Source organism: Eleutherodactylus coqui, chromosome 4, assembly GCF_035609145.1.
Source record: "Eleutherodactylus coqui strain aEleCoq1 chromosome 4, aEleCoq1.hap1, whole genome shotgun sequence".
Lineage (NCBI taxonomy): Eukaryota > Metazoa > Chordata > Amphibia > Anura > Eleutherodactylidae > Eleutherodactylus > Eleutherodactylus coqui.
The window spans coordinates 210,827,776-210,971,954 of record NC_089840.1 but is presented as its reverse complement, the minus strand read 5'-3'; positions in this window follow the sequence as shown (position 1 = coordinate 210,971,954).

Sequence of the window (144,179 nt, the reverse complement as noted above, 5' to 3'; positions counted from 1 at the left end):
GAAGAGGAGGCGGTGCGACTTGAGGCATACTCTGTCATTCACTATATGACTTGGTCTGCGTGTGGCGGATGTAGCGCAGGGGCAAAACCACTTCTAGTGAATAATAGTGGGCTTGTCTTACCTCCTGCAGAACATGGAGCTTTTGCTTCAGTAAGAGCCACTTGAAATGCCAACTTGGGCTGTCCTCTGCCACCACCCCTACCCCTTGCTTTTTTCATGTTTTTTTGTAGTTCTTTTTGTTTGATTTATTTTTTATTTTAGTAAAACCTACAACTAATTTGTAGTGGCCAGACTTGCAACTCTGAACCATGTCTGAGGCCGCTATCATGTCTGAGGCCGCTATCATGCCTTTTGTTGTTTCTTTTTATTTTAGATTCACAAAAAACTGCCACCTCCTACTGTGCCGCAATCCCAGGGCGGCATGATATACAAGAACAGAAGGCCAGAGAGTATATATTGTAGATTCTGAACTGTTGAAGTTTCCACAGCGTAATTTAATTCCCCTCATCCCACAGATAGCTGCAAATAAAGCCTGCAAACAATTTGTAGTGGCTGGACCCACGACTTTGAGCAACATTTGAGGCCACAAACAAAGGACTGCAATGCTCCCACGTTTTGTATAGGCATATGAGAGTGATGCAGCTTCTTTCTCTGGTCCTTCCAATACATCCCAGTTTGATTCCTGTGCTGGTATACAAGCTTTCACACCAGCAGCATTATATCTTCTTCAGAGTATCTCTCCCGTTTTATATAGGCATATAGATATCATACAGCTTCTCTGTCTTGTGCTCAACCGTAAAATGACCACTGCTTATACTGTGCCTATGTCATATATGGCTAGGTCATGTGATGCAGGTGTCCAATAATGTGGCTGCCCATATGGAAGATGGAGGACACATTTGGTGAAATTATCAAGGTGCCCTGACTACTGATTGGCTGCATTCTAACCTCTCTAACAGGCATTTCGGTTTTCCCGTGATTTTAGCCAAAAATTGGGTCAGACTTGCCCGATCCAATTTGGCAAAAATCGGAGAGATATTATCACCCAGCCGATCATGGCAAGCAACACTATATAAGAACTTTTTTGCTTGAGCCTTTCCTTAAAAGGTTTGTTTCTGAAGACATTCCCTTTGCCCTCTTAGATGCATATGTATGTCCTCTATTAGCCAGAGAGGAGAGATACTAAAAGAGGGCTTTAGCAGACCCCGCCTGTCCGTGTATGGCATGGTCATAGAAAACTACATTTATGCCCAGCGACAGCGTCTCCCCGCTGGTCCCCAGGGGTTTCTGAATGTAATTCACATGATTGCTGGGATGGCTTCACTATAAGAAGGAATTGTTTTGATGAGGCATAAATCCTTGAAGACATACAAATGTAAAAACTTCCATAAAGGATAAGTCACAGATACAGTTTTACAAGTTAAGTGGTTTGTTAAATCTATACAGATTCTTTGTTTTTTTTTTAACTTTTAAAATGATTGGATAGTACGAATTAGCATAAGCTGCAGACTCTCTGTCATAAATCCTAGTCACTGATCCGTTTTTGTATATTGTATTCTTTTACTTTCATGTATGAGCATTAATGAATAGGGTTTTTATGTGTATTTTTATGGTTTTAGTTCTGACTTCTTGAGATTCTCAGCTTGGATCATCAAGTCTCTCCAACAAGTCATGCGGTGACACACAATGCCATGCATTATTAACAATGGTTCCACTTACGTGTACTTGTCTAATCCTGTGTTTGTCAATATCCATGAATAATGCGGTTGAAAAATATGCTGCTAGATAAAGGGATGATTTCCAGCCGCTTCCTTAGCCGTTTCATCATAGCTGGAATCCTCTACATAATGCTAGTAAGATACGTATAGGCAATATGATGTCTGAAATGTTATTACAGCACCAGATCATTGGACCAAATACTGCCTGTTGCATATAGCAATCCTAATCTTTTCACATGGCCATATTTTTCACAGCCGTTTTTTTTTTTTAAAGGCAGCATGACCTATTTTTGTGTTTTTGCCTTCGTTTTGCTATTATTTTCTACTGGGCAAATCCGCCAACAATCCCATAAACCATTTTTTAAAACAAATTCCAAACTAAAACAAACAGAACCTAACCGATTTTTTAAATGGATCAGTTAGATGGATACATTCAAAAATAGAAGCTTTAGCCTGAAACTTTGTATTATTTTGACATCCATTTCCATCCGTGTAAATGAATTCGTTGAGTGTTGTGAGACAGTGACTGACAAAGTCGTTGAGGGCAGATATGTGTCTCCTAGGATGCTGCCTTATGTGGCTTTAGGGAGCACTTGGACAGATACGTGTCACCGAGCAGCCTGGGCTCGGTGGAGGAAGCCAGCATTTGTGTGTCAATAACACTAAGTTACTGACACGTTGTAGTGTAATGGAGTGGCTTCAAGCCGCATAGTCCGGGCCGGCTTTTCCTGGAGTGGTCAAAGTGAAGGGTGGGATGGCCACTCTCACATACCAGGGAAGGCTGGTATCAGGCCTTATAAAAACCTGGGCCTGCAGGTCTTGGGAGAGTGTGTGGTGAAACCTCGGCAAGTCTGAGGAAATGGCTGGCTGTGCACAGCAAGCAGTGTTTTTGCAGTGAGTAGTCAGGACCGATCTATGTATAGTAAGTGCCCAGACAAGCAGGTGTTAATTTATGTTGGCCTGGAGTTAAGGCCTGTTTTGCTTTATTTTGCTGAAATAAACCCAGGCAAAGCCTGGACTTTGAACTTTACTCCTTGTGTCACTGTCTCTGGCTGTGGATGCCCAGGCTGCTACCTTATCCTGACGCTAATCCCTCAGAGGGTAAACAGTTTTTTTCTATATTTTCTTTCTGAGCATGTGCAGAATAAAAACAAATGACCCATTGGGGCTTATTTACATGAGCGAGTTTTGAGTGGTGTGATGCGCACAAAACTCGCACAAATATAAAATACATATTTCTGGATGGAATTGTTCACAAAAGTGATTTTCTCCTCACAGTATTGCTGCGAGAAAAAAAAAACCTAGCAAGTTCTATCTCGGGCGCTGTGGCCATTGCTTTCAATGGGACCTTGAAAGACATTGCATGGCACTCACAATGCCGTGAATGTGCATGCAAGTGCAATGCGATGTTTCCTGCTGAAGCCAATGGGAAGCACTTCCGATCCTCTGATGTGCATGAAATGTGTGTGAGGATCGTAATTTAACAGAAAAAATGCTTTTTTTTTTACTCATTTTGAATTGCTATGAAAATCGGACATTGGCAAGCTCGATATAGGGCTGAGCTCACCCATGTGAATGTAGCCTCAAACCAAACAATTAATAGATCTGTTCTCCATTGACAACATTTTACAAAAATCATCAGAAAGCTACTTTCAATCCATTTGCCATTTTTTTAGATGGACAAATGCTGCAGCAGACTATCGTTTTTATTAAAAAACCCATAAACCTGACAAAACGGACATGAGCTGAGACAAACTGAGGGCTCTAAAACCCGATTGAAATCAATGGAAGGTTAAACTGAAACATTTATTTCACTTTTCCTGAATCTATGATGAAACAGAAGAAAAGAAATGCTGAACACGGTTGTCAGTAAAGCCAGGGAGATTAGTAGAATTACAATGGCACACTAGATAAGGGGTCCTTGTATGGGTTTTGCATTGGGTCACAGGAGTTTCATACTTATGTGCGTCTTGTTAAGCCTCGCTCACATCTGCATTTACAAAAGTAGCACGGCATGTTGCACTATTTTGTCTAGTAAAATGCCAGGCAGTATGATCGAAACCTGATAGACCCCATTATAGTGAATGGGGTATGTTGGGTGTTGCTCCTGCCCATCGTGTGTCAGATCCACCACTTCATTTTTTTCACTGCTCAGCTCCTACGACAAAGCCAAAGAAATGTATAGAAATCCACAGTGCAGGTGTTAACAAAGTCTTACTGGTACATTGCCCAATAGGCATATAAAATACTACGAGGCCACAAATCCCTAAAAACATGTTTATTTCCACTGAGAAAGCTACTGTATTAAACAGTATAAAAGACAAACTGTTACCATGTGGTGGTTGTGGCTCCTCCCGAGGCAGCGGTGTGCTGGGTCCCGCGGTCGGGCGCGTCCCCTGACTGGTGGTCCGGCTGCCGGGGGCGTGGGTGACGGGTCGGCATGGTGCTGGTGGCTCGCAGCTCGGTGCGCGTACTCGGTAGTCTTGGCGGCATCGTGCGCGCACGAACCTGGGAGTGCAGTTGCCGGGCACGAGCTCCCTTTTGATGTGCTATGGGGAGTTGGCTGTCTCCCTCTCTCCGCCTCTGGGCAGAGGCTTCTGTTTAAAAATCTGGCAGTGATTGCTATCACTGCCAGTTATTCGTTTCCCTCAGGTTGCCAGCTAGTCTGCATCTGTAGGTCTCCTGCCTCTGTCAGCTTGTCTCCTATTTTATTACCATCTGCCAGGTTGTTCCATCTGCCTCTGTACTATTGGTATTGTTTCGTGTTGATTTTTCTTCATCTGCCTGTCCTGTCGGTAGTCTACCCATTTCATCTAGGTACGCCAGCACTCCCTCCTGGTCCCTAGATAACGTAGGGACCGCCGCTTACTTGCCCGCCTCGGGTTAGCCAGGAGTGGAGGTAAGTAGGCAAGGACAGGGGTTGCGGGTAAGATCCAGGGCAGCCCGGGCTGGCGTATCCAGGGTAGATTACTGTAACACAAACCCTTTGTTATTTTGCATTTTCAGTGATTTTTTTTAAACAAATATTTTTCAGATTATGAGACACTTTGTTAAGAAAAAAACATGCAAAAACGTTTTATGTTGCAAAGTCAAACGGCGAATACTGAGACACTGTGATGCTGGACTGTGATAACTCTTTGTTGGGGATTTCCTTGAAGGGGTTTTCCGGTCAAAAAAACTATTGATGACCTATCATCAGGATAGCATAAAAAAATAGAAGGAGGGCAGCAGTAAAAGCTTGACAAAGACTCCACACGTGAGTCGAAACGTTGTGTTTCTTATGACAACGAGGTAATAAAAGGTTCGTCCTGACGGATGATTATTTTCTGCACCATTTACTGCTGCCCTCCTTCCTTTTGTTTATGCGATTGTATTGGATTTCGATCTGATCCTTTGCGGGGCATGCAGGATAAATCACCTCTCCATAGCTGGATTCTTGGGTGAGTGCTGCTGACTATTGATGAACTTTTGACTCTATCATCAGGATAGGTCATCAATAGTTGATCAGCCAGGGTCCGCTGCTTGGGACCCTGACCGATCAGCTGAACAGGTGCATGCTGTCAGCGCCACAAAAACACAGAGGTCAGAGCGGAAGCCTATGCGCTAACCTCCTATGTAGTGGCCGGCGCTTGTTACTGATCTCATTGATTTTCAGAGCTGTGCCTGCTGTTTTCAGCACTATATGGGAGGTTGGCGTGGAGGTTTCCGCTCCGACCTCTGTTACTGCGGTGCTGACAGCATGCGCTCGCACAGCTGATCTGTCTGGGTCCGCTGCAGACATTCTGCAGTGGAAAGTCTGCAGAATAGCAGTGGAAAGTTTGCCTCAAAACCCGCACCGCTTTGACACGGGTTTTATCAAGTATTTGTGTGCGGAAATCACTCCTCATTGACAAGAAGTGAATTCTGCAGTGGAAATGTTGATTAAAATTGACATGCTGCAGAATTAAATTCTGTGCCACATATCAATTTCTGCACAGGTTTTGTGCAGTTTTTTTCTGAAGCTTGTGGGCAAGTTAAACAAAATCTCCTCCTTGCTGCTAATGTCAATGCAGTGGAATTTCCATGCAGAAGGTTTGCATGAAAATTCTATGACAAATCCACCCCATGTGGACTCCTACCTAAGGGTGCCTACTAGAGATGAGCGAACCTACTCGGCCACGCCCCTTTTTCACCCGAGCACCGCGATTTTCGAGTACTTCCGTACTCGGGCGAAAAGATTCGGGGGGCGCCGTTGGTGAGTGGGGGGTTGCAGCGGGGAGTGGGGGGGGGGGGGGGAGAGGGAGAGAGAGAGGGCTCCCCCCTGTTCCCTGCTGCTACCCCCCGCACTGTCACGCCTCCCCCCGCCCCCCGGCGCCCCACGAATCTTTTCACCCGAGTACGGAAGTATTCAAAAATTGCGGTGGTCGATCGAGTAATTACTCGAAACGAGTAGGTTCGCTCATCTCTAGTGCCTACCCATTACAGTTACGTTTTCACTGAGAAATTCGCAGTGTTTTTTTTCTCCAGGTGTCTATGGGATTTGTTAATGTTTAAATTGCAACACAGCAAAATCACAATTTAACGCAAAATCGCGATTTTGCCGCTTCGTGATTTTAACATTAACAAATCCAATAGACACCTGGAGAAAGAAAACACTGCGAATTTCGCAGTGAAAAAAAACTGTAGTGGGTAGGCACCCTAATAGAGGGGATTTTCTGGCAGCACCCATCGGGATACCCCAGGGTTGGAGCGGAAGCATTGCTTTGACCCCTGTGTAGTGCTTGGCGCTTTCTCATTTAAATCAATGCGATCCCAGCCAGTAATTACAAGCGCTGGCCACAACACATTGATCGGAGCAGCGCTTCTGCTATGACCCAGTTTATCCCAGCAGGCGCTGACTAGAAAACCCATTTAATGTCGGCTGTGTGATTCTCAGCCTGGGAGCCGCGACACCCCATTTGGGAATCACTGCAATAGGGTAATATGTCTAACAGCGGGGTGCTGTGAATATTATAATGAGGGTATCCTGACTAGCTAAAGAGGCACTGTGGTTGGCCATGAAGACTTTGACTATGTCTGCGGTTGCTACTGGCATACCTGGGCACATCCATTGGCATAGAGCTGTGCTGTGCTTTAAGGAAATTACAACATCCTGTGGAGCAAGGTCTTGGTACATTGCAAAGTCATAGAAATGACCTCTTAGATATTTTCAGAACAGTAAGTGTGCAGTAAATGACCAATTAAGGTGGAAGCGACACTATTTTCATTTAGATTTAATAGGCTGTTAAGGTACAGTATTTGAGCAAAATATAAAAAGTAAGAAATATGGATATTCATTGCGCATTAGATAGAGTTCTGAACTAATTACTGCAGCACTGAATACACAAAAGTATGGAAATTTAGATTATATAGTAAGTTAAAGCCATCTATTAATATGAAACATATAATGATTATTTCCTGCACAAATGATAATTGGAGTGACAAAAGCTGTTACAAGTTTATAATGCAAATCGAACTATAGTCATATTGTTGATGATTGTTACGTACGTGTAACAAGTGTCTCCAGAGTGACATCTTCCAGGAATATGATTGATGAGGACACGGGCTTGTCTCACCAGGGAAGGGATCACGTATTCATTATGGTTTTTTAGTAGGCTGGCTGGGTTTTCTCTCTGTTGTTATGTGGCAGACGCAGCGGGAGGGGAGTCGAGTACAGTAAGATTTGACTGTTGCAGTGCTCAGTTCTCTTTGAATTTTTTACTCACAACATATATTTTCTTTGTGCCATTGTTCCATAATGGAATGAGTTATGTTTAATGCACAAACACAATGCGTGATACATTAACAAGCAGGTGCTTTTTATGTACCCAACATGAAAACAAGAGTTATGTGAAATTTATGAACTGATGCAAGTCACGTACTGAGTTGTGTCTATCCTAGAAAGCAGTACATACGTATTTCTTCTTGTAGGCCAAAGGTGACCACTACCAAGTTCAGACTAGAAACCTAAATACCTCTTGTGACCCATTCTGTGACACAAACTGTCCAACGGAAGGCAACCTCACTTGGAGCTGACTTACCAATACTTGGGTCTGTTGATTTATATAAAGGTTTATTGATGACATGCAATGTGCTGGAAATGATAACAAGTTTTCAATGCAATTAACAGTGAACCTCTTAAATGTCTTGCATAGATATTGGATGGGCACAAAAATAATTCCCCAGTCTGACGCGGACTACTCTAATGATCATGAAGACCACAGAATGAAGAGAGACATGCATATGTGCTGAGTCATTAAAGGAGTTTTCAGGACTAAGATATTGATGACCTGTCCTCAGGAGAGGTCATCAATCTCAGATCAATGGGGGTCCAACATGCAGAGCCCCCCATTGATCAAATGTCTAAAGTGGCTGCAGCCACTTCACTAAATACTAGGCACAGTGCTGTGTATTTCATAGCAGCTGTGCTTAGTATAGCAGCTCAATTACATTCATTTGAGCGAATGAGATGTCACTTGCCTGAAAAGAGGCTATAGCCTTCATTCAAGCATCACAGCCTATTCAATCATTTGATTGCAAGGGGTCCCAAGCGTTGGATCCCAATCGACCTGATATTGATGACCAATTTAAACTATAGTTCATCAATATCTTAGTCCCAGAAAACTCCTTTATTGGTAAATCACTGAAAGAAAAATTCCCTGATGCTTACAGCAGGACATTTAACCCCTTTCAATCCACTGTCTGATATCTAAAGACATTATGATGTTGGAAGATGCCCGTCGGGTTCTCTTACTGTATATTGCCAGCCTCTCTGCTGTCGGAGCCTTTCCAATGTGTCACCTCATACAGTACTGACTTTAGCCAGCATATAGCGCCATTGTATAACAGCAGAAACAGAGTAAGCCCCCTATGAAAACTAGGATACAAATAGGATTGGAAAGATTTAAAAGGTGCTGGCCAAAAGTACATTTTAAATGTCCCACTGTAAACTCCTGTTAGTCCCCGCAGGGATGAGGGGACTCTCCGAGGGTTTCCTTGAACCCCCAGTGATTAACAGGAATTTACTGCGGGACATTTAAAATGTGCTTCCTGGCAGCATGTTTTAAATGTCCTGCTGTAAGCAGCAGGGTATTCCTCCAGCCCCTCTGCATTGAAATTCCCCAGCAGCGAGGAGCAGTAGGGGACTCCCTCCACCTCCCTACCCAAGGGATTTCCCTACAGTGGAGAGAGAGAGGGGCGGGGTCACAGGGCTTCCCTGAGTGTGTGGGAGGAGGGGCAGAGCTAGAGGGATCCACCCTCTAGTCCTGCCCCTCTATTTTTGCTATGGGGAATCTCTGTGAGAAGCCTTATAGCTCTATTCCCTCACTCTGCACTATGGGGATCCCCAGAGCAGGGAGAGAGAGAGAGCTATGGGTTAATCCCCCATAGCAGGGAGAGAAAGAGCAGGGCTATGGGTTAATACCCTGTAGCCCCGCTCTCTCTCACCCTGCTATGGGGAAATCCTAAAGTCCTACGGGGCTTCTTCTCTCTCTCCTCCTGGAGCAGCCCATTCACACGATTTTTAGCACAGTATAAACATAATATTTTTCATGCACCTATACTGCGCTAAAAAAGTGCTCGTATAAACAAGGTCTTTAGGTGCATGAAGACATTTGAAAAAGATAATGATCTGAATTTTTGAATGGCAAGCCAGAGTCCTGACATTTACCCTATGGAGATTCTGTGGCAGAAAAGACCTGTGTATGTAAGGCATCACAGAAATACTAATGAACTGAAATATACAGTATTTATAGGGAGGAATGGTCCAAAATTCCTCCTCCGTTTTGTGTAAAACATTTGTACAAAACATTTTGTGGAGGTGATTGCTGCTCAAGGGAGATCTACAGGTTATTAAATCCAGGACTGCACTTATTTTTTCTTCCTGCACTGTGGATGTATACCCAATGTGCTCAATAAATTAGTACAAAATGTTTTTGAGTTATTAGTTTTGTTAAGTTGTGTTTTCTTTAATTAGAACTTTGACTTACATAACACTCAGACAACATGTTGTTATTAATCAATGCAGAAATCCTGGTAACTCAAGTTCAGAAAAGAAAAAGGTAATAAATCAAATACGTTTATGTGTTACATGAACTTAAGTATAAGGTGAGTTAATACGGTACCTCTTCATTTAATGTATCCAGCATAGCCGTAGTTGTTTTTTCTCAAGGCCAACGGGCTGTCAGACATAAATGGTATGATTAGCTATAATAAGTTGCTCCAGGTATATTAAGTGAATCTTCTACTGTAATATATAATTTCCTTATTGCTTTCCTATATCATGATCTATCCAAATAGTGATTTTGCAGTTCATGCCATTTATGAAAATTACATTGCAGAATGTACAGAACTGTATGCTTCCTGCAGCAAAACAGCTAGAAATGGGACAACCCCTTCAAGGCTAAAGACATGCAGCCGTTACTACGAGTTGCATCCTAGGAACTGGGGTGCAACTCACATCGGACAGCACAAGGACACCTGTCCCTATGCTGTCTGATATACATGGACCTTGCGCATTGCATGCACTATTCTCATCCGTGAAATGGACAGGCATAGAATATGCCATGCGTTTTTTTCATGCAAACCGATTCGCTTATGTGTATAACCTTATATCCTATAATGGGGCCATGTGCTGTCTGTGGAGTTACATGGATAGCACATGACTTGAAAATATGGTCGTGTATCTTTAGCCTTAGGCCTGGCTCATATAGGTGGATTTGAATTGCGGAATCTGTGATCGGCACCCGCGTGGGCGATATGCAGTAATATGCGCCCATTGAAAGGAATGGACATTTGCAGCTTTGCTTAGGATAAGGAAGTGTGTTTCCCGCAAGCTGAATAAAAATCGCAGTATGTTCTACTTTTGTGTTGATTCTGCACGGATGGCTCTCCCTTGAAGTCAATGGAATGCAAGTATTGCAACGCCCATACACATTGTGTATAAGTGGAGGAAACAATCGCAACTGCAATAGAAAAGCCAGAATGCCGACTGGAGCATGTGGCGTTTCTTACATGCGGATGATACTCTGTGCATAGTATACATCCATATGGAAAAATGATCGCAACAGCGATCTTCCATGATCATTCGCAATTATTTTCCGTGAATGATCGCAGGTCTTCTGCTGCGGAAATCCGTATGCAAAATCGAGCCCCCCTGTGTGAGCCCGGCCTTATTCAGGTAATCAGACACGCAGACAGGCCTTTGTCCCTAGGCTGGGCTTTTTGTAGCATCTCTTATGGATGCTAAAGCCCCCAAGATGCTGTGTAATTAGACATTTTCCTAAGTACTCCCAACAACCTTTTTTTCACTGCATTAAAGGGGTTGTCCCGCGCCGAAACGGTTTTTTGTAAATTCAATAGGCCCCCCGTTCGGCGTGAGACAAACCCAATGCATGTGTTAAAAAAAACAAAACGTTTAGTACTTACCCGAATCCCCGCGCTGCGGCGACTTCTTACTTACCTTACTAAGATGGCCGCCGGGATCTTCACCCACGATGCACCGCGGGTCTTCTCCCATGGTGCACCGTGGGCTCTGTGCGGTCCATTGCCGATTCCAGCCTCCTGATTGGCTGGAATCGGCACCCGTGACGGGGCGGAGCTACGAGGACCAGCTCTCCGGCACGAGCGGCCCCATTCACCAGGGAGAAGACCGGACTGCGCAAGCGCGTCTAATCGGGCGATTAGACGCTGAAATTAGACGGCACCAGGGAGACGGGGACGCCAGCAACGGAACAGGTAAGTGAATAACTTCTGTATGGCTCATAATTAATGCACGATGTACATTACAAAGTGCATTAATATGGCCATACAGAAGTGTATAACCCCACTTGCTTTCGCGGGACAACCCCTTTAATTTCGGGTGTTTTTCATAGCTGTGGCAGGGTGTTTGCTATGAGTCTAGAAGAATATCTAAATATCTCCACACAAAAATAGTGGAGTTTACTAAAACCGGTATGTTATATGCCAGACTTAATCCAAAGTACGCTGCAGTAAAATATGGAAAATGGAATAGCTGCATGCCTCTTAATAAATCTGGCACATTTGGCTGTTTGTGAGTGAGAAAACCAAATCTATGCCAGCTATGTGCAGGCATTTATACCGATTTCTGGTGTGTGGTATGGTAAATATGTGGATCTGTTTTTTACTGAAGGATTAACTATTTTTTGATGTTTTTGAAAGCATGGTGTACTCGCTGTGGAAACCCCACAGAAATTTGCAGTGGCCAAATCTGCACCTAATTAGTGCAGACTTGGCTATGTTTTTAATTGCGAATCTGCTGTAAGATTTAACCCTTGTATTTCAAGGGCTGAATTCCATAGCATAAACAGACGTGCTGCGGATTTAGAATCTGCAGCAATTTCCAAAAAATTTCTTCCACATGGCTTGTACTGTAAATGCTGCGGAAGTTCCATAGCAAACTCCACTGCGGAAATTCTGCAGCATTTACGGCCCGTGTGAAAACAGCTTAGGGGTTTATTCACACAAGCATCAGCATTTTTACATTCACTCACCGGCGATGTAAAAACGCGTAAACGGGCGCACTAATCTAACATTTGTGCGCCCGTTCAGACGGCCCTGGCCTGGCGCATATACGCCAAGCAGCCAATGTTGTTGGGCGGGTGGAGACAGTTTAGCCTGCTAAACTGTCTCCCCCTTCCCTCCCCCTTGCCGTCTCTCAGCTAGGGGAGGGGGCAGGATGGGGCGGAGGCTAGCGTGCTGCTAAGCTCCCGCCCTCTCTCCGTCCTTTGTTGCAGCCAGTAACTAGCTTCACCCGTCCCTCCCCCTCCCATTGTAAACAGCTGGCAAGGGCGGCAGAGAGGAGAGAAGGGGGAGGGAGTGTAGCAGTCACGCTGCTAAACTCCCTCCCACCTCCCTTCTCCGGCAGCTGTCATAGGCTCCCCTCTGAGCCAATACAGCTGTCGGCTGTATTGACTCCTAAAGGAGCCTAGAAATGCACTACCTTCGCTGGCCGAGCGCTTTTACACCGTGGAAATACGCCCATGTGAACTGATGCATTGTAAACCAATGCATGAGAGGAGCAGTGTATATCGGCCGGGCGCAAAAACACGGCCGATATACACCTGTGTGAATCCAGTCTTATGTTGCTGAAATGCAGATGATAAAGAATAGAAAAAATATTTGTATTTGAATTATGCAAAATAAATGGGATATGTGTTTTTAAACTCGACCCAGTTACTTCTGTAGGGTAAAACCAGTACCACACAGATCCGTTGCAACATGCCACATATTGATTAAGTTGAAACTGCATAAAAAAATCACAACTGAAAGACCATAACTGCATCCGAAACCTTATCAATCATGGGAAAACCGCCTGCATTGTTTTTGGGTGTGGTTTGAAACATGCCTGTAATATGGACATGCTACAGATGACATTAGAAAGGGCAAATACTGATTTGTATTTTTACTCAATGGTAAATAAGACAACTATGGAGGCAAAAGCACAAAAATAAGTTATGCTTCCTTAAAAAAAAAAGCAGTGGGAAAGAAGACCATGCCAATGAATACTTAGATTTACATTAGCTCCGAATTACAGTCTAGAAATCACAGACCCAATATGGAGCTAAAATGCTCTCATCTGACAACAGCCAAGGGGACCATTCTTTCATACTTACATGGAATAAAATTGTCTGCAGGACGCAGCACAGTTGCGGATTTTGTCAATCAGTTCGGATTTTGTTACATTTTAACCTTGGAATGCATTCAGGGGAACATCTTGCAGAATTTCTGGCATTTTTCCCCAAAGACTTTAATTGCGGAATCACATCTCTTGTATGTATAAATCCACAACAACAATTCTGCAAGACGTCCTTAATTCCACAGCAGAAAGTTTTTCTGCTGCGGAATTCTATTTTGGAGTTTTGAAGTAAAGACATGCAGATTTTAACAGGTGTTGAATTCAAGCTCCATAGGGATAACACTGTGCCGCAGAAATGTCCGCACGGACCAATTCTATCCTGTGGGAAAGGTCCTTTAGTCTAATTTCACATGGGTGTATTCACGCTAGTTGCAGCCTGGTTATCTTCAGGAATGTCAGGTAATTTACAGGATGGGGGGACTATATTGGGGAGTCAGCGGGTGACTACTGGTTTAGTGACTTCATGGGTGACGGTAGCAGTCCAAACTGAGAAGGACGGGGATGTGATTCGTTTAACTAACAAAGCGAAAGAGAAGTTTGCATGTGCTTAGAGGGACCGTTGGGAGCGCATTTAAGGAAAGAAGTGAAGGAAAAAATATGGAGTGATGAGTATGTGGAGGTTTTTTTCCTTCTTCCATTGGAAAAATTCAATTTGGAGAAGGAAAAAAAGGATGGATTCAAAATAAAGAGGAGGAAGAAAAGAAACGTTGGAGTTTTCATAATTGGTTGCAGGGGGGAAAAAGAGCTGGAGACTTTTTTGGGGTTATTTGTTACTTGGATGTAATAGGGGAAGTGTATCGTACGTATGGTGGTATGACGAACAATTTCATCAGCGGAAAGAAGTTAGGCCTAAAATTAGGTGGAACCATAAGGATATCGATTTATGGCTGAAAGTGATGGCACCTGCTCGTTACAGGCATTCCTTTCAGGGCTCTGCCGACTCAAGTACCAGTACTGGGGCTGTGTAACAGGCAGGACAGTCGAAGGATAAAAGGTGGGAGTATGTTGGCAGTTCAATGAGGGAAAATGCTAATTTGGATCTACATGTAGATATAAGCATGTCACAAGGTTTGTACTGTTTTAGGCAAGAAAAAGGAAGTGGTGGTAGTGGAAAAAGGGCCACCGCCAGTGAATCTTCAAAGGATGGTCCCTTATCTAAATAGATACCCAAAATGAGATAAAGAGCTGATGTTTGAGGGTGTTAAGGAGGGTTTTCGCATACCTTCTATGATGCACCAAGTTCCTTTTTCGTAACATTTTTTTTTTAAATCGACGTTACAACATGAAGAGGTGGTGAGGGAAAAATTGCAACAGGTGGTGAGTTTAGTATGGAATATGGGTCCGTTTGTTTCCCCTCCATGGAGAAATCTTGTCATTTCCCCGTTGGGGGTGGGGTGCCCAAAAAAGAGCCAAACAAATGTCAGCTGATTCACCATTTGTTGTACCCAAAAGGTGAACGATGGTATAGACCCTGAACTTTGCTTGGTGGTTTATACGTCATTCAATGCAATAGTGGAATGGGTGCGGATTTACGGGCTAGGGGCGTTGTTGGCAAAAAAACAACATTAAATCGGCTTTTCGTTTACTTTCAGTTCATTCGGACCGTAGTCACTCGTTGGGATGATATTGGGATGGTTTGTTTTTTATCGACAGTTATTTGCTGATGGGTTGTTCAATTTCTTGTGCGTATTTCATGACTTTTAGTTTGTTTCTGAAGTGGGTGATTTGTGACGTGGTGGGAGTTCGGTCGGTTACTCATTATTTGGATGATTTTTTATATCTTGGCCTGGCTAAAGGGTTTTAGAAAAAGTATAAAGTTGAACGATAAACCATTGAGACCTTTTTTTTTACAATGTTGGGGCAGCTGGGTAGGCCATTGAAGAAGGGTTGTCCTAATGGTTTGGAAGTGGTTTTATTTCAATTGGCTTTTCTGTTGGCCTTTTTTGGGATATTCCGGATTAGTGAGTTGGTCTTCCCTAGTAGAAAAGTAGGGCGGCGGGGATTATTAGTATTGGACATGATGTTAGTGGAGGATTGTTTGGAGTTTTAGTTAAAACGGAAGAGGAAAGAATCACCTCAAGAAAGGTGCCTGGGGCGGAAATGTGTCCAGTGCGCTCTTTTAGGGTTTTTATTTAGGCAGTTAATTCACATCCGTTATTGCATCATGCGGATGTTTTTTTTCTATCTAGATTTCAATTTGGGGCAGTGCTTAATAAAGTTCTGGGAGATTTGGGTTTAAAAAACTTGGGGTATTCTTCCCATTCCTTTAGCATTGGGGTGGCAACGAAAGCTGCTGAGTGGGGTTTGAGTCTTGCAGTGGCTCAAAAAATCGAGCAGTGGGAATTTTCAGTTATATGTGCGGCCAGACGTTTGTTCCAGGAGTTTGGATTGAGATAATTTAATGGGGGTAGTGGAATATAGGAACGTTTTGATTATACTATGGGTGGAGATTGTTTTGTTTCATGGTATTGTCTTTAATAGGTCATGGTCCAGCATTAGTGTGGATTCTTGGACACTCTTTTGTCTTCTGGGCTGCCGAGCGAGCAAAGATTTGACCGGAATGGCGTCAGCTGGGCATTTCCAGAAGGGAGACTGGGATTCAGAGGCATTATGTAGGGGAGGGTCCTGCCGAAGGTAACACACTTTTCATAGCTGAACAGGGCTCCAGACATTTTGGTGTTACATGTTGGGAGCAATGATTTAGGTGGTCACCCAGGAAGGTACTTGTGTAAGGACATCTAACACAATTTTCTGAGGTTGCACAGGTTATTCCCAAGTATAGTGGTAGTGTTGTCAGAGATGCTCCCCAGAAAGTTGTGGAGGATCACCAGGTCTGTGGAAAAAAATTAATAAGGCTAGGATAAAAATAAGTAAGCATATATTGTCATTTGTTGCACAAAATGGAGGGGGAGAGAAGGTTAACTTGGAAGGGGGGATGGCGGTTTTTGGTTAAGGGATGGGGTACGATGTGGGAACTGATATGTGGACACTGGCAATAAAAGAGGGGAATTGAGAGCGCTGCTTTTGTGGAGGGCTGAACAGACTTGTGAGATAAGTTGTGCTGGCTGTGACGGTTGGGGGGGTCCTTGGAGGTAGGTTTTTTATATTGGGGGGAGGGAGTTTGGTGGTCACAGCCTCACCTTTAAGACTTCTCCCCCTGTTTGTTCATCGTGGTTGGGTCTGGTGCATTGAGTAAGGCCAGGAAAGGAATCCCAGGTGGCCTGGATCATTTTTTGATATTCTAGTCCCCTAGTGGGGGGTGGGAGGTGGGCTACTGGTATCTCTGAGTTGGGTGTATGATTAGAGGCAAAGTTGGCTCTATGTGTAAAGTGCTAGACCTTTTTTGTGGCTCCAAGGACCTCCTCTGCATATTCTAAAAAGAGTTAATATGTATTGTTATTTTGTTAAACAAAATGGCTGCTGTGGCTAAAATATCCAAAGAATATGCTATCGTCTCAGTGTATCATTGGGGGGCGGGTAAGTAGCAAGGGGGTGCGGTCACAGTGGATGTGACTCTAGCATTCCCGAGTCATGCCTTGCGAGGGGAAATAATATAATAAAATACGTCGATGTGTGCGCAAAAGAGCATCGTTCATGCTGCAAAAATGCAATTCTCAGGTGCATGTGAGAAAGTACAGGCTCATAAAATGGAAGAATCTGTCTCAAAATGGCCGCTAGATACAAAATGGAGCATTATAAGTTGTAAATAAGCTTGTGCGTAGTGAAACAATAATTCAAGCAGAAATAACTTTAGAGCAGAAGGTGCGGTACAGTGCATAATGATTTGTTTCTGTTCTTTTTCATGAGAACCAAGTCTGGATGCAGTTGTTATCAGAAGAAGCCCTCCCACACCTCCATTCGGAGACTTGGACAAAGGAACTGACTGTACTACAGCCACCTGAATCACAAAGTGAATACAAGGGAGGACCAGGGAGGATGAGATAACGCTGGGAGAAACAGACACTTGAAGAACATTACATATATATTCTCACACTACGATGATTGCTGAACAATGCATGATTCTTAATGTTTTTCTAACCCAATGAGATTAACGCTGTGACTAATGACGTATTCCTTTCCTGTATTAGAACTATACCCAAGTAAATAAACGCTCAGTGTACGCACGCCTTAAGCAGAGTGAGCTGTATATCTGCCGCGGCTCAACTCTACGTATCTGTGAGAACTGATAACTATCTTTGTATAGTTTTTGGCCTCCTTGATGCATCCAGGTACGAACTAATTTGGACCTCAAGACTTGAAAGGTTATGTGACCGTGTAGCGGTCCTTAACAGTTGGCGTAGTCGGCAGGATTTACCGATTGACTCTTGTGTCACTCATCGGACGACGACATCAGACTGGGAGGACATATATCCACTGTGCCAAACCAGAGGACTGATCATCCTCCCTCACACAGCCCGGTAAGTGTCATATTTATTATATGATGTCTGCCGTTGGTCTGTTTTGGCTCAGTTGATTGAGAGACTCCTAGGTCAGTCGGATGTTTGATGTTTGGCATCATAGTTGTCATCGGTAAAGAAATTGACCTCAGGTCTTGGGTGGTTTATGACACCAGGGGACAGAATCTTTTAGGACGTTATAAATTGTATTATCGAGCATACTTCTCAGGGACTTCAGATCCCGGTTGAGAGACGGCTTTGAGGTTGAGCATACTTCTCAGGGAGTGATTGAGCAAACGGCATCAGACGTGACAATTGTGATTACGTGATTGAGCATATGGCTTCGGACTCCCGGTTGAGAGACGGCTCAGAGTTTAGTTTCGGAACATGTTTAAATTAAGGTACCTGACAGTGGTCTGTTTGATCCTGTCCACTTGGTGTCATGTAGAGGAGGGAAGGAGTATGTGAAGAAAGTCAAGAAGTTATGTGAAACTGTTGGTATAGTCATTGAGCAAAAGGCTCAGGCACTTAGAGATATACTTCTCAATGTGTCATTGAGCATAGGGCTTAGCATACCCAGTTAGTAGTATGTAGAGTCAATAAGTGATGTAAAGTTGAAGTAAGATAGTTGCAGTTTCAAGATGGCTTTTGTCAGAACCTGCAACTCTCGGGGCCGCCGTGCCCGCACCACCGGTCCTGCCACCCGGGCTACAGGAGTGCGGCGTAGGGGAGCCCCGGTTCTGGTGATCTCCCCGGGCCGCTGTAAGACTGGTCGCCGCCGGGTTGCTAGGGAGGCAGCTGGTGCTTCTAGTCACTTGACTACCAGGCTGGCTTCCCTAGTAACGGTCTGTGCTGCAAGACTGGGGGCGTGCCCCCAGCACCTCCCTGATTAGCCCTGCTGCTGTCAGGCTCCCCGCCCCAATCAGCTTCTGGGGCGGGAGCACTGACAGCATTTAAATATGTGTGTTTTCCTGTCAGGCGTTGCCAGTGTTAGTTTGGTTCTCCAGCTACACCCGCGTTTATCCTGACTGCTCTTGTGACCTCGGCTTTTCTGACACCTGCTTTTGGACTTGACTACGTTTTGCCTGACCCCTCCGTACTGCGTACCCTCTTGTTGCCTACCCGGATTGTCTGACCATTCTACCGTTGTTTTGTCTCAGTGTCTGTTTGTCTCCCGTGTCCCGCTTCCCTAGTGAGGGTAGGGACCGTCGCCCAGTTGTCGCCCTGGGGGTTAGCCCAGGGGGGCAAGTAGGCAGGGACAGGGGTTGCGGGATATCTCAGGGACCCCCATATCCCGGACACTGTCCTGACAGTAACACTGGCCGAACGAAGGTCAGACCCCTGCATCCGCCCGGCAACTTTGAGCCCCTCGATGGAGGCCGTGGCGGCTGTAGCGAACCAGGTCCAGGTTCTTACGACCCTTGCCCAGGACCTAACAGCCCGCTTGCAGCCACAGGAACAAGTGGCAGCTGCAGGTCCCATGCAGCCCTCGTCCGCTCCAGGAACAATGTCAGAACCTCGAGCCACGCTTCCGGATTGCTTCTCCGGAGAGAGAGATCAGTTCTTTGCATTTAGAGAGAGCTGCAAGCTCTACTTTGATCTTCGCCCCCACTCCTCTGGTACTGAATACCAGAAAGTGGGAATCGTAATTACCCGCCTGAGGGGAGAACCCCAAAATTGGGCTTTCTCGCTACCAGCTGGCTCTCCAGCCCGACTATCCCTTGACGCCTTTTTTTCCGCCCTGGGTCAAATTTATGACGAACCCGACCGGGCGGGCTACGCAGTCTCCAAACTTCTGGCCCTGCGCCAGGGTTGTAAAGTGGCGGAGGACTACTGTTCCCAATTCCGTCAACATTGTACGGAATCCGGGTGGAACGATGCCGCCCTAAAAGACTTATTTTTGACCGGTCTGTCTGAGGGTCTCAAGGACCTACTTGTGGCCCACCCAGAGCCTAGAACCCTGGAGCAAGCCATGTCGCTGGCTATTCGAGCCGACCGACGTTTGAGGGCCAGACACGCCGCTCGGACCACCCCACTCCCCACGTCTACTTCTTCGACTGACCCGACCTTTTACCCTCCCACCACCGAGGCCATGGAGCTGGGAGCCATGAACCCCAAGCAACGACGGGAACACCGCCTGAAGAAGAACCTCTGCTTCTACTGTGGGGAGCCGGGTCACCGCATTGCTACCTGCGCTAAGAAGCCACGACAGGAAGAACTCCCGCTCCTGGGCAGTTGTCGGGGGGACTGTCTAGGAGCCAAGGTACTCCCTGTGTTGTCCAAAATGTTAGTGCCTTGCACCCTAGAATTTCATGCTTTCCACCGTACTGGGCAAGCCTTTGTGGATTCTGGGGCTGCGGCTAATTTTGTTAACTTTAATTTCGTTGCCCAACTGTCCGGGGTTTTGTTACGTTTAGAGACTCCGATTCTGGTTTCAGGAGTGGACTCCACTCCATTGCAAGCAGGGGTGGTTAATCTGGTTACCCCTGAAGTAAGGTTTACTATAGGAGCCTTACACGTGGAAACCTGCAACTTTCTAGTGATGAGAGATTTGTCTGTGGACGTCGTCCTAGGCCTCCCCTGGCTCCGGGAGCACAACCCGGTAGTAAATTGGGACACGTTGGAACTGGTAAAGTGGGGTCCCCGCTGTGCCAACCACCTTTGTGCGGTGAAGGTGGGAATCTCCACCTGCGAGGGGAGCCCCCTACCAGAATACCTCTCCGAGTTTTCCGACGTGTTCTCCAAACAACTATCTGAAGCTCTGCCCCCTCATAGGGAATGGGACTGTAAAATAGACTTGATTCCTGGGGCCAAACTTCCTAAGGGCCGCATTTATAACGTTACGGTTCCAGAGAGAGAATCCATGAGGGACTATATCCAGGACAGCCTGGCCAAGGGGCACATCCGGCCCTCAGAATCCCCGGTGGGTGCCGGGTTTTTCTTCGTTGAGAAGAAGGATGGGGGTCTCCGGCCCTGTATTGACTATAGAGAGCTAAATAAAATCACAGTCCGAAACCAGTATGCTCTTCCACTCATTCCTGACCTCCTCAACCAGGTCGCTGGTGCCCGATGGTTTTCTAAACTTGATCTCAGGGGAGCATACAACCTCATCCGCATTCGGGAGGGGGATGAGTGGAAAACCGCCTTCAATACGCCCCTCGGGCATTTTGAATACCTAGTTATGCCTTTTGGGTTGTGTAACGCCCCCGCCATTTTTCAGGGGTACATGAACTCAGTGTTTCAGGATATCATGGGGGTGTTCGTGGTGGTATATCTAGACGACATTTTGATTTTTTCCTCCGACTTGCCGAGTCACCATACTCACGTTCAGACTGTACTAGCTCGACTCAGACATAACAAGCTGTTTGCTAAACTCGAGAAATGTGTTTTCGGGGTACAAAAGATATCATTTTTGGGGTATATCATCACGCCATGCGACTTCCAGATGGATCCTGAAAAGGTGAAAGCCATCACGGAGTGGGCCCAGCCAGGGTCGTTGAAAGCCCTTCAACGCTTCCTCGGCTTCGCCAACTACTATCGCAAATTCATTAAAGACTTCTCCGTGGTGGCTAAACCTCTAACGGACCTCACCAGAAAGGGGGCAGATGTGAGGACCTGGTCTTCTGAGGCTCTGAGGGCCTTCGATACCCTAAAGGCGGCGTTCTCTTCTGCACCTGTCCTAGTACAACCGGATCTGTCCAGCCCTTTTGTGGTGGAGGTGGATGCCTCTGAGTTTGGTGTGGGAGCGGTACTGTCCCAAGGTCCCTCCACTCTCACCAACCTCAGACCGTGTGCCTATTTTTCTAGGAAGTTTTCTTCCACCGAACGGAACTATGATATAGGCAACCGGGAATTGCTGGCGATTAAGTGGGCTTTCGAAGAGTGGAGGCATTTTTTGGAAGGAGCCCATCACCAGATCACGGTACTCACAGACCATAAAAACCTCACCTATCTAGATTCCGCTAAGAGGTTAAATGCTCGGCAAGCCCGCTGGGCCTTGTTTTTCTCTCGGTTCAATTTTGTTGTTACCTATAGACCCGGTTCTAAGAACGTCAAGGCTGATGCCCTGTCTAGGAGTTTTGGTTCTCCGGAACCTTCCGAGCCAGAGCCTGAGAGCATTCTCTCCCCTGGGGTGGTCCTCGCTGCTGTCTCCTCCGACCTTTCACCTCTCATTCACGCCGCTCAACAATCTGCTCCTGAAGCCCTTCCGGAAGGCAAATTATTTGTCCCGTTGTCACTGAGATTGAAAGTGTTAGAGGAGACACATGCTTCAGTCCTAGCTGGACACCCCGGCATCAGGGGTACTCTGGAGTTAGCGGCCAGACTCTATTGGTGGCCGCACATGGCCAAGGATGTACGGGTATTTGTGTCCGCGTGCCCGGTTTGCGCAAGGGGGAAGAATCTCAGGAGACGTCCTGAGGGTCCTCTTCTGCCCTTGCCCATTCCGTCCAGGCCATGGTCCCATTTGTCCATGGATTTCATTACTGATCTGCCATCCTCGCTGGGGAATACGGTCATTTGGGTAATAGTTGACCGTTTCTCTAAAATGTCTCATTTTGTTCCGCTTGGCAAGTTGCCTAACGCCAAACTTTTGTCTGAGATGTTCATCAAGGAGATTGTTCGGTTACATGGGATCCCCGAGGATATTGTGTCAGATAGAGGGGTTCAGTTCGTCGCTCGCTTCTGGCGAGCCTTCTGTAAAAATCTAAACGTTAATTTGTCCTTTTCCTCCGCTTTCCACCCCGAGAGTAACGGACAAACGGAACGGATGAATCAAGAACTTATCCAGTATCTGCGACTGTTTGTCTCTGATAACCAGTATCAGTGGGCCAACTACTTACCTCTCGCCGAATTTGCTATTAACAACCATGGTAACTCGTCGACCCAACTGTCACCTTTTTTTTGTAACTATGGGTTCCATCCCCGGTTCTCGCTTTCTACTCCTTTTGTCTCGAACAATCCGGCCGCTGACATATCCGCTGAAGAACTGTGCACAGTTTGGGCCCAGGTTCGGAAGAACCTTCAGGGTTCCCAAGAGAAACTGCGTAAATACGCAAATAAAAGACGTACTATCTCTGCACCTTTTGTGGTCGGGGAGCAGGTTTTATTATCATCCAAGAATCTGAGACTTAAGGTTCCCTCCCTGAAACTTGCTCCTCGGTTCATTGGCCCATTTACGGTTTCTCAGGTCATCAACCCGGTGTCATATAAGTTGGCACTTCCTGACCCCTGGAAGGTCCACAAGGTTTTTCACAAAAACTTGCTTAAGAAGTATGTGACTCCAGTTCTCCCCACCCAGAACCCGCCTCCTCCCTCTCTGGTACAGGGGGAACTGGAGTATGAAGTAGAAAGGCTCGTGGATGCCCGACGGGCTAGAGGTGGGCTGCAGTACCTGGTCCACTGGAGAGGATTTGGCCCTGAGGATAGGACGTGGGTCCCTGCCAGGGACGTTCATGCGCCACGCCTAGTCCAGTCATTCCACAGGGCTTTCCCGCTTAAACCCGCACCGGGCCATGGGGGTCCGGTGTCCCCCCGTAGAAGGGGGGGTACTGTCAGAACCTGCAACTCTCGGGGCCGCCGTGCCCGCACCACCGGTCCTGCCACCCGGGCTACAGGAGTGCGGCGTAGGGGAGCCCCGGTTCTGGTGATCTCCCCGGGCCGCTGTAAGACTGGTCGCCGCCGGGTTGCTAGGGAGGCAGCTGGTGCTTCTAGTCACTTGACTACCAGGCTGGCTTCCCTAGTAACGGTCTGTGCTGCAAGACTGGGGGCGTGCCCCCAGCACCTCCCTGATTAGCCCTGCTGCTGTCAGGCTCCCCGCCCCAATCAGCTTCTGGGGCGGGAGCACTGACAGCATTTAAATATGTGTGTTTTCCTGTCAGGCGTTGCCAGTGTTAGTTTGGTTCTCCAGCTACACCCGCGTTTATCCTGACTGCTCTTGTGACCTCGGCTTTTCTGACACCTGCTTTTGGACTTGACTACGTTTTGCCTGACCCCTCCGTACTGCGTACCCTCTTGTTGCCTACCCGGATTGTCTGACCATTCTACCGTTGTTTTGTCTCAGTGTCTGTTTGTCTCCCGTGTCCCGCTTCCCTAGTGAGGGTAGGGACCGTCGCCCAGTTGTCGCCCTGGGGGTTAGCCCAGGGGGGCAAGTAGGCAGGGACAGGGGTTGCGGGATATCTCAGGGACCCCCATATCCCGGACACTGTCCTGACAGCTTTTCTTCATGTGTTTTGAGTTGAAGACAAAGGAAGGCAGCCCTTCTTCACCATCTAAGGGCACTGCCCTGGCCGTGTCATGGATGATGTTTTTCTCCCCTTTGCTCTGCCCCTAGATGGCCGTGTTGTTATTGGGGCCAATACCAGTCGGTATATCTTGATACGTGTCTAGTATGTAATATTCCTGGACCCTCCCATCACCATCGCCCAGTCAGGCCACACCTTCAGTGGCCATTTCAGTGCCAGCCATGGCCCAGCGGCCATTTTAGCATCTGCTTTAACAATACCTTCAGTTACCGCTCAGGCATCATCTTAGCTCCGCAGCAGAAATGAGCTGGCCTCTGACCTCCCATCTATGTATGTTTTTACCTGGCATACCAATTCTGCTCACTGCAATGACTAGTGCAAATAGCCTTCTTCCGATTATCTGTTCTGCAGTCTGTGTTTAGCACCCCCACCCCAAGTAGGTTTGTGCTTAAAATTGCCCACAAATGTAGTTGTTGCTGAAAAAATCTTTTCCACTTTGCAAGGGGGAAAATGGAGGAGAAAGGGAATCCTCTAGTCTGTGTCCCCCTATGACATGAAGCAAGTTCATGCAGAATCTGCAGACAATTATGTGCAATTAACCACCGTGCTGTTTGTCCTGTATGTCTTAATGTCCTAACATTGTGTCATTGTGTTGTCCATTCCTCATAAGTCAGATACTGCTGAGAAGAAAGGTCGCTAGGATCGCAGACGGCAGTAGAAAAGCCTACAGAAGGAAGGAGAGGGTCAATACGTGATTATATAGATATATATATATAGGAATAGATAGAGGGTTAACACTTGATTTGTGTAAAGCTCTGTTCCCCCTTGTCACCCCCCCTTCCCTTCAGAGTTTAGTGAGATTGAAGTGAAAGCCTTGACTTCGCAGAGAAGGAATGTGTACTTCTCAAGGCCAACGATTAGAGCAGAGAGCCCTGGACAGTAGCTTTGTTTGCTTAAATAGAATAGAACCCGTAATGAATCCAGTGAATCATACTGTCTTAAGAATAGGAAGAATAGGAATTTTAAGGTATATTCTTTGTGTAAATGTCAGTTCTGTGATTGGTTGGACGTGTGTGTAATTGCTAAATGTGTGTGTTCCTTTAATGGGAAAAAAATTAGTATTGCAAAGTGGTTGCTGTGGAATCTTTTGTACATCTCTAGTACTACAAACAGTTAAAGTTTGACTGATTCCAGGCAGAGGTGGGAGTGATTGAATGCATTTGTTTGCAAGATGAGGACAGTTTTATCATACGCGTTACGTCCTGTGTGAACTCTTACTAACATTTGAATGAGAGAGACAGATTTGACCGCATGAACGGATGACAGTTAATGACCCGTGTTCGGACTGTGATGAATGTGAGATGTGTGATGCAGATATTGACTGGGGATAGAAGTGTTTTTGTTTTCTCCCTCTGGATGGGACTTTGCTTGTTTGTGATGTGGATGCGCAGACTGTGGAGTTTGAATGAAGGTGTGAAAGAAGACGCGATCGGCCAGTATCGAAGGGGTGGAGCTAGATGAGGTAAAAGTATGTAATGGGTCATCCCTCTTGTCCACAAAGGAGGGGGTGAGAATCTTGAGCAGCTAGTAAAAGTTTTTGTTTCCTCAGATTTGATGAGACATTGAAGGCAGGACCAGACTAATCATGAATTTGCTTGAAGAATATCACATTTCAAATATTAATAGGTGTTTGTGGATTATTCTGCCCTGTTGTAATTCATGTCTCTGTTATTGGCACTGATATCTTACAGGCCTTATCTGCATCCATCAAATTCTCACCGGATGGATCGGTACGGGTTGAGACCTCAGGTGCCGGTTCAGAAGAGTTTTGTAAACTAACTGCTCAAACAAACACCCCTCTTTTTTCCAGTCCAGAAAAGATGCTGAAGGGTCAGCCAGGCACATATCGCATGTCGGTGCTGTGTGCTGATAATTTGGAAGCCTGCCAACAAGCCACAATTTCACTGTTAATTTTTCTTGCAGAAAATGTCTGTAAAGCCTCTAAGGACAAACTCCAGTACTGCAAAACAAAGGTTGTTCTCCTGGGTCATTGCTTAGCCCAAGGAACTGGACATCTGACATAGGAACAAAAGGCTGCTATCCAGGCCATACCTGTACCTACATCCGTTGCCAAACTCCGCACCTTTCTGGGCCTTGTTTCATACTGCCACCCATGAATCCACTCGGTTTCTTCTCACATGCAACCACTCTATGACTGTCTTGCAATCATTCTTTTCTCTCCCACCCATGAAGCAGCTCTCTAGCCTTGGGTATTCCCAACTACACTTTACCCTTTACTGTTTTCTGTACTGAACTTTCTGGCCCTGTGGCGACAGTGTTGACACAAAAGCACAGAGGACAACCACGGACACTTGGATACTACTCCATGAGGCTGGATCCAATGGCTCGAGGAGCTCCCTCATGTGTTTGTGCGGTGGCAACAGTACAGGCAATAGTTGACAAATCTTCTGAGTTGGTATTGAACTACACCCCCCCTAGTGGTCCTCACCCCTCATGTCATTCGGAGCATACTCACGCAAGTGCAACCCAAGCACTTATTTCTGGCCTGTCAGATCCGGCTACAATGTGCTCTTTTCAATGTTGCTACTACTTTGAACCCGGCTACTCTTCTTCCAATTGAGTACCCTGGTTCAAAGGGGGAAGGAGAAGGTGATCTAGATATTGCAGATCAGCTATTTTTAAATTTTTTCCCAACAAGGTTCTGATCTATTTGAAATAGAATACCAGCCTGATTGTCTAGCAGTGATGCAACAAGGAAACTTAAGTTTTAAAAAGTTACTGAAAGCCCTTGTTAACAATGCATATTTTGAGTTGTTTTTTATAGATGGTCCCAGGGTGAGGATGGACGACTCCACACCGAATATGCAGCGGTCACACAACAAGATGTCCTAAAAGCAGAATGCCTCCGCATGTCTCAGCACAAGAAGCGGAACTGAAGGCCCTCACTGAGGCGTGTAGAGTGGCAGAAGGTAAGACGGCAAACATTTACACTGATTCCCGCTATGCATTTGGCATAGCTCATGATTAAGGCCCAACATGGAAGGCCAAACAGTTTTTTACCTCACCAGGACAGCCAATTAAGAATGGTGCAGCGGTGCAGAGTCTCACGGAGGCCCTACTTCTACCTAACAAAGTGGAAAGCTCACACCGATTCCTACACCGGAAAAGCAAGAGGCAACGCCATCACAGACCACAGAGCAAAGTCAGCGGCCCTCAAGCCGTGGAAGAAAAGAAGAAAAGAAGAATTTGACAAAAATCTTGGACATTGACTAAACTTTGGACTTTGATAAAACCTTGGACTTTGATATGCTAAAGACTTTACAGTTACAAGCCAGCAAGGAAGAAAAAAGACAAATTGACTAAATATGGGAGCAACAGAACAGGGCGGCATATGGCGGACAGTCAACAGAACTTGCCTACCACGGTCCCTGTGCCCCATGATGGCCCAGCTGACGCACGGAAAGACGCACCTCCCACAGCAGCAATGATGTCGATGCTTGAACAAGGATGGGTGGCTCCTGGGTTTTCTGTAGCTGCTGCATCATTTGTCCAATTTTGCATGGTCTTTGCCGTAAGCAACAGGGCAGAAGCAAATTTGCCACACCACACTTGCCGGGGCCACTCTACCCATTCCAGGGATTGCAAATTGGCTACATTCAGCTCCCACTTGTTGGGAAGTATGAATATGTGCTTGTTGTTGTTGATTTCTTTTCAGTTCGGAGACCTACCCTGTTACCAAAGTAAAAAAGCAGGTAACCGCACAGAAACTCATGAATGAAGTAATCTGCAGATACGAAGCACCGGAAGTGATTGAGTCAAACAAAGGTACACAATTCACAGGTGAAATAATGCAACACATCATGTCTGCTCTGGGTATATCCAAGGCCTTTCACACACACTACCAACCACAGAGTAGTGGGAAAGTAGATACAAAGACAATGGAGGAAACGAACAAATCTTGAATTGAGTGTCTTCCATTAGTTTTTTTTTATCAGTTATGTACATGCCACAGTGGCCGAGTTTGGGAAATGATTCTCTTGTTAATTTTGTCATAGGTCTCTCCAAGGAATTGTCAATAACGCATTCTGCATTTTCTGCTTCTCTCTCAGGTACTATAGACGCGCGTCACAATCTGAAACCAGGTGACAGGGTCTATGTGAAAAAGTTTGAGAGAAAAGCCCGGTTTAAAGGTCCCTACCAGATGTTGTTCACCACCCCAACTACAGTCAAGCTCGAAAGAAAGTCCACTTGGATCCACACCTTGCACTGCAAAAAGGCCCTGGGTCCCGGAGCACAGAACTCATGATCCTGCATATCCTTTACATGCTATGGGCAGGGTTGGGGACCTGGATGAAAGTGGATGTCACAGTGATATTGTGGTACAATTCCTCTAACAAACACAAGTAGCCACACACACCTTTAACTACTGTACACTAGCCCCCTGTTTCAGGGATCAGAGCAAATTAATACAATCAATAAGACTACACTGAGGGTGAGAACCCACCACCGCATCGTGCTAAGAGAGAAATAGACGCTCCAGGTAGCAGTTTTGATCCACATGTATACATAGATGAAATAGGAGTGCCAAGGGGGGTGCCAGATGAGTTCAAGGCCAGACCCCAGGCAATGGCTATATGCCTATAATACAACAGAGCGATTTACCCCTTATGGATCTGTCTCAGCAGAAGCAGGGGTGACCACTCTAGTTTCCCAGCCATTAGAATAGAGTAGCATGTGTGTTGTAGATCCCTTCTGTGTCCATCAGGTCTTCGCATTTAGTTAGTTAGGATTAGTTGTCGGGGAAGGGATTAGCCCTTGGACAGCTGACCAACAACGATAGGTAGGGCATAGATCATAAGCTAGAGATAGGGAAAGCAAACCTTACTCTGTCCTGTAGAAGTTATAAAGTATTGTTTATTTTGAGACAGTTTCTAGGGGGGATTGAGAAAGTACAGGCTCATAAAATGGAAGAATCTGTCTCAAAATGGCCGCTAGATACAAAATGGAGCATTATAAGTTGTAAATAAGCTTGTGCGTAGTGAAACAATAATTCAAGCAGAAATAACTTTAGAGCAGAAGGTGCGGTACAGTGCATAATGATTTGTTTCTGTTCTTTTTCATGAGAACCAAGTCTGGATGCAGTTGTTATCAGAAGAAGCCCTCCCACACCTCCATTCGGAGACTTGGACAAAGGAACTGACTGCACTACAGCCACCTGAATCACAAAGTGAATACAAGGGAGGACCAGGGAGGATGAGATAACGCTGGGAGAAACAGACACTTGAAGAACATTACATATATATTCTCACACTACGATGATTGCTGAACAATGCATGATTCTTAATGTTTTTCTAACCCAATGAGATTAACGCTGTGACTAATGACGTATTCCTTTCCTGTATTAGAACTATACCCAAGTCAATAAACGCTCAGTGTACGCACGCCTTAAGCAGAGTGAGCTGTATATCTGCCGCGGCTCAACTCTACGTATCTGTGAGAACTGATAACTATCTTTGTATAGTTTTTGGCCTCCTTGATGCATCCAGGTACGAACTAATTTGGACCTCAAGACTTGAAAGGTTATGTGACCGTGTAGCGGTCCTTAACACATGCAAATATACCTACGATCGTGTTTAACTGACCTAAGGCTGGGTTCTCATGGGGCGGAATCACCGCGGAGTTGGAGCCTGTGGCTCCTAATCTCGGAATTAGCTAGCAAAGTGAACAAGATTTTGCAAAAATCTCGTCCACACGCTGCGGCCAATCCGTTGTAGCCAAGCCTCACGAAAACTGACATGCCGCACAGTATTTAATTCCACAGCATGACAATTCTTTTCTTGTTTCCATAGTGGCCTCTCTCCTCTCTATGGGGAGAGAAAGCCGCAGCCGAATGCTGACGGCGAAACCGCTCTAAAACCCGCGGCTAAAGGGCGTAGGTTTTGAAGCAGCAATTTTCCAGTGGAAATCTCGTGGTTTTTCTGTGGAACTATTTCGCCAGAATTCCATTGAAATTCTGTCCTGTGTGACCCCAGCCTAAGGGCTTATTTACACAAGCGTATATCATCTGGCATTTTCATGGCCGGCCAATATATGCTTCCATCTGAGCAGTCTCCCCCTTTCCTCCCTCTCCCCAGCTCTCTGCCTCTCTCCTCCTCTCCAAGTGGTTTGCAATGGGAGTGGGTGGGACGGAACTAAGCTTCTCCTCTCCGCTAGAGATAAGCAAGCATACTCGCTGAGGACAATTACTCTATCGAGCATTGTCCTTAGCGAGTACCTCCCCGCTCGGAAGAAAAGGTTCGGCTGCCGGCGCGGGTGACAGGTGAGTTGCGGCAGTGCGCAGGAGGGGAACGAGGGAGAGAGAGATCTCCTCTCCATTCCTCCCTGCTCTCCCCCGCCACTCCCCGCCCGCTGCCGGCAGCCGAACCTTTTCTTCCGAGCAGGCAGGTACTCGCTAAGGGCAATGCTCGATCGAGTATGCTCGCTCATCTCTACTCCCCGGCCCTTGTCCATAGCCACCAATGGGAGTGAGTGGGACTGAGTGAAGCTTAGCTCCGCCCCCATCCCGCTCCCTTCTATTGCAAACGCCAGAGTGAAGGAGAGAGGCAGACAGCCGGTGAGGGGGAGGGAAGGGAGGACTGCTTAGATGGAAGCGTATATTGGCCGGCCGTGAAAACCCAATCGATATATACTCGTGTAAATGTAAATAAGCCCTGAGGGGAATTTATCAATTCACTTACACCAGAAATCAGGTGCCAAAAGGTTTCAATTTTGGACTGAGGTTTTTTTTTCATACAAAAAAGTGAAACGTTTCATCGTCTTATCTCACACCTGGCAAATTTTTGAAAACAGGCATGTCTTTGTAAGAGGGGGTGTGTTCTTCCACGGACCACTAAACGTACCCTAATTGCCGTGTAAATTATAGCGCATATCTACACACATCTCCTCTTAATAAATTAGATACACCGCATATCAGTGCGTAGAAAATGTCTGTTTTCATATATTACCCTCATTTTATCTACTCGTATATGTAAAAGATAATTGCATCAAGAACATTTCTCCGAGGCCTGTTTCACATGAGCGCATTTGTGAATGTGGATTCGCAATATGGACATTTTATGGATGAAATTGCAGCAGTATGACCGCAGTATATTAGCAAGTATTGCATCATTTTAATATTAGGATATTTTAATAGCCACTACATTATAACCCAGTGAATAAATCACAATTTTCACAAAAATACTAATATGGCATTCATAACCTTCAGCAGCCCGGGATTCCAAAGTGCAATATGCAAGGCTGCAGGCAATCTTACTTTCACTACCGTTGCCTTGTAGATGTTTTATAACACCCTGCGCCTTCAGTCCATTAGCAGATCACAGCCTGGAGTAAGCACTGCAGCTAAAACCAGGATTTTCTATTATGTCAGAGATTCACAATTTTTTATTTTTTTTTAACAATCTTCTAATATATTCATTAAAGTGGTTCCAAACGGGAAGTTTTACTTAAATTTACTGCAATGTAAATTGTTTCAACAACTTTGTCATTAAAGTGTTAACACATCTGCAAGAAAAAGCGAACTGTACAAATATCATGAAAGTGAAAAAAAAACTGGATGTGAGGTTTGTTCAGACCGGGGATCCTCTATGCAAACCAATGTAAGTATGCATAAGAGAGAATCTATGTGGGAGATGTAATAATGCAGTGCTATTTATAAGGCCATTTCTATGTACTAAAGCAGCTGCAATTACTTAGTAGCTGGCTCCTGGTAGTAAAAAGCTTTCAATGCTATCAATAGCTTGTAAGAAGACTTCTGCTAACAGAGGGGCTCCCACAACACAGCTGCTGCAACCGGGTGTGTCATAGAGTTTAATAAATGAACCGTTGGCATCTCTAGGGACATTTTACATCCATTTGGCACCTGCAAGTTGTTTAGACAAAGTTTATGTATTTTGCCCTGGCACCTTACTAGTTAAATGTAATAAAATAGAATTTTATTAAAAGGATAATAGAATAAATGTCTGCAGCTTACAGGTCACCCAAAGAGACCATCCAGTGAATTACATAGCGGATGGATGTCATCAAATAGGCATGTTAATGGATTTCATCGCATGCTAGTAGAGTGACACAGCTCTGTATAGGTTTGATACTCAAACTGCTATTTTTTGTATATTTTACTTGTGAATTTACATATGTGGCATTGGAATCACAGTCCAACAGAATTTTGACATTTTTGCCATAGGCATTACTTTCAATATTTTTTTCAAAAAAATGCTAGGTCCAGATGTTTGCTGTAGGCTAATAGTAAAATATGCAATATACTACAAGCAATGCATTTGTTTTGGTGGCTTTTTTTTTCTTTACTTTTTGCTGTGCTTTTTGTTTCAATGGCTTTTTTTAACCCCTTAGACAATAGTCTATTTTGTGTCATCATTGCATTGCAAAAGCCATAACTCATTAATATAGCCGTGTGTTATATTTTTTTAATGGCACCACTTTGGGGAACATGGAAACTTTTATTATTATTATAATTTTTTGGGGGTGGTGTGGGGTGGAAGAGAATAAAATGTCTAACAATTCCACCCTTGTTTTGGGTTTATTTTTACAGTGTTCAGCGTGATTACTGCGATACGAAGTTTATATAGATTTTTTAAAATACTTTTGCACAATAAAAATGCGTTCTTAAAGAAAAACAATTGAATTTGCATCAGCACATTTTAAGGTTCATAACATTTTCATTAATCTATGCACATGTGCACGTCGATCGCAGAATGTTCTATTTCTCTGCATACCAAGCATATGCATATTCATACGCAACCCCTCTATGAAACGGGGTAATGTGCAGTACACTTATTTCTGAAAGTGCGGGTACTCTTTAAAGTAAACTGAACTATAGTGACATCCCCAGTAGATTTCAAGTAATGTACTGTGATATCACCACAAATATCTATCACTTAGATAAGCTGTTGTGACATTGTAGTGACCCGGAGGATCCTACAGGGTAGTCAATGGTGTTAACAAGTTCTGGGATCCCATGAGCTCTTGAGGGGACATAGGAGGCATTCTGCAGGAGAAAGACACAGTCTTTTCCTAAATATTGGGCTAAAACTAGTCTGCCCAGCAACAGCCCTCTCCTGCTTGTCATTAATTTTCGGATTGGTGGAGTGGAGTGAAGCCCAGGACAGTCAGCTGGGTGGAGGAGGAAGTGAGAAGGAGAGAAAGTGCGGGAAACGACAGGAAGTGAGGTGTTAGTCATCAGAGGAGGTAGAGAAAGGCAACAGCTTGAGGAGCTGCCGCACCTTACACAGCTACCGGAGGTCAAGAGTTGGATCAGAGCATGGGGAACAAAAAGCAGTGAAGAATAGTGAGCCTCCAGTGCCTGTAGTGTGAGCTGAGTATTTTTCAACCCTGTGGGAAGGAACAAGAGCCATGTCAGACCCCAAGGAAGCTGGACGGAAAGTGTACTTCACAAGCGTGAATGAAACTTGTCCCTGCGTAGCTAGCAAACAGAAGGAGTACAGAAAACCTATGGAGCTAGTCCCTCCATACTTCTGTCATTAACTACCCAGAGCAATCCCCAGATAACTCAGACTGGGGTAGAAGTTCATTTCAATCCGCCTACTGCACGAGTTGCCATTTTAGTCAGAGTAGCCACCACCATGACCACGCTACCATTAGTTCATCCGCTCAGGCTTCCTTTGCCCCTTCTGCTTGCTGCAGTACCAGGGTTTTTGGTGTCATGAACAGGATTGTAGACTTCTGTGACTTATCTCACATTTGTGCGCAAAAACTAAAAAGTTAAAGGACCAGCGCCCCATTTCTAGAAACCACGCCAAAATGAAGTGGACTGTAAAAAGTAACTCATAATGTCTGACAGAAGTGATAATGAGTAGCCTAGCTCCCTTCTAGTCGCTAGTATTTCCAGCTTCGCACTGCTGACAATGCCTTATTGTTTACGTGCCCCCTAGCTGCCTCGGTACAGCTGAGAGAGGCATACCTTCCTGGAGTTCAAAAGCAAGATAGAAGCAGTGTTCTGACTACCCGCTCGCTATGGAGCACAAAAGTAGAGATCCTAAAAAGGGCAGTTGGAAGGAGCTGCGGCTCAGGAAGCCAAAACCTGGCCCCATGAGCATAAAAAGACAGTTGAGGAAATATTTGAATCACTGCAGGCCATCTTTAACGTGCATACGATGTCTGAGATTAAAAAGTGATTCTTTAACAAGAGACAAAATCTAGGCAAGTCTCATAGGGATTATGCTTTACCCTTACAAGAGGGCATGAAAACTATGGTCTAAGCAGACCCCAAAGAAGCTGATGGGGCAGATTAAGCTCTCATAAAGCAGTTCATAGAGGGAACTCTGACAGAAACCCTCCATAGACAATTGAGAATACTATCTGTCCAGCACCCGGACAATAGTAGTAGTACCATCCAAGTACTATGAATGTAACCCCAGGTGGGTGAGTTAGACGACCCCAAAACTGTTACCGGTCTCATGGGGGAGAAGAGGCTGCTCCATCCCTTGAAATGCAAAAGCAAATGGCCTGCAATGTAGCCATGCTGTGTAAAAAAATGGGGAAGCCAAAGGTCCTCCCCCCGGCCGATGGCCACCAAGCGTAGACCCCCCCTTGGTCCATAATGACCTGCCGGAGGCTACACCCGCAGTCCGCGGCTCTACTGTAAACACTGTGTATAATTCCAAGGAGCACCACAATAGGAAATGTAAGACAATCTTCTTATAACTTACAGGTACGTCTTTATTGCAATTCCACAGGTTAAAAGCAGGATCATCTACTGTAAACACTGTCACGGCTATGGCCACCAGGAAACCTCATGCTGGGCGTTAAACGGGCATCCCCTGGGCAGTGGGACCATCCTCCAGGTGGACGACAAGTAAGTCCAACCCCCTCCAAAGGGATCTCTAAGTAGGTCGGGCCATGTCCGGAAATTACTATCTATGCAGACAGCATACCTCTGCCAGCAATATTGGACACTGGGTCACAAGTGATCACTGTTAAAAGAGTAGACTTTGAGAAGTACTGGACTCTAGATGCGTTAAGCTGCCCGTCAAAACAATTGATAAATGTTATGGCCAGCAACGAACTGTCTGTGCCTACAGCAGGGTATTGGGAACCTACGGCTCTCGCGGGAAGAGCTGAATTGCCAAAACAGGGCATCTTAGTAATAGACGTCACTGATGAAAATGCTCCAGTCGGGACCTTTGGGATGAATATCTTCTTAATAGCTATGAGAAAATGTTAGAGGCATTGCATCAGTCTGTTCCAGCAGCATAGCAGACACAATAAGTTGTGCTGAGGAAGGCCATTAAAGCTCTGTCCGCAGAACAAAGGTTTGCTAGCCCAAAAGGACATGTAGGGTGACTTTGAGTCAAGGATGTATGAGACCAATAATAGTACCCGCAGAATCAGAGTTCCTGCTATAGTGTCAGACCTGTCCGGGACCACAGGGAAAGGACTATGAGGCTTTGGTCGAGCCTATCCCCATTGAAGGTCTTCCATTCCTGATGACTGCTAAAAGCATTGTTACAGTGACTGCCGGGATAGTTCCAGTTCGTCTTATAAATATAGGGAATATTCCTGTACAACTACGGAAATATACTGCAGTAGCGTAAATCTCTCTCCTGCAACCTGAAGATGCACTAGACTCTTATGAAAGCGAGGTACAGCAATGTACCCAGCTGAATAATTTGTTCTCTCTAGGTTAGGCATACTGGTTAACTGACCTGCATGTCGGAGATTCTCAGACCTCTCAGGACCAGGTTCAAGGAATGCTGGACGTGGTCCTAGAAAAGCACGCTGCCTTCTGCATTCTATGGATTTCAGCCGAGTTAGAGGTATCTCCCATTCCCATACTACAGATGGTCATGCTCCAATAAAGGAATAACATTGCCTAATACCACTTTCCTTACGGTTAGGTACATGATCCGAGAGATGAAGGACAATAATATAATCGGGGAAAGCTATAGTCCCTGTCCATGACCGAATGGGTACAAAATCACCAACATCGACTTAGAGTCTCAGCTCATTGTAGACACCCATATGGAAGAGGTCCTGAAAAAATAACAAACCAAATTTAACAAGCATGCCCATGCTATGGCTTTACAAGTTGGAGATCGAGTATGGCTCCGCAAAGAGCATTGCACGGGTAAACTTGACCCACGCTGGCAACTACAACTCTATGTCATCCTCTATAGAAAACCCTCTGTGGAAAAAGGATTGTATTGCATCCGCTAACCTAACAAAAAACTTCAAATTGTGCATCGTGATAGACTCAAAATATGCTCTGCAATCATGTCCTCACCTGAACCAATAGACTCTGAAACTAAGGTGACAGACACTGATTCAGAAACTGATTCAGAGGAAATGCAAGACACTGTGTGCATCTCCCTTTGACTTAACTAACTTAATGACCTGGTTCCAGAATCCACTGATGAAATTGCCGCCTCCAGTCCCACAGGTTCCGCAATAGCTTCCACAACAAGGTCCCCAACAGATTCCTGTTCATCTTAAATTTGCACCTAGGATAAGACTCCCAGGGATTCTAGTGTTAGCATCCAGAAGATCTGCCCGAAGTACCAGAGGACAGCTACCACTTCGTTACCAGGAGTAACTATTTATTTCCTTTTTATTTTTCCGCGGTTGTTTTATGGTTAAATGTGTTTTTCCATATCACCCTTTGGATGACAAATATACTGTTGGTTATGCATTGCAAGTACCAAGATTGTTACCCTGAGGAACAGGGAGATTGTGCCTTCAAGTAGACTCTTATGCTTCAAGAAACTGCTTAAAGACGTGTTGATTTTTCTTTATTCTCTTCTTCATTTTTGTATGTTGTTCCTGATGGACACCGGAATGGGATACCACAAGGTGCATCCCGGATTTATGGTCTGTGTGCCCCTCTGCACCAGGGGACCCATTCTAACTACATTTCAGGAAAGGTATCACAGAAAGGGAAATCTAAAAACAAACAATCACTGAAAATGGCCATTTACTTACTAATACAGAAGGACAAACATGTACACCAACCTCAACATGCAGGCAGCCATACTGCCAAATGAGGGAGCCAATTATACCTGTGGAGGACACCGATGAGACAGACACTCACACAACCTCCTATATAGAGGGGGGTTGCTGCTTGGTGTATACTCCTGCACAGAGTAGATACAAAGTGTCAGACCTTCCTGATACATGTAGTGCATCATGCAAACAAGCAACCTATTATTGACACCATAATAGTTCGGCGAGCTGCCCTGCACCTTAAAAAGTGAACCACATTGGTACTGCCACCCTGGGCTTCCCCGGTGTTTAAAGCCACACTGCATGTGAATAATACATTATAAATGTGAGGTATTACTTGGATTTTGGCCAAAATACTTGAGCTCACAAACCAATCATCAAGGCTCCTAGCGTTTTGTGAGTTCCTACACTAATATATATGTATCACAGAAAGGAAAATCTCAGAACAAACAATCACTGAAAACACCCATTTACTTACTAAGGGTGACTACCCACTACAGTTTTTTTTCACTGTGAAATTCGCAGCGTTTTTTTTTCTGCAGGGGTATAGGGAACTTGTAATGTTAAAATCACGATTGCGCAAAATTGCGATTTACAGCGAAATCGCAATTTTGTGTGATCGCCATTTTAACATTACAAGTCCCATAGACCCTTGCAGAAAAAAACTGCTGCGAATTTCGCAGTGAAAAAAAACTGTAGTGACTAGTCACTAGACATGAGCGAACATACTCGTCCGAGCTTGATGCTCGTTCGAGTATTAGCGTGTTCGAGATGCTCGTTATTCGAAATGAGCACCACGCGATGTTCGAGTTACTTTCACTTTCATCTCTGAGACGTTAGCGCGCTTTTCTGGCCAATAGAAAGACAGGGAAGGCATTACAACTTCCCCCTGCGACGTTCAAGCCCTATACCACCCCCCTGCAGTGAGTGGCTGGCGAGATCAGGTGTCACCCGAGTATATAAATTGGCCCCCCCCGCGGCTCGCCACAGATGCATTCTGACATAGTTCAGGGAAAGTGCTGTCTTGCTGGAGTTGCTATAGGGAGAGCGTTAGGAGTTATTTTAGGCTTCAAGAACCCCAACGGTCCTTCTTAGGGCCACATCTAACCGTGTGCAGTAGTGTGGAGGCTGCTTTTTGCAGTGTTGCACATTTTTTTTTTTTGTATATCGGCCGTGCAGAGCATTGCGTCCTGCAGTAATTTTACATAGTCCAGGGCCAGTAGTGGTGAGGCAGGGACAGAAGACATATTTAGTGTATATAGGCAGTGGGCCTTTCCAAAAACATTTGAGAAAAAAAATCTATTTGGGCTGCCTGTGACCGTCCTCAGTGTACTGGGTCTCTGCTGGGGGTAGTTGTCCTAATTCATACGCAGCCAGCTAAGTGTTACAGCAGGCTTGCGCAAAATTCTTTTCTGCCTCTGCTGTGCGTTCCGTAAGCGAAGTCAGCCTTTAACCACAGGCCAATAAGCGGCACATTTAATTACAGCGTTCTGTTTCTGCACTACTGGTAATACAGCATGCTGAGGGGTAGGGGTAGGCCTAGAGGACGTGGACGCGGGCGAGGACGCGGAGGCCCAAGTCAGGGTGTGGGCACAGGCCGAGCCAGTGCGGTGGCCAGGGGTAGAGGCAGGGCCAGACCGAATAATCCACCAACTGTTTCCCAAAGCGCCCCCTCGCGCCATGCCATCTTGCAGAGGCCAAGGTGCTCTAAGGTGTGGCAGTTTTTCACAGAGACGCCTGACGACCGACGAACAGTGGTGTGCAACCTTTGTCGCGCCAAGATCAGCTGTGGAGCCACCACCACCAGCATGCGCAGGCATATGATGGCCAAGCACCCCACAAGGTGGGACGAAGGCCGTTCACCGCCTCCGGTTTGCACCACTGCCTCTCCCCCTGTGCCCCAACCTGCCACTGAGATCCAACCCCCCTCTGAGGACACAGGCACAAGTGCCTACCGGCCTGCACCCACACCCTCACCTTCGCTGTCCTCGGCCCCATCCAGCAATGTCTCTCAGCGCAGCGTCCAGACGTCGCTAGCACAACTGTTTGAGCGCAAGCGCAAGTACGCCGCCACGCACCCGCACGCTCAAGCGTTAAACGTGCACATAGCCAAATTGATCAGCCTGGAGATGCTGCCGTATAGGCTTGTGGAAACGGAGGCTTTCAAAAGCATGATGGCGGCGGCAGCCTCGCGCTACTCGGTTCCCAGTCGCCACTACTTTTCCCGATGTGCCGTCCCAGCCCTGCACGACCACATCTCCCGCAACATTGTACGCTCCCCCCCCCTAACGCGGTTACTGCCAAGGTCCACTTAACAACGGACACGTGGACAAGCACAGGCGGGCGGGGCCACTATATCTCCCTAACGGCACATTGGGTGAATTTAGTGGAGGCTGGGACAGAGTCAGAGCCTGGGACCGCTCACGTCCTACCCACCCCCCGAATTGCGTGCCCCAGCTCGGTGCTGGTATCTGCGGCGGTGTATGCTTTCTCCACTAAACCACCCTCCTCCTCCTCCTCCAACGCAATCTCTGTCTCGCAATCAAGATGTGTCAGCAGCAGCAGCACGTCGCCAGCAGTCGGTGTCACGCGGCGTGGCAGCACAGCAGTGGGCAAGCGTCAGCAGGCCGTGCTGAAACTACTCAGCTTAGGAGAGAAGAGGCACACGGCCCACGAACTGCTGCAGGGTCTGACAGAGCAGACTGACCGCTGGCTTGCGCAGCTGAGCCTCCAACCGGGCATGGTCAGGTGTAACAACGGCCGTAACCTGGTGGCGGCTCTGCAGCTCGGCAGCCTCACGCACGTGCCATGCCTGGCCCATGTCTTTAATTTGGTGGTTCAGCGCTTTCTGAAAAGCTACCCACACTTGTCATACCTGCTCGGAAAGGTGCGCCGGGTCAGCGCACATTTCCGCAAGTCCAAGATGGATGCTGCCACCCTGCGGACCCTGTAACATCGGTTTAATCTGCCAGTGCACCGACTGCTGTGCGACGTGCCCACACGGTGGAACTCTACGCTCCGCATGTTTGCCAGACTCTATGAGCAGCGTAGAGCTAAAGTGGAATACCAACTCCAACATGGGCGGCGTAGTGGGAGTCAGCCTCCTCAATTCTTTACAGAAGAGTGGGCCTGCTTGGCAGCCATCTGCCAGGTCCTTGGAAACTTTGAGGAGTCTACCCAGATGGTGAGCGGGGATGCTGCAATCATTAGCGTCACCATTCCTCTGCTATGCCTCTTGAGAAGTTCCCTGCAAAGCATAAAGGCAGACGCTTTGCACTCGGAAACGGAGGCGGGGGAAGACAGTATGTCGCTGGATAGTCAGAGCACCCTCATGTCTATATCTCAGCGCGTTGAGGAGGGGGAGGAGCATGAGGAGGAGGGGGAAGAGACAGCTTGGCCCACTGCTGAGGGTACCCATGCTGCTTGCCTGTCATCCTTTCAGCGTGTATGGCCTGAGGAGGAGGAGGAGGAGGAGGAGGATCCTGAAAGTGATCTTCCTAGTGAGGACAGCTATGTGTTGCGTACAGGTACCCTGGCACACATGGCTGACTTCATGTTAGGATGCCTTTCTCGAGACCCTCGCGTTACACGCATTCTGGCCACTACGGATTACTGGGTGTACACACTGCTCGACCCACGGTATAAGGAGAACCTTTCCACTCTCATACCCGAAGAGGAAAGGGGTTCGAGAGTGATGCTATACCACAGGACCCTGGCGGACAAACTGATGGTAACATTCCCATCCGACAGCGCTAGTGGCAGAAGCTGCAGTTCCGAGGGCGAGGTAGCAGGGGAGGCGCAGAGATCAGGCAGCATGTACAGCGCAGGCAGGGGAACATTCTCCAAGGCCTTTGCCAGCTTTATAGCTCCCCAGCAAGACTGTGTCACCGCTCCCCAGTCAAGGCTGAGTTGGTGGGAGCACTGTAAAAGGATGGTGAGGGAGTACGTAGCCGATCGCACAACCGTCCTCGGTGATGCCTCTGCCCCCTACAACTACTGGGTGTCGAAGCTGGACACGTGGCCTGAACTCGCGCTGTATGCCCTGGAGGTGCTTGCTTGTCCTGCGGCTAGCGTCTTGTCAGAGAGGGTGTTTAGTGCGGCTGGGGGAATCATCACGGATAAGCGTACCCGCCTGTCAACCGACAGTGCCGACAGGCTTACACTCATCAAAATGAACAAAGCCTGGATTTCCCCAGACTTCTCTTCTCCACCAGCGGACAGCAGCGATACCTAAGCAATATGTAGGCTGCAGCCGCGGATGGAAGCATCGTTCTCTATCACCATCAAAAACGGGGACCTTTTTGCTTCATCAATCTGTGTATTCTATTCATCCTCCTCCTCCTGAAACCTCACGTAATCACGCCGAACGGGCAATTTTTCTTAGGCCCACAAGGCTCAGTCATATAATTTTTGTAAACAATTTTTGTACGTTTCAATGCTCATTAAAGCGTTGAAACTTGCACCTGAACCAATTTTTATTTTAACTGGGCTGCCTCCAGGCCTAGTTACCAATTAAGCCACATTAACCAAAGCGATTAATGGGTTTCACCTGCCCTCTTGGTTGGGCATGGGCAATTTTTCTGAGGTACATTAGTACTGTTGGTGCACCAATTTTTTTGGGCCCTCGCCTACAGTGTAATCCAATTAATTTTTTGCCCACCTGCATTAAAGCTGACCTTACATCAGCTGTGATGGGCACTGCAATGGGATATATTTATATACCGCCAGTGCCTTCCTGGGACCCACCCATGCTGTCGGTCCACATGGACTTCCCATTAGGAAGATGTACGTGCCTATGTATACTTATAAAAAGCTCGAGCCTGACTGGGGCATGCAGTTTGGGCCGAAGACCACCTGCATTTAATCTGACGTTAGCTCTGCTGTCCAGGGCACTGCAATGGGATACATTTATGTACAGCGGGTGGGTTCCAGGGAGCCACCCATGCTGTGGGTGCACACGGAATTCCCATTGCGGAGTTGTACCTGCCTGTGACTATTTATAAAAAACCGCAGTCTGACTGGGGCATGCAGACACCTTGACAGAATGAATAGTGTGTGGCACATAGGTTCCCCATTGCTATGCCCACGTGTGCAGCTCCTGATGGCGGTGGCACAGGATTATATTTTTTCATTGCTTCTGTACAGCATTGTGGGCTATCGTCCTGCCCCTTTTAAAGAGGGTCGCTGCCTAGCCGTGCCAGCCCTCTGCAGTTTGTGCCTGCGGTTCCTCCTCATGGCAGACGCACTTATAAATAGACATGAGTGTGGCGTGGCATGAGGGCAGCTGAGGGCTGCGCAGGGACACTTTGGTGTGTGCTGTGGACACTGGGTCGTGCAGGGGGGGAATTGGTCAGCATGTAACCCAGGAGAAGTGGCAGCGGAGTGTCATGCAGGCAGTGATTGTGCTTTGTTGGAGGTAGTGTGGTGCTTAGCTAAGGTATGCATTGCTAATGAGGGCTTTTCAGAAGTAAAAATTGTTGGGAGGGGGGGGCCACTCTTGCCGCTATTGTGGCTTAATAGTGGGACCTGGGGACTTGAGATGCAGCCCAACATGTAGCCCCTCGCCTGCCCTATCCGTTTCTGTGTCGTTCCCATCACTTTCTTGAATTGCCCAGATTTTCACAAATGGAAACCTTAGCGAGCATCGGCGATATACAAAAATGCTCGGGTCGCCCATTGACTTCAATGGGGTTCGTTATTCGAAACGAACCCTCGAGCATCGCAAAATTTTCGTCCCGAGTAACGAGCACCCGAGCATTTTGGTGCTCGCTCATCTCTAGTAGTCACCCTAACACAGGAGGGCAAACATGTGCACCAACCTCAGCATGCATTTATATTAGTGTAGCGTTTCCTGCTTTACAGTACATTAAAATGTCATTTAGTGCAATAATGTGAAATATGCAATTTTCTGTATGCGGGGAGAAGAAGAATGTAGGGACCTAAGACTCCATCTTAATCCAACGTGTTGATTTCAAAATTTATACTTGCAAGTAGGCTAATTCTCTTTTAATAGCAATGTTCTGTCATAAGCTTAAGTAGGTAACCTGCTTCATCCTACAGATCTTACTTCACGCAGAGGACGGCTGTGTTTTAAATAGGGAGGAATGGTAATGACCTGGAGGGTTCTACAGGGTAGTCAATGGTGCTAATAAGTCCTGGAATACTCGCTATGAGCCCTTGAGGGGGCATAGGAGGCATTCTGCAGGAGAAAGACACTGTATTTCCCAAAATATTGGGCTAAAGCTAGTCTGTCCGGCAACAGCCCTCCTCTGATTGGCTGCTTGTCATTAATTTCCTGATTGGTGGAGTGGAGTCAAGCCCGGGAAAGTGAGCTGGGTTTCGGAGGAAGTGAGTCAGCAGAGGGACAGAAAGTGTGGGAAAGTGAGGTGTTAGTCGGAGGAGGAGGTAGAGAGAGGCAGCAGCTTGAGATGCTGCTGTACCTTACAGAGCTACCAGAGGGCAAGAGTTGGAGGGGAGTCTGGAGAACAAGAAGCAGTAAAGAATAGTGAGCTGCCAGCACCTGTAGTGGGAGCGGAGTCTTTTTCAAGCCTGTGGGGAGGAACCAGAGTCATGTCAGACCCTGCGGAAGCTGGACAGAATGTGTTTCACAAGCGTGAGTGAAACTTGTTCCTGCGTAGAGGGAATACAGACAAGCTTGAGCTAGTCCATACTTCTCTCAGTAACTACCTGGATTAACCCCCAGATAACTCAGACTGGCGGGCGCATCTCCCCTAACAGAGAGAGTGAGAGCTAAACAATCAATGCCTGTTTTACCTGTTATCAGATAATCTGCTAAAGTTACTGTTGATAAAGAATCTGCAAAGTGTGAGCTGTTCATTATTCTTTTAAAGTATAGAGTAAACTGTGCACCTTCGGTTTACCTTAAAGTACGTGGACTGGTCTCAATTATTTCAGTCCACCCCCAAAGGTATTGGCATCACGATCTGACAATTATCCAAACCGTGTAGAAGTTCATTTCAATTCACCTACTGCACGAGTAGCCATTTTAGTTGGAGAAGCCATCACTGTGACCACGCTACCATTAGTTCATCCACTCAGGCTCCTTCTGCCCCTTCTGCTTGCTGCAACATCGCAACCAGTTAATTAGGTGAATTCCTGTGACTATATGACTAGTGACTGTCCAGTAATCTCAGGATTGAACATAACATGTACATGATCATAGTTGAAAATTGAGGAGCCTGGAGCCCACACGCTATTTCTGTTGGTGTCTCCCTAATAAGACAGATAGAATAATCTAACTGTGCTTAAGCAGTCATTAAAGCTCCCCATACATATCAGTCATTGGTCATCTGAACCCGCTGATAATAACTGGACCAGACAGCTCTCTAATGGGAGCAGCTCAACTTTCTTGTAACAGATGATCTTGGGGAAAAGATGAATCAGTGATATTCAATTTCAACGTCTGATCCATAGGAGATAAGCCAGCATTCAAGCTAAATGTTCCTGTATATAGGGGAGCTTGGTGAAATGGCCATCAGACAAACGGACATTAGTCTGACAGCTGTTGAAGGCGTATGGGCATATTTAGTTTTTAAAGCTACCCTGTGTTCCTCGAAAAACCAAGATGGCCACACAAGTTCTCTGGGTACCTGATGCATGCTGCACATTTAGTATTCACCATCAGTCTAAGGTACTACTCACTGCTCTGATTAGTGAGCAATGCTCACGTGAGTAACACTGGCCAATCAGGGCAATATGTACTGTCTTAGATTACTGATGTACTACCAATGTACATCATGTAGATAAACTGGAAGGCAATCTTAGTTTTCTGGGAATGAAGGGTCACTTTAAACTCTCTTGCAATTCAGCACAGCCCATCATAGGGCGCTTTTTGCCAGCAGAGCATTTTGTAATGGAGTAAAATTAAAGAACACTTCAGGTAAATCGTAAACACGCTTATATCTAATGCAGTGCATCATAAAATCTACAGTTCGATATGACAGCGCAATACTGATGGAGCAGACATAAACTTGAGATGTAATGTAGAGATGAGCAAGCACCAAAATGCTCAGGTGCTCGTTACTCGGGACGAAATTATCGCGATGCTCGAGGGTTCGTTTCGAGTTACGAACCCCATTGAAGTCAATGGGCGACCCGAGCATTTTTGTATATCGCCGATGCTCGCTAAGGTTTTCATTTGTGAAAATCTGAGCAATTCAAGAAAGTGATGGGAACGACACAGCAACGGATAGGGCAGGCGAGGGGCTACATGTTGGGCTGCATCTCAAGTTCCCAGGTCCCACTATTAAGCCACAATAAGGGCAAGAGTGGGCCCCCCCCTCCCAACAACTTTTACTTCTGAAAAGCCCTCATTAGCAATGCATACCTTAGCTAAGCACCACACTACCTCCAACAAAGCACAATCACTGCCTGCATGACACTCCGCTGCCACTTCTCCTGGGTTACATGCTGACCAATTCCCCCCCCCCCCCTGCACGACCCAGTGTCCACAGCGCACACCAAAGTGTCCCTGCGCAGCCTTCAGCTGCACTCATGCCACACCACCCTCATGTCTATTTATAAGTGCGTCTGCTATGAGGAGGAACCGCAGGCACACACTGCAGAGGGTTGGCACGGCTAGGCAGCGACCCTCTTTAAAAGGGGCGGGGCGATAGCCCACAATGCTGTACAGAGGCAATGAGAAATATAATCCTGTGCCACTGCCATCAGGAGCTGCACACGTGGGCATAGCAATGGGGAACCTATGTGCCACACACTATTCATTCTGTCAAGGTGTCTGCATGCCCCAGTCAGACCGCAGTTTTTTATAAATAGTCACAGGCAGGTACAACTCCGCAATGGGAATTCCGTGTGCACCCACAGCATGGGTGGCTCCCTGGAACCCACCGGCTGTACATAAATGTATCCCATTGCAGTGCCCATCACAGCTGAGGTAACGTCTGATTAAATGCAGGTGGTCTTCGGCCCACACTGCATGCCCCAGTCAGACTGGGGTTCTTTAGAAGTGTACACATGGAGTTACAACTCCGTGTGGACCGACAGCATGGGTGGGTGCCAGGAACCCACCGCCGGTACATAAATATATCCCATTGCATTGCCCATCACAGCTGAGGTAATGTCATGTTTAATGCAGGTGGGCTTCGGCCCACACTGCATGCCCCAGTCAGACTGGGGTTCTTTAGAAGTAGACACATGGAGTTACAACTCCCTGTGGACCCACAGCATGGGTGGGTGCCAGGAAGCCACCGGCGGTAAATAAATATATCCCATTGCATTGCCCATCACAGCTGATGTAACGTCAGCTTTAATGCAGGTGGGCAAAAAATTAATTGGATTACACTGTAGGCGAGGGCCCCAAAAAATTGGTGTACCAACAGTACTAATGTACCTCAGAAAAATTGCCCATGCTCAACCAAGAGGGCAGGTGAAACCCATTAATCGCTTTGGTTAATGTGGCTTAATTGGTAACTAGGCCTGGAGGTAGCCAAGTTAAAATAAAAATTGGTTCAGGTGAAAGTTTCAACGCTTTAATGAGCATTGAAACGTATAAAAATTGTTTACAAAAACTATATGACTGAGCCTTGTGGGCCTAAGAAAAATTGCCCGTTCGGCGTGATTACGTGAGGTTTCAGGAGGAGGAGCAGGAGGAGGAGGATGAATAGAATACACAGATTGATGAAGCAAAAAGGTCCCCGTTTTTGATGGTGATAGAGAACGACGCTTCCATCCGCGGGTGCAGCCTACATATTGCTTAGGTATTGCTGCTGTCCGCTGGTGGAGAAGAGAAGTCTGGGGAAATCCAGGCTTTGTTCATCTTGATGAGTGTAAGCCTGTCGGCACGTTTGGTTGACAGGCGGGTACGCTTATCCGTGATGATTCCCCCAGCCGCACTAAACACCCTCTCTGACAAGATGCTAGCCGCAGGACAAGCAAGCACCTCCAGGGCATACAGCGCGAGTTCAGGCTACGTGTCCAGCTTTGACACCCAGTAGTTGTAGGAGGCAGAGGCGTCACCGAGGACGGTCGTGCGATCGGCTACATAATCCCTCACCATCCTTTTACAGTGCTCCCGCCAACTCAGCCTTGACTGGGGAGCGGTGACACAGTCTTGCTGTGGAGCCATAAAGCTGGCAAAGGCCTTGGACAATGTTCCCCTGCCTGCGCTGTACATGCTGCCTGATCTCTGCGCCTCCCCTGCTACCTGGCCCTCGGAACTGCAGCTTCTGCCACTAGCGCTGTCGGATGGGAATGTTACCATCAGTTTGTCCACCAGGGTCCTGTGGTATAGCATCACTCTCGAACCCCTTTCCTCTTCGGGTATGAGAGTTGAAAGGTTCTCCTTATACAGTGGGTCGAGCAGTGTGTACACCCAGTAATCCGTAGTGGCCAGAATGCGTGTAACGCGAGGGTCTCGAGAAAGGCATCCTAACATGAAGTCAGACATGTGTGCCAGGGTACCTGTACGCAACACATAGCTGTCCTCACTAGGAAGATCACTTTCAGGATCCTCCTCCTCCTCCTCCTCAGGCCATACACGCTGAAAGGATGACAGGCAAGCAGCATGGGTACCCTCAGCAGTGGGCCAAGCTGTCTCTTCCCCCTCCTACTCATCCTCCTCATGCTCCTCCTCCTCCTCCTGAACGCGCTGAGATATAGACAGGAGGGTGCTCTGACTGGGACGGCACATCGGGAAAAGTAGTGGCGACTGGGAACCGAGTAGCGCGGGGCAGCCGCCGCCATCATGCTTTTGAAAGCCTCACTTTCCACAAGCCTATACAGCAGCATCTCCAGGCTGATCAATTTGGCTATGTGCACGTTTAACGCTTGAGCGTGCGGGTGCGTGGCGGCGTACTTGCGCTTGCGCTCAAACAGTTGTGCTAGCGACGTCTGGACGCTGCGCTGAGAGACGTTGCTGGATGGGGCCGAGGACAGCGGAGGTGAGGGTGTGGGTGCAGGCCGGTAGGCACTCGTGCCTGTGTCCTCAGAGGGGGGTTGGATCTCAGTGGCAGGTTGGGGCACAGGGGGAGAGGCAGTGGTGCAAACCGGAGGCGGTGAACGGCCTTCGTCCCACCTTGTGGGGTGCTTGGCCATCATATGCCTGCGCATGCTGGTGGTGGTGGCTCCCCAGCTGATCTTGGCGCGACAAAGGTTGCACACCACTGTTCGTCGGTCGTCAGGCGTCTCTGTGAAAAACTGCCACACCTTAGAGCACCTTGGCCTCTGCAGGGTGGCATGGCGCGAGGGGGCGCTTTGGGAAACAGTTGGTGGATTATTCGGTCTGGCCCTGCCTCTACCCCTGGCCACCGCACTGGCTCGGCCTGTGCCCACACCCTGACTTGGGCCTCCGCGTCCTCGCCCGCGTCCACGTCCTCTAGGCCTACCCCTACCCCTCAGCATGCTGTATTACCAGTAGTGCAGAAACAGAATGCTGTAATTAAATGTGCCGCTTATTGGCCTGTGGTTGGAGGCTGACTTCGCTTACGGAACGCACAGCAGAGGCAGGAAAGAATTTTGCGCAAGCCTGCTGTAACACTTAGCTGGCTGCGTATGAATTAGGACAACTACCCCCAGCAGAGACCCAGTACACTTGTGGACAGGAATACAGCAGTGATGTAAGAGGCAACACAGAGGCAGGAAAGAATTTTGCGCAAACCTGCTGTAACACTTAGCTGGCTGCGTATGAATTAGGACAACTACCCCCAGCAGAGACCCAGTACACTTGTGGACAGGAATACAGCGGTGATGTAAGAGGCAACACAGAGGCAGAAAAGAATTTTGCGCAAGCCTGCTGTAGCACTTAGCTGGCTGCGTATGAATTAGGACAACTACCCCCAGCAGAGACCCAGTACACTGAGGACGGTCACAGGCAGCCCAAATAGATTTTTTTCCCCAAATGTTTTTGGAAAGGCCCACTGCCCATATACACTAAATATGTCTTCTGTCCCTGCCTCACCACTACTGGCCCTGGACAATGTTAAATTACTGCAGGACGCAATGCTCTGCATGGCCGATATAGAAAAAAAGTGCAACACTGCAAAAAGCAGCCTCCACACTACTGCACACGGTTAGATGTGGCCCAAAGAAGGACCGTTGGGGTTCTTGAAGCCTAAAATAATTCCTAACGCTCTCCCTATAGCAGCTCCGGCACCAGCAGCACTTTCCCTGATCTCTGTCAGAATGCATCTGTGGCGAGCCGCGGGAGGGGCCGATTTATATACTCGGGTGACACCTGAGCTCGCCAGCCACTCACTGCAGGGGGGTGGTATAGGGCTTGAACGTCGCAGGGGGAAGTTGTAATGCCTTCCCTGTCTTTCTATTGGCCAGAAAAGCGCGCTAACGTCTCAGAGATGAAAGTGAAAGTAACTCGAACATCGCGTGGTACTCGTCTCGAGTAACGAGCATCTCGAACACGCTAATACTCGAACGAGTATCAAGCTCAGACGAGTACGTTCGCTCATCTCTAATGTAATGTGCTATGGTAACTTTCTGTACCACAGTTCGATTACCCATTTAATTACTTTACAAGGGTTTTGCTGTGTTTACAGCTTAAGGACCAAGGTGTTTTGGTCCTAAAGAACCAGATACGTGTAAGGGATTTTACTAGAGATGAGCGAACGTACTCGTCCGAGCTTGATGCTCGGGCAAATATTTGCGTGTTCGGGATGCTCGTTACTCTCAACGAGTACCACGCGATGTTCGGGTTACTTTCAGTTTCCTGTCTAAGACGTTAGCGCGCTTTTCTGGCCAATTGAAAGACAGGGAAGGCATTACAACTTCCCCCTGTGATGTTCCAGCCCTATACCACCCCCCTGCTGTGAGTGGCTGGAGAGATCAGATGTCACCCGAGTATAAAAGTCGGCCCCTCCCGCGGCTCGCCGCAGATGCCTTGTGAGATAGCTGAGGGACAGTGCTGCTGGTGCCGGAGCTGCTGTAGGGAGAGCGTTAGGAGTTAGTGTAGGCTTCAAGAACCCCAACGGTCCTTCTTAGGGCCACATCTAACAGTGTGCAGTACTGTGGAGGCTGCCTTTTGCAGTGGTGCACATTTTATTTTTTTTTGTATATCGGCCGTGCAGAGCATTGCGCCCTGCAGTAATTATACAGGGACAGAAGTGGTGGTTAGGCAGGGAGAGTGTTAGGAGTGAGTGTAGGCTTCAAGAACCCCAACGGTCCTTCTTAGGGCCACATTTAACCGTGTGCAGTACTGTGCAGGCTGCTGTTAGCAGTGTTGCATTTTTTTTTTTTTCAAAATCGGCTGTGCAGAGCATTGCGCCCTGCAGTAATACTACAGGGACAGAATTGTGTAGGCAGGGCCAGAAGACATATTTTATTGATTGAATATAGTCAGTGGGCCTTTTCTTTAAAAAAAAAAAGGGAAACATTCTATTTGGCCTGCCTCTGACAGTCCTCAGCGTTCTGGGTACGTGTGTGGTGGGTGCAGAACGTAAATAAATCATACGCAGCCAGCTACGTTTAACAGCAGGCTTGCGCCAATTTATTTCCTGCCTGGGAAAAATCACCGCTCTGCTGCACTTTATATAACACTGCAGTTCTGTGGAACACATTTCTTATCTGATTGAATATAGTCAGTGGGCCTTCCCTTGGTTGTGAGTGTTTAACTTTATGCTTGAGAAAGTCGCCATAGGGGCGACGAAACGCGTTGCATATCTGTATATTTTGTAAGATTGGCCATAGGCATTTTTCCTGTGCCATGGTTTTATTTATTTATTAATAAATTTAGCAGGAATCTCCTGCATTTATATTTAGACCCGAATGTTCTTTCAGAGCGCTTGAGATATTTTTTGTTTATTCCTCCATTTGCATTCCTCTTCGAGGAGTTGTATCCCCTTGTTTTTTGGGGATACAACAAGCTTAAGCACGCTCCTCCTCGTTTTACGGGGGGTCATTGAAGGGATACATTCACTAGTCCATTGACTTCTACCGACATTCGCCGTTTGAGTGTACGTGCTAACTAGGACTTGGAGGTGTGGAGTGGAAGGGTCTGCCGTTCAGGGGTAGTACCCTCTACTCACACCGGGTAAGTCACCTCTAATTTTCATTACACGAAATTGTGTCTTCTGGATATTTGTTAGAGGAGCGCTGTCCTCATTGTTTTTCTATACATTTCTTATCTGATTGAATATAGTCAGTGGGCCTTCCCTTTAAAAAAAAAAGGGAAACATTCTATTTGGCCTGCCTCTGACAGTCCTCAGCGTTCTGGGTACGTGTGTGGTGGGTGCAGAACGTAAATAAATCATACGCAGCCAGCTACGTTTAACAGCAGGCTTGCGCCAATTTATTTCCTGCCTGGGAAAAATCACCGCTCTGCTGCACTTCATATAACACTGCAGTTCTGTGGAACACATTTCTTATCTGATTGAATATAGTCAGTGGGCCTTCCCTTTAAAAAAAAAAAAGGGAAACATTCTATTTGGCCTGCCTCTGACAGTCCTCAGCGTTCTGGGTACGTGTGTGGTGGGTGGAGAACGTAAATAAATCATACGCAGCCAGCTAAGTTTAACAGCAGGCTTGCGCCAATTTATTTCCTGCCTGGGAAATCAAATCACTGGTAATACACTATGCTGAGGGGTAGGGGTAGGCCTATAGGACGTGGACGCGGGCGAGGACGCGGAGGCCCAAGTCAGGGTGTGGGCACAGGCCGAGCCAGTGCGGTGGCCAGGGGTAGAGGCAGGGCCAGACCGAATAATCCACCAACTGGTTCCCAAAGCGCCCCCTCGCGCCATGCCACCCTGCAGAGGTCAAGGTGCTCTACGGTGTGGCAGTTTTTCACAGAGACGCCTGACGACCGACGAACAGTGGTGTGCAACCTTTGTCGCGCCAAGATCAGCTGGGGAGGCACCACCAACAGCATGCGCAGGCATATGATGGCCAAGCACCCCACAAGGTGGGACGATGCCGTTCACCGCCTCCGGTTTGCACCACTGCCTCTCCCCCTGTGCCCCAACCTGCCACTGAGATCCAACCCCCCTCTGAGGACACAGGCACTACCGTCTCCTGGCCTGCACCCACACCCTCACCTCCGCTGTCCTCGGCCCCATCCAGCAATGTCTCTCAGCGTAGCGTCCAGACGTCGCTAGCGCCACAGTTTGAGCGCAAGCGCAAGTAAGACGCCACGCACCCGCACGCTCAAGCGTTAAACGTGCACATTGCAAAATTGATCAGCCTAGAGATGCTGCTGTATAGGCTTGTGGAAACGGAGGCTTTCAAAAGCATGATGGCGGCGACGGCCCCGCGCTACTCGGTTCCCAGTCGCCACTACTTTTCCCGATGTGCCGTCCCAGGCCTGCACGACCACGTCTCCCGCAACATTGTACGCGCCCTCACCAACGCGGTTACTGACAAGGTCCACTTAACAACAGACACGTGGACAAGCACAGGCGGGCAGGGCCACTATATCTCCCTGACGGCACATTGGGTGAATTTAGTGGAGGCTGGGACAGAGTCAGAGCCTGGGACCGCTCACGTCCTACCCACCCCCCGAATTGCGTGCCCCAGCTCGGTGGTGGTATCTGCGGGGGTGTATGCTTCCTCCACTAAACCACCCTCCTCCTCCTCCTACGCAACCTCTGTCTCGCAATCAAGATGTGTCAGCAGCAGCACGTCGCCAGCAGTCGGTGTCACGCGGTGTGGCAGCACAGCGGTGGGCAAGCGTCAGCAGGCCGTGCTGAAACTACTCAGCTTAGGAGATAAGAGGCACACGGCCCACGAACTGCTGCAGGGTCTGACAGAGCAGACCGACCGCTGGCTTGCGCCGCTGAGCCTCCAACCGGGCATGGTCATGTGTGACAACGACCGTAACCTGGTGGCGGCTCTGCAGCTCGGCAGCCTCACGCACGTGCCATGCCTGGCCCATGTCTTTAATTTGGTGGTTCAGCGCTTTCTGAAAAGCTACCCCCACTTGTCATACCTGCTCGGAAAGGTGCGCCAGCTCTGCGCACATTTCCGCAAATCCCACACGCACGCTGCCACCCTGCGGACCCTGCAACATCGGTTTAATCTGCCAGTGCACCGACTGCTGTGTGACGTGCCCACACAGTGGAACTCTACGCTCCACATGTTGGCCAGACTCTATGAGCAGCGTAGAGCTATAGTGGAATACCAACTCCAACTTGCGCGGCGCAGTGGGAGTCAGCCTCCTCAATTATTTACAGAAGAGTGGGCCTGGTTGGCAGCCATCTGCCAGGTCCTTGGAAAATTTGAGGAGTCTACCCAGATGGTGAGCGGGGATGCTGCAATCATTAGCGTCACCATTCCTCTGCTATGCCTCTTGAGAAGTTCCCTGCAAAGCATAAAGGCAGACGCTTTGGAATCAGAAACGGAGGCGGGGGAAGACAGTATGTCGCTGGATAGTCAGAGCAACCTCTTGTCTATATCTCAGCGCGTTGAGGAGGAGGGGGAGGAGCATGAGGAGGAGGGGAAGAGACAGCTTGGCCCACTGCTGAGGGGACAGATGCTGCTTGCCTGTCATCCTTTCAGCGTGTATGGCCAGAGGAGGAGGAGGAGGAGGAGGAGGAGGATCCTGAAAGTGATCTTCCGAGTGAGGACGGCCATGTGTTGCGTACAGGTACCCTGGCACACATGGCTGACTTCATGTTAGGATGCCTTTCTCGTGACCCTCGCGTTACACGCATTCTGGCCACTACGGATTACTGGGTGTACACACTGCTCGATCCACGGTATAAGGAGTGCCTTTGCACTCTCATTCCCGAACAGGAAAGGGGTTCGAGAATGATGCTATACCACAGGGCGCTGGTGGACAAACTGATGGTAAACTTTCCATCCGACAGCGCTAGTGGCAGAAGGCGCAGTTCCGAGGGCCAGGTAGCAGGGGAGGCGCAGAGATCAGGCAGCATGTACAGCGCAGGCAGGGGAACATTCTCCAAGGCCTTTGCCAGCTTTATGGCTCCCCAGCAAGACTGTGTCACCGGTCCCCAGACAAGGCTGAGTTGGCGGGAGCACTGTAAAAGGATGGTGAGGGAGTACGTAGCCGATTGCAGCACCGTCCTCGGTGATGCCTCTGCCCCCTACAACTACTGGGTGTTGAAGCTGGACACGTGGCCTGAACTCGCGCTGTATGCCCTGGAGGTGCTTGCTTGTCCTGCGGCTAGCGTCTTGTCAGAGAGGGTGTTTAGTGCGGCTGGGGGAATCATCACAGATAAGCGTACCCGCCTGTCAACCGACAGTGCCGACAGGCTTACACTCATCAAGATGAACAAAGCCTGGATTTCCCCAGACTTCTCTTCTCCACCAGCGGACAGCAGCGATACCTAAGCAATACGTAGGCTGCACCCGCGGATGGAAGCATCGTTCTCTCTCACCATCCAAAACGGGGACATTTCTGCTTCATCAATCTGTGTATAATATTCCTCCTCCTCCTCCTCCTGCTCCTCCTCCTGAAACCTCACGTAATCACGCCGAACGGGCAATTTTTCTTAGGGCCACAAGGCTCAGTCATATAATTTTTCTTAAAAATTTTTATACGTTTCAATGCTCTTAAAAGCGTTGAAACTTTAACTTGAACCAATTTTTCGTTCAACTGGGCTGCCTCCAGGCCTAGTTACCACTTAAGCCACATTAACCAAAGCGATTAATGGGTTTCACCTGCCATCTTGGTTGGGCATGGCCAATTTTTTCTGGGGTACATTAGTACTGTTGGTACACCAATTTTTCTGGGCCCTCACCTACAGTGTAATCATAGTAATTTCTATGTTCTTCGCCTGCACTCATGGTACAGAAAGGTGTGTGGGGTTGGCCTACACTTTAGCTACATAAATGTAACTGGGGCCTTGTCTATACTGCAGCTACTGAAATGTGAAAGAGACTGTTATCTCCCTAAACTGCTGCAATGGGAATGTTACTGGGGCCTGTCTTGAGTGCTGCTATTACTGAAATGGAACTAAGACTGCGCTCCCCCTATACTGCTGCTAGTGATATGTTAGTGGGGCCTGTCCCTAATGCTACCGCTGAAATGTTAATAATTCTGGGCTTTGCCTATACCGCTGCTAATGGTATGTCACTGGGGTGTGGAAACAGAGGCTTCACAAAGACATGATGGCGGCGAGGCCATTTCCCACCAACGCTGTTACTGTTAAGGTGCATATAACCACGGACACGTGTAGAGGACACATAGTGCCTCCAAAACATCCCCCTCCTCCTCCAACAATGAAAACATTCTTGGCAAATACCTTTGCATTGGTCCGTCTGGTGGCAGTCCAAGAATTTCACCTTTAACGACACAACAAGAGAGCACCACCACCATCCCCCCGCCACGGCCCACTTAATCCTGGCCACATTCCGAAAACCAACTACATTAAACCGCGCTACCAGGTCCGCAGTCACCACCACATTACCACCAACGAGGTTACTGTTAAGGTACATATTACCAGTCAGACTGGGGCATGCAGTGTGGGCCGAAGCCCACCTGTATTAAAGGGGTTGTCCCGCGGCAGCAAGTGGGTCTATACACTTCTGTATGGCCATAATAATGCACTTTGTAATGTACATTGTGCATTAATTATGAGCCATACAGAAGTTATAAAAAGTTTTTCACTTACCTGCTCCGTTGCTGGCGTCCCCGTCTCCATGGTTGCCGTCTAATTTTCGCCGTTTAAAATGGTCGAATGGCCAAATTAGACGCGCTTGCGCAGTCCGGGTCTTCTTATCTTCTCAATGGGGCTCCGTGTAGCTCCGTGTAGCTCCGCCCCGTCACGTGCCGATTCCAGCCAATCAGGAGGCTGGAATCGGCAATGGACCGCACAGAAGAGCTGCGGTCCACGGAGGGAGAGGATACCAGCGGCCATCTTCAACCGGTAAGTATAGAAGTCACCGGAGCGCGGGGATTCAGGTAAGCGCTGTGCTGTTCTTTTTTTCAGTCCCTGCATCGGGGTTGTCTCGCGCCGAACGGGGGGGGGGGGGTTGAAAAAAAAAAACCCCGTTTCGGCGCGGGACAACCCCTTTAAGCACGACATTACTACCTCAGCTGTGTTGGGCAATGCAATGGGATATTTTTATGTACCGCCGGTGGCTTCCTGGCACCCACCCATGCTGTGGGTCCACAGGGAATTATAAATGCATCTGTTTCCACTTGTAAAGAACCCCAGTCAGACTGGGGCATGCAGTGTGGGCCGAAGCCCACCTGCATTAAGCACGACATTACTACCTCAGCTGTGTTGGGCAATGCAATGGGATATTTTTATGTACCGCCGGTGGGTTCCAGGGAGCCACCCATGCTGTGGGTCCACAGGGAATTATAAATGCATCTGTTTCCACTTCTAAAGAACCCCAGTCTGACTGGGGCATGCAGTGTGGGCCGAAGCCCACCTGTATTAAGCACGACATTACTACCTCAGCTGTGTTGGGCAATGCAATGGGATATTTTTATGTACCGCCGGTGGCTTCCTGGCACCCACCCATGCTGTGGGTCCACAGGGAATTATAAATGCATCTGTTTCCACTTGTAAAGAACCCCAGTCAGACTGGGGCATGCAGTGTGGGCCGAAGCCCACCTGCATTAAGCACGACATTACTACCTCAGCTGTGTTGGGCAATGCAATGGGATATTTTTATGTACCGCCGGTGGGTTCCAGGGAGCCACCCATGCTGTGGGTCCACAGGGAATTATAAATGCATCTGTTTCCACTTCTAAAGAACCCCAGTCTTACTGGGGCATGCAGTGTGGGCCGAAGCCCACCTGCATTAAGCACGACATTACTACCTCAGCTGTGATGGGCACTGCAATGGGATATTTTTATGTACCGCCGGTGGGTTCCAGGGAGCCACCCATGCTGTCGGTCCACAGGGACTTCACAATAGGGAGTTGTACCTGCCTGTGTCTATGAATTAAAAAGCCCGGTCTGACTGGGGCATGCAGACACCTTGACAGAATGAATAGTGTGTGGCACATAGGTTCCCCATTGCTATGCCCACGTGTGCAGCTCCAGATGGAGGTGGCACAGGATTGGATTTCTCATTGCTTCTGTACAGCATTGTGGACTATCGGCCCGCCCCTTTTATGGGGGGGTCGCTGCCTAGCCATGCCAACCCTCTGCAGTGTGTGCCTGCTTTTCCTGTGGCAGACGCACTTATAAATAGACATGAGTGTGGCGTGGCATGAGGGCAGCTGAAGGCTGGGCAGGGACAGTTTGGTGTGCGCTGTGGACACTGGGTCGTGCAGGGGGGGTTGGGCAGCATGTAACCCAGGAGAAGTGGCAGCGGAGTGTCATGCAGGCAGTGATTGTGCTTTGTTGGAGGTAGTGTGGTGCTTAGCTAAGGTATGCTTTGCTAATGAGGGCTTTTCAGAAGTAAAAATTGTTGGGAGGGGGGGGGCCCACTCTTGCCGCTATTGTGGCTTAATAGTGGGACCTGTGAACTTGAGATGCAGCCCAACATGTAGCCCCTCGCCTGCCCTATCCGTTGCTGTGTCGTTCCCATCACTTTCTTGAATTGCCCAGATTTTCACACATGAAAACCTTAGCGAGCACCGGCGAAATACAAAAATGCTCGGGTCGCCCATTGACTTCAATGGGGTTCGTTATTCGAAACGAATCCTCGAGCATCGCGATAATTTCGTCCCGAGTAACGAGCACCCGAACATTTTGGTGCTCGCTCATTTCTAGATTTTACCCATGTGGTGGTTTTACTGCTTTTTTTTTTTTCTTCAGCTACCTAAATTATTTTTGCTGTGCTTTTTTTGTGAGATATAGGTGTATTCTTCAGAATCTCTTTTTTTTCACTGATTTTTATTTCCTTTTTTTCCCGTTTTATTAGGGGTAAAGGGAGAAAAATGATTTTTTTAAAATGTCATAGTTGTTTTTACAATTAGTGTATTTACACTAAAATAAAATACAGCTTTAGGTTGGCATTGGTTTATATTAGTTTTATACAATATTTTATTCTGTCATTTATTTTTTTACTTATTCTTATAACTATTTTTTTTTACCATTTATGTTCCCCATGACGTCATGTAAGACCTTTGAGTTAATTCACATTGTCTTTTTTTTCAATTTTAATTGCGCACTTTTCCTCTGTAGCTGGGAAATCCATAGGAGCCCCAGTTACAGGTGAAAACATCCCCCTGTAGTGACAGTAGTCACTAACAGAGCTGATCTGGGTCTGTTAGGACTCTGCAGCTCTGCCTTGGCAGGGGGCACCCAACGGTGACATGATTGCCGGGTCAAATAGCGGAAGTAACATGTTCACTTTCTCTCTTCACTACACAGCACTCAAGAGGGCTCCTTCAAATGGGCACTGAGATTTTCGGCCGGCCACAGCATGCCCGAAAATCGCATCAACATGAGGCAGCCATGAGCAAGTCACCGCTGCATCTCCCATTTTAACGCCCATTCAGATGGCCGTCCCTGCGGCGTATATACTCTGCAGCCTGGGATACCATCGGGAGCACGGAGAGAGTTTAGCTCTGACTCCCGTCCCCTCTTCGCCCTTGCCGACTATTGGCAAAGGGAGGGTGAGGGACTGGCGGGAGCTAGTGTGCCAAACTCCCACCCCCTCTCCGACCCTTGCTGGCTGCCTGCAATGGGAGGGGATGGGACAGGGTGGGAGCTAGTGTACTAATCCCCCGCCCCGTCCTGCCCCTTCTCTTTGCCGACAGCCAGCAAGGGACGGTGAAAGGGGGAGCCAAGGCTAAACTCCCTGCCACCACCCTTTTCCAGCAGCTGTCATAGGCTGCTGAAAAGGGAGACCTATCCAGACCTATCAAGTGTAAAAACAGGCAGCCAGAATGCGCACTGTATGCTCTGTCTTTTCTGAACGTCCGTTTTTATGCACCGAAAAAATCGCCCATCTGAACTAATGCATTGGAATCCAATGCATCTGATGGTCATGATTTTTGGCCAGCCTTCAATTTTGCCACGATAAAACGCTCATGTGAATAAATCCTAAGAGCTATGAAGCCTGTAATGGTTTGTAACTGCTTCTGCTTTCTCCTCTGGGTCCTCGGCTGTGACTAAAAGCCGAGGACTGAACCTGTTCCTGTTAGATTACAGGAGCTTTAATCCTGCGCCATATTTTTCATGTTGGCTGAGATTCAAGCCCAGGATCAAGTGCTGTAAATTTACTGTGCTTAGTCCTTAAGGGGTTAAGAAAACAACAGCTGTTTAATTGCTTAAGATAAATTATCACACTCAAGTTATTCTTTACTACATTAAGATGAATAGAAGGGTAATCTCAGCAGGATTCAAGATGGAAATATGAATAGAAAATAGATTCTGCTAAAAAATACTGCTAAAAATCATTTTCTTTATTAACATATTAAAAACAAACAATGTTTGAGGAATTTAATTGGGAAAGCAACTTAATATGGTTTACATGTGAGGCGCTCTATCCATCTATACTGCATAAATTAGCTCTAAGGACCGCATTGGAACGTCAAGGAAAAATGGCGATTACATGCCAGAAATAAATGAGTTTCTGCTACTGTCAGTTGAGTTTCTTTTGAAACATAATTTTTTTTTTCCTTTTGATATGGAGTTTTTTTTTTTTTTAACAAAGAGGCATCCCAATGGGAGCAAAATTCTTGTCTGCGCTTGCTAACATCTACATGGCTATGTGGGAAGACGTTTTTCCTCCCTCATCAGGTGGTATGGTTGTTTTATAGACGACATCTTCCTGGTGTGGAAAGGTATAGAGGAGGAGGAGGAGGGGTTAAATTTCATAAACTACATCAATGGTAAAGAATATAACTTAGCATTCACCCAGACACGTCATTCTAAGAAAATTAATTTCTTGGATATCACTTTAGAGGGGCGAGCTTGTACTGTAAAGGTTATTTTGAAGTCCTATTTAAACCTTACAGCGACAAATTTAATACTGAGAGCTGCTTCTTACTATTCTGCAAGTGTATTAAAAATATCCCAATAGGAGACTTAATTAGGACGAAATTTGTATAGAATTTAATACCTATAAAGAGCATGCGGAAAATATTCGATGAAAACTTAAGCAGTGGGGTTATTTAAAATGGACCCTTGATAGAGCTAGTAATATTGTCTCAAATATTGAGAGAAAGGATCTGGAAAAAAGAAGCGGGGATTATCATAAAACAAATATGATAAATTATGCAGAGAGGATTATATTTTCCACGGTGTACACTGTGCAATTTAGCAAAATAGTGAATATTATTCTAAACAGGTTGTCAAAACTCTATGAGGATGACATGGTGGAAAAAATTCCTGAATACGGCTAGATTCACACGCGCATATGCGTATTTGCAAGAGTACTTGCGCTCAGTTTTGTGCATCAGGTGTTGTGATTTTGCATCTGCAACTATATTTTTATTGCACTTTTTGCGAACAAGAAAAAAGACATGCACTAATGCTCTCAATTAGTTTAATGGGTTCAAGAGGTATTCTTCCCCTACTCCAATGAGCCAAAAAATAGAGCACGCTGCATTTTTTTTTTGAGCGACGCAAAATACATGCATGTGACAGAACCCATTGAAAGCAATGGGTTATATTTTCTGCGCATTGTGCGTGCAAATTTTTATGTAAATTTTGTTTCTAAGTGAGCGCTAACTATTGGTCGTTTATCACCAGGCTTGTATATAACCAACAGAAAAAACAATGAAACATGGTTAATAACTAAAAGCTGTTCCATGTGCCCATCAAATCTACAAGCAGTTGCTTCATAAATAAATTTCCTTTTTTCGCATCCAGTGTCACTAATAAAAGCTACACTATACATGAATGTATAAGCTGTAGTATGACCCGTGTCATCTACCTAATCATCTGTACATTCTCCTCCGAAATCTACTGTTCACAAACATCAGCCCCAAATCTATTAGTCTGCAAGTTTGTGCAGAAGTCCTATAACTTCCTGTATATAATGCGTTGAGCGAATATGGGGAGTCATAACTTTAGCAAGAAGAACTATGATGACCGTAACGGACGGGCAATGCAGAATTAATTTCAGAAAAATGAAATATGTATAAAAATGTATATAAAATATGTTGCAGCACTTTTTTCATGGGGTCCCCAAAGTAACATTTGTGAAAAGGCCCTCACACTCACATGCAAATCGCTTGTTATGCGAGTGCATTGTTTTTTTTCCCTGCTCTCATAGAAAATGAACAAGAATCACTCAAAAACAGTCAAAGCTGCAGAGAAATATTGCTCATGGGAATGAAACTCATTCAAATGACTGGGTTCGTTTTCCGTGCGAGTTCTATCCATCTTGGAATTGGATAGACTCGTGCGGGAGAATCACCTGTGTGGATACAGTCTTGGACCTCTTTCACTTGAGCGATACGCCTCCATGCCGTCCTCATCGCGACCAAAAAGCACGTGAATGAAGAACAACCGCAATCAAGTCACGAGCTTTAGCCTTGTTTTCTCATCCATTCACATGGACGACTGCTGTGTTTTAGCGAAAATATACGCTGCAGCACGGAAATCCCTCGGTCGGCATAAATCCTCAAAATGACTACTAATAGTTAAATAGAGCCAACTTTAAGCTTTTTGCTGCACTGGACGCAACTAAACTCCCTCCCCCTCCCTTTTTTTTCAGCTCCCATAGAAGCCCATGGGAATCTCCAGCATATCTTGGCTGCGTATAAAATCTGTCACCGTTTTCAGTCGCCATTGTCTTTTTATTCCCAGCCCAAATTTTTTATGCCGCATGTGAATGAATACATTGGAAACCAATGCTTCAGATGGTCGCAATTTTTTTTATCGCGGCTAAATTACCCACGTAAAAACGGTTTGTGAATAAGGCCTCATGCTGTTTTTATACATAAATCTAGGGGATCCATCACACGAAAACCTTTCTTCGTTCGGCAAGGCACAGCGCTAAAGCACGTGCAAATACACGAACACTTGTGTAAAGAAGCCCTAAAAGATGACAAAATGTAAGAACAGACATCAAATTTTTTTTCAAGTATTGTATGAACAAATAAAGACTAGAGATGAGCGAGCGTACTCGTCCAAGCTTGATGCTCGTTTGAGTATTAGGGTGTTCGAGATGCTCGTTACTCGAAACGAGTACCACGCGATGTTCCAGTTACTTTCACTTTCATCTCTGAGACATTAGCGCGCTTTTCTGGCCAATAGAAAGACATGGAAGGCATTATAACTTCCTCCTGTGATGTTGCAGACCTATACCACCCCCTTGCAGTGAGTGGCTGGCGAGATCAGGTCTCACCTGAGTATATAAATCGGCCCCTCCCGCGGCTCGCCACAGATGCATTCTGACAGAGATCAGGGAAAGTGCTGCTGATGCTGTTGCTGCTATAGGGAGAGTGTTAGGTGTTATATTAAGCTTCAAGAACCCCAACGGTCCTTCTTAGGGCCACATCTGACCGTGTGCAGTACTGTTGAGGCTGCTGTGAGCAGTGTTGCACTTTTTTTTTTTTTTTTGTATATCGGGCGTGCAGAGCATTGCGTCCTCAGTCTGCAGACATTGTACAGAGTATAGGGCCAGTACTGGTGAGGCAGGGACAGTGGTACAGGGAAAGAGATATACAGGCTATATAGGCAGTGGGCTTTTTCAAAAAAATTGGGGAAAAATACTGTATTTGTGCTGCCTGTGACCGTCTTCAGTGTACTGCGTGTCTGCTGGGGGTAGTAGTCCTAATTAATACGCAGCTAAGCGTTACAGCAGGCTTGCGCAAAATTGTTTCCTGGCTCTGCTGTCTCCGTTACATCACCGCCGTCATCCCGCTAGAGGGAAACAGTATACATAATATACGCTGCCTACAGTATCTGTCTGCTGTATCAGCTCAGCATTTAAAAAAATAGAAGCAAAATACTTAAGGCCTACTACTGGCCTTTGGCCACTTGACTGCTTCTGCGCTGTGAATTCCACTAGCTGAGTCATACACACCTACGTCACAGTGCAGGCGTGCGCAAAATTGTTTCCTGGCTCTGCTGTCTCCGTTACATCACCGCCGTCATCCCGCCAGAGGGAAACAGTATACATAATATACGCTGCCTACAGTCTGCTGTATCAGCTCAGCATTCCCAAAGACATGATGGTGGCGAGGCCATTTCCCACCAACGCGGTTACTGTTAAGGTGCATATAACCACGGACACGTGGAGAGGACACGTAGTGCCTCAAAAACATCCCCCTCCTCCTCCAACAATGAAAACATTCTTGGCAAATACCTTTGCATTGGTCCATCTGGTGGCAGTCCAAGAATTTCACCTTTATCGACACAACAAGAGAGCCCCCCCACCATCCCCCCGCCACGGCCCACTTAATCCTGGCCGCATTCCGAAAACCAACTAAATAAAACCGCGCTACCAGGTCCGCAGTCACCACCACATTACCACCAACGCGGTTACTGTTAAGGTACATATAACCACTCTGACTGGGGCATGCACTGTGGGCCGAAGCACACCTGTATTGTATGTGATGTTAGCTCTGCTGAGCAGGGCACTGCAATGGGATACATTTATGTACCGCCGAAGCCCACCTGCATTTAATCTGACGTTAGCTTTTCTGTCCAGGGCACTGCAATAGGATATATTTATGTACCGCCGGTGGCTTCCTGGGACCCACCCATGCTGTCGGTCCACACGGAGTTGTAACTGCCTGTGTCCACTTCTAAAGAACCCCAGTCTGACTGGGGCATGCGGTGTGGGCCGAAGCCCACCTGCATTAAACCTGACGTTACCTCAGCTGTGATGGGCAATGCAATGGGATATATTTATGTACCGCCGGTGGGTTCCAGGGAGCCACCCATGCTGTGGGTCCACAGGGACTTCACATTAGGGAGTTGTACCTGCCAGTGTCTATGTATTAAAAACCCCGGTCAGACTGGGGCATGCAGTGTGGGCCGAAGCCCACCTGCATTAAACCTGACGTTACCTCAGCTGTGATGGGCAATGCAATGGGATATATTTATGTACCGCCGGTGGGTTCCAGGGAGCCACCCATGCTGTAGGTGCACACGGAATTCCCAGTGCGGAGTTGTACCTGCCTGTGACTATTTATAAAAAAAACCCGGTCTGACTGGGGCATGCAGGTTCCCCATTGCTATGCCCACGTGTGCAGCTCCTGATGGAGGTGGCACAGGATTGAATTTCTCATTGCTTCTGTACAGCATTGTGGGCTATCGCCCCGCCCCTTTTAAAGAGGGTCGCTGCCTGGCCGTGCCAACCCTCTGCAGTGTGTGCCTGCGGTTCCTCCTCATGGCAGACGCACTTATAAATAGACATGAGGGTGGTGTGGCTATGAGGGGAGCGTGTGGCATGAGTGCAGCTGAAGGCTGCGCATGGACACTTTGGTGTGTGCAGCAGACGCTGGGTCGTGTGGGGCGGTTGGGCAGCATGTTACCCAGGAGAAGTGGCAGCGGAGTGTCATGCAGGCAGTGATTGTGCTTTGTTGGAGGTAGTGTGGTGCTTAGCTAAGGTATGCCTTGCTAATGAGGGTTTTTCAGAAGTAAAAATTGTTGGGAGGTGCTTAATAGTGGGACCTGGGAACTTGAGATGCAGCCCAACATGTAGCCCCTCGCCTGCCCTATCCGTTTCTGTGTCGTTCCCATCACTTTCTTAAATTTCCCAGATTTTCACAAATGAAAACCTTAGCGAGCATCGGCGATATACAAAAATGCTCGGGTCGCCCATTGACTTCAATGGGGTTCGTTACTCGAAACGAAGCCTCGAGCATCGCGAAAAGTTCATCTCGAGTAACGAGCACCCGAGCATTTTGGTGCTCGCTCATCTCTAATAAAGACTATATTAGAACATTGTCATTCTCTGACATGTATGAAAGATTCGATTCATGGTTTCTATTGGGACAATGTTATTGCTTTGATGGCTTTCAATGTCATTGGTTGAGAAATATACGTTTGTCATCTGCTGGGAAAACACTGGTGATATATTACAGTATAACCATATAGATCTTTACGGCATTCATTTGAAAACATATATTTCATTTTTGTTCTGTTTTTTAGAATTTGACAGTCGTATTTGATAATTTACCCCCTACTGTAAATTAGAAGCAGTTTTGCTGTGACAGAGTAGGCCTGGGTATTCAGCACATGACAAACTAGAATGCTGACACGGAGTCTCAGCAGGGGCCTGTGTAATTTTTTTTTGTTGTAATATATCTGTCATAGGCAAGCTGACATACCGGAATATTGTAAAGATGTCTTCAGAGACCAGAATTTTTTTATTTTTTTTGCTATCAGTCCTGTCAAGTCTTCTTGCATTTGCAATTTTTTCCCCGTGTCTATATTTTAGAAGCTCAATCTCAACTGCTTTTGACACCTATAGAGAAAGAGTACATATTGTCCGCTAGCCGTGTTAGCATTCTGTCATAGCTTCTTTCAACTACCTTGGGCCTGAGCTGAGTCTACTGCGTATTTACTAAAGCATCTAATTTAGTGATAAGTCCGTGCAAACAGAGCAAGATCATATGCAGCAAGATTGAGGTCTGCACTCTAGGAATATTAAAACAGTAATAAGAATGCATTACCTATGTGAAGGGAAATTATTTTGCAAGTAGTGTGCTGACACTAAATAAACAAAAGGTGAAAATAAGGTGTAAAGTCAATATAGACTTCTGAAGTGTAAAAGCTCACATTTAATTTTTTGAACATATTTGTCGCCTGCAAATGTATCCCTAGAGCCCCATGCACCCAGCATATCCAGCAAAATTGTGATTCTAGATTGGAATTGAGGCTGAGAGGGGACTTAATAGCGGTCTACAAATCTCTGAAGGATTATCACAGTGCAGAGGGATCAGCCCTATTCTCATTTGTACAAGGAAAGACTAGAAGCAATGGGATGAAACTGAAAGGGAGGAGACATAGTGATCAATGAGTGGAACAGGTTGCCACGGGAGGTGGTCAGGTCTCCTTCAATGGAAGTCTTCAAAGCGATGCTGGACAGACATCTGTCTGGGATGATTTAGTGATCATGCATTGACCCAGGAGGTCCCTCCAAACTTTACCATTCTATGAATGCATTGGAATACTTTTCTTCTTACTGTATAGGAAAGCATACTCTACTGAGCTTTCCCATACAGCGGGATTTAGTAACAAAAAACTTAACACATTGCACTTTTTTTTTTTTTAATCCATTTTTTATTGACTTTAAAGCAGTTTTATCATTACTATAAAAACATTTTCAGCAGCTGGGTCCACTATAAAATAAAAAATAAAAAATAGATAATACTTACATCTCCTTGGACCCCTGAAGCGGGTCACAATGCCCTGATGCTGGCTTCAGGACAGATGGCCATGTGGAAGCACATAACCACTGTGGACAATCAGACGCCACAGCATCACATTTCCAAAGTCCAGGTATCATGGCGCCTAGGATATAAGGGCTGATGCCAGGAGCGCAGACTGTTATGTGACCGCAGTGGTCCTGTATTGCCGCCTGGCTGTCTAGCAGGAAGCCAGCGCCAGGGCAGTGTGAGCCGCTTATCTCCGCTTCAGGGGTCCGAAGAGAGGTAAGTACTATCTATTTTTTTGTTGTTGTTATAGTGGGCCGAGTTGCTGGAAAAGAATTTATACTAATGATAAATCCCCTTTAGACAATTGTACATAAAATGTAGAACAATTCTGCACATAAACTGGTGATAACGTCTCTGTGATATATGGTAGTAACATTGGATGAGCCTAAATGTAGGAAATAGGTAGGAAATCAGCCAATTTTGCAATAGTATTTATAATATATACTGGTCAGTATGCAGAAAAAGAATGTGATGCCAACTGGGCACTGAAAAGAAAACATTGAGCACCACTGCTGCACTCCAGGTGGCAGCTCTCCCTGCTGAGCTATCGAGCCGTCTGGATAGCTTCCCTGCTGGACTTAGCCATGTCCCTGTACTGCTGGACCTGCTCCCTGTCCTGGCCCTGCCCGCCTCCTGATTGGGCAAACTATAAAACCCTGGCCCTTCCACTGCACCAGTGCATGATCACTGTGCTCCTGCTGAAGTCTAGCTCCTCTCTCAAACCATTCAGAGGTAGCGCTTCATGGAGGCGGGGATTTTCAAACTCTTGACCAGGAAGCCTTGCCTGAAGACAAGTGCCAGGAATCCGTAGAGAAGACATGCGCCGTAGCTGGACAGCACCTATTAGGTGATGTAATTGTTTTTTTTTATGCAGACAGGGCTTATTTTAGGGCTTTTACAGTAGGTTTTCCTACTGTAAAAGTTGCATTGCACTGCACAAAAACTGCATTTTCATGCAATGCAACAAAAAGGAAAGATCCATAGGGAAACATGGGCTACAAATAAATAAATGGACAATCGTGGCTGTATAGAGCATGCCATGATTTTGTATTCTAGCAACATCGCTCATGTGAAAGAACCCATTTAAAACCATGGGTTTCTCATACATGCATTTTGTAGTGCTGTCGCATTGCATATGAAAGCAGCCTTAAGGAAATCTGTCAGCATGTTAGACTCCCCTACTGTAATGACAAGCTGAAAACCCCTGATTCTGAATATGTACAAGTGCTGATTAACAAGTAATTAGACTCCTTATATTTTTTTCTGAGGTGGTGGATTCAGCAATACTGCACAGGTAGCTCAAAGAATACCAGGAATAAATGCCCCCCCACAGGCCAAAATATAAAGTCACAGCCACAAAACATTTTAGGAAACTCACATAAAACTTTGTGTTCCTCAAATTGGCACATATGGCTCCTTCAGATCTTTATTGGAGATGCCACTCAGCGCTAGGCATTCTTTCACATCTATGTTTTTTATACCATAAACTCAAAGACTTTTGGCATTAAGTAAATTAACAAAGAAGAAACTTTGCTTAACTGAGAGCCGACTCTCTCCAGACCATATTTTACTCTGACTATCCTTTTATGACTTTATACCTCCTAGCCATGACTTGCTGACTTCTAATTCCCCCCTCACTAGTGCTCACAGACATAGTATTAAACAATGGCTCAATAAAATTGTACAGTTATGTAGTTTTGTATCCTTTGATTAAAAATTCAATCCTCTTAGTAATCAAATTATATGAAAAGCCTAACTGCACCCAATAATGTCTTAAATAGAGATGAGCGAGCACCAAAATGCTCGGGTGCTCGTTACTCGGAACGAACTTTTCGCGATGCTCGAGGGTTCGTTTCGCATAACGAACCCCATTGAAGTCAATGGGCGACCCGAGCATTTTTGTATTTCGCCGATGCTCGCTAAGGTTTTCATGTGTGAAAATCTGGGCAATTCAAGAAAGTGATGGGAACGACACAGCAACGGATAGGGCAGCCGAGGGGCTACGTGTTGGGCTGCATCTCAAGTTCACAGGTCCCACTATTAAGCCACAATAGCGGCAAGAGTGGGGCCCCCCCTCCCAAAAACTTTTACTTCTGAAAAGCCCTCATTAGCATGGCATACCTTTGCTAAGCACCACACTAGCTACAACAAAGCACAATCACTGCCTGGATGACACTCCGCTGCCACTTCTCCTGGGTTACATGCTGCCCAACCGCCCCCCCTCCCCCCCACAGCGCACACCAAAGTGTCCCTGCGCAGCCTTCAGCTGCCCTCATGCCACACCACCCTCATGTCTATTTAGAAGTGCGTCTGCCATGAGGAGGAACCGCAGGCACACACTGCAGAGGGGTTGGCACGGCTAGGCAGCGACCCTCTTTAAAAGGGGCGGGGCGATAGCCCACAATGCTGTACAGAAGCAATGAGAAATAGAATCCTGTGCCACCGCCATCAGGAGCTGCACACGTGGGCATAGCAATGGGGAACCTATGTGCCACACACTATTCATTCTGTCAAGGTGTCTGCATGCCCCAGTCAGACTGGTAATATGTACCTTAACAGTAACCGCGTTGGTGGTAATGTGGTGGTGACTGCGGACCTAGTAGCGCGGTTTTATTTTGTTGGTTTTCGGAATGTGGCCAGGATTAAGTGGGCCGTGGCGGGGGGATGGTGGGGGGGCTCTCTTGTAGTGTCGGTAAAGGTGAAATTCTTGGACTGCCACCAGACGAACCAATGCAAAGGCATTTGCCAAGAATGTTTTCCCTGTTGGAGGAGGAGGGGGATGTTTTTGAGGCACTACGTGTCCTCTCCACGTGTCCGTGCTTATATGCACCTTAACAGTAACCGCGTTGGTGGTAATGTGGTGGTGACTGCGGACCTAGTAGCGCGGTTTTATTTTGTTGGTTTTCGGAATGTGGCCAGGATTAAGTGGGCCGTGGCAGGGGGATGGTGGGGGGGCTCTCTTGTAGTGTCGGTAAAGGTGAAATTCTTGGACTGCCACCAGACGAACCAATGCAAAGGCATTTGCCAAGAATGTTTTACCTGTTGGAGGAGGAGGGGGATGTTTTTGAGGCACTACGTGTCCTCTCCACGTGTCCGTGGTTATATGCACCTTAACAGTAACCGCGTTGGTGGGAAATGGCCTCGCCGCCATCATGTCTTTGGGAAGCCTCTGTTTCCACACCCCAGAGACATACCATTAGCAGCGGTATAGGCAGAGCCCATAATTCGTAACATTTCAGCCGTAGCATTAGGACAGGCCCCACTAACATATCACTAGCAGCATTATAGCGGGAGCGCAGTCTTCGTTCCATGTCAGCAATAGTAGCACTCAAGACAGGCCCCAGTAACAATTCCGAAGCAGCAGTATAGCGGGAGCGCAGTCTTCGTTCCATGTCAGCAATAGTAGCACTCAAGACAGGCCCCAGTAACAATTCCGAAGCAGCAGTATAGCGGGAGCGCAGTCTTCGTTCCATGTCAGCAATAGTAGCACTCAAGACAGGCCCCAGTAACAATTCCGAAGCAGCAGTATAGCGGGAGCGCAGTCTTCGTTCCATGTCAGCAATAGTAGCACTCAAGACAGGCCCCAGTAACAATTCCGAAGCAGCAGTATAGCGGGAGCGCAGTCTTCGTTCCATGTCAGCAATAGTAGCACTCAAGACAGGCCCCAGTAACAATTCCGAAGCAGCAGTATAGCGGGAGCGCAGTCTTCGTTCCATGTCAGCAATAGTAGCACTCAAGACAGGCCCCAGTAACAATTCTGAAGCAGCAGTATAGTGGGAGCGCAGTATTAGTTCCATTTCAGTAGCTGCAGTATAGCCAAGGCCCAAGTTACATTTATTTAGCTAAAGTTTAGGCCAACCCCACACACACTTCTGTACCATGAGTGCAGGCGAAGAACATACAAATTGCTATGATTACACTGTAGGTGAGGGCCCCAAAAAATTGGTGTACCAACAGTACTAATGTACCTCAGTAAAAATTGGCCATGCCCAACCAAGATGGCAGGTGAAACCCATTAATCGCTTTGGTTAATGTGGCTTAAGTGGTAATTAGGCCTGGAGGCAGCACAGTTTAACGAAAAATTGGTTCAAGTTAAAGTTTCAACGCTTTTAAGAGCATTGAAACATATAAAAATTGTTTAGAAAAATTAGATGAGTGAGCCTTGTGGCCCTAAGAAAAATTGCCCGTTCAGCGTGATTACGTGAGGTTTCAGGAGGAGGAGCAGAAGGAGGAGGAGGAATATTAGACACAGATTGATGAAGCAGAAATGTCCCCATTTTGGATGGTGAGAGAGAACATAGCTTCCATCCGCGGGTGCAGCCTACGTATTGCTTACGTATCGCTGCTGTCCGCTGGTGGAGAAGAGAAGTCTGGGGAAATCCAGGCTTTGTTCATCTTGATGAGTGTTAGCCTGTCGGCACTGTCGGTTGACAGGCGGGTACGCTTATCTGTGATGATTCCCGCAGCCGCACTAAACACCCTCTCCGACAAGACGCTAGCCGCAGGACAAGCAAGCACCTCCAGGGCATACAGCGCTAGTTCAGGCCACGTGTCCAGCTTCGACACCCAGTAGTTGTAGGGGGCAGAGGCATCACCGAGGATGGTCGTGCGATCGGCTACGTACTCCCTCACCATCCTTTTACAGTGCTCCCGCCGACTCAGCCTTGACTGGGGAGCGGTGACACAGTCTTGCTGGGGAGCCATAAAGCTGGCCAGGCCCTTAAAGACTGTTGCACTGCCTGGGCTGTACATGCTGCTCGATCTACGCACCTCCCCTGCTACCTGGCCCTCGGAACTGCGCCTTCTGCCACTACCGCTGTCGGATGGGAATTTTACCATCAGCTTGTCCGCCAGGGTCCTGTGGTATAGCAACACTCTCGAACCCCTTTCCTCTTCGGGAATGAGAGTGGGAAGGTTCTCCTTATAGCGTGGGTCGAGCAGTGTGTACACCCAGTAATCCGTAGTGGCCAGAATGCGTTGAATGCGAGGGTCACGAGAAAGGCATCCTAACATGAAGTCAGCCATGTGTGCCAGGGTACCTGTACGCAACACATGGCTGTCCGCACTAGGAAGATCACTTTCAGGATCCTCCTCCTCCTCCTCCTCCGGCCATACACGCTGAAATGATGACAGGCAAGCAGCATGGGTACGGTCAGCAGTGGGCCAAGCTGTCTCTTCCCCCTCCTCCTCATCCTCCTCATGCTCCTCCTCCTCCTCCTGAACGCGCTGAGATATAGACAGGAGGGTGCTCTGACTATCCAGCGACATACTGTCTTCCCCCGGCTCGGTTTCCGAGCGCAAAGCGGCTGCCTTTATGGTTTGCAGGGAAGTTCTCAAGATGCACAGCAGTCGGTGCACTGGCAGATTAAAGCGATGTTGCAGGGTGCGCAGGGTGGCAGCGTCCGTGTGGGACTTGCGGAAATGTGCGCAGAGCCGGCGCACCTTTACGAGCAGGTCTGACAAGCGTGGGTAGCTTTTCAGAAAGCGCTGAACCACCAAATTAAAGACGTGGGCCAGGCATGGCACGTGCGTGAGGCTGCCGAGCTGCAGAGCCGCCACCAGGTTACGGCCGTTGTCACACACGACCATGCCTGGTTGGAGGCTCAGCGGCGCAAGCCAACGGTCGGTCTGCTCTGTCAGACCCTGCAGCAGTTCGTGGGCCGTGTGCCTCCTATCTCCTAAGCTGAGTAGTTTTAGCACGGCCTGCTGACGCTTGCCCACCGCTGTGCTGCCACGCCGCGCGACACCGACTGCTGGCGACGTCCTGCTGCTGCTGACACATCTAGATTGCGAGACAGAGGTTGAGGAGGAGGAGGAGGGTGCTTTAGTGGAAGAAGCATACACCGCCGAACATACCACCACCGAGCTGGGGCCCGCAATTCTGGGGGTGGGTAGGACGTGAGCGGTCCCAGGCTCTGACTCTGTCCCAGCCTCCACTAAATTCACCCAATGTGCCGTCAGGGAGATGTAGTGGCCCTGCCCGCCTGTGCTTGTCCACGTGTCCGTAGTTAAGTGGACCTTGCCACTAACCGCATTGGTGAGGGCGTGTACAATGTTGCGGGAGACGTGGTCGTGCAGGGCTGGGACGGCACATCGGGAAAAGTAGTGGCGACTGGGAACTGAGTAGCGCGGGGCCGCCGCCGCCATCATAGCTTTGAAGGACTCCGTTTCCACAAGCCTATACGGCAGCATCTCAAGGCTGATAAATTTGGCTATGTGGACGGTTAACGATTGAGCGTGCGGGTGCGTGGCGGCGTACTTGCGCTTGCGCTCCAACAGTTGCGCTAGCGACGGCTGGACGGTGCGTTGCGAGACATTGCTCGATTGGGCCAAGGACAGCGGAGGTGAGGGTGTGGGTGCAGGCCATGAGACGGTAGTGCCTGTGTCCTGAGAGGGGGGTTGGATCTCAGTGGCAGGTTGGGGCACAGGGGGAGAGGCAGCGGTGCAAACCGGAGGCGGTGAACGGCCTTCGTCCCACCTTGTGGGGTGCTTGGCCATCATATGTCTGCGCATGCTGGTGGTGGTCAGGCTGTTGGTGGTGGCTCCCCGGCTAATCTTGGCGCGACAAAGGTTGCACACCACTGTTCGTCGGTCGTCAGGCGTCTCTGTGAAAAACTGCCAGACCTTAGAGCACCTCGGCCTCTGCAGGGTGGCATGGCGCGAGGGGGCGCTTTGGGAAACACTTGGTGGATTATTCGGTCTGGCCCTGCCTCTACCCCTGGCCACCGCACTGCTTCTTGCAACCTGCCCTGCTGCTGCCCGTGCCTCCCCCTCTGAAGACCTGTCCTGTGTAGGCGTTGCACACCAGGTGGGGTCAGTCACCTCATCGTCCTGCTGCTCTTCCTCCGAATCCTCTGTGCGCTGCTCCCTCGGACTTACTGCCCTTACTACTACCTCACTGCAAGACAACTGTGTCTCATCGTCATCGTCCTCCTCACCCACTGAAAGGTCTTGAGACAGTTGCCGGAAGTCCCCAGCCTCATTCCCTGGACCCCGGGAACTTTCCAATGGTTGGGCATCAGTGACGATAAACTCCTCTGGTGGTAGAGGAACCACTGCTGCCCAATCTGAGCAGGGGCCCGAGAAAAGTTCCTGGGAGTGTTCCCGCTCCTGAGCATGTGTCATTGTAGTGGAGTGAGGAGGCTGGGAGGAAGGAGGAGCAGCAGACAGAGGATTCGGATTTGCAGCAGTGGACGGCGCAGAACTCTGGGTGGATGATAGCTTGCTCGAAGCACTTTCTGCCATCCAGGACAGGACCTGCTCACACTGCTCATTTTCTAATAAAGGTCTCCCGCGTGGACCCATTAATTGGGCGATGAATGTGGGGACGCCAGAAACGTGCCTCTCTCCTAATCGCTCAGCAGTCGGCTGCGACACACCTGGATCAGGAGCTCGGCCTGTGCCCACACCCTGACTTGGCCCTCCGCGTCCTCGGCCGCGTCCACGTCCTCTAGGCCTACCCCTACCCCTCAGCATGCTGTATTACCAGTGATTTGATTTCCCAGGCAGGAAATAAATTGGCGCAAGCCTGCAGGCCAAATATAATTTTTTCGCTTTTTTGCAAAGGGAAGGCCCCACTGCGGATATTCAATGAACAATACGTTTAATTAATAACTGTGGTGTGGCCCTGAAAATGTGTCACACAACTTTAGTGTAGCAGAGTTATTAACTCTGGCAGAGCAGGTATTTGCCAGTCAGGAAAGACAATGGCGCAAGCCTGCAGTAAACCGTAGCTGGTTGCGTTTGATTTTTGTACGTTCTCCACGCAGCACACACGTACACGGAGACCTTAGGACTGACACAGGCAGGCCAAATATAATTTTTTCCCTGCTTTTTTGCAAAGGGAGGGCCCCACTGCGGATATTCAATGAACAATACGTTTAATTAATAACTGTGGTGTGGCCCTGAAAAAGTGTCACACAACTTTAGTGTAGCAGAGTTATTAACTCTGGCAGAGCAGGTATTTGCCAGTCAGGAAAGACAATGGCGCAAGCCTGCAGTAAACCGTAGCTGGTTGCGTTCGATTTTTGTACGTTCTCCACGCAGCACACACGTACACGGAGACCTTAGGACTGACACAGGCAGGCCAAATGTAATTTTTTCCCTGCTTTTTTGCAAAGGGAGGGCCCCACTGCGGATATTCAATGAACAATACGTTTAATTAATAACTGTGGTGTGGCCCTGAAAAACTGTCACACAACTTTAGTGTAGCAGAGTTATTCTCTGTCAGAGCAGGTATTTGCCAGTCAGGAAAGACAATGGCGCAAGCCTGCAGTAAACCGTAGCTGGTTGCGTTTGATTTTTGTACGTTCTCCACGCAGCACACACGTATACGGAGACCTTAGGACTGACACAGGCAGGCCAAATGTAATTTTTTCCCTGCTTTTTTGCAAAGGGAGGGCCCCACTGCGGATATTCAATGAACAATAACTGTGTTGTGGCCCTGCCTACACAATTCTGTCCCTGTAGTATCAATGGAGGGTGCAATGCTCTGCACAGACGATTTTTTGAAAAAAAAAAAATAAATGCAACACTGCTAACAGCAGCCAGCACAGTACTGCACACGGTTAAATTTGGCCCTAGAAAGGACCGTTGAGGTTCTTGAAGGCTACACTCACTCCTAACACTCTCCCTGCCTAAGCACCACTTCTGTCCCTAATACCGGGTGCAATGCTCTGCACTGCCGATTTTGAGAAAAAAAATAAAAATTTTTCCACTGCTAACTGAAGCAGCCTGCACACACGTAGATGTGGCCCTAAGAAGGACCGTTGGGGTTCTTGAAGCCTACACTCACTACAAACATTCTCCCTACAGCAACTCCAATAGAACAGCACTTTCCCTCACTAACTCACACGGCATCTGAGCCGAGCCGCGGGAGGGGCCGACTTTTATACTCGGGTGACACCTGATCGCCCCAGCCACTCACTGCAGGGGGGTGGTATAGGGCTGAACGTCACAGGGGGAAGTTGTAATGCCTTCCCTGTCTTTCAATTGGCCAGAAAAGCGCGCTAACGTCTCAGAGAGGAAACTGAAAGTAACCAGAACACCGCGTGGTACTCGTTACGAGTAACGAGCATCCCGAACACCCTAATATTCGCACGAATATCAAGCTCGGACGAGTACGTTCGCTCATCTCTAGTCTTAAACAATAATATTTGGAAGAGCAAGCGGAGTAACCGCCCCAAAAGGGCTGCCCCACACTGGAACCTGACATACCTCTCTCTGTGTTTCCCTAATTAAAAACATGGAGGGGATTTGAGAAGGAGAAGGTATTAGAAACCCAGGTCAGGACAAAAGAGATCTGATCCAAAAAATCAAAAATATCATCAATAACGGATGCCACGAACAGATATCATTTATAATATATAGCCAGATATTATCAGTTATCAAACGATAATACCAAATTGTAATGTTTCACATCTCAAATTGAGAAGACTCCCAACTACAAATGGTTATTAGCTCTCCACTTCACGTACCAATAGATGGTTAGAAGAACCAAAATATATTCGCATGATGTACTTAGTGTGCCGCACCTCCAATATTCCAATCATTTGAGCCATATACCAGCCTTGACTGTAAAAGGTGTCACATTTTCAGGAGATACATACTCTTCAGCATTCTGTCACAGCAAGTAAAATCACTTTGTATGTGCCATCATAGCAGCTAAAGAAGACATTCCTCTAAAAGTACGGTAGACGTGTGTGAATGAATTTTGTTTTAAGCTTGGGAAGAGAATATCGAGAATGTCATCACCACTCGTTACCCTCGTAATCTTTATATTTGAAACCACTGGCATTCCCCCGCAATAATGCTGTAAGTGCTTCTTGCTGTGTATGCTAATTTAATGTACTTCCTGTCCACATTTCTGCTCCTCCCTGCCCCACTTATTAAACATTCATAATTATTTCCTGTTGGCTCGCCTCACAAGCCAATAAGCTTGGTTGCAGAAGGAAGGCTAGTGATATTGACAGCCAATCAAAGTGGGGATTAACTATGGCTGTTTGCATACACCGGACTGCTATACTCCACAATTATAATAAGGAGGACTCCTAAGTGCTTCAGTGCATGGACCAATGTCCAGTGAATGAATATGAGTGAATGAATACATAAAAAATAACCATATGTTCTAAATTAGCATTTTTTGACCTATACAGTACTTATATCAGTTGTGGGGTATTTAACATGATGACAGATGATCCTTAACAAGTTCAGAAGACTCTTATTTTTGAAATAGAGTTTGGTCCTTTCTTTTAAGCAGCATTGTATTAAAGGGGTTGTCCCGCGAAACCAAGTGGGGTTATACACTTCTGTATGGCCATATTAATGCACTTTGTAATGTACATCGTGCATTAAATATGAGCCATACAGAAGTTATTCACTTACCTGTTCCGTTGTTAGCGTCCCCGTCGCCATGGTGCCGTCTAATTTCAGCGTCTAATCGCCCGATTAGACGCGCTTACGCAGTCCGGTCTTCTCCCTGGTGAATGGGGCCGCTCGTGCCGGAGAGCTGGTCCTCGTAGCTCCGCCCTGTCACGTGTGCCGATTCCAGCCAATCAGGAGGCTGGAATCGGCAATGGACCGCACAGAGCCCACGGTGCACCATGGGAGAAGACCCGCGGGGCATCGTGGGTGAAGATCCCGGCGGCCATCTTAGTAAGGTAAGGAAGAAGTCGCCGCAGCGCGGGGATTCGGGTAAGTACTAAACGTTTTTTTTTTTTAACACATGCATTGGGTTTGTCTCGCGCCAAACGGGGGGCCTATTGAATAAAAAAAAAACCCGTTTAGGCGCGGGACAACCCCTTTAAGTTGGTCATAGACATTACATGCAATTCTTCCAACCAATATCTACAACTGTTGATTGCACAGTTCTTCATGATATCAATGCAAGCATCGTGTTTGTATTGTCATTGTAAGGAATGTAGTTTGCCATCATTGCATCTTCAGATTTCACGTACTGGAGCCCTCAACATTGAAATTCATTAGGCCTTTATGCAAACACCTGTATTAGAACTCTGTTTTGTATGGAGACCTAATAGAGCACCCACAACGGTGCATAGGGAGTTTTCTGTACCTCTGTATGTCTCTGCTCTTATATGGGGGCACATGAACGGTTTTCATTTCCTCTCAGATTCCATGTGAAAGCAAATCACAGCATGCTACATCACATGCTGTATTACAGAGCCTCAGTATTCTTTCCTAAAGCTATTTCTTCTAGAAGAGACAATCTCCCACCTATGGCATTTGACAGAGCATGGTACAACGGAATGAAAGAATCCCTGCAGCTTCGTTGCATTGCTCCGTCATGTACGTAGGGCCTTACATCTAGTCTTTCATGTTGTTTTAACTCTGGAATACTACCCTTGGTGAATATTCACCCGATCACATTTTTTAAACTGGTGCCACCAAAACTCTATTATTTCATTTCTTTTATTCCAACAGAACTGTATTACACTCTTATATGTATGGCGGTATACTTGGCAATTGTACAACTACTTGTGAAAAATAATGTTATCATCTTCATTTATTTTTTATTGTTTTTATCTCAAAAAGCAGACTGGATAGAAAATTCACCGTTGTATAATATTAATGTCTGTCTGGCAAGGTGTAGTTTTGCAGGGTTAAGAACTACTTGCTGATCTTAGCTTTCTGATTTGGAATCATAGAATGGTAGAGTTGGAAGGGACCTCCAGGGTCATCGGGTCCACCCCCTGCTCAGTGCAGGATCATCCCAGACAGATATTTGTGTCCAGCCTTTCTTTGAACACTTCCATTGAAGGAGAACTCAGCACCTCCTGTGGCAACCTGTTCCACTCATTGATCACCCTCACTGTCAGACATTTTTTTCTAATATCTAATTTGTGTCTACTCCCTTTCAATTTCATCCCATTGCTTCTAGTCTTTCCTTGTACACATGAGAATAGGGCTGATCCCTCTGCACTGTGACAGCCCTTCAGATATTTGTAGACAGCTATTAAGTCTCCTCTCAGCCTTCTCTTCTCCACGCTAAACATTCCCAGATCCTTTAACCGTTTCTCATAGGACATGATTTGCAGACCGCTCACCATCTTGCACATATGGTTTATAAGAGAAAACATGTATTGTATTTTTTTGTAAAAACTCGCTTTTAATAGCTTCCACAGCATATGCAAATAGGCCTTAAAGGGGTATTCTGAAAAATGTATACTGCCTGTCAGATGATGATGACAGTGTTTTATATTATATTCACTGTTCAGTAACAGTGCTCTAGGAGGGAGAGCCCATAGCACACGCTACGCACTACTTTAAGGGTGGTTCCTGCTTTTAGAAAGGAGGGAAGAGAAAGGAGAAGTTTTTGGGCGAGGCTGGGAGTTTGAAAGCATCATTGTGGAGAAGTTCGGCAGACTCTCTATGAGAGTAAGAGACGGAAGGTATTTTGGAGGTAACGCAGACTACTCCTCTTCCAGAGAGAGAGAGAATCTAGCAATTTCTTGAGTTCCCTGCTAATAAAAGTTCAGACGTTCACAGTATAATGAAGCATGAGGTTTCTTTCACTGAGGTTTTATTTGATGACTATAATAATGGCCCGCACAGCCAACATATACGGGTCATCAACAGCCTGGAGTGCACACTGGAGGATCCAGAAACACTCTGGTTTCAGGTAGGCCCCTGTCTTAAGGTCCTAAACTGCCATCACCGCACCCCCAGTTAGGTGATGCTGCTGACCCTACTTCCCTAGACATTAGCCTTCAACACCTTTCATCTCTCCTTGCAGCTGATGTCAATAGCAAGGGGAAGCAACAGAACACTGGAGGTGTGTAAGTAAAGATCGCCTCCGTGACCCGAAGCGGGCCTATCTGCATATACTGTGGGAGCTATTAAATGTGAATTTTTACAAAAAAATCACACAAACCTACTTGCTCTTATAAACATATGTGCAGATTTTGTGTAATATGGCAGGGCGCACTATGGTGCTAGTGTAAAATGTATACAGCTGGTGACAGAATCCCTTTAACTAGGCATGGGAGGGACATGGAGCCTCTCCTTTGCCATAATCACAAAGAACACACAGCTACTGTATATTTTGATCCACTGAATGAGTTCATTTGCTTTGTTTTTCCTGCAGCAGTTTTCTAACAGTTTTACAATTATCGACTCACGTAAGGTTTCCTAGCATAGTGGAACTCCCTGTCAATTACATTTTCAGGAGCTTTAATTCGAAGAGCTTGAAGGTTGACAAGTTCTTAAGTGGGAAGCTGAGTCATAAGAAAAATAAAATCCAATATCTAAATATTCTTTGCAAGGATATTCCTTATATTAGCCAAACAAAGGTTTTATAACTTCATAATGTACAAGTTAGTCCCATATAACTGAGCAGCACTAAAGCTATGGCAAGCTTATTTTATGCTTCATGTCTAAATTAATTCCCTAAGCTCTGGTCTCAGGCTGTAGGCTGGTGCTGTATTTGATTCTACAAGCACCTCCATTTATCATTCTATGGACACTTTACACAGTATATACATTTGATTTGATTTTGGTTTCTGATTGCATTTCCATTTTACAGCATGATTGTGGGACCACAAATGCATATGATGGACCTATATTTTGTGTCTGGACCCTGTTTGGCTGTATGTGCAGTCCCTGCAGATCATATTATTAACCTGCCAGCAGACTAGTTGTCTCTGGGATTTCTTTGAGGTTTTGTAATGACAATTTGGAACCTATAAATGCATTATATTGTGGCTTATACAAGTAGAGGCACAAGGAGGTACAGTAAAGGCCCATAACAGCCTGTGGGTGATATAGCTTCAACTTTATGTAACGCTTGTCCGCAGTTGATATCTATTTTTGACCATAACAAGTAATAAGTTAGTGAAATCTTGTTAAAAGGATTTCCAGGACTTTACTATTAACATGGTAGTATTGCATGTTAGCCCAAAAAAAGACATATGTCCATCCAGTTCAGCCTATTCTCTTCAACCCCCCGAATGTTAATCCAGAGGGAGGCAAAAAATCCCAATGAGGTTGAAGCTAAATTTCCCCACTAAGGAAAAAAAAAACCTTCCCGACTCCAATCTGGCAATCAGAATAATACCTAGAACAACAACCCTTCTGAAATAATTAGTGGTTATAACATGTAATATTGTAACCTTCAAAAAAGGTTTCCACCAGGCCCGCTATCATTGAGGCTAAATGGATGCTGTTCCTCCATTGCCAAACCGGGCGACCACTCTATGGAGCGAACTGTCTGCCTACATCTTCCATTATAGCTGGCCCGATATCAGCTGATCAGGGGGAAATCTTGAGCAGCTGACTTCTGCTGATCTACCATTGATGACCTATCTGAAGATAGGCCATCAATAGTTAAGTCACAGAAAACCCTTTTAACCTATACCATTGTTTATAGTCAACAAGACTACAAACGCGAGGAAGAAGCCTGAGTAGGTTTGAAAGCTCGCTATAACATCATGTATTTTTGTTAGCCATTAAAAGGTATTATATCTACAAGATTACTTGGTTTCTCTTACTGAGAACAATCACATTTTAGTCAACAAGACGATGATGGAATTCTGATGCTTTCTGTGACAAAGGGTCCTAAGTCACCCTGATTGGGATGGGGACCATTTATATTGTGTTGGCTTAGTTCCAAAAGCATGCAAATAGATGCACTCAAGACCATAAGGATAGGAGCAATTGATGCCCCTTTCTGGTCAGGCCTCTAAAATATGTAATTATATCAATAATACTTTGCAGACTTTTGTTAATGTTATCTTGCTGGAAAAGCAGTAAATAGAATCAAGTAGGAGAAGTGAAGTGAAAAAAGTACTAAATGTAACAGTAAAACAATGGAAAACAATTATAGGATGTGGAGTATAAGATTGAAGTACTGGAAAAGCAATGAAGGGAAAAGAACGGTGAGGCTGAAGTTAAGGGAATAACATGCGAGGCTGAAACCATAGAGAAGAAAAGCAGTGAAGGGGAAAGACATGAGAGGGGACTAGTGGAAAAACAGTGAAGGGTAATGGAGTGTGAGAGGGGACTAGAGGAAATGTAGGAAACGGTTAAGGTGTAAGCTTTCCACTGATGACCGCAACTGACACACAATATCTGTAACATCCTGATATTATATGATGTAATATCACAAATATTAAATATTGTTAAATGAATTTGCATAATTACAGAAATCACATCATTTGTAACTGAAAGAATTGAAGACTTACCGTCCGGTCATATGATTATATCCATATCAGTGAATATATTTCCTAGCTATACTACACAGTTGACTTTGCCAGTGATGCTACCAGATGTTGTCTTAGTGCAATATTGGATGCGGTACAATTAAAAAGGATTGTTCTGGCATGCTGTATACGTGTAAATAGTATTTAATGGAGTACTAGACACTATGTTAAAATTAGGTCTCAAAGACTAATCTTGGGGACCACAGCTAAAGCGGGGCAATCTTTGTTAACAAGCAGTTATCCGTATGTGAGACTAAGAAGACGTTCCGTTAGGATGATGCGCTCAAGCTACTAAAAGTCCAGAGAATATGGTTTCTACTCACTCAGAAGGGGGAAGGAATGTCAGCAGAGCTGAATATACTCTTCCCTCTGGATATCCAGGATCTCCTTGAATGACAGTGATTGATCAAATCCATGTCTCCATATGAAGGTGATAGATCCAGGTTTTATCCACAGGTAGATCAGAAAGAACAGACCTTCAGGAGAAGGCCCCAACATACAATATGGAACGTGTTTCGGCTCAATGCACTAGAGCCTTTTTGAAGGATCCCGTATATGAGACTAGTTGTACTTCTCAATGGCACCATTTGGAGGCACATAAAACTGACTGTCTTTTCTTAACTCTTTCTGGGGGATGGAAAAAAGCAACAATTCTGACAGTGTTTCTTAAATGTTAAACAATTTTGTGGGTCAGTACGACTGCAGTGATATAACATTTATATAGCTTTTTTTTTTTTGAGTCGCCATAATCTTAGAGTCAAAGCTTTTAAAAATTTTCTCTTTGATACAGCTATGTGAGAAGTTGGTCTTTGTCGGACAAGCTATAATTTTTATTGGTACTATTTTGAGGTATGTTTGACCCTCTCAAATCCATCCTGAATGCGGCAGCCAGAGTCATCTTCCTGTCCTGTGCCGGTCACCGCACTGGCTGCTCATTAAATACAGAATTCAATTTAAACTCACTACCTTCATCCATAAAGCCCTCCACAACGCAGCACCACCTACATGGCCTTCCTCATCTCAATCCATCACCCAGCCCAGGCTCCCCTCTCTGCTAACAAAACTAGACTGCACGCCCCTCTAATTCGAACTCCTCATTCCTGCCTCCAAGACTTCTCCAGAGCAGCACCAGTCCTCTGGAACGCAATACCTAAGGCTATTTGGGTAATCCAGGACTCACAAAACTTCAGGCGTGCTCTAAAATGAACCTCTTAGGGAGGCATACCGCATTCCCTAACGCCTCTCTATGCTGCCTGATAACATGCTCCCTGACCTACTGACTGCAATCCCTGCTAGCCATCATAAACCGCTCCTGGAGTCATAATGATTCTGCTGTCACACAGCTAAATGTCTGACCAGTGTCTATGTGTATAGCATCCCTCACTCTCCACCTCCCCATACCATGCACATCTCCAGCCCCTTTACCTTCTGTATCACCCCATTACCTGAAGTATGTAAGCTCATTGGAGGACGACCCTCACCCCTATTGTTTCCATCAACTGATTACTATATGTTACCATTAGAGATGAGCGAACGTACTCGTCCGAGCTTGATACTCGTTCGAGTATTAGCGTGTTCGAGATGCTCGTTACTCGTAACGAGTACCACGCGATGTTCGGGTTACTTTCACTTTCCTCTCTGAGACGTTAGCGCGCTTTTCTGGCCAATTGAAAGACAGGGAAGGCATTACAACTTCCCCCTGCGACGTTCAAGCCCTATACCACCCCCCTGCAGTGAGTGGCTAGGGACATCAGGTGTCACCCGAGTATAAAAATCGGCCCCTCCCGCGCCTCGCCTCAGATGCGTTGTGAGATAGCTGAGGGACAGTGGTATCGTGTTGGAGCTGCTATAGGGAGAGTGTTAGGAGTTAGTGTAGGCTTCAAGAACCCCAACGGTCCTTCTTAGGGCCACATCTAACCGTGTGCAGTAGTGTGGAGGCTGCTTTTAGCAGTGTTGCACATTATTTTTTTGGGGGGTATATCGGCCGTGCAGAGCATTGCGCCCTGCAGTAATAGTCCAGGGACAGAAGTGGTGGTTAGGCAGGGAGAGTGTTAGGAGTTAGTGTAGGCTTCAAGAACCCCAACGGTCCTTCTTAGGGCCACATCTAACCGTGTGCAGTGGTGTGGAGGCTGCTTTTAGCAGTGTTGCACATTTTTTTTTTTTGGTATATCGGCCGTGAAGAGCATTGCGCCCTGCAGTAATACTCCAGGGAGAGAATTGTGTAGGCAGGGCCAGAAGACATATATTATAGATTGAATATACGCAGTGGTCCTTTAGAAAAAAATATTTGGAAAAAATCTATTTGGCCTGCCTGTCACTCTGCTCAGTGTTCTGGGTCCGTGTCTGCTGGGGGTAGTATTTCTCCAAATAAATACGCAGCCAGCTAAGTGTTACAGCAGGCTTGCGCCAAATTATTTCCTGGCGTTCCGTAAGCGAACTCAGCCTCCAACCACAGGCCAATAAGCGGCACATTTAATTACAGTGTTGTGTTTCTGCATTTCTGGTAATACAGCATGCTGAGGGGTAGGGGTAGGCCTAGAGGACGTGGGCGCGGAGGCCCTAGTCCGGGTGTGGGCACAGGCCGAGCTCCTGATCCAGGTGTATCGCAGCCGACTGCTGCGGAATTAGGAGAGAGGCACGTTTCTGGCGTCCCCACATTCATAGCACATTTAATGGGTCCACGCGGTAGACCTTTATTAGAAAATGAGCAGTGTGAGCAGGTCCTGTCGTGGATGGCAGAAAGTGCTTCCAGCAACCTATCGTCCACCCAGAGTTCTGCGCCGTCCACTGCTGCAACTCAGAATGCTCTGGCTGCTGCTCCTTCTTCCTCCCAGCCTCCTCACTCCATGAAAATGAGACATTCTGAGGAGCGGGCAGACTCCCAGGAACTGTTCTCGGGCCCCTGCTCAGATTGGGCAGCAGTGGTTCCTCTCCCACCAGAGGAGTTTATCGTGACTGATGCCCAACCATTCGAAAGTTCCCAGGGTCCGGGGGATGAGGCTGGGGACTTCCAGCAACTGTCTCAAGACCTTTCAGTGGGTGAGGAGGCCGATGACGATGAGACACAGTTGTCTATCAGTGAGGTAGTAGTAAGGGCATTAAGTCCGAGGGAGGAGCGCACCGAGGATTCTGAGGAAGAGCAGCAGGACGATGAGGTGACTGACCCCACCTGGTTTGCTACGCCTACTGAGGACAGGTCTTCAGAGGGGGAGGCAAGGGCAGCAGCAGGGCAGGTTGCAAGAGGCAGTGCGGTGTCCAGGGGTAGAGGCAGGGCCAGACCGAATAATCCACCAACTGTTTGCCAAAGCGCCCCCTTGCGCCATGCCACCCTGCAGAGGCCGAGGTGCTCAAAGGTCTGGCAGTTTTTCACTGAGAGTGCAGACGACCGACGAACAGTGGTGTGCAACCTTTGTCGCGCCAAGATCAGCCGGGGAGCCACCACCAGCAGCCTCACCACCACCAGCATGTGCAGACATATGATGGCCAAGCACCCCACAAGGTGGGACGAAGGCCGTTCACCGCCTCCGGTTTGCACCGCTGCCTCTCCCCCTGTGCCCCAACCTGCCACTGAGATCCAACCCCGCTCTGAGGACACAGGCACTACCGTCTCCTGGCCTGCACCCACACACTCACCTCCGCTGTCCTCGGCCCCATCCAGCAATGTCTGTCAGCGCAGCGTCCAGCCGTCGCTAGCGCAAGTGTTTGAGCGCAAGCGCAAGTACGCCGCCATGCACCCGCACGCTCAAGCGTTAAAACGTGCACGTAGCCAAATTTATCAGCCTGGAGATGCTGCCGTATAGGGTTGTGGAAACGGAGTCCTTCAAAAGTATGATGGCGGCGGCGGCCCCGCGCTACTCAGTTCCCAGTCGCCACTACTTTTCCCGATGTGCCGTCCCAGCCCTGCACGACCACGTCTCCCGCAACATTGTACGCGCCCTCACCAACGCGGTTACTGCCAAGGTCCACTGAACAACGGACACGTGGACAAGCACAGGCGGGCAGGGCCACTATATCTCCCTGACGGCACATTGGGTGAATTTAGTGGAGGCTGGGACAGAGTCAGAGCCTGGGACCGCTCATGTCCTACCCACCCCCAGAATTGCGGGCCACAGCTCGGTGGTGGTATCTGCGGCGGTGTATGCTTCCTCCACTAAACGATCCTCCTCCTCCTCCAACGCAACCTCTGTCTAGCAATCAAGATGTGTCAGCAGCAGCAGCACGTCGGCAGCAGTCGGTGTCGCGCGTCGTGGCAGCACAGCGGTGGGCAAGCGTCAGCAGGCCGTGCTGAAACTACTCAGCTTAGGAGATAGGAGGCACACGGCCCACGAACTGCTGCAGGGTCTGACAGAGCAGACCGACTGCTGGCTTGCGCCGCTGAGCCTCCAACCGGGCATGGTCGTGTGTGACAACGGCCGTAACCTGGTGGCGGCTCTGCAGCTCGGCAGCCTCACGCACGTGCCATGCCTGGCCCACGTCTTTAATTTGGTGGTTTAGCGCTTTCTGAAAAGCTACCCACGCTTGTCAGACCTGCTCGGAAAGGTGCGCACATTTTCGCAAGTCCCACACGGACGCTGCCACCCTGCGCACCCTGCAACATCGGTTTAATCTGCCAGTGCACCGACTGCTGTGCGACGTGCCCACACGGTGGAACTCTACGCTCCACATGTTGGCCAGGCTCTATGAGCAGCGTAGAGCTATAGTGGAATACCAACTCCAACATGGGCGGCGCAGTGGGAGTCAGCCTCCCTTAATTATTTTCAGAAGAGTGGGCCTGGTTGGCAGACATCTGCCAGGTCCTTCGAAACTTTGAGGAGTCTACCCAGGTGGTGAGCGGCGATGCTGCAATCATTAGCGTCACCATTCCTCTTTTATGCCTCTTGAGAAGTTCCCTGCAAAGCATAAAGGCAGACGCTTTGCACTCAGAAACAGAGCCGGGGTAAGACAGTATGTCGCTGGATAGTCAGAGCACCCTCCTGTCTATATCTCAGCGCGGTGAGGAGGAGGAGGAAGATGAGGAGGAGGGGGAAGACACAGCTTGGCCCACTGGTGAGGGTACACATGCTGCTGGCCTGTCATCCTTTCAGCGTGTATGGCCTGAGGAGGAGGAGGAGGATCCTGAAAGTGATCTTCCTAGTGAGGACAGCCATGTGTTGCGTACAGGTACCCTGGCACACATGGCTGACTTCATGTTAGGATGCCTTTCTCGTGACCTACGCGTTACACGCATTCTGGCCACTACGGATTACTGGGTGTACACACTGCTCGACCCACGGTATAAGGAGAACCTTTCCACTCTCATACCCGAAGAGGAAAAGGGTTCGAGAGTGATGCTATACCACAGGACCCTGGCGGACAAACTGATGGTAAAATTCCCATCCGACAGCGCTAGTGGCAGAAGGCGCAGTTCCGAGGGCCAGGTAGCAGGGGAGGCGCGGAGATCAGGCAGCATGTACAGCACAGGCAGGCCAACACTCTTTAAGGCCCTTGACAGCTTTATGGCTCCCCAGCAAGACTGTGTCACCGCTCCCCAGTCAAGGCTGAGTTGGCGGGAGCACTGTAAAAGGATGGTGAGGGAGTACGTAGCCGATCGCACGACCGTCCTCCGTGACGCCTCTGCCCCCTACAACTACTGGGTGTCGAAGCTGGACACGTGGCCTGAACTCGCACTGTATGCCCTGGAGGTGCTTGCTTGTCCTGCGGCTAGCGTCTTGTCAGAGAGGGTGTTTAGTGCGGCTGGGGGAATCATCACAGATAAGCGTACCCGCCTGTCAACCGACAGTGCCGACAGGCTAACACTCATCAAGATGAACAAAGCCTGGATTTCCCCAGACTTCTCTTCTCCACCAGTGGACAGCAGCGATACCTAAGCAATACGTAGGCTGCACCCGCGGATGGAAGCATCGTTCTGTATCCCCATCAAAAACGGGGACCTTTTCGCTTCATCAATCTGTGTATAATATTCCTCCTCCTCCTCCTGCTCCTCCTCCTGAAACCTCACATAATCACGCCGAACGGGCAATTTTTCATAGGCCCACAAGGCTCAGTCATATAATTTTTCTAAACAATTTTTATACGTTTCAATGCTCATTAAAGCGTTGAAACTTTCACCTCCACCAATTTTTATTTTAACCGGGCTGCCTCCTGGCCTAGTTACCCATTAAGCCACATTAACCAAAGCGATTAATGGGTTTCACCTGCCCTCTTGGTTGGCCATGGCCAATTTTTCTGATGTACATTAGTACTGTTGATACAGCAATTTTTGTGGGCCCTCGCCTACAGTGTAATCAAATGAATTTTTAGCCCACCTGCATTACAGCTGACGTTACATCCGCTGTGTTGGGCAATGCAATGGGATATATTTATGTACCGCCGGTGGGTTCCAGGGAGCCACCCATGCTGTGGGTCCACAGGGAGTTGTAAATGCATCTGTTTCCACTTCTAAAGAACCCCAGTCTGACTGGGGCATGCAGTGTGGGCCGAAGCCCACCTGCATTAAACATGACATTACTACCTCAGCTGTGTTGGGCAATGCAATGGGATATATTTATGTACCGCCGGTGGCTTCCTGGCACCCACCCATGCTGTGGGTCCACAGGGAGTTGTAAATGCATCTGTTTCCACTTCTAAAGAACCCCAGTCTGACTGGGGCATGCAGTGTGGGCCGAAGCCCACCTGCATTAAACATGACATTACTACCTCAGCTGTGTTGGGCAATGCAATGGGATATATTTATGTACCGCCGGTGGGTTCCAGGGAGCCACCCATGCTGTGGGTCCACAGGGAGTTGTAAATGCATCTGTTTCCACTTCTAAAGAACCCCAGTCTGACTGGGGCATGCAGTGTGGGCCGAAGCCCACCTGCATTAAAGGGGTTGTCCCGCGCCGAAACGTTTTTTTTTTTTTTCAACCCCCCCCCCCCCGTTCGGCGCGAGACAACCCCGATGCAGGGGTTAAAAAAGAACACCGGACAGCGCTTACCTGAATCCCCGCGCTCCGGTGACTTCTTACTTACCTGCTGAAGATGGCCGCCGGGATCTTCTCTCTCGGTGGACCGCAGGGCTTCTGTGCGGTCCATTGTCGATTCCAGCCTCCTGATTGGCTGGAATCGGCACGTGACGGGGCGGAGCTACAAGGAGGCGGCATCCAGCACGAGCGGCCCCATTGAGGAAAGAAGAAGACCCGGACTGCGCAAGCGCGTCTAATTTGGCCATTAGACGCCGAAAATTAGACGGCCTCCATGGAAACGAGGACGCTAGCAACGGAGCAGGTAAGTGAAAAACTTCTTATAACTTCTGTATGGCTCATAATTAATGCACAATGTACATTACAAAGTGCATTAATATGGCCATACAGAAGTGTATAGACCCACTTGCTGCCGCGCGACAACCCCTTTAAACATGACATTACTACCTCAGCTGTGTTGGGCAATGCAATGGGATATATTTATGTACCGCCGGTGGCTTCCTGGCACCCACCCATGCTGTGGGTCCACAGGGAGTTGTAAATGCATCTGTTTCCACTTCTAAAGAACCCCAGTCTGACTGGGGCATGCAGTGTGGGCCGAAGCCCACCTGCATTAAACATGACATTACTACCTCAGCTGTGATGGGCACTGCAATGGGATATTTTTATGTACCGCCGGTGGGTTCCAGGGAGCCACCCATACTGTGGGTGCACACGGAATTCCCATTGCGGAGTTGTACCTGCCTGTGACTATTTATAAAAAAACGCGGTCCGACTGGGGCGTGCAGACACCTTGACAGAATGAATAGTGTGTGGCACATAGGTTCCCCATTGCTATGCCCACGTGTGCAGCTCCAGATGGAGGTGGCACAGGATTGGATTTCTCATTGCTTCTGTACAGCATTGTGGGCTTTCGCCCCGCCCCTTTTAAAGAGGGTCGCTGCCTAGCCGTGCCAACCCTCTGCAGTGTGTGCCTGCTTTTCCTGTGGCAGACGCACTTATAAATAGACATGAGGGTGGCGTGGCATGAGGGCAGCTGAAGGCTGGGCAGGGACAGTGTGGTGTGCGCTGTGGACACTGGGTCGTGGGGGGGGGGGGAATTGGCAGCATGTAACCCAGGAGAAGTGGCAGCGGAGTGTCATGCAGGCAGTGATTGTGCTTTGTTGGAGGTAGTGTGGTGCTTAGCTAAGGTATGCATTGCTAATGAGGGCTTTTCAGAAGTAAAAATTGTTGGGAGGGGGGGGGCCCACTCTTGCCGGTATTGTGGCTTAATAGTGGGACCTGTGAACTTGAGATGCAGCCCAACATGTAGCCCCTCGCCTGCCCTATCCGTTTCTGTGTCGTTCCCATCACTTTCTTGAATTGCCCCGATTTTCACAAATGAAAACTTTAGCGAGCATCGGCGATATACAAAAATGCTCGAGTCGCCCATTGACTTCAATGGGGTTCGTTACTCGAAACGAACCCTCGAGCATCGCGAAAAATTTGTCTCGAGTAACGAGCACCGGAGCATTTTGGTGCTCGCTCATCTCTAGTTACCATGGTTCTGTAATTTTTGTACTGTTGTCTTTTTGTATTCCAGCTGTCTTTGTAAGCGCTGTAGAATATGTTGGCACTATACAAATAAAGATTTATTATTAAGGGCTAATTTGCAATGCCAGTGACAGGGCAGCGTTTAATACAGGAGATTTAAAAAAAGAAAATAAAAAAAAAGATGAGTACAATGCTGCGAGACTTGGAATGTTGTACTCATACGGCAATGTGAACGAGCCCATATTCTGTAGCATAATTGTTATGTGAACTTTATCATGTATCTTCAATCTGCAGGTTGACACAGTTCAAAGTGTTAGTGTGTGTGTGTTGAAGCCTATGGAAGCCGTCCGGATCCGCGGGAGACCAAAATCGAAATTTACTCACCTGCTCCGGATCTTCCCTTCGCCGCGGCTTCATCTTCTCTCCGTCGCGGCCGGATCTTTTTTCTTCGGGCTGGCACATGCGCGGGGCACGCAGCTGAAGTGCCCTGCGCATTCGCCGGGCCGAAGAAAGAAGATCCGGCCGCGACGGAGAGAAGATGAAGCCGCAGCGAAAAGAAGATCCAGAGCGGGCGAGAGGTGAGTTAATTCTTATTTTTATGCCTCATGTCTGCGGGGCAGGAAGGACCCGCTACAGATTCTCCATGAAGAATCCGTAGCGGGCCTGATTTTCCCCGTGGACATGAGGCCTAAGGGTGACTATCCACTACAGTTTTTTTTTTCACTGCGAAATTCGCAGCGTTTTTTTTTTTCCTGCAGTGGTCTATGGGACTTGTAATGTTAAAATCACGGTCGCGCAAAATCGCAATTTACCGTGAAATCGCGATTTTGCGCGATCGCGATTTTAACATTACAAGTCCCATAGACCCCTGCAGAAAAAAAACTGCTGCAAATTTCACAGTGAAAAAAAACCTGTAGTGGATAGTCACCCTTAGGGCGAGCACCCACTGGCGTTTGCGTTTTCCGCGATTTTTCCGCGCGTTTTTCGCGGCGTTTTTCGCGGCGTTTTCGCGGCTTTTCCATTAATTTCCATTGACTTTCATGGGTGCATTAGGAGAAAAATAAGGACACATATGCAACTGACAGTTCCTATGTTAAAAACGCAAACGCAACGCAAAAAAAACGCCAGTGGACAGGAACACATGTTATCTCTATGCCTGTGCAGGAAAAACGCAAAACGCAGGTAAAAAACGCCAGTGGGTGTTCGCCCTTAGGCCTCATGTCCACTGGGTAAATGGAATTGCGGATTCCATAGGGAATCATTGCCATCCGCGGGTCCATTAAATTGATTTTTGCACCCGCGGATGGCATTTTAAAAGAGTTGCGTTTTTCATACTCCATTTGCTGCGGAATCCGCGCGGATCGGCAACATTGCTATCACATTGATAGCAATGTGTGCGGATATCTGCATGCAAAAAAATGCCATTTAAAGCAAATCCGCGCGGAAATCCGCGGCAGATTCTGCGCGGATTGTATTTTTTGAGTGGACATGAGGCCTTAGGGTGACTACCCACTAGCGTTTTTTTTTCTGCTGCGAATTTGCTCCTATTTTTTTTCCAATTGTCAATGGGACTTCCTAATGTTAAAACCGCAACGCGACGCATCGCGACGCAACGCAACTTTGCGTTTTTAACATTAGAAAGTCCCATTGACAATTGGAAGAAAAAATAGGAGCAAATTCGCAGCAGAAAAAAAACGCTAGTGGGTTGTCACCCTTAGGCCTTGGTCAGACGGGCGTTTTTTCACGCGATTTACCCTTGTTTGGGTATAAGGATGATGTGAGCTTGTAGGGCCTGTGGGGGAATGGGCATCCCCGTGAGACGGTGTTAAATGTTCGGAGGAGTAGGTCAGCGACCATGTCCCCGCATTATTTATAAAATCTCGGGGTGAACCCATCTGGGCCTGGCTCTTTCCTGGTTTAATGTCTGCTAAGACCTTGGAGAGTTCCTCCGGGTCAAGGTCTCTGTCTAGTTCTCCGGCCTCTTCTGGCGTAAGCCGTCTCGGGACCTTTTGGTCTAGGTATTCTTCGAGTGTTTGTGCATGTTGGGTGTCCAAGGTGTCTCGTGTCTCGGGGATGTTGTACAGTTTGGAGTAGAACCGACAAAATTCTTCCAGTATTCCCTTAGGGGTGTGAATTCGTCTCCCTTCAGCCGAGTTTATAGAATGCATGTGTGGATGGGAAAGTTTAGGGTGTAAAGCTCTATTAATGGTATTTTTTTTGCATGCAGATATCCGCACACATTGCTATCAATGTGATAGCAATGTTGCCGATCCGCGTGGAATCCGCGGCAAAATGGAGCATGCCGCGTTTTTTCTCCCGCACGTGAAAAACACAATTCTTTTAAAATGCCATCCGCGGGTGCAAAAATCCATTTAATTGACCGCGGATGGCAATGATTCCCTATGGGCAAAATCCGCTGCGGATTCCGCAATTCCATTTAGCTAGTGGACATGAGGCCTTAGGTTCACGTTACCATATGCGTATAACCCTGCAGGGTTTTACCACTGTGTAGCCGGTGGTGAGCCGGCCTATTGTCGCGTATGACAGAGATATTGTACTGCACATGACCGTGTATCTCATGCATGCTGTAATGGGCAGTCTTCCTGTTTATTTTGTTTAAATTTCCCGCCCTGTCACTTGCAACGGCGCTCATATATATGGTGCCCAAACGCAATGTCATTGTGTGTGGGTGGCATTGATTACGCACCCATGGAAGACAATGGGCTCTGTTGTGTATAATATACGGCAAAATATAACATGCTGCGTTCTTTTTTGTGCTTGTGTATTACGCAATGCATACACGCAAATGTGAGCGAAACCGCATAAAGCAATTTATTTAATTGCATGTAAATTTCTGCATATCACACTGCATACATTGAGCGCATAATACGCCGTGAACGTTACGCTCATGTGAGCCCAGCCTAATCGATGCAGGCGATCTGGTCTAACTTTCAGAACATTTTTCTAATTAAATTATTTTTTTTTTACACATTCGTTCCCCAAAAGTGCTTGATCTACGATCACTTTAGAATGCACTATTTATGCGGTCTTGTGCTGCTTGCTCATGAGTTTTTCACACGCAGTAAGTGACATTGGCTCATTTCAGCTACCTGCCCTTGTATTTTATAGAGGTAAGGCTCGGAAACCTCCACATGTCAGTTGATTCGCAATCTTGCTGGGATTCATAGATCCACAGCAGCTGGAGAACCGCGAGCCCCACGTTGCTTACCTTTTTATTTTCAAGAGGTTTTCCGCTTCTGGAACAGTCTGATCACTGCTACATTGTCTCAGCCTTTCAGAGACTGCGGTACAACCTCAGTCGTTTAATGATTACAGCTGACTGAGTGCGGCTACATAATTGTCTTATAATTCTAGCTTCTTGATTGCTGCAGCTTGATAAGTACAGCTGCATGCTGCTCCGTACACATTGTTTTTCTAATTCCACAGCTTGCTGAACATAGCTACTGTGCATACTGCTTATTGCTGCACAGCTTCAACACCCTGAGCTCCAGCCTGACATTTCCAGTTGTCTTATTGGCTTGTCATTACCCAAAAAATGTAAGCATCTAGAAGTGGTCGTTTCTGCGCTATGTAATACATAGTAACAGCAGCAGCTTCAAAAAGTTCTACAACATCTAATTCAGGATTTAAACAAAGCTACGGAGAATTTCAATTACAATATCTCTTTAGCCATCAAGGGAAGTCTATGCAGTTTTAAACTTTCAAAGTAGCATCTGCAGAACAAGAATAGAGCGCGGTGGCCAACTGAGTGCACACCATCTGTGATCAGGAAAGAGACCAAAAGGGGTTGAACTGGATAGTTGCCATCTTCAAGATCAGTTGGCTGCCTGGCATCTGGGTATAGTTGAGGCTGGGACAGATGTTGACATAACTACTCATATTTGCCTACTGGGATTTCAACTTTGTGTTTTTGCTGAGCACTGATGCTTCCGAAGTTGGGACAGTATTTGTATTACAAAGAGCCAAAAAGGAAAAACTAGGTTATAGATCTTACAGTGACAGTCAGTTGTGTACGAGGAAAATTACCTTTCTGCTCTAAAGAATTGCTTTGGAATTCATATGCAGATGCTGTATTTTTGAAAAACTTTGGACATGGATATGCAATGATCCTATTTAAAGTTTTACTAAGTATGTCATTGCTTCAGACTTATGATTGTACTGCAAGAGTAAGCCCCAGTGTCCACAAGAGGATCTGATTTGCGGATTCAGCTGCGCAAAAGATCCGCAAGAGTCACCTGCATGGAAGATTCGCAAATCAAGCTGCCCATAGGGAAACATGGATGTCCGCACATGAATTAAAGCATGCGGATTTGTTTTGCGGACCTTTTGGTTCAGAAAACAAATCGCAGCATGCTCCATTACGGTTTCCACACAGACGGCTTCCATTGAAGTCAATGGAAGCCGCTCTAACTGTGGCCCATCCGTAATCCAATTGTGGACAAACAAGCCACGGATTCTGCGGGAAAGCAGGAGTTTTAAAAAAAAAAAACTCCACTGCGTATGCACGGCGGTGCGCCAGTCAACGCTTCCGCACACATCTGCAGTGAGGAAAATAGAAGACCCGGATAGGCACGCAGAAGACCCGGACGGGTATCCAGTGTCCTCGGCCGCGGGCAGAGTCGGATTCCGCTGCGGGTTCCCGCATGCAGAATCTGATCCGCTCGTGCGCCTGACTTGTCATAGTGCTTGACACATTTTATTTCAGGGTCATCACTGACTTGTAAAACTCATTAAAAACAGAAGTCATCAGTGGGTGAGGCTGGTGAGTCTCTAGAATATGTGTTCTCTGTGCAAGCCTTAGATAAGATAATTGTCAATTTCAGCATTTCACGATTGTATATGTTTACAGCTAGCCTGAGATAATGTAAGTGCTGACTTTAACATTTAGCAATTTTTATATTCACATATAAATCTGAGGTAATGTAACTGCCATGCCAATTGTAACTTTTAGAATAATTTTATGATTACTGCTGAGTTCCAAAAACCCAACCCATCTGTCATACGATGATTGGATGACAGCCGGGCAGTGACGGCTCATGATCAGCTTGCATTGTAGTATGTTTCTATATATATACCTTTTACCTAATAAGGAGCTTCAGAGGCGGAGGCAAATTGTGAAACGTCACTTGTCTGTTTCACGCTGTATTCTTCTCTGATGCACCATCACATCTGACATTCCTGATTGATAAGAGTTTAATACCCTGGAGTATCACTTAAATTGTCTGACTTTATTATACGTGTTCCATATATAACCATATTCCTGTCTCCCGGTTCAATTTTAAATGGTTTTTCATTTTTGTTTTACTTGCTTGTTTCACATTTATAATACATTATTAATAATAATAATAATAATCTTTATTTGTATAGCGCCAACTTATTCCGCAGCGCTTTCAGGCATGGATAAATGCAAAACAATACAACAATTACAATATAAGGTACATTGGGTTAGACACAAATGGGTTGAGGGTGGTACAGGAGGTGGGGAACACAGGCAATAGGAAATTTTATGTACAGATCATTTATCAGAAGGCAAACATAATCTTTTATGTTGGTGCTGACGGGAAAGCTCGTTCCTATTTTCTATTATAATACACATCCTTTAAAAAAAATGTGAAGCGTAGTATTTTAGTGATGCATCATAGAAGCTCACATATCTGAGAACCATTGTCATTGCTCCCAATATCAAACAGCTTATGGGTATGCAGTGATATACATACAATTTTTTAAACTGTTTTTCTTATGTTTTAGCAGTTCTAATAACCCATCAGTGTTGCCAGTATATAAACCTATAAAGGAAACGGATCCATTATTCTGCATTTTGCATATGAACAACATATACTATAGGCGGTTATACAAATAGAGACTGCTAGAAACAAAGGATTCGTGTGATATTGCATATGTGCAACAGTCTTTTGAAATTAGTATGGTCACAATTCCCTTTCGGATGAAGGTGAATTGTCCAGTCTAGTGGTCTTGATTTAAAGGAGTCATCTCATACTGGTATTACATTTTGGTTATTTATATTGATGGTTGGTCTTGTAATATATAGACACCAGAGTGAGAGATGCTATTAGTGAATGGCTCTGTGCTTGGGAAAACACAGGGGGAGTTATTGGAAGGGGATCCTCTCTAGGATGTTCACACAATCAGTTTGAAAAGTCTTTGAGTCTCTTTCACTTTTTTTCTATTTTGTCATGTTGTGCCTTGTGCAAATTGAAAAATAAGTCAAGTTTTCCCCATTATGCTGCACGCAATACCCCATAATAATAAAAGGGAAACCAAATGTTAGTTTTTCATTAAAAAAATTACAAGGATTTCTAACATTTTGCATTGACATAAGTATTCACACCCTGTATTCAGTACTTAGGTGAAGCACATTTGGCAATGATTACAGCCTCCAGTCTTCTTGGGTATGATGCTTCTGAATTTGGGAATTTTCTGCCAATCGTCCCTGCAAATCCTCTCAAACACTAGCAGATTAGATGGGGACTGACTGTCGAAGCCATTTTCAGGTCTCTCCATAGATGTTCGATGGGTTCAAGTCAGGTCTCTGGGTGGTCCACTCCAGAACATTCGGGCCTCTTTCACATGACAGTGATATAGTTGCAACAAAGTCACGGCAATATCGCAGCTTTGTCACCACAATTTTGTAGCGTCAGTGATGCGTTTTCTTGTGAAGAATCGTGCACTGCATCACCGCTGCCCGCGATAAAATAAGCTTGCAAGATGTTTAAGCCCTACCCCAAAAATAAGCCCTATTTGCATCCCATGAAAAAGAAAGAAATACTTAGCTAACAGGCTGGCTCCGGGTCCTCCTGCTGCTGCCTGGAGCTCTGCCACACATCCTGCAGTCCTCGTTCGCCCATAGAAGATGACTATCAGAACTGGGGTCCGGGATACTGGAGGTCCCCGAAAAAACCCACAACCCCTGTCTCTACCTACTTGACCCCCTGGGCTAAGCCCCAGGGCGACAACTGGTCGACAGTCCCTACACTCACTAAGGAAGGGGAACACGAGGACTAACGAACAGACAGACACTGGAACAAAACAACAGCAAAGCGAGTCAGACTTTCCGGGTCGGCAACAATAGGGTACGCGGTACAATGGAATGCAGAGACAAGCAGGTTAAAATGCTGTCAGAGCTCCCGCCTCAGCAGCTGATTGGGGGAAAATCTGACAGCAACAGAATATCACACAGGCGGAGCTGGGAAATAGCCCCCAGCCCTGCAAGATAGGCGAGACTTAGGATGCGAACCTGGTTGCCATGGCGCCCAGGATGCGGCGCCGGCCGGCGCCCATAGCATCCCTAACAACGGCGGCCAGGGGAGGTAACCAGGACCGGGGCTCCTCTGCACCGCACGGCAGCCGCTTGCATGACAGGACTAGCGGTGAGGACACTGAGGACCCACGAGCCGCCGGTCCTCACAATGACTTCCTGGTTGCAGGATTCATAAATCCGCCTCCAGGAAGTGATAGCTCTATTTAGTTCTTCAGCACTGCTCAGCCAAGCAATGCAGTACTGGGTGAACCTGGAAGTGATCTTTTTGTGGGCGAATGAGGACTACAGGATGCATGGCAGAGCTCTGAAGAGCAGTGGGAGGACCTGGCCTGAGCCTTTTAGGTAAGAATTTCTTTTGGAGTGCAGCTGGGGTTTATTAATAATAATAATAATAATCTTTATTTGTATAGCGCCAACTTATTCCGCAGCGCTTTCAGGCATTGATAAATGCAAAAACAATACCACAATTGCAACAAATACAATGTGAGGTACATTGGGTGAGACACAAATGGGTTGAGGGTGGTACAGGAGGTGCAGGGGTTGGGGCACACAGGCAATAGGAAATTTTATGTACAGATCATTTATCAGAAGGCAAACAGGGTGGGGCGCCATAGGGAGGGGCGAGGGACTAGGTCAGGAGATTTGGTATGCTTCCCTGAAGAGGTGCGTTCTTAAGGCACGTCTGAAATTGCGTGCATCGGGAATTGTCCGGATGCCTTGGGGTAGAGCGTTCCAGAGGATGGGTGCTGCTCTGGTGAAGTCCTGTAGGCGAGCATGTGAGGTTCGTATTATAGGGATGTTTAGTCTGAGTGTGTTAGCCGATCGGAGTGAGCGGGCTGGGTGGTGTACTGACAGGAGGGAGGCGATGTATGGTGGCACAGCACCATGCAGAGCTTTGTGAGTGAGGTAGAGGAGTTTAAATTTAGTTCTGTAGTGGATGGGCAGCCAATGCAGCGACTGGCATAATGCAGAGGCGTCTGAATAACGACTGGATAGAAAAATGAGTCTAGCTGCTGCGTTTAGTATGGATTGGAGTGGAGCGAGTCTAGTGCGGGGGAGGCCAATGAGTAACGAATTGCAGTAGTCAAGGCGGGAGTGGATGAGGGCAACCACGAGCGTCTTTAGCGTGTCCGTGGTTAGGAACGGACGTATTTTAGCAATATTTCTGAGATGCATGTGGCATGTTTGGGCCAGAGATTGGATATGAGGGGCAAAGGAGAGGTCAGAGTCCAGGGTGACCCCAAGGCATCGGGCATGCCGTCTGGGGGTTATGATGGTGCCAGACACTGGAATGGAGATGTTGAGGGAAGGTCGGTTAGAAGGTGGAAAGACAAGGAGGTCAGTTTTAGAGAGGTTTAGTTTGAGAAAAAGGGAGGACATAGTGTTAGAGACAGCGGACAGACAGTCGGTGATATTTTGGAGGAATGGTCCAGAGATCTCAAGAGAGGAGGTGTATAGTTGGGTGTCGTCAGCGTAGAGATGGTATTGGAGGCCAAATTTGTGGATGGTTTGTCCAATTGGGGCAGTATAGATAGAGAAGAGGAGGGGACCAAGGACCGAGCCCTGGGGTACCCCCACAGCAAGAGGAAGTGGAGCAGAGATAGAACCAGCAAAGGAAACACTGAAAGAGCAGTCAGAGAGGTAGGAAGAGAACCAGGAGAGTTTAATTGTGGGGTCGAGCATATTTTCTAATTTTAAAGTCGAATCACATGAAAACCGCAATTTTGTGCGTTGTGGTGCAACAAAAGTGAAGGCTCCATAGGGAAACAAAAAAAAAATAACAAGCCGCGGCAGCATAGAGCATGCCTGGATTTTTTTTCTCGCTAGACAGCATCAGAAAAAACATCACTAATGTGAAGAAACCCATTGGAAAGCATGGGCTTCACGTACATGTGTTTTCTCATGCTATCACATTACAGAAAAATCGCATGATTTTGTCTCCCGTGTGAAAGCAGCCTCGCAGAGTTGTCCCTAAGCCACTCCTGTGTTGTCTTAGCTGTATGCTTAGGGTCATTGTCTTGTTGCAAGATGAACCTTCTGGCCAGTCTGAGGTCCCTTGCAATCTGCAATTAGCTTTTCATTATGAATATCTCTGTACGTTGCTCCATTCAGCTTGCCATGAACCCTGACCAGTCTCCCTGACCCAGCCACTGGAAAACACCCTCACAGAATGATGCTGCCACCACCATGCTTCACTGTAGGGACAGTATTGGGAATGTGATGAGCAGTGCCCAGTTTCCTCCAGATATAACGCTTAGAGTTGAGGTCAAAAGATTCAATCTTGGTTTCATCAGACGAGAGAATTTTGCTTCTCACAGTGTAAGAGCCTTTTAGGATGAATGCCCACGGACAGATTTGTACCGCTTTTCCCGCGGTGGAAATCCGTGTGTGAATTCTGCAGCTGTTAGGTTCTATTGAACCTAATAACTTTCTGCTTGCCAGTGCTCACATGCGGAAAAAAACGTGGCATGTTCTGTTTTCCGTGGAGGTCTCCATTAATATAGCATTAATGGAGACCATGGAAATCTGTGATCACTCACAGGCACTTTTTTGTTTTCAATGATGGTACTCCCACAGTGTAAATCCGTGTGCATGTCCTGCATCGCTCGTGGGCATGAGCCCTTGGGTGCCTTTTTGCAAAATCAAGGAGGGCTTTCATGGGTCTTTTACTGAGGAGTGGCTCCTTTCTGGCCACATAAAGCTCAGATTAGCTGTGTGCTGAAGTGATGGTTGACCTTTTGGAAGTTTCTTCCTTCTGCACACAGGATATTTGGAGCTAAACCAGAGTGAACATTGGGTTCTTGCTCATATCTCTTACCAAAGCTCTTCTCTCCCGATTACTTACTTTGGTTGGTTGGCCATCTCTAGGAAGAGTCTTGGTTGTTACAAACTTCTTCCATTTAAGAATTATGGAGGCCAGTGTGCACATTTGAGCTTTCAGTGCAGCAGAATTTTTTTGTAGTGTTCTCCAGATTCGTGCCTGCACACAATGCTGTCTCTGAGCTCTACGGGCAGTTCTTTCCTCCTCACGGCTTGGTTTGGGCCCTGATATGCATTGTGAGCTGTAAACCTTTATATAGACAGAGGTGTGTGTTTTAAAATGATGTCCAATTTAATGAATTTACCCCAGGTGACTCCAATCAAATCGTAGAAACATCTCAAAGATGATGAAGAAAAATGGGAGGCCCCCAGAGCAAAATTTCAAGTGTCATACCAAAGTGTCTGAATATTTATGCCAATCCAAAGAGATATCTTTGCATTTTTTAAAACGTAAAACTAACCAACATCTCTTTCGTCTTTGTCATTATGGAGTATTGAGTGAAGAATGATGGGGACAATCTTGACTTTTTTTAAAAAATTTGCACAAGACCACAACATGGAAAAATGAAAGATTTTGAAGACTTTCAAAATGCATTGTATGTGCATGGGGGATGAAAATTTAACACAGTGTAGTCAGGTAAATGTTAACATACGAATGTTTATTGGGATATAAATGCTGGCGTTTAAAAGAGGAAATGTTACAGGGATTGAATTTTTTTATTAAGCAAAAGCTGAGGTTTTTTAGGATAAATATTGCAGTGAAAGATTTGTTGTGTAGATAACTATGCAACTGATTTGTGTAGCAGTCTCTGTTGTGGCTCACATTGACTTTGAGTGAGTGGTCCCAGTCATGGTAACCATTGGAAGGTGTGCACTACCAAGTGCCATGCTAGGTGGTTCTTGTGTTTTGGGTACAAAAGGTGGGGTGTGGTATACAAGTTGTTGTTCTGTTGGCCGTAGTGATGGGATGAGTAGCAAGTATGTGAGGTTGGCGCAAGGTTTTGTGTGGCTGAGACGTGAGCCATGAGACAAGCCCCTAGAAGCCTGCTAAAGAAGAGGTTGGGTGCAGCTTGAAAGTGTGAGCTGTGAAGAATTCTGGAGCCTCCTGGTTGGAGTTGCACCCTCGTAGCTGAGATATCTTCAGTTGTGAACCTGCTGTATTGCTGTGAGAATGGAAGACCGCAATCAAAAGACTGAGTTCATACAATTATGAACTGTTGAGTGACCATGGAGTTGCACCGGGTCTGCTAAAGTAACTAAGAGACTGTGAATTTTGAAAGAGACTGAGACTTGATTCTGAAAGAGCTTATGAAACAGCGTTAAGTAGTGAATCCACGATTTTCAAAGTCTTGAAACTTTCTTGCATTCTGAAACTGCCAAGTTAAAGTGACTGTACCACTAATTCAGCTGCCCAATAAAGACTGCTATGGTTTACTACAATGTGTTCTCCGTCTCTTAACCCAGCTCTAGTGCCGGATCTCCCATATATGCAGTAATAAAGCATATGGAAAAGGGATTAATTTCATGAGACGACTCGTGCAAGTGTTTTTAGATTCAAATTAACTGAAAATTTGCAGAGTTGAGAAAAATATGCAGCTTCTGCATCTCCACCAGCTTTTACATTTTCCCGACGTGCTTCTCTTCATGGTATATGAATAGTATTAGCTGATTTCGCAGTAGAATCACTCTTCTATTTTTGGTGGATTCATTATTAATCTGTACGTTTTTCATATGTTTCTCCAATGATCTAGATGGTAAAAATGACAGAATGTCATAAATTCTGCCTACCAAAAAGGTTCCTGAAATAACTCAGGCTAACAGATGCCAACTGTTGGCATTTACCACTAGAAAAATCCCACTGAAATCAATGGAGATATTAATGGAAACATTTTTCCAGGGTTTTCTTGGAAAACACTAATCTGAAAATAGCCTCAGAAAGTCTGCACAAAGAAAGTGTGTCATAAGTGCTAGATCAGCGGTTGCCAAATTGGTCTATATGGACCCCCAGGGGTCGATTTTTAACTTGCTGGGGGTCCATGTCAGCAAGAAAAAAATTTGGGGGTGCGTGAGGTGTAAATGGGAGTCCACGTGAGCGTACTCCATTTAGGCAGGTCATCATCAACATTTAGTCTTTCTGTAAATGACATAATACAGCGTACACAGATAGTGTGTACATATTACTTCTAATAGACATAGAAATTACTTACCTCTTTGATACTTCATAAAATTGTTTATGCAGAGTTTGCACAACATTTCTTCGGCTCTGGCGATAGATAAAAACAGACCTGCACAGCAGCTAATTTACCTATAAAGTTTCTATTGCGCATCGTTTTCACGTGAACCGTCAGAGCCCAAGACGTTTTGCGTGAACTATACCCATCTGCTTTGTGGAGTGCTACGTTCATGTGCAAGTTTTTACAAGTTTTCATACCGGCAGCAACGCATTGCGCACACCTGTGGCTTATCCTGCATTATGGACTATTGCAAGAACGTTTTGACAGCTCTTCCATCTTCATACGTCATGGAAAGGGGTTTTAGCACGGTCACCAATCTTCTTCCAAAAAAAGGAATCGATGGCAAAGCACTGGACGTGGAGATTTGAGATCATAGCTCACTAATTTGACGCCAAATATTGAACAATTGCTATCCGAGCATCCGGCTCATCCCTCCCATTAACAGCATTATTTGTGTAGTCATTTTATGTAAAGATTTTACTAGGTTCTGATTCGTTTCATTCCAAATTCGAATATTTACTTGCATTTTGTGTCTTTTCCATAAAGATCTGAATAAAAATTGTTAGTTTTTCTTTCTTTACAATTGTCCCCTCTATAAAAAAAGAACATATCTAAGTGAGCAGCACTGTGTCACCTGGGAAAAACCCATTTAACGTTAATAAGTTAAGGAGAATTCGATATTAGACCGGCTGCAGACGGCAGATTTGCATTGCGGAATCCAGAGCGGGCATCTGCCTCCGAATTCCGCAGCAAATAACGCCCATAACATGCTATTGAAAAGTGCTTTTTCCTGCACCTGAGTGGAAATCAATCAATTTTCCGTTTGCGGAGGAAAAATCGCAGCATGTTCTATTTTTAAGCCGATTCTGCGTGGACGTCTTCAATTGAGGTCACTGGAAGCTGCCCAACCAGCGGCCCTTCCGCAAGGTCGTGGATTCCGTGTCATTGCTAGGCAATGATGCAGGAAAAGCAGAGTTTTTTTTAAAGTCTGTACTGCGCCATGTCTGGCGGCTCACCGTGTGGACCATCCACAGTACAGAAGGGAAGAAGGAATGACAGGTACGTGTGGATACCAGCTGGGCACAGGGTCAGATTCCGCTGAGAACTCCTGCATGAGGAGTCCGAGATGGTAGTGTGCAGCTGGCCTTAGGCAGGCAGGGGGTCTACAGAAAACAAAAAAATTAGTAAGTGGTCTACGAGGCAAAAAAGTTTAGAAACCTTTGTGCTAGATGGACTATGATCTCCACAAGTCCTGCCTATCAAGAAAACCACCCAGGAATGTACACTTTGGGACATATTTGCATAAGCACAACTTAGGTGGTAAGTAAAGTATACATAAGTGCCCAAACACCACTTCTCTTGTTTTCCTGTAAAAATCCGGGACATGCTCCATTTTAGTGCGGGTCTCCCGCGGGGACGGCCCCCGCAGGCTTCTATTGAAGCCTATGGAAGCCGTCTGTATTCGCGGAACACCCGTACCATAATTAAAACTCCCCTGTCCTGGACGCTGCAGGTCTCCCTTCCTTCCCGGCCTGACCTTCTTTCTTCGGCCCGGCGGATGTGCCAGGCGCATGCGCGCGGCACGCTGCCGGCGTGCCGAGCACATCCGCCGGGCCGAAGAAAGAAGATCCGGCCGGGAAGGAAGGAAGAACCACAGCGTCCGGAGAGGTGAGTTTATTCTTATTTTTTGGCCTCATGTTCGCGGCGCAGGAGGGACCCGCTACGGATTCTCCATGAAGAATCCGCGGTGGGCCTGATTTTCCCCGTGGACATGAGGCCTAAGGGTGCTATTGCCTGAGTGCTAGCGGGAACTGCTGCCACTCACATTTTGCCAACAATTGCCGAACTGCACCTGTGCTTGCACTTGTAGGTGCAGCCTGGCAATTGCTGGGTAAAGTCTGGCATTAGCAGCTGCTGGTAGCACTAATGCATCTAATGACTTATTTATTAATTAAGATGTTACATTACTTGAATACATTTTTTCAGGAGGGTCATTGAAGGTCAATTAGTATCCCTGTCTCTTATGGTGCGATGCTCTAAGCATTCTGTTATATTATTAAATGCAGTGATTATTAGGTAATTTATTTGCAGATGATGTTAAGGACAAGTTTGCTGCATAACCGTGTATCAATTGTTTATATGCATAACAAGCTTCAGGATTTTTCAAACTGTATCCTTTGACATATGTTCTGTTAAATAATTAATGTATCTAAGCCCTTTGACAGAATCTATAGCCAAAGTTCTGCTGAGGTAAACCACAGATCAGTAGCTGTCAAACTTGAGTTGCTGAAGTTTTTGTGTAACTAGAGTACTCCGTGTCAGCTCTGTTGGAAGAACGAACAATGTAAATGGAAAGTAATGGAAAGTCATATAAAGTAATGCACTTAGGCTGCAGCAGTAGTATTACTTCATAAGTATTAAATAGAATAAAGTTCCATCTAAAACAGAAGCCTCTCGATATCCCTGGTCCAACTCTTGCATTACTCTGGAATAACTTTCAATATCGATAGAAGGATAACACCATTAAAGACTTGGCGGTGCAAATGACTAACTCATATTCTAGCTTTACTCCTCGAATTTCCCTGCCCTCTTTCACGACCTTAAGTCAACTTTAGTTAAATGGCAATTTCATTTTATTTCCCCCTTAGGGCGTATTCCCGCAGTCAAGGTATCTCTCCTGACCAAGCTACTTTATTACTTCGAAACACTATCCATTAAGGTGCTGAGAGATGAGATCATTGCAAGCTAGTATTTTTTATTTCATTTGAGATAATAAGCACCATAAAATGCAACACTCTGTCATGCATGCTTGTAGGTCACAGGGGGGATATCTAATATTCTTCACTATTTTGGCCCTTGCACCTCAGATATATACTGCCTTGGACTGCACAGCATGCTTATACCAAATGACTGAAACTGAAAAATTATGGATTACTCTGATGTACTCCAACTCTCTCCTATGATTTCATGACTCCTCCTGCCAACCTCTTGGGACCTATGCACTTCATAAGAGATATCTGGTTATCTCGAAATAAACAAATTTTACTAGCCACTCAATGCTCATCTATGATCTCTTCTTTCAACCCCCTAATTTAAAATATTTTCAGTGTGGCGATAGTGAAAACCTAGTAGTCGGTGGGGCTCATTCAGTTGGTGGAAATGGGGGACCCTGTTACTGGGATTTTGAGTCCCAGGTATGGTCTTACTTTTTACTAAGTACTTATATTACTATCAAAGCCAAGATTGTGTGGTCTCATCATTTGGTTCACCCAAGGTTTCCTTCCCCTCTCTCTTTGAACAGCTTTGTAGAAGTTGAGTTTCCACAAGAGGCCTCATATTGGAAACCTATGAAATTTTACTGACCCCAGTGGAGATCCTTGTTTGTCATAAATATATGCTGAAATGGGAAACAATCCTAGGATTACCTATCTCACAAGAGTTATGGTAGCTTATCTGGAATCCAATCCAATTCTATCCGTTCAGTTGTGTCCGACTCTTGGATGCTCTGTAGACCAGTCCTCTGCATTCTTCTTTATTCTCTATGGCTGCTTACAATTGCCTGATGTCCATTCCTGTGTCCTTCTTGATGGTGGTCAGCCATCTGGAATAAAGATACAAAATACTCTATAGGGGCCTCATGTGGTGAAGTGTCAAGGTAGCAGTATGCAGTCCTGAGCTTTCGCTCACAACGTGAAGGTTGCATGGTTAAGGTAGTCGGCTCAAAGTTGACTCAGCCTTCCATTCTTCCGAGGCTGGTGAAATGAGTACCCAGCGTGCTGGGAGGTAATAAATAAAATTACCTGAAAACACTGCAGAATAAGTTGTCCCTATACAAATAACAAGTAGCGCCCCCCCTCCCTTCCTCTTTGCACAACATATAAAGATTCAGAATTCAATTCAATTCACAATTGAAATGCACTGCAGCCCTTCTCCATACACTTAACCAGATGTAGGTACCCTCTTCCATATTTTCTAGGGCTGTCCCCTCCTATTTCCTTTCTGGAGAGTAGGACCTAATTGAAGACCTTTTCTCTCTCAGTGCAATTTTTAGACCCTCTAACCCATTTGCTTGGCAGCTCCATATACACTTGAGTAAGGGTCTTTTTAGACGAGCTGATTCTCGTTTGAACGAGCGAGTGATGTCACCGCTAACACATTTGCTCTCGTGCAGCCTGTTTAGACAGGCAAATGCATCTTGGTACGTTGAAACGAGAATCGTTCAGTCCTTGTATAAGTGAATGAGAGAGACTGAACGATTGCTGTTTAAACCGAAGGATGAGCGAACGCGCCAATGATGATTTTTATGCTTTCATAAAATAAACTACAAATGAAAAGTGATTGATTATCATTCAATGTTCAATCGTTGGCTCAAGTTTAGATGATTCTTTAAATGATAATCATTACATCTAAAAGCACCCTAAGATATCCACTAGGCTGTTCTTACATGTTTGTCCTGCAGCCAAATCACTTACAGCATGATTTTGGAAGCAAACAGCTCTGCTATCCCATATGGACTAAGATTGAGAAAAATCCATTCTTTGGAATATTTGAAAACATCCCTTAATAACTCATTAGCCCAGTTTCAAGTTGTTTGGGATCCCTGAGATACTTTGAACAACCTCGCTACGTAATGAAACTACTTGGCTGTTCACTGCTGTAAGAACCACCGTGAGCTGAATTATCCCCCTGCCCTCCTTTTTTCCCATAGTTTTCCGTATGTGTCAACTAATTTTCCCCATTGTGTGATGATCTACCTGCATTATAAAGTTCTGTTGTATCAGAATATTAATTTTGACTCCTTTTCTCTTAAGTACCAATTTGTATTCTAAATTTTTGTCTGGACCAGGGAGGTACTTTTTTGTATGTGAAATTTGTAAAAATGTAATAAGCATTACAGTTATACAAAGGTAATAAAGCTGGAGATAATAGAACATAGAACAATGATCTTGATCTTGAGTATTCTTGATACAAGTAAACAAAGCACTAATACTCAATGTAAAGCAGCAGCTGCAAAAGCAAATTAAGATACAATGTGTATAAAAAGAGAACTAAAAACCTGTGTGTTACATTTGACCAGGACTGCCGACAAATACAGACAATACCTATGGATAACTGAACGTGGACAGTTAGCATGATGTGTATGTGGGGAAATAAGGATTGTTTAGACGCACGGCTAGACAGTTTATGAGAGAGAACAATAAAGTACAGAACAGAACAAAACCAACTAACCCCCACCCGCCGAACTGTACCTGCCATAAGGTGGAACACTTGCCCCGAGAAGGGCGAACCCACTGCTTGAACCTGGCAAATATCTGACATTAGAAAGCAATAGGTGAACCAGAGCAGAGCCTCAGACCAGCGCATACGAAAGAACAAGACACTGGATACAGACAAATAGACAGGAATGCAGAGAGTTCAAGACAGACTATCAGACAAGTGCCCTCAGCAAGGAGGAGCTGGTTTATACATCAGTAGAAAGTTGCTGACTGAGCTATCAATCAACCCAACCAGCCCATCAGCTAAACAACTCTAATAACAATACTTATTAGCTAGCTGGACTGTCAATCACTAGACAGAACTTCAGCTAAACTGCAGCAGAAAGATGTTTAACCCTTGATGACAGGACTGACTGAAAGGTGTAGGCTGGCAGGCGCACCAAGTGATCTGGAAATGATATAGTGACATTATACCAGAACCAACCCAAGACATGGAGGAAACTGGGGCTTGCAGCACCATGACACTGTGATCACAATTTAATATTGCCTCTCAGAAATCCCTTAGAGGTGATCTAATTTACATGTAGACTGTTGTCAATAGAGCAAACTGGCATGAGTTAATCATCTGAAGAACTGTACAAAGAATCAGAGGACATGCCTTATGCCTTTGGAAGAAAGGCTTTTTAGACATCAATATATGAAAGGATCCTTTAAGGTTAAAGTAGTCAAACTATGGAATGTCCTACCTTAAGAGCTAGTAATGACAGATATAATGACAGGATTCAGAAAGGAGCTAAATGCTTGTTTAACGATAAATGACATTGAGGATTTTAAATAATTGACCATTGAACGATACAGCTGATCTGAGAAGGGTTGAACTTGATGGATGTGTCTTTTTTTTTCAACCTAGGTAACTAATTAACCAGTCTGAGCATTTAACAATGTTGGCCAAAACCTGCATGAAGCCAAAGACCAAAAAACGTATCATAAATGCTAATATTCATAATATTCATGAGTTTTAATATTTCTGGTGTCAATTTGCCTAAGTAGAGGTTAGAATATACTTTCTTATTGAATTCATAAGGACAAATAAGACCAAATCCATTCTGCATACAATGGAGAATTTGCGGGAAGCAAAGAAAACTTGGAAATCCCAGTAATGTTAGCTATCATAAATGTAAGGCTTCTTATAAGACAAGATAAATCAAGTTGTATGCCCTCCTAGAAAGTCATGAAGTCAGTATATATCGTAGAGTGACTTTGTTGGTAAAAGTATTGGCAGTTTTATTTTGTTTCACATATCCAAAGTTATGAGCACAGTAATAATAGGCAGTAACAGTAGAATACATATCACCACGCCTTCCTTCAACCTTAAACCCTACATTTTTGTTCTTAAATGATGCCAGGCTTGGTTGTGTAGGAGGCTGGTATTAATATATTGAAAAGTGAGAAACGCAGCAGAGATTATTACATGCTACGGTTGAAGGGAACAGGGCGTGTGGTTGCTTTTGTTGTACAGTATTTGACACCTTAGTACACCTCTAGAAGGAATAAGCATCTGTGATACTAATGCAGTATTATGATTACGTCCTAGCTGGACATTACTATTGTGTCCTAAAAGGATGACCTTACACACAAAATACAAATGCAGATAACACAAAATTCTCTATAAGAAAACATAAAAACGGGGAAACAGGGGAACTGATCATAGCCTTTTGAAATGAGAAGACTCTACCTAAGATCAGAGTACTTGCCCTGATAATGGCAATCCCACATCAGGAAACTGGAGCAACCCTGACTCTCCCTTGATAGTGGCAGGGAATGTAGCAAAAGGTAGATGTTACACAAGTATATGAACCACAAATGTATAGGAAATAAGATATAACACCACAGATAAAGTAAATCACCAGACAGATTTATCTTAACTGGATAATAGCACAATGAACAGCAGTACAACTACTAAAATCACGAAGTGGGGGGATGTTGTAATACGGTGCACGATCCCGTAGGCCAGGTCCGGACCTAGAGACTAGAGATGAGCGAGCATACTCGCTAAGGGCAATTACTTGAGCGAGCATTGTACAGTACTTAGCGAATACCTGCCCGCTCGGAAGAAAAGGTTCGGGTGCCGGCACGGGTGAGCGGTGAGTTGCAGGAGTGAGCAGGGGGGAGAGAGAGATCTCCCCTCCGTTCCACCCCGCTCTCCCCCGCCGCTCCCCACCCCCCGCTGGCACCCAAATCTTTTCTTCCGAGCGGGCAGGTACTCGCTAAGGACAATGCTCGCTCAAGTAATTGCCCTTAACGAGTATGCTCGCTCATCTCTACTAGAGACCCTTCAGAATAGTTCTCTGTAGCAGATAGGATGGATCAGCACTGTGGAACTCAATTAGGAAACGTACAAAATCTTTATTCCTCCAACATATAGAAGCTTTTTCTATATGTTGGAGGAATAAAGATTTTGTACGTTTCCTAATTGAGTTCCAGAGTGTTGATCCATCCTATCTGCTACATGGTAATTTGACTTATCTGAACTGAGACGCAGTACTGGACCATAAGCAACTGACTAGACCAGAAACCCATTCAGACTTAGGCCGCCTGCAGACGAGCGGGTCGGATCCGGCAGCGAGAAATCTCGCCGCGCGATCCGACCCCAGAGCCTGCAGGGGCGAGCGCGTACTCACCCGCGCCTGGCGGCCCCGGCTCTTTGATGTGCCGGCTGCCGCGCAGCCGGCGCATGCGCAGACCGGAGCCGGCGGCCAGGTGAGTGCGTGCTCCGCACAAAATTAGAACATGCCGCGGTTTGTTTGCCGCGCGAGATTTCGCGCGGCCAAACCGCGGCCGTCTGCATAGGAGTGCGTATTGTAATGCACTCCTATGCAGACTTTCAGCGGCGGAAATCCCGCGGGAAATCCCGCGGCGGGATTTCCGCTCGTCTGCTGGCGGCCTTAGAGTATAACCAGCATCCTCTGTGAGGAGCAACTGGAATAAATGTGTGCAAACTAAAGCTGATTGGCTTGCTGGAATACACACCTCCCAGCCAACCAATCTATCCACACACCAGCAGAAAACTGTCCCCATTAAAGGAGTTGTCCCGTGAAAGCAATTGGGGTTATACACTTCTGTATGGCCATATTAATGCACTTTGTAATATACATCGTGCATTAAATATGAGCCATACAGAAGTTATTCATTTACCCACTCCGTTGCTGGCGTCCCCCGTCTCCATGGCTCCGTCTAATTTCGGTGTCTTCTGGCTTTTTTAGACGCGCTTGCGCAGTCCGGTCTTCTGCTGTGTGCTCGCGCCGGAGAGCTGGTCTGCGCGTCGTCATCGTAGCTCCGCCCCGTCACGTGGTGCCGATCAGCCAAATAGGTGGCTGTATCGGCAGTGGAACGCAAGGAAGGAGAAGACAATCCATGGTGCACCATGGGAGAAGACCCGCGGTGCACCATGGGAGAAAACCGCGGTGCATCATTGGGAAAGGACCGGCGGCCATCTTTAAAAGAAGAAAAGAAGAAGCTACGTGAACGGGGATGCAGGTAAGTGATTTTTTTAAAAATAACTAACGTAATTGATTTTAACAGGGCAGAATGCGGGGGTAAGTAAAAAAAAAAATGTGGATTTCGCCGCGGGACAACCCCTTTAACGTCTAGTGCCAAAGTGAGCATATGTCGGCATGAGGATCACGTGGGTCGGAGCTGATGCTGTGACATCACCTTTATAGGGATGCTACAACCCGGCCGGAGAGCCATGACCGGTACTATTCTGAGATGTCTTTGTATACCTCAGCATTTTAGACTATTGTTAAAGCTTCTAATGCTCTCTACAAAAAAAATCACAGCACCCAAATGGACAGCCCAGTAAACAAAACCAACTTTCAGAGACTTAGTACGACTCAGATTTGACTCTAGAGGAAGCAAAGACAAGTTTCAAACCATCCAGATGGGTCCTGCCTGCTAGCCTTTGCATATTCTAAACAACCTTAGTAAAATAGTAATTTTGTTTGGTTTGGTAAAAATACTGGGGCACATTTAACTTTTTTGCGACATCTATGTGACACTTTACCCTTTATGCTTTGAACACTAGTATGTACACTGCTTGTAGATATTAAGCACGTCTGCTAAATAATCAATATTATTTTTTAATGACCAAAAACTGTCAGGTTGGCACACTGACACTTTTTAGGGTGTTGTCTAGATATTTGATATTGTCTTTTTTTAGATGGTCACTAACATTGCAAACAACTTCTACTTATATTGTAGCCAATGTGATAACTAGAAAAAGTGAAGTTTATTTTATTTATCTAAAATGATGTTTAGTGCTTGCCACTAGTCCCCCCCCCCCTAACTTGCTATCCACTGCCTGCTCTCAGGTGATATAATCTCTGTTACTTGAGTAAGCAAGAGGAAAAAGAGGAAGTGTAGAAGGTGGATCAGTCATCTTGCTCATTGAAGATTATGAGATCAGAGAGAAGGAGGAGCAAAGCAAAGACTCACACAGATGTGTTGTTAGCGTTAATGGTGTATGTTTTGTTGTTATTCACATCTACACTGCTCAGTATTGCACTGCACTGCACTGTCCTACATGGTGACACGTCTCTGTATGTGTGTTACACAGAGAGCAGAATCTTTATCTCACTGTGCTAAGACTCCTCCTACCAGTTGTGAGAGAACTGAAACACGTATATACAGCCTGCAGAGTGAGAAAATGGGGGAAGGAGGGGCAAAATAAAATTTTCACAGCATCACATATACAAAAGGAAAAATAACATGTTGGAAAATGATCAAGATGAGTAAATAAAAGATTTGATTGGGGGATTCAACCAAACTAACTGGCGATACACACAATAGGATATTTTTTCTGTATATATTATCCAGGAGAAGGAGGTGAGGATATGATCAGTTCCAAGATGGTGTAAAAAAAGCTTTAGTGTTTAAACATGTATTATGCTTTTATTTTGCCTTTTACCTTTTGGCGTGATAATGGCTCTGTGTGGTCAAAATGTTTGTTGCATTTAAAGGAAGAGCTGAATTACTTTTAACTTGTGTCTCTTGTGCCTAGATCCACTTGTTCCATTTTCTGTTTATTCCCACTGCTCAATCTTGCTGTACAATATTCTACATGATGATATTATGTCTCTCAGTGTCACACAATTAGAGAGCAGCATCTGCAGTTCTCTGTGCACAGTGTATAGAACACAGCATGCAGACATATAGTACTACACTCTGTTTGATTAGCTCCGTAAAATGGCATGCTTTGAAGCTTGCCACAATAATAGCAAGACGATGATGACTCCATTAGAGAAAAAGACCCTTGTATAGAATCTGTGGTACACAAACCTACAGTTTGAACCGATGAGTTTCTGTAGGCGCCCTATTAAAAGTCTGTATAAGGAATCTACAAGTCCTTATAGTTCCCATCTACTCTTACTGGTAAATATGCCAACCCTTATATAGCATCTGCATTTAGTCCCTAGCGCACCCATTCATAAAAAACGCTACGGCTATGCTGAAAATAAATGCACTTACTAGGATACTGTTATCATGATATAATTCGTAAAAACAAATGCACATTACAATGCTAAGAAGCACTAATTGACATGAAATTCAGTAAATTCTATAGAGAACCACTGATACTGCATATAGATTTGAAACATGACAGACTGAAAGGATATTTTCTTTAAATCACTCTGGCAGATGAACAATAGCCTGTCAATCATATTCAAGGTTTATGAATATTTTAATTCTTCAAAATAGTTTGAAAATCCATTGGAACTTGTGAAAAATGCAGGTTGCCTGCAGACACATCAAGTCCCGTCGTTCACTTAATGATTGACGGCTATAAAGTTCTTAACTGGATTCCAGCCTCGGCGTCAGCTGCTCTACGGTATTAATTGCTAAGTCCCTATAAAAATGCAAGGTGCTTGCCTTAACCCGTGATTCACATCAACATCACAAACGCTAAGAGGCACTAAATATAGCCGTATAAATAATTTGCTTTCCCCTATTCTAGGTTTATTCCGAGCATGAATAATTACCGTGCAGTGTCTTTGGTGAGAATTAGAAAAAAAGCCTCTTTCTTCTGCAGAAAACTTCATAAAATGGGGATTTTTTTTTTTAAATAATTGAAGTAAATAAGCATGTAAATCCCAAAGGCACGTGGGAGCCACCATGAAACAAACCCCAAATTATGCATTCATTTAAATGTTGCCATTTAATTAGGATAAATTTGTGAATTCACATATTAATGCACCAGAAATAGTTTTTTGAATTTTGCACGGTGACATTTAAATCGACTTAATTTTAAAGTGGCCGGAAAATCTACAAGGGCAGATCCTGCTTTGTACAAAGGTTTTCGTGTGCTGTTGTTGTATAAATAGACTTTAGCTCTGGGGAGGTATCCAAAGTTGTGCTGTATGCTTAGCTGGGCTATGTAAGAGGCCAGGCACACACAGGCAGCTTATGTATATGGTTTATCTATAGGCACAGGAAGAAAGGTTCGGAGCGATATTTTTATTTATTTATTGTGTGGATTAGCAGTTGGAGGAGAATATGAGGACTTGCTCATACAATCAGGTCCTCGGAGATGTCATTAAGAGAGTACAACAAAGCCACGAGCAGCTGGAAGGTTGATGTAGCTGGTGGTCGGGGTCGTCATGTTCTGCTTGTTGTCAGGAGATGAACTGTCCTGAATATCCGCTTGTTTTTCAGATGACACTGGGTTAAAGTGACAGCAAAGTTGAAAAGTCTTCTGTAATAGATTATACGAATGCTCTCATTATGAGCTATGGATGTAGCATTATTGCCGGTAATGAAGTTTTATTTAAAAAAAAATATTAATCTTACAAGATCATTCATCTTTAAATTCCGTATTTTATCTGTAATCTTATGATTCTGTGCACGGCAGCAAATGTTCAAACTTCATGAGGGTGGTTTCGCAATTACGCTGGAGGTTCCGTTACAGATCCGGCACAAAAAAATGGAAATAAGTGCCTCGTGCAGGGCTTTTTCTTTTGGTAGAATGCTGGGCAGTTGAGTAGAAACCAAATCCATTATAGTCAATGGGGTTCATTCGGCACTGTTCGGTAACGCCATAAGACGGAGCCCCTTGGCCAGCCCCTTTCCTGGTCTTTTAATGGAACAAGAAATCGGAACCCCTAACGCAGGTGTGAGAATAGCCTTATCTTGGCTCGACTGTTGATGCTGCTGCTCCTGGTTCAAGGCCAAAAATGAAAACCTAGACTCGCTCAGGTAAATCATTAGGAAGGAAGCAGATGTAAATGGCAACATAAATTTATATCTATATGTCATTTAGAGTATGTGAAAAGCTGTATGACAACCCGTATGTGCAATAAAATGGCTACAAGTGGTTGTTACCAGGCGTGCGCATAGCCCTTTTGCTGTGTGAGGCGAAGAGCAAAATTGCGCCCCCCCCCCCCCCAAAAAAAAAAGATATTACATATACACAGTATATACGAGGGGGTACTGAAAAGAAACAGCAATTATTTATTGAAAATAATTATCTATTTGTACATTTTGAACTTCAGTCTCCTTCAAAGTACTATCCACTTAAAGCAATACATTTGTCCCAATGTTATTTCCACGGCTCAAAGCACATTTTTAAACTCGTCGTTATTGATGTCTTTCAATACTTGTGCCATTTTTTTGTTTCACCTCCTCAACATCACAAAAGCGGTTTCCTTTGAAGTCTCTTTTAAGCTGAGGAATTAAAAAGAAGTTGCATGGAGCAAGACCCGGTGCGTACAGAGGGTGAGGCAAAGGTGTAATGCCATTTTTTATAGAAAAAATTGCGTAACACCCAGCGCTGTGTGGGCCAGTGCATTGTCATGACGGAAGAACCAGTCATTTGTTTGCCACTAATTGGGACGTTTTCTTCGTACATCGTCACGCAACCTTTTCAAAACTTTCAAATAAAAACTTTGGTGGACTGTTTGACCCTAAGTGCACTATTTCTCTCACATCAAAGAGACAAATCAACATTGTTCATACATTGTTCGTATGAAGCAGCCATCACGATATAGGCAGAAAAAGGAATAATTTGTTAAAAAGAAAATCAGCAGAGCTGAACGCAACCTTCCCCAACAATGGCGACTGACATACCACCCCAGAAGGGTTCTGCAGACATCGAGCAACAGAAGCCTGTACTAGTAACACCCTGCCCACCAAAAAAAGATTCCTGTTACTTCGGTGTACTCCCTCATATATATAAATAAATACATATATATATATATATATATAAATACAGACATGGGCAGACTTACTGAAGAGTTGCCCACTGTGCTATTTCGACTGAACCTGGACCAATTTTCTTTACCTTCCGCCGACTTCTTTCTGAAGGCTTTGCATGCAACAAATTAAGGGCAGAGATGTAATGATAGATAGATAGCTAGATAGATAGATAGCTAGATAGATAGATAGATAGATAGATAGATAGATAGATAGATAGATAGGAGATAGATAGATATGTGAGATAGATAGAAGAGATAGATAGATAGATATGAGATAGATAGATAGATAGATATGAGATAGATAGATAGATAGATAGATAGATAGATAGATAGATAGATAGATAGATGATAGATAGATGATAGATAGATAGATGTTTGATATGAGATAGATAGATGATAGATAGATATGAGATAGATATGAGATAGATAGTAGATAGATAGATAGATAGATAGATAGATATGAGATAGATAGATATGAGATAGATAGATAGATGATAGATAGATGATAGATAGATAGATGTTTGATATGAGATAGATAGATGATAGATAGATATGAGATAGATAGTAGATAGATAGATAGATAGATAGATAGATATGAGATAGATAGATAGATATGAGATAGATAGATAGATGATAGATAGATGTTAGATATGAGATAGATAGATAGATAGATATGAGATAGACAGACAGATAGATATTGTGATTTAGAGATTTTAGGCTGCCAGACATTTTGTGTGTGTCTCAGCATCCATGTTTATGTTGGCCCATCACATGAGGATGGTGTTGTACTCCCAAAGCAATGCTCAGGGGGTTCTTGGTATCCTATATTCTAACTATACAGTGTAGCTTAGCATCTGTGCACAGACTTTGAAGTTCTAATGCAGCCTAGTAAATTTGTTGCCCAGTAATTTTTTAAAAAGCAGCAAAATTGTCCTAAAAAACCTTCCTCCCTGCTGTAACCCCAATAAGGCCGGCTTCACATGGTTGTAAGTGCATTTTTGTGTGCATGTCTGCTGTTCCTTTTTTGCACAATGGAGGTTGCGTATTTGCGGGCGCATGTGTGTGCAAAAAAAACATGGAAGCATACTTCCAATCGTTTTAATGGACAATCGAGTTAAATGAGTTTTATATGTGCTGTGTTCATGCACAATCGACATGAAAATAGAACATGCTGCGTATTTTTTCTTTGTGTAAACTAAGCCATTTATATCAAGGGGTTCTAATCACTACGTATTGCTTGATTTTTTCCCCCCCATTCATTATGTAGCTGGTTTGCAAGTATATATAAGTGAGCTAATGTAACTATGGTTAGTTATTCCTTTCTATCTAAGGAGGCACCTAGAGGATGAGTGAGAAGTCTTTCGAGGTCATCCATGCTCCTCTGGCAAATATGCAAATAAGGAAGATGGAACAATACGTCTGCAGTGCCACCTATTGGAAGGCAACATTCCTGCAAGTCAATGTTAGACTTTATAAAGTCTTATAACAGTAACTGGAATTACGAAAGGAAAACCAAGCCAGAAAACCATACACAGACAGCCGTTTTTGGGCTTTTGCCCCTCATCAGTGTTCAGTAGGTTTCTGGCTTGGCTATTGAGAGGCCTATGATGTGGAAGTGTATTGTTTCTCCTTAAGGAGAGCAACATGAAGGTGTGCGATGAGACACCTAAAAGGTGAGTAAGGAGTCATATGAGGCCATCCATGTTCCTCTGGAAGATGGAACAATACCTGAAGAAGGCTCTTCATGTTATCCCAGGAATATTGACAAACCGAAAACATTTGCAGAGAGGAATGGTCCAAAATTTCTCGTCAACATTGTGCAAATCTTATGTGCAGCTACATGAAATCTTGGTAGAGGTCATTGCCGCTAAAAAGGGATCTACATGTTATTAAATTCAAGGGTTCATTTACTTTTTTCACATCGAGTGGATATGTATGCAATGTGCTCAATTAAAGACGTGAATAATACCATTGTCTGCATGCTAATAATTTGGTTAGATTGCGTTTGTCTATAATAGTAATTTTAATATCAATCAGAACATTTTATTACTAATCTATGCAGTTCTGAAGGGTTCACTTACTTTTCTTGCAACTCTATGTAATGTAAGCAATAGGGTCAACATTCACTGATCTCTGTGTTATTTCACACTAAACCGCCCTCTTTTTTTTTAGATGAGTATCTACATTATAATTCCCCTCCTAATAGCAGATCATCGTTGGGGCTTCCAGCAGTGGATGCCTCATTTTCTGCTGCTAGCTGGGAGATCTGCAGTATGAGAAGGGTTCCTCCAATGCAGACTACCTCTCTAATTATGTTGCTCTTATGAAAAGTGTTAATAGAGGAAGGGCCCCTCCTTAGGACCATATACTCAATTAGTCAGACCGGCTACAAAAACTGCGTCCCATTCTTGAAGAACCCAGCACAACCATGCATATCATGGACAGTCCATTAACTTCAGTGAGAGCTATGTAATGCTCAATTCTCCCCCTGGGGGCACGGCAACAGAATTTAAACTTGTTTTTGGATACCCCCAACAGCTTATAGCTGATTACCCTATGATCAGCTCATTATTAGGTGACCCTTTTTAGCAAATAAGGATTACCCAAAGTGGACAATCCTTTAAAGGTGTACTTGAGCATTAAAGGGAAATATTCTAGATCTGCTGTTATATTCAAATAAATTACAAAAAATAGTAACTTATAGTAACTCACCATGGTATAGCTAATTAGAACATATATCAGGAGGGACCTGTACATTGGGATCTTTTTTATGCCCTTTAGGGGGGTTTCATCCATGAGTAAAGTATTTCTGAGGCCCTTGCAAACTGTTGCTTCCTGCCTGTGTTGCCTGCAGCAATAACTATCTATCCAAACTATGACACTAATATCTGTTTTATTGCTGTAATTGAATCGCCTTTAATGCAGCCAAAATACACTTTTTCATATAATACCGACTATCATGTAAATGATGCTGGTAAAAGGATTGTTCAGAGCAAAAGTCTCTTCTTCTGTAATTCAGTATTCACGTAAACTCGATATGGGAAATCCAGGATGACTTCTCCGTCTTTGATATGAAAATACAATGGAATATTGATAAAAGTATTTTCTCATCTTCGAATGACTTTAATTTAGTGACTAATTAGCTCCTGCAACTTTTTTTTTTTTTTTACTAAATTTACATTTCTTTTTTTGGTTTTGTTTTGTCCTAGTTATGTCAAAAGGCATAATTGTATTTCTCTGCCCTTGGACTTGACACAACACTGGATATACTTGTGTTCTGAACAGAGCATACGCTAGAGCAATGTCATATCCGATAGCCTATTTTTAATGTGGCAGTTAGATCTATAGCTATTCCTGTGTTTATAGGCAAAGTCTACCCATTATTCTACCCTGGATTATTGAGCAGTACTTGGCAGTCAGCCAAACACGTCTGGTATTCGTACATTATGGGAGCTATGTTGTTCTTGGCTCCTGTATCAGTTCCCAGAAAATATATGTAATAAATATGATGGACAGCCCATAGGTGGATATAGTCAGTAGAGGACCTTTGTGCAAGAAAAGTACAGGCGCCCCTTGCTGGCCAATCGCTAATTTGTCAAAAGCCAAAGGTAATACTGAGTCATGGGGGCAATGAGGATAGCAGACAGAAGACAAATTGATACTTTCGAGTTGCGGTGTTGTTCTACGGTTTTCCTGGACAGCTAGGGTCACTAACAAAGCTGTCCTAGACTGTATGAAGCCAGAGGTGTCCCTGGAAGGCAAGATCACAAGACCGAGACTGGCTTACTTTGGACACATGATGAGGGCAAATTTGCTGGATAGATACTACTTGGAATGGTCAGTGGTAACTGGAAGCAGGAAAGACAAAGGACACCTTGGCTGGACACCAGCAAGAAGGACATGGGAATGGACATCAGGCAATTGAAAGCAGCTGTAGAGAATAGAAAAACATATAAGGGACTGGCCTAGAGAATATCCAAGTCAGACTTGACTAAATGGATAGAATTGGACACTGGAATAGTGAATTATATAATCATTAATACAATCTATTTTATGTAATCTAGTATGAAGCATTGCTATTTTCTTATTTTAAGGCAGTAGGGACCCCTTGCCTGCAAAGCCCCTGTACAGGTTCACATATGGTAAGCCCACCCCTTAGACAGAGTTTTTACCATAAAGTAGTCATAAATGTGCTACTGCTTTTTTCTCCCCAAACACTTAGGCTGGCTTCACATGGGTGTAACCATATTTGTACATGCCTTAGGCTACCTACACATGGCGAGCACAATATCAGACCGTGGAACTTGGCCCAATATTGTGCTCTTGAATGTGCCAGGTACCAGCGGATGTGAGGCGTTTTCAGGCAAAAACGCCTCGCATCACTGTAATTAAAGTTGCGATCCTCTGGCTGTGATCTTCCCTTAGGGTGGGTTCACATCTGCGTTGGAACCTCCGACAGGAGGTTATGTCGCAGATCTGGCACAAAATAACAGAAGGAAAAAAATGCTGCATGCACAACAGAAGGACTCCGTTATAGTCAATGGGGTCTGTTCAGTGCTGTATGGTTCTGTTATAAGACGAATTGTTCAGCCAGAGGTTTCCCTTTTCCTGCTCCCCGAATGGAGCAGGAAAACAGAATTCCCACCACAGATGTTAAACCACCCTTACCCATAGCACATTTCCTGGGAAAGAATTTTCATTTCACTATACATTATGCATGCGAGGGGCTGCTGTTAAGTCTTTGGCTTTGTGTTCTTCTTTTGTTTCTATGGTAACAAGTGTCTAATATATGCTTTAAGTGTCTAATATATGTTTTCAAAATGTTGTGTTTGTAGCTTATGGCAACAGTGATCTAGGCACACGGGAAAACAAAATGGCGGAGTCTAAGGCGATATTCACAGCAAATTAGAGCAGAGGAGTGATAAAATTCTTGTTTCTGCAAGGAAAGTCTGCGAAGGATATTTATGGTGATATGTTGCAGACATTGGGGGATCAATGCCCTTCATATTCTACAGTTAGGAACTGGGTTGCCAAATTTAAAACTGGCCACTTCAGCACCAATGATGAGGAACGTCCTGGACGACCGAGAGAGGTTGTTGTTCCGGAGATCGTCGATGCTGTACACAACCTCATACTGGAGAATCGGCGAATTTCGGCTAAAGAAATAGCAGACATCATGGGGATTTCTCGTGAACATGTTTGTGTCATTATCCATGAACATTTGAACATGAAGAAGCTATCTGCAAAGTGGGTCCCCAAATGTTTGACTACAGATCAGAAAAGCATGCGAGCGAAAACTTCCCGGTCCATTTGTCAGCGTTTCCTGACTGATAAGAACTTCCTGGATCGACTGGTCACTATGGATGAGACCTGGATTTATTTGTATGGTCCTGAAACCAAGGAGCAGTCAAGAGTAAAGGCACAGTGGTTCTCCTCGCCCAAAGAAATTCAGGGTGCAAAAATCAGCCACTAAGGTGATGGCGTCGGTGCATTAAGATGTGTGATTTTTCACTCACAGCAGTGTGCAAACCAGCGGTGCGAGAGAAAAATTGCAGTGTGTCCTATTTTTCGATGATTCTTCCATATGGGCGGAGGAAAAACAAATTGCATCATGCCCATATATACGTGATGCAATATTGATCCAAGTTTCTCAGACTGATATTGCAGTCATCCATGTACTCTCACACATGTGCTTGTAAAAACGCTGCATTTTTAACACAGTGTTTACTGTGTTCTCAGCTGCGTTGACATGCATTTTTACAACGTTTGATTGCGTTTTCAGCACAATTATAAATGCAGCCAAGCAAGCTGATAATGCCAGAACTGAAAAAAATGCAGTCAAAAACGCAGTAACCACATTCTACCGCTGTAGTGGCCCAGTACATGCTTTCCTGGCCCCCTCCATAATGTCATAAATGTATGTCTTATGTAGATGCTTTGTGCAAAACTGGCTTGTCATTCTGTTATATGTGTTGCACAGCCGCAGCAAGTGAGAGTTTAAGTGTTTGCAAACCCTGGAGATTGTCTGTAAATGTATCAATTTATGTCCTATCACGTGGTATGCGAGAGGTTATAAATGTGAGTGATTGAGAGCAGAAAAAGGGTCTTCCATCTTCTAGAGCTGAGAGAAAGTAAAGTACAGAGGCACATGGTGGCACCTTAAGCCCTCATGTGTTGAAGATGGAAGAGGAGGAGAGATTTCCCAAGCGGAAGGATCATCATGAACAGTGAGTGAGCCCACCCCAGAAAGAGAGAGCGTGAGTCAGTCCTAAGTTTCTTACTCAAGGCCCAGTGCAGAGGTACTCTTTCTGTCTTCAATTGTTCATGCGTAAGCGTCCTGAAGTCTGAGACCGCTGGGTGGAGGTACGCATCTACAATTGTCACACACACAGGCATCCTGAAGTCTGGGATCGCTGTGTGAAGGTACTACATGCCTTGGCTGCGTGCGTTCCTTGGGGAGGAAGCGTGCTAAGTGCCGCTGTGACAAGCCAGTATCTTGCCCTCCCAGCTCCTCAGTGTATGCCATGTGTCTGGGGTCACCCTACGGGACGCTGCACCGCGCTTTCAGCAGCACTGAAAACGTACCCCATTCATTTCAATGGGCAAAGTATTAAAATGAAGAAACAAATGAAAATAGAATAGACAGCGCTTCAAAAACGCATGAAATCAATGGTAGCGTTTGACAGCGTTCAGCGCTATGCTGTAAACGCAGCGTTAAACTCTGGAAAAAAAGCATTTGTGAGAGGTCTTAATGAAAAGTATCAAGTGTAATGAATAAATATAGTCAAAGAGAAAAGCTTGAAGGGGTATTCCCATCACAGATGATATACCATAAATCTCTGATAGATGCGGGTCTGACCTCTGGAAGCTGTACTTGTGTTGTGAATGGGGATCCTCCAACCTTTCTTCTACCACTCAGGCAGAGAATGAATGAAGTTCTGGTCATTCATGTGTATGCTTGCCGGGCTCTTTCTGTAATTCCAATACCCAATAGGAGCAAATGGAGAGAGCAGCCCACCTCACCAGTATAAATCCCTGCCCTTGTCATATCTGTGGATCCCAGAGGTGGGACCTGAAACTTTCAGACATTTATGAGACATGCTGTGGATATTCCATAAACAGGAATACCTATTTAATGCAATAAATTAATGAGTCCACATGCATGAGGGTCGTCTCGGACCTATTAAATTACCTGACAAGTTGGAAGGGCTGCATACCTTTATAGCCTCTTTTAATTCCATTACTGCTTCCACTTTTCTTCTAGACCTCCCATTTGCCTGCAATGGCTCCATTACATATGGAGCCCAACACTTATCCACTGTCCAGTGTGCGGGTTTTCATTGCCTAGTGTTAGTGGTTGACATCATGTTTGATTGAGACTGGGTGGTGGAGATTGCCCACTTGACTGTACAATAGTGTTGGGCTTCGTATGTAACAAGGACCATTGTGAGTAAACGGGGGTGTAGAAGAAAGCAGCAGTCACTTGATATGGCACCATATGGTATAACGGAGATGGTATATAACCATCTAATACGGCATGTGATCGAACATATTATTTTTTTCAAGAAAGAACCCTCTATATTATTTAATGTGAAATCTGAGACAAATACTAGTGCTGTATGGCCCCATATATTTCTATAGGTGCAGTATATTGGACCTGTAATATGATCTTTTTGTGAGGTCTTAAATATGCAAGGTGCACTCAATTTCTAAGGTCTCTTAATATTTTTTCCAAAAAACTACTTACCCCAGAAAGCTGAAAGTATTGTCAATATTCAACATAATCTCTCTCTTGACCTACACATTTTTCACAGCGTTGAAGCCATGATTATATGGCCACTGTGAATGCTTCTCTATGAGTCTGTTTTGCCCACTGAAAATTCACTGATGCAAGAATGGCACGACTGGACCGTCTAAAACCATGGAGATCATCCATCATTGGAAAAAGCCAAAAATCGCTATGTGCAAAGTCAGGTGAGTAGGGAGCATAAGAAACACATGTTTTTCACATCCATGACACCTTCATTGCATAGAATGGTAGAGTTGGAAGAGACCTCCAGGGTCATTGGGTCCAACCCCCTGCTCAATGCAGGATCACTAAATCATCCCAAACATGTCTGTCCAGCCTTTGTTTGATATACCATAAATCTCTTCCATTGAAGGAGAACTCACCGCCTCTCGTGGAAATCAGAATGTCTCACTCAACTGATGATGAATGTTGATAGGTTTCATTCCATGCAAGTGAAGAAAATACATGATTGCATACTATTCTTGTAACAAGAATGCCACCACTTTAAGTATTGAAAATGCTTCTAACTCCAGTCCCTGTCAAATAGGTTCTGTGCACCAGACCATGGTGCCATCTGTCTCACTCATCATCGAAGAATTCCCATGTCTTCCAAAATGTATCCCATGTTTCTATCTGCTCCTATTCGTGAGAAAACATTAGGATACTTTAAAACTTGAATGATCCTTGTATTTGATTAACTTGTGATCTCTATCCTCCACCAGAGCTTTGCAAGACTGATACAAGGTGCATGTGATCCCTTACATCTATAGCAATAAATTAAAATCACCAACATATATTAGACCACTATAATGTCATGGTGGTCATTGGTAGTGTTGCTCATCTTGTCCAGCCGGGCGATAAAATCGTCCCAACTTTCACAAAGTCAGTTGAGCCCAAACAGATTTTTGGCAAAAATCGCAGGAAAATAGAATTTCTCATAATGCCTGCTGCAAAGGTCAGCATGCAGCCAATCAGCAGCCTTGCTGATTTTACCAAATGTGTCCTCCATCTTACACATAGCCAGCAGTTTTATTGGACACCTACCGTAAATAACAGGTACAGTGTAAGCAGCTGCCATTTTACAGTTGAGCGCAGGACGAAGAAGCTGCGTCATGTTTAAATGCCTATATAACACATGGTGTGTTGTTAAGAGGCAAGGATATTCTACAGAGGATATAGTGCTGCATGTTTAAAAGCTTGTATAACAGCAAAGAACTGAAACAGAGTTCTATTCTAGAAAGGGGGTGCTTTATTCAATACATTTCTCCATCCTTGAGGAGGCAGAGGAGGAGAATGAGAAGAGGGAAAAATAGAGATCTAGAGGCAGGGTATGGGACTACACAATGTTCCGCCTATCTATCACTAATCCCAGCTATTCTACGTGATTGGTGGGACCAGCCTGTTGAACTCTTAGGCCTGCCCCTGAGGAATGTGCGCCATCACCTTTAGGCACTTTGAGGCAAATGAAAGCTTTTATGCTGCAGTGCTTGCAAAAGGACCATTGCATAGCCCAAAACCAAACATCAGATCATTACTGGGTGGCCACCCTCTTTGATACCCTCAACAAGACAAAATGACAAATCTCATTCTGGCATTGGAGAAGGGCTTCTAAATGCAGCAGTATGAGGACAGACTGTTAGTCAGATAGAGCGAAGTATTTCTTCATGGCCGCGGGGATGCATCCGCAATGAATCGCAGCTCTACATCTCATGGTAGATGAGCAGGAAGCTGCCACAGCAGCTCTACCACCAGTGGCAGGGGGAATCTAACAGAGTTGTGGCATAGTTATTTCAGCCCGTTGCAGCCTGCGGCAAAAGCAAAGGATAGGACTGACAATCACAGGCAGCACTTATCCATGATGGTCCAAGAGTATGTCAGCTCTTGCGTAGATGTACTCACACATGGTGTTGGCCCTTTTGACTTCTGAGTGTCTACGTTGGATGAGTGTCCAGAACTTGCACAACAACTGGGAGTGTGATAACTGACAGACACATCTGCCTGTTCACAGACAATGTGGATAGCTTGAAATTTATAAAAAGTGAACTAAGCATGGATTTTACCTGACTTCTGTACCTCCGAGGCAGATTCAACTAATTAATTATTATGCTGGCAATTTTTACTCACATATGACTATGCCCTCAAGGTGCTGTTGCTGGCAGTGGCGGTGCTGCTGCACTCCTTCCTCTGCCATATTTCCTCCTCCGACTTCCCCCCAAATGAAAAATATGTTGATATTGAAATACAGAGCTACAGCTCACATGTTTCCATGAGGAGCACACTCTGCTCTCAAGATGCTGTTGCCAGTGGTGCTGCTACTGCTGCTCTCCTCCTGCTTCCGCAAAGTTTCCTCCTCCAGTTGTCTTCACCTGGCAGAAGTTCTCCTTGTAAAATTTATGACATTGCATTTAAATGTTTTGGTAGCTCTAGAGCTGTTCCTTGGAGCAGGTCCATACTTGAGTGCTCATCTTGCAGAAGTTCTCCTTGTAAAATTTATGACATTGCATTTAAACGTTTTGGTAGCTCTACAGCTGTTCCTTGGAGCAGGTCTGTACTTGAGTGTTTATCTTGCAGAAGTTCTCCTTGTAAAATTTATGACATTGCTTTTAAAACAAGCAGCCCACCTATTGTCTTCCTTGGCATAATTTTTGATCTAGGAGACCCTATATGGAAGTTGTTTTCAGTGACACCCCTGTCGTACGATTGACCCCCACTGTACACTATCTTTAGCAATTTTTGGGAGAGGCACAGTGTTTAGCAGATGTGTTGCTGTATTCCCATGCAATTTGGGGGGGGGGGGGGGGGGGAGGGCTTAGTCTGCATTGGAGACCCTCCAGAGGGCAAATTAGTTAACCTGATTTTTACTCCCATTCACTTAAATGGGAGTTGACTGTCCCGATTCATGATGATTTTCGTGAAACTGGCCCGATACTGACACAAACCGATTATTCCACTAATCGCCCATCACTAGTCATTGGCATGTCATGTACTTGTCCTTTATGACATGCTTTTAATTGAGCTGCAATATTTTCCCCTCTCCTTATTAAAGTACTGTATTAGGCTACTACCTGATAATGGCTTCTACAGCTCTCGCTGCACAATCCTGCTCATTTGTGATGTCACTTCTCTTATTTGCAGCTGTAATTAGTGTGCTGTATGCAAGAAGAGAACTGCTGTGGTAGGCTAACTAAATAGAAAAAGCAGAGAACTAATGATTGAAGACCCCACGTTAAGTAAATTAGATATAAAATTACTTCTGCATACCAAATACCCAAGTAACATACCAAACATAGAAGACAGTGCATCGAAAGAAATTAGAAGTATAAAAATGTCTGAATGATGTAGTACTTTGCTATAAAGATTACTTATAACCTCACAGAAATATTGAGGAAGACGCAACTGGAAGATGAAGAGATTTCAGGCAATGCTTCCTGGTAAAAAGAAAATGATATGTACTGTAAGAGGGTGGTTGAATGGTTCTCTTTTAAAGATACCGTTGCAGGCCGAAATTAATTAAAACATATTTAACCTCTTTGCTCACAGTACAGAGGCACAGCACACTAGTGGCTACAGTTCACATAATAAGGCATAGCAAGCTTGCCATTTGCAGTGCACTTCAGATTGCTCTAATAGGTACACATTCTGGAACACAAGTTGATCAGTCTTTAGAATACAATGGTAACAAGTCTGTACCTCATAGGTCAACTGTTGACTTCACAAGGGCCTTAGTTCTGTGCTTAAAGTGACCCTCCGATCCCGGATAAACAAAAATGGCCTCACTACTTCTTACTGGATGAAATCCTCTTCCAACTTCCACGTAACACACTCCAGTCTGTGATCAAAGCAGGCAAATGTGTTATCAGCTGTTAGTCACGCCTAAAACTGATAGATTCACATACTAAAAAGTCCAACAGACAAAAGTTTAGACAGATCAACTCTAGGAAATGTTGGCTGTTTCCATTCTCTTGGCCATGGCATACATCTGAGCCGGGGCTGTGGGGGCCAAGTTCAATATAGGCGAGGGGTCCCAGAGGTGAAACCGACATCTTTTGGACTTTTGTGGCATATCCCATAAAAAGTCCCGATGGAAATACCCCTATAATTTAAGAGCCAGTAGATGTTGTGCACCTCTTGTTAATGCTGAATCTTCTCCTGGTCTTTCAATATGCAATTTATTTCAGGCGCGGTGGTAAAATGATGTAATAAATCATACTGAAGTCAAAATGTTTATTTTTAATGAAAATAAGAAAACATGTTCCCATGTGTCTTCAGGAAAAAACTATTTTAGTCTTAAATACATTATCTTGTCTGTACCTCAATTTGTGGATCTTTGATGTAATGAATATACTTGAGCCTGAAAATCTGCTTGTGTAGCAGTATTCCTAAGTGGCTTGGATAAGTGTGTTTATAAAAGACATCTATTAATGCTTTGCCTTGATGCCTTGACTGTCAAACAGCAACCGATCAAGAAATTCAGTTGGAAAGTTGACACAAGGAGATAGTAAAATAAAAGTCTTAAGAGATTTTTCCTTAGTTATCAGTAATAGAAAATGAGCATCTAACCAGCTACGTGAAAATACTCATCAATGAAAAACCGAATACTACTCTGATATACAGTACATTATATGTCTATCTGTATATCTTCTATGCTCATTCTAGTAGAGTAGTGAGCCCTTGTGGGAAGGCTTCCCTTATAGTCTTGTTGAGTAATATCTAAGTAAGGACTTGTTCACCCTTGCATTTGCTATTTCCGTTTGAATTCCTTCCAACAGTTAACATTTTGAAGTAGAAAATGGCATTCAAAATAAAATAAGTGTTTTCGTGTTTCGCCATTGATTTCAATGAGTTTAAAAAAACGGACTGCATTCCATTTAATTCCATAACAGTGTAGAGGACTACTGGTATAGGCCTTACTGTAACTATATGTGTGTATTGTTATGTTCCGCAATGTTTAAGTCTGTGTTCTGAGAAGGAGGTGTCTGCAATCAGTGCTACACACATGATGCCCATTGCCCCAGTAACCAGGTCGGTGGTTCCCGCTCTTTCTGGAAAGTGTCGTAGAGAACACTAGAGATACAAGTGTAGGCTTTGCCTGAAGTGGGAAAAGCAAGGTCTAAGTCTGGGAAACTCACTCGGTCAAGCAGTATAGACATAGAGAAGTAAGCCAATTTGGTAGCAGATTAGAATACAAGTTATCTAGTTCAAAGCAACAACAAAGATGGTAGTAATTTATCCTTGAGATTTGCAGATAACAGTGATGGTGACCAGGGGAACACATGATGCTTACTACACAAAGCAGCCATGAATCCGAGTGAGAATTCTGAGAAGTGAAATGGAGTGCAGCATGTTGGCTTGGAAGGAGGTCGCAGAGACTGTGGAACACCCAGGCAGGCCTCTGTCCCTTAACTCAGTCCAAGCAACATAGGACTTTCCACTTACTGACACTAAACATGCCGCTCTAAGCGCCAGCTTGCAGGCTCTTCAACAAAACATAGCATCCTTGTAGTGCGGTGCTTGAGGACTCCTTTGGGGCAAGCACAGATGAGTGATAGATGAGCTTGGGACAAGCCCTTACTATAGGACATCTGCTCTGATGGCTCTAACACCTATACTACTCGAACTCCCTGCTGGCTGAAGAGGTGGCTGTGCATGTGTGTAGCTCTTCTGCAGTCTAAGCATGTTACCAGCATGGTTGTCTTCATAACTCCTGTAAGGAATGGAGGACACCTTCACATGGTCCAAGAGACTGGACTTTGCATTTTATACTATGCTATGTAATGTTTCGGTTTATATAGACCTTTATTTTAAAGGTAGAATCCAGGAGAAGCCTGATGAATTTTTAACATGTACCTTCTAATATCGCAATGTTATGCGGCAGGGACCCATGTTCAATTATGACGTACAGTGGTTTTCAGGGGTCTAGTATTGACTGTGCCAAAATCAACATAATGCTGGGGAGTAAAGGCCACATGTGCTATGATTAATGGGGAGCCTAATGGCAGCTGCCAGCTAGTCTCAACTGGCATAAGAATGCAAGGGGGCGTTAATATGTTATGCTCATGCGGTCCTGTGTTTAAGTTATAAGACTGGTAGTTTCCCACCAAAATATGTGAATATTGTTGACTATGTGTGTGAAGTGGACAGAGACAGTGTGAACACTGTGAAACCCAGGAGTGTTAGATTATGTCAGAGCCATTGTTGGGCTTTTGCCCTTGCTGTGACCACTTTCCACTTGGGTGAGTGGTACAGCTGAGTGTGTTGAGCTGCGACTACAAGTGAGTCTAAAACAATGGACAGGCTTATTGTATCTGGAGTGTGACTGGGGCTGTTGGTATCAAGTCTGAGATGGTGGGGACAGAGGAGGGCCACCTACTAGGTACCAAGTAACTGGCTTGAGTTGCAGAAAGAAAAAATTTTATTGAGCCATCATCCCAAGGACCACTGCACTAAACATTGTACTCTAAAAAATAAGCGTGCTCCTTCTGCTGAAGAAGACCTGTTGCACTGAACATTGGTACATTAAGAGACTACGTGGCCATGTTCTGATTGCATTAAGAGACTGTCTGTATATAGCCAAAACAGGCCTTGGATGTCTTCCCATTGTGGGCTGGTTAAGTTCGGTTTAGTTGAGTTGCTTCAGTAAAAAATGAACTTTCCCCTGTCTACTCCTATAGACTTCAGTAGTAAAGCCCACTTACATATATAGGTACCTTTCCTATAAGTGGCTTTGATAGAGGTCAGGTTGGGCTCAGATTCAAGAGGTGTCATGGGGGCACTACCAACCTTAGGCCGAATGCACATGGGCAGGTTGGATTCCGCATGCGGATTTCCACAGTGGAAAACCTGCGAGTCAGTGCGTAAAACGATTTTTAAATTCTTGCCAGTGATCGCAGATGTGATTGTTTTTTCCATGCGGATGCACTGCAGATCGTCCACGTGGAAAAAAAATCGCAAGTCCAAAGTGACTGGCTTTCCCACCTCCCTGCTACGTCTCCAAGCAAACAGAGAGGCATCTGCCTACAAATCCTCAATTGAATTGCGGATCGCTCGCTTCCATAGAGATCAATGAAGCCCATCTGCACAGAATCTGCAGAAAAATAGAGCATGCTTCAATTTCTTTACCGCACAAAAAATATGCGAAACCAATCCACATGTGTGCATGGAGGTGCGAACGCTCCATGCTTGAACTGCGGATCTTCCGCGCGGGTGCCGATCACGGATTCCGCAATTCGAATCCACCGTTATGCATGAGGCCTAAATCTTCTTCTTGGCTTGTAGAAGGAGAGAAGATGTGCAGAATAGAAGAATGGGAGGATTTTAACCAAAGTGGAGAATAAGAAGTTTTGTGGTGGTCCATCTCCTCCCCAGGGCCAATGTCATAGGTATGGACTATGTATGGCAGAACCATCACTACAATGGAGTAAGTTATGCATAGGAGCACTGAGCGAGAAAACTTGATTTTGCTTTCCTGTCTTTTGTCTTCACTTGCAGAGAATTTCCATTTGATCACAGTCCGTGAGGACGTTCTGCCTTACATACGATTACACTTCTTGCTTTGGGAATTGAATGGAGAATTGTATAGTTGTGTTATTTAATATAATTTTAAGACCTTTTCCAGGATGAATGTGCAAATATTGGCGACAGGTCTGTACTAGCAAACATTCTGTGTACAACAGTAACTATGATTTTTACAAACTCTTCTCAGCATCACTCAAAGCCTAAAGTTACTTTATATGCGTTCGGCATCCTCGGCACGGCTGCGGTTATCTTTTTCATATTTCTGCTGAACCTTTAATACAGAAAAGATAATCCCTTCAGTTCCAGAGCATTAAATGTCCCTCTGACGCTAATGGTTTAATTCCATGCTTGTAGTTTATTGTTCATTGCGTCTTATCCCTTACTAACAGCATAATCAGGAAGTACAATTATGTACACTCTAATATGTTTTACATTTTGATCCTTTCATTTTTTCCGTGCTTAGAATTTAAGGGTTTTATCTATTTAAGTGAATCACTTTTTTATTAGACATTTAACATACTCACTCTGCTCGCATCAGAGTGCTGCATACTTGCATAGAATAGATCTGTCAATCAAGATTGGTCTAAAGCCTTCCAGCATTGGGATGGGATCCACTAAGGTACAGACATGTAAAGCATTCCTTTATATTTGGCTCAGATCGTAAAAGAAAAAAATGTTGTAAATTTTTTTTCCACACTCTGGACAACAGTATGTGCTTACTTTCTCCATTGCATGGGAATGAGTTATGAAATACCCTATTCACTTGCATTGGATGCAGAATGATGGCAGATTTAATGCAGATTTCTCCATAGAAATGGCGCAGAAACTCTCATCAAATCATGAACTTGTGAATGAACCCTCAAGCTATCCTTCAAAACTTGAATTGCATTCTGTAGAGATGAGGGTGTTGGAGTAATTACTTAATTTAGGTAATACTCAAGGGGTATCGCAGCCTTATCAATCAGAGTCGACGGTGCATCGGAGAAGAATACAGTATGAAACAGATAAGTGAAGTTTCAAAATTAATTTCCTCTTCTGAAGCTCTTTATTAGTTAAAAAGTATGTATAGAAAAACACAGTGTAGCACAAGCTGATCATGAACAGCCACAGCCCGGCTGTTATCCAATCATTGTATGATAGATGGGTTGGGTTAACATGTATCATGTATGGGAGATATACGACTTTCAGATCAGATCTTTCAGGTACAAAAGGTGTTCAACATTGCTTTTTAAAGGAGTAGGATCCATCAAGAAAGGACGGTATTGGGGTTTTCTTCATAACTTAGATTACAGTTATGAGGGAGGAGAGGTATAAAACTCATTATATCTCAGACTGGATCTATCAGGGAAGACAGATACTAGGATTTAATTGATTGGATCCATCAAGTAATAGAGATGTAAAGTTGTCTCATATAACTGGGATTAGATCCAACAAAGAAGAGATATAGTGCTTTTTTTCTGCATCCACCAGGAAATAATACTTTCTTAAGTAACTATATTGTCTGTTGGTCCTAATCCAATCTTGGAACAAAAACCTAAACCCAGATGCACCACACCGCAGTTGAGATGTATGCTTATACAGTATTTGATTTACCTGCACTTAGTTAAGATGTTTGCGAAATGCAATTTCTACCAGGGATGCAATGATGCCAGGGTGATGACCCGGCACTCTTAAAGAGGTGAACTTTCACTTTTAATGGCAACTGTCTCCCTGACTCGTCATTCTCTTACGTGGGCCATTGACCACTTAAGGCCTGTACTCCATAGGGTGCTATGTTCTTGGGTGTGCCAGTTTAATGCAGTGATGTCATCGCACTTGCCTTGGGCCAAAAGAGACCTGTAGCCTGAGCAACTCTGTTCATTATCCGAACAGGGTCAGCTGAGTATTAAGTTTATTATTTTTGGAGGGCACTACTACTACGTGGGAGTACTAAAAGTACTTTTGGTTTGCTGAGGCTTGCTAAAGGGGACTATTACTACGTAAGGGACACTATCAAGGTGTGCAAGACATGCAAAAGTCCTTCATGCAGGAGTTTTTCTTCCAGCATCTTGTGCCGGATCTGCGCCAGAACCTCCAAATAGAGATTATTAATACAGATGTGAACATAGCCTTAGACTTCATTTCTCACTTTAATCAATACCAGACTGATTGTAGTGTAAGGTTCAATTTTTCAAGCTATGCCTGCCTAATAGTGACAGGTGGTGCATGTAAATAGCATAGATTTAGGGCGTACAGGGGATAATTTTAGATAGTCCTTTCTCCAATCCTGCCTATTATCGTGGGAGCTGTTCTGCCTGCGCGATCACCATGACATATTTTTATAGCGTGAGATATTAAGGGGTTAAGCAAATTATTTTAGTACAAAATTATATTAATATATTCACAAACAAGTATAGAACTTGCAGCTTATTCACCAGTAATAGCAGATATAATTTACTGAAAGCAGTCTGGTTTAAAGAGAAATGGTTTTCAATACATTTTCAATATACAAGATGTTGATACAGCAACGTTTAACCCAATGCTGATAATGTGCTGTAACAAACCGTCTTATCTTAACACAGCAAAAGCCATTGAAAAGCTATTGAACAAACTGAAAAGGTTCTGTGCCACAATTTATTTAATGCGTAAAGTTAAAGGGGACCTGTGATCAGGTTCATTCTGCATGAACCGTGGGCAGTAAGAGCCCAGGATAGATACATGCATTTAGCCCATTTTTGTTTTATGCTGAAAAGCTGCAATACTTAAGAAAAAATAGTTATCATTCTGAGTTGGAGCTCAGCTCTCAGAGCCCTCAAGTGGAAGGAGCGGGCTGCGCCAGACTCTTCCTGTTTGTGTCATTAAGACTGACAGCTTTCTCCCTATATACTGACAGAGAGAGGAGCTGTCAATCTCCATGACGTGAGCAAGGAGATGCAATGACTGAGACACGAGGCACACGCTGAGGAGATGGCGGGGGTAGAGATGGCATTTGTCATGGTGGCTCCAGCAACTCCTGCCTGGAGGGAAATGTGTAACCTCAGCCAAGGCACCACTAGGCCTCTTCCAGGCAATGCTGTGACAGAGGTTACCTGAATAAGTGTGGTGGTAGATCTTAATAGTTGTCACCAGTGACGCCACCGTTCCTTTACTTTGTTGGATGTCCGACTGGCAAATAAGAGAGTCCACACACAGTTGAATTAGGAAAACTCAATCACTGGGAACAGACAGTTACTGGAACTTTACTTTTTCACCTTACAACTCCACACACCAGTGCAGGAAGAACAGTTCAGTGAGGTCAGGGAGGAGAATATGGATGAAACCGGGCTTGGTTATCTGTATGACTCCGTTCTTGGACACACACACTCCAGGACCCAGGATGACACAGAGCGTACAGTCAAAATTATCTGTATGACATCACTTCTTGACACACACTCCGGGTCACAGGATGATACCGGGCCTACAGTCCAAGTTATCTGTATGACTCCGCTCCTGGACACACACACTCGGGGACACAACACTCCACTGACACTCACTTGCAGGTGGATACTTGGACACTGCACAGCGGCATCTTCTCTCAGTCAAGGTAGAGGTCCTGGAGATGAAACATCAGGGTACCTGTCCTCGTCTTTTATTCTTCACCACATGAGGGTTGAAGGTACCCTCACGTGGCTGGCACTCTCCCTCCATACTTTACTGCTGAAGAAATGGAACCCTGGAACTTGCACCTTACACTCCTATTTATACCTTACATACCCATGTGATATGACAATTGGTTATAATTTCCAGACATTCACAGACATTAACCTCTTACATGCTGCAGCTGTGCAATACACATAATTAAAAACAAGACAATTTGCACAGAGCATCCACATGAAGGACATGACATGTATGGCAGTTATGGAGGGGCCATATATATGTATTTCGAACCACTACAGAGAGCCCAGCGTGGCCCACCTCTTTGACTCGAGAGCTCTAAGAGCTGAGCTCTGAGTCAAACTTCTGAGTATGTTTTTTTTTAAACACTGCAGCATTTCAGAATATAGGATACATGGGCCGACTAGCCATACCTGTCTCAGGTTCATGCTGCCTGTGGTGACAAGCTCATTTTAAACTGTGCTATATCTGTACACAGTTAGGGTGGTTTCACATCTGCGTTGGGGGTTCCGCTTTCATGCTCCATTCAAGAAGCAGAAAAGGGGAATTTCCTTTTAAGACTCTGTCTTATGATGGAACAGAAAAGCGCTGAATGGACCCCATTGACTATAATAAGGTCCTTTCGATTTCTGCTCAGCTAAATCCATATCCTTAAAACATGTAGCTGCAGGATGTCCTGAACATATTGTTTAGCTGTCATTGTCCCTCGTACCACTACTAGGGGTGACTGACTGTCGTATGCAATGGCTCCCAGACCATCACACCAGCAGTGTGGGGGGGTGGCTGGAGTGTGCTGCTCCAAAAGCAGAATTGAGGCAATCACCCCTAGGTCTCCAGACATGAACATGGCCATCGTTAGTGCCCAATCTAAACTTAGATTCCTCACTGAAAACAACCTGGTTCCACACTGTACTATTCCAGTTACATCGTTTACTACACCACTGCAAATGGAAGTGACGGTGGAGGGGTGTCAAATACAGAACACATAATGAGCACCATGAGACCAAATTCAGCCAAGCTCCTGGAGAACAATAGGAAAGTGGCAGCATAAATGGTGCATAGAACAATCTTTGTATCAAATGGACATTTATTGTTTTATTATTAGACGAAAAGGCAACGTTTCGACCACATTGGTCTTTTTCAAGCCGCTAACCGATGAAACAGAGCAGTAAGTCCAGTTCATTCTGCTAACTGACACAGATCTGGAACTGCTTTTTGTAGTCAATTTATTTTTTATAAACATGGGTACCAAAGCATTGCAACTGCAGTGTGAAAGGCATATCTATGGTCAGAGGTTCCATAGCAAATCCAGTACAAAAAATGGGATAAACAAAAGGTGCATGTAACGCTTTTTCTTCAGGCTAAAAGCCAGGTAGCTGGGCAGAATGCGACTAGAATGGGGTCCATTTGGCGCTGCTCGGTTCCGTCCTAAGACAGCCGTTCGGCCACAGGGTTTCCCCTTTGCTGCTCCCCGAATAGAGTAAGAAACTGGAACCCCCGATGCAGATGTGAACCACCCTATGGCTTCAATGATACTGAAGCGATCACATGACGCAATAATATATTCTTCAGTTCTATACTGTACCTTGCAGTGGATTTACTGTGCTGGTTTACTTGGAAGTATTTGCATTGCTGAGTATATATAATGGTGCTGCTATTCCTCTGCTATTTTTATCTCTGCACATATTTGTTTCAACTCTGTATTTGTTTTGTTATCATTCTATGAATAAGTAATAAAGATTACACAGTAATAAAGATACCAAACAATAAGTGAATGTGTCAGATCCTGAAGATAACCTGCCTCCACACATCTCTTTAGAGAACAATATACCAGATTGAATACATAACTTATTTTACTCTACATTTGCATAAGTATTTGACTAAACATGTAGCTAAATTGCTAAAAGAATGTCAGTTCTCTCCCCGTGCATTTATATTTATGGTTGGAAATACTGCTCTGAAAAAACGTGCTTTTCGGACTATAAGAAGCACCTGATTATAAAACGCCCTCAGATTTAGACAACAGGAAACAATATTTCATACTAATTTTAATGTCTCCAGGGGTCTAACAAAGTGGAGGGGCTACCGTCATTAACTTTAGAAAAGGGCGTTACTAGTTAACACTCAACTACTAGTATACCTAATATGTCCATTCAAACAATGGCACAAGCACATACGTTCACATTATACACACACAGCACTGCTGCACACAGATTGTACATATGCACAACACTCGTGCGTATAGTTCTGCAGCATAAACAACTCTGCTACATGCACACAGCTCTTCTACATTTGCACACACACATACAGCTCTGCTACATACATGCACAAACACATACAACTCTGCTACACAAATGCATACCCACAGCTCTACTGCATGCACACAAACAGCTCATGCAGCTCAGCTGCATGCACACACAAAGAGCTTATATAGCTCTGCTACACGCACTGCAGATGGCATGTTAAACACTGATTTTATTAGCACTAAATCTCAAGTGTAGTAATACATGACCACATCTAGCTGCTTCCTGGTCACATCAGAGATCCTGCTGCTACTGCAAGACCTTAAATTATTGCTATTGTCTGTCCCTGTCTGTACAGAGGAGGTCCTTCACCCCGCTGGGAGATATGTGAGTGTTCTCCAGTGTTATCGCCAGTGGAGGGGATCCAGCAGGGAGAGGGAGGACTGTGCAACCATGGTACGCATGGCTGTAGAATTATCCAGATGATCGATCAGTTCACTGCCAGATCATTAAGGCAGTGGTCAGGGGTCTCTGGATCTACCAGACCCTCCTGCCTCTGGTCGATAAGGCACAGACACTTTTCAGCAAGATTTTATCTTATTGAAACTGTGTCTTATAATCAGAAACATACGGTACTAGTTATGCAGTCCATCACAATGCGCAAAGATTTTTCAAGAGCGGTCAGACTGCTAGGACCCCCACTGCTCCGAGGATGGGAATTCCAATTTCATTTCACTATATATCTGTACAGAAACAAGCAAGCCTTCGCATGTAGCTATTTCCATATATCCTACAAACTGTAATAGGGGGTGTCTAATTGTGTGTCCTGCTTCTTGGGTTCTGTTGTCATGTTAGGGGCAGGTGACACAGGAATAAGATACAATGCGGAAACCAGGCTTGCAAAAATATATTGTTTTTATTTTAACAAATAAACTTGGAGATGAAGTTGGCTATAGAAACTTCTGTTAATAGATAAGAAATATGCAGTTATTCAGGAATATTAGACAACTGACTCTAACCAAGAGTATGCTTAACTCTAATGGGAGTGGGGTATGGTAACAATCTGTTAGAAATCACAAAGATCAGCAATAAACGTCAACTGTAGAACATGTGGTAGTACCACCAAACATCCAAAAGTAACACAAGTGTTGTCCAATAACTTGTCCGGAACTGGTGGATGAATATGTATTCCTCTGGTGTTGGCTCAAGCTTGCATTATTTAACTGGCAAGCCAGCTATTAAGTCACTACCTATGTGCACATGTCAGGCCTTTTCTGAGGACCTACCTCACTTACACATTTCCAGTGTGTTCGGTGCCATAATACAAGTGACCCATCTTTGGATGTCTATTGGGGTACCCCGATTCATAGAGCTGCAGGACGATGTGAATCCTTTGTAGTAGTCTGTCTAATTGTAGTCCCTGCAGCTTTGTTCTCTCAGCAATATCGGTTCTGGCATGTTTATGGAGCTATGCTTCTCAAATATCAGCTGCCTCCTTTCTCCTGCCACTGCCCCTCTCTACCAGGTACAGATTCTCCAGGACACGTCCTCCACAGCTCCCCAAACCAACTTTTCACTCCTTTGGCAGCTCTCTCAGTATTTCTTAAGGCTTAACACCACTGGAATTGCTCTCCAGCTTACAGCTTTCTATGATCACAAGTCCTCCAGCATCTCCCACATAACTTCTGCAGCCAATGGGAAGTAACATACAACACCCCATAGACAGATACACAAACTGCAGTACTGTATAATGGCCAGTTATAGCATCCGCATTACATAACTATAAGAACCATAACAGAGCTCATTGCAGCACAAATTTGAAACTGGGATCCTTCCTTATACTGTGGGGGTCCAGAGTCTCACTAATCAAATATTTATGACTTACCCAGTGAATCTGGCCTAGAGCTAATTCATATGAAAACACCTTTAAATGCAACTCTTCCTTGAAGAAGTGGTTACGTTTTTTGTCCTATTATATTGTGCATTTTCAGCGATTTCCTAGTACATTTTCCAACCAAAAGTAATTGGACACCTCTGCAAGGATCAAAAGTAGTATTTATTTACATATGGTAATACTTAGTGGTGCCTCCTTTGGCCCTAATGACATCTGATACACTTCACCTGGTATTTCCCTCCATTCATCCTGCAAATGCTGATTTCTGCCAAAAAAAATGGACGCTGTTCATATTTCTGGATCTGACATTCCAGTTCGTAGTGTTCAGATCAGGACTCCATATCCTTAAACCACTATAAAACATTGTTGGATTTCTGACAAGGCGCGTTGTCTTGTTGGAAGTATTGCTGACCACTCGCAGAGTAATGCCAGATTATTGGCAGTTAGAGATGAGCGAGCATACTCGGTAAGGACAGATACTCGAGCAAGTATCGTCCTTACCGAGTACCTGCCTGCTTGCCCGCAAAGATTCGGGTGCCGGCGGGGGCGAGGAGCGGCGGTGGAGAGCGGGGTGGGGACGGGAGGGATATCTCTCTCTCTTTCCCTCCCACTCCCTCCTGCTCACTCCCGCAACACAGCGCTCACCCCCCGCCAGCTCCCGAATCTTTGCAGGCGAGCAGGCAGGTACTCAGTAAGGACGATACTCGCTCGAGTATCTGTTCTTACCGAGGATGCTCGCTCATCTTTATTGGCAGTGCATTATTGTCTAGAATGTCAAGGTACAACTCCATGTTCATGGTTCTTGTCACTACAACCAACGGACTGAGACCATGCTATGTAAAACGTTTCCAGACAAAACCTCCACCGTACTAAACTGTTGGCACAACATACTCAGGCAAAAGGTGTTCCCCATCATTCTCCACACTCAGGTGCCTCCATCTGATTGGAAGATGAATTAGTGTGATGCATCACTCCATAGAAAGTTCTTCTGTTGCTCACCTTTCCAATGACGATGCTCCTTGCACCATTGTAGGCAGGTTTATGCATTGCACTTCATGTTGGACGGTTTGTTTGCAGCAACATAACCTGTATATCCAAGAGCATGCAGTTCTTGTAACAAACTATGGCTAACACCTCCAAGGGTCTGCATCTTATGTAGCGTGGTTTAGGACATGTTTCATTCTACTCATAGAGGTGTCCAAATACTTATGGTAGGATAGTGTATATACCTATTACCAGTTATAACAAGGCTTTTCATTGCCTGGCAAAGATGTAGTTCACTGTCCAAGTTCTGTTTCTAAAAACATTGACCAAAATAGCATGGCGTATTGATGACCCCATTGCACCTGCCACCCAGGGCACATGCCCTGCCAGCTACACACCTTTATTCAGGAATCAAGAAGGGCATTGATGGGAAATTCATGTTCCTGTACTTCCCTTCAGGTGCAATAAGTAAAATATAGGTGCTGTCTAAGGTACTCTAGTTATATTCCATAAAATCAGTCAAAAGAGAAGCTGTTTCAAAGTGCTTGCAAAGAACCTGTCACGTCCACTAACAAGTGAAATGGGCTGCATATAAATCTACTTCTGAATATAACCTTAAAGCATTCTGGCAAAAAATGTGTGTTATTATCTAAATTACTGTCACTTGTAAGGTTACAGCAACAAAGGGAAACAGACATATCCAGCAAGTAAGTGTACAATGTGGGAACTGATTAGCCTAAAGAGAGTAATCAGGCAATAATGTAGGTAACAATATCTGTTTCCCTTCAATAAAATAAGAGGTAAAGGATAGGGTCTGGCGCGATCCTAGTGGACACATTAGTAGTGGTTAAAAAAAGAACTTTGTTGAACCTGCAGATAACCCAATTGAGATGCTGTGAATCTATGAGTTGCTTGTCACTGATGGCCACCAAGACACCCCCATCCCCTCCGACCACCACTGCCACTTCCAGCTGTCTGATGAAGAGACATAAAGCCTCGAAACATATTACATACTGGTTCAATAAAGTATTTTTTAGCCACTACATTTTTAACCCTAGCCCTTTGCTTCTTATTCACTTGTTATCCATGGAGGCTAACACGACCTTCGGTTATCTAGGCTGGCAGCAGCTCAGCCCTACCACATCAAAATGAACCTACTAAACATTTTGCAATTCCTGATAATCTGCAAAGAAGACACAGTCGCCATAGGCATGATCGCCATAAGGCAGACACAATCGCCACCGGCACAATTGCCGTAGGGCAGGCGCAACCGTCATAAACCCTAAAGGTATGTAGTCAGCCAGACTATGATGTGGAGGAGCAACTTGTTCAATGCAGACTTATATGCAGTCACCCACTCAACCCAGCCCAGATTGGGAAGGAGTGACTGTATATAATCATAGCCTTATGGAGCATTATTTGGCTCTTATGAGGCTGTTGCTAATGTTCTGTTTAAATATGTCAGCTAAGGATGCTGCCGTTTCCTATCAGAGCAGTGTCTAGTACATAGAAGGTAGCCCAGGCCAAGCTAAATGATCACTTTGGCATTTTCACCCAAAACCTAACTTTGGCTCAACCCTAACTATCTTCACCTATATAACCGCTGTGCAATTCATTATTGGGATTCATTCACTGTTAAATATGTTGATAAAAAATTTTTGCTCCCCAGCTGGGTTTTTGTCCTTCTCAGAATTTCAGGCCTTCAGGTATCATATACCAAACTCAGTGTTCCTCGGGTACTACTAACAGTTTCATCATGCTATGCAAGCAGAATTTTCAACCCTCGAAATTGCCATATTTAGTATGAGTTAGAGGATCTATAGGGGATGGACAAATATATGAAAACACCGTATAAAATGCATGGGATTTTTATCATGAGCCGTCCTTTTGACCCCTGCTTGGCTGAGAGCTTTCCCACCACATTTGTGTTTACTTCACCTCTTGCCCTGCTCTGGGTGGTTTTGGTCACAGCAGCTGAGTGTTAGGGCTGGTAGGGGACAGATGGTCATGGGGGTCCCTACACCAGCCCACTCCCGTATCCCTACTTATTTGCCTCCCTGGGCTAAGCCCCAGGGCGACAACTGGGCGGTGGTCCCTGCTCTGACCTAGTGACAGGAACCCCAAGAGAGAGGGACAGGAGACGGATGGTCAACAAGTCGGGTCAAAACCTACCGAGAGCAAACGACAGAGGGTAACAAAGAGAGTAGTCAGGGAAAACCGAGTCAAACCAGGGAGGCCCGTGCGCAGTACAAAAGGGCTAAGACAGGAGCGGAGTCCAAGGCAAAAATGGGTCAAAGAATAAAACAGTCGGGAACAGTATATGCTGGTGCTAACCAAACACTGGCAACCTCTGCTAGCACTTAGCAGCCTGATATGTGAAAGTCCCCGCCCAGACGGGGCGGGGAAAGGTGACACGCCGATAGGGGAGATGATAAGACCGACTCTCCCCGGGGCCGTGTACTATACAGAGAGTCGCGCAGCTGGCCGGAGAGAGCACGTCCCCGATCTCGGCGGGACACACACCAACATGGGTGAACCCCGACCGAAGCTGCCCACACTGACACCTGCGGAGCTAGGAGGAGCAGAGCGCGACTGCCAGCCACCAGCCCCCCCAGCAGTAACTCTATACTATACTGAAAGGCTCAAACCTCTGACCAGTGGAACCTTGTAGCCCGAGCGGATGTTCACTTCTGCCCAGCAGTATCTGTGTCATATTACCTCCACTTAAAAACGGTCTCTACATGTCCTATTGCAATATAATTCATAATCCCGTGTAAATTTCGTATGGTGTTTCCATATTTTTGTTCACCACCTGTACTTCGAATTTAGCCAAACCCCTCACTGGTCTGCATACATTAATTCAGTCTAGGAGTAGTATGCCATTTGATAATGCCTAAATCGATGTCCTGAATCTTACGGCAGAAGATTGGGAGGAGGTGATGGATACATTTCAGTCAACTGTATTGGGTGCCAAGGATACTCTAATTGAATACAAAGTTCTCTACAAAGTGTACTATAGCTATCTCAGGCTGAAGAGATTGAACATTTCAGACAGTGATATCTTTTTTCCTTGCCAAGAAGGCCAAGGATCTTTCATCCATGCTGTATGGCAGTGCTCTAAGGTACTGCCCTATTAGTCAGCTGTTGTCCAGTTCATGAAAACTCACTGATTATATAGAATTGTGTCACCAGTTATGCCTGTTTGGTATAATTGACTTCCTGACTCTAGCAGTGTACAAAAATGCATTTTTATGTATTTTACTACCGGTATATTGTACATGAAAAATAATTATCATCAGCTGAAAACTTACTGATCCTCCAACCTTAAACCATTAGCTTAACTCCTTAAGGACGAGGGTATTTTGGTGTAAAAGGATGAGACACTTTTTAGGGATTTTACCCATGTGGTGCTTTTACGGCCCTACTATTTTTTCTTCAGTTACCAAAATTCTTTTGTTGTGTTTTTTTTCTCACAGAATATTTTTTCCTTTTTTTAAGGCTGGATTCACATGGGCGTATATTGGCTGGGTTTTCACGCCCGGTCGATATATGCTGCCCCTCTGATGCATTGGTTTACAATGCACAGGGGCATATTTCTGCAGTGTAAAGGCGCCCGGCTGACCAAGATAGTGCATTTCGGCCAGGCACTTTTACTATGGCGGCTGCATAGACTCCTGCCGGAAAAGGGAGGTGTGAGGGAGTTTAGCAGCGTGACTCCTAAACTCCTACTCTTTTTCCTGCTTCTCTCCACCCCTTGCCGGCTGCTTGCAATGGGAGGGGGCAGGGAGTTGGTGGAGCTAAGCTTCACCCCACCCCATTGCTGACTGCGACAAGGGGCGACCTCCTCCCCTTGCCAAAAAAGCTAAACTGTCTCCCCCCGCCCAATGACATTGCAGCCTCAGCGTATATGCACCGGGCGAGGGACGTCTGAATGGCGGACAGGCATTAGATTTGTGCGCCTGTTCATGTACTTTAACGTCGCAGGCGAGCGAACGTAAAAACGCCGATGCCCGTGTGTATCCAGCCTTAGTTTAATTATGGCTAAAAAAATGTTGTTTTTTAAAAATTTATTGTTGTTTATTTTTAAAATTTGTATATTTACATTAAAATAAAGTACAGGAACAAGTTGCTCATATTGTTTTGGATATTTTGTTATATAATTTGTTTAGTCTTGCATAACTGGGCGCATATAGCAATGGTTTTAATTGGCGTCGGCGGTGTTTTGTTTTTTTCTATACATATTTTTATTTCATTGTGTAATTTTTTTACTTTTCTTTTGTAATAATGTTTTTAACATCTATGTCCCACGTAATGTCA